The sequence below is a fragment of the Athene noctua genome, chromosome 1 (genome assembly GCF_965140245.1).
Source record: "Athene noctua chromosome 1, bAthNoc1.hap1.1, whole genome shotgun sequence".
NCBI classification, from domain to species: Eukaryota; Metazoa; Chordata; class Aves; order Strigiformes; family Strigidae; genus Athene; species Athene noctua.
Window position 1 is genome coordinate 111,606,988 of NC_134037.1, and position 144,179 is coordinate 111,751,166.

The 144,179-nt window shown below is 39.8% G+C and overlaps 2 protein-coding genes across 6 annotated transcripts; one reads left to right on the forward strand and one right to left on the reverse strand.

Annotated features, from left to right (window-relative positions):
• The first annotated feature begins 16,607 nt into the window (after nucleotides 1-16,607).
• Nucleotides 16,608-31,597, forward strand: MSH6 (mutS homolog 6). 4 transcript variants are annotated; one of them, XM_074897385.1, is made up of 11 exons: nucleotides 16,608-16,880; nucleotides 17,856-17,857; nucleotides 18,146-18,348; nucleotides 21,074-21,249; nucleotides 22,758-25,305; nucleotides 26,656-26,921; nucleotides 27,525-27,642; nucleotides 29,791-29,880; nucleotides 30,477-30,631; nucleotides 30,809-31,008; nucleotides 31,428-31,597. In XM_074897385.1, the coding sequence occupies exons 1-11, from the start codon at nucleotides 16,629-16,631 to the stop codon at nucleotides 31,507-31,509; spliced, it is 4,092 nt and encodes a 1,363-aa protein (XP_074753486.1). In that variant the 5' UTR covers nucleotides 16,608-16,628; the 3' UTR covers nucleotides 31,510-31,597. The 4 variants fall into 4 exon arrangements, with proteins under 4 accessions (XP_074753486.1, XP_074753483.1, XP_074753485.1 ...); XM_074897382.1 differs by lacking the exon at nucleotides 17,856-17,857 and having other exon boundaries at nucleotides 16,608-16,900; XM_074897384.1 differs by lacking the exon at nucleotides 17,856-17,857 and having other exon boundaries at nucleotides 16,608-16,900; nucleotides 22,761-25,305.
• On the reverse strand, nucleotides 31,583-110,046 carry FBXO11 (F-box protein 11). Of its 2 annotated transcripts, none has more exons than XM_074897388.1 (23): nucleotides 109,610-110,046; nucleotides 71,518-71,645; nucleotides 71,317-71,398; nucleotides 64,637-64,778; nucleotides 63,148-63,277; nucleotides 61,974-62,057; nucleotides 61,759-61,891; nucleotides 56,578-56,684; nucleotides 56,372-56,483; nucleotides 51,173-51,279; nucleotides 50,950-51,087; nucleotides 39,878-40,095; nucleotides 39,477-39,562; nucleotides 39,301-39,395; nucleotides 38,110-38,232; nucleotides 37,918-38,003; nucleotides 37,483-37,559; nucleotides 37,228-37,371; nucleotides 36,186-36,296; nucleotides 34,928-35,035; nucleotides 33,477-33,585; nucleotides 32,977-33,075; nucleotides 31,583-32,898 (listed from the first exon to the last, which is right to left on the reverse strand). In XM_074897388.1, the coding sequence occupies exons 1-23, from the start codon at nucleotides 109,716-109,718 to the stop codon at nucleotides 32,769-32,771; spliced, it is 2,658 nt and encodes an 885-aa protein (XP_074753489.1). In that variant the 5' UTR covers nucleotides 109,719-110,046; the 3' UTR covers nucleotides 31,583-32,768. The 2 variants fall into 2 exon arrangements, with proteins under 2 accessions (XP_074753489.1, XP_074753488.1); XM_074897387.1 differs by having other exon boundaries at nucleotides 64,637-64,781.
• Between the last annotated feature and the right edge of the window lie 34,133 nt (nucleotides 110,047-144,179).

Genomic DNA, 144,179 nt, shown 5'->3' on the forward strand with positions numbered 1-144,179 from the left:
TTAAAATGAAAAAAATTGCACACCTCATTATAAAATATTGTACTGAAACGAAGTGTTTCACATTTTAGGGGGTTTTCTGTAGTTGTTGGCTGAAGCTTACGGGCCAAATTCCGGTGTGAATTTGCAAGTAGTTCCAGCTGATCCAAAATTGCATTATCAGCAAACAGATTTTTGTATTAAAATTTTCAGCTAACTTTATATATAAATCTCTCCATTTGCAATTGTAAACAAAATATGTACTACAGTGTCATGTGTTCTATTACGTGACTGAATATCAAAGTAGAATGCTGTAATTAATGCACAGAGAAGTCTAGTTTGAGAGTAATTCACACTTCTTGCTCTGTAAACTGCATAAAGTCAGACTTTCAACCTGCTCGTCTCACATACTTACTGACATATCGCTCATGTTGTTTCTGTACTATTAAACTGAACTGGAATCTAACTTGGCAATTTGTGCTAATTCTCTTCTAGATATCAATCCTCTCAAAAGCAGAATTTGTTTGTGCCATATCTTTTTTTCCTGTCCTTGTATCTGAAAAGACCTAGAGTGTCACCTCTGAATATGCCTCATATATTACATCCATCTTTCGGTAATTTTACTTATAACCTCTTAGGTGTCCAAGTTACAAAAGGTTACTGTCAACATGCAGAGCAAAACATCAGTCAGAAGGGGGATTTGCACAGGGTGTAAATCTGGTATGAAATCACGATCAGCTATGCATGAATCACTTTTTCAAAAGACAAATGCAGGTACTTAGTGATCTTACCACATGCCTCAGGGACATTTACATGCCAGTGATGTATTCTTCAGAATTTAATAACACATATGCATCATTAATGTGCTACTTAGCAAACCTAGGGAATATCATTTATCAGTCAGGCAGAATTTCTCCTAGCTTCATTTTTTCCTGTTACCATGCTCTACAATTCAAAATGAATAATTATCTAACTTTTACTTAATAAAAATACATTGAAAAAAAAAGATCCTTAGTGTTGGTAGGGGAGCTCTTGTTTATCACATAGAATTTTGGAAATGTGTTGAACAGTACAAATATTAATGGGCTTGCCTTTCACCAACAGCAATCAGACTAGGGAAAGCGGGTACAAAATGTTAAGGATGTCAAAATGTGTTAGCAGGAAGAAAGAAAATTTCAGCATGGCAAAATTGAAAAACATTTATAAGAAGCTGCTACTGACTGTGCTTACTGGCAGGGTTTGAAAATACTACCAGCTACAACAGAGGTGACCCCCCTGCATCTTTCTTTACAACACTATGTAAACTTGTTTTTTTCCTAAAAAGTGCTCTTGTATTAGAGCTTTGTTCAATTTTACAAATTACCCCAAAGGTTACAAAATCTGCAATATTACTGTATTTTTTTGTTTGTTTGTTTTAACTTAAAAGCTCTGGAAGAGTGGAAAAAACAAGCGGTCAGGCTAACCAGATTCTGGAGTCTCAATGTATTATGCAGTGGTATAAGAAAGTACAGTTTATAAAATCGTGTAAAGGATCTCAAAATTGTAACATCTTTCTGGCAGTAATTTATTGTAAAAGTTAAGTTCAACATATATCTAGTAACTATTTTTAAGTTATAACAATGTCATCAGAATATAAACAAACAAATCCTGAATCTGCAGTGTGACTCCCAGTGACTTAAGCTTTTTGTTTACATAGTTGATATAGCACCTAGGATACACCTATAATCTGTTCATTTCATTTAAATTGTAAACCCAAAATATTTTCTTTTCCCTCTGAAAGAAAACTAACTATCCTGGGTCCAGTGTATCTAACTTTCAAGCATAAAACCCAGGAAGTTGAAGTAATCTTAATTCAACTATACTTTCAATGTTAGGAAAGTACATTTCCTATGTCCCTTAGATATTGATTCAAATTAGTCCATCCTGTGCATTAAACAAAAGTGAAAACTGAAAAGCAGTGACATAAAATATTATAAAAACTACATAAAAATCAGAAACTCTTGAAGAAATAACATTCTGCAACCTGTTTTTAAAACATGCTTATTTCCAGGCAGTAAACACAAACTTTCATAAAACCACTTCAAGTACAATTTAAAAACATGTGAGTGACATGTAAGCCTCACCCTGTTTCCAGAAGTGAGTGGGCAGCCTTAACAGAAGCCCTTTAAGAAACAGATACATACAGATAGGAGAAAGTACCATTTAACACTTCTGTTTGTATTCTTTGATCTTTAAATGCCTTTAGAAGTCTAGCTCCTAAACATTAAAAAAAAACAAGCCAAACCTTTTTTTCATGAAAATCATATAGGGTCAAGATTCAACAGCTAGCTATGTTAAACTTTATTTGTTCTGTCTGTTGTAACAAAGCTGTAATTAATATTGTATTAACCTGTCACCGTTGCATTCAAAGACAATAATGCCCCATTGTGATGCTTTAGCACCTGAAGTTAGGAACTGTTTTTCTAGATAGGTTATTTCTTTCAGTTTATCTTACCACATGAAACACATGGAGGTATCCAGTGTCCTAACAGGCAGAACATCATATTACTGGAAGATAAGAGATAAACAGCAAAATAGCTATCATTAAACCAATACAAAGCATGTTATGTAATCTTGCAATTACTCCTTTTTCTTCAGAGCTTTCATCATTGCAGCAGATGCGCATATTTAGGTAAACACAACATTGCTGGAAAATAATTGGAAAATGTATCTAACCCTGTCAGCTGAGGCAAAGAGACTCACAACACCTAACAGAACAAATCCTTTCGGGTGGGGTTCTGTGTACTGACTTTCCTCTGATGATGTTTCTTGCTGGGATAGCTCTGATTTTGTATTGGTTAAATAAACTGTGGTCCTTTGTAGCGACAGAGGGGGAGACCTGAGCATTCAGTACATGTTTCTTTCGATAGATCATTTTCTACCCAGGTAAGTGAGAGTTCACTTGGCCGTCATGTTCACAGAGGAGCAAGTGCAATGTACTTACATTATCGATTATGGATGGTGATGATGTGGCTCCCTCTACTGCAGTATCCTAGATGGTGTTGCTGGTTTGCTGGTCTCTGTCAGGGTTCTCTGGCTTGGCTATGAGAAGAAACAGTCCTTTTAAATAAGACTGAACCAACCAACCCCAAAGATTACACTGTTAGATTTGGCTCATAAGAAATAGCTTTATGATTCTCTAGAGTAAGTCACAAAGACGTACCTCATTTCAGACAGTAGAGTTGGCAGAAAGACAAAACACTCCATCAAAAGAAACTCAGGTGCATTTGGAGCCTTGTAGCTCCTTTTAAGCAGGGAGGTGACTTAAGGAGGTGGGGTGTTCCTCCAGAATGGCTCCAGATACAGTCTCACGTCCCTTAAGGTTCCTTTTCTTCCTGCTTCCATCTGATTACTCTTCTCCTTTTTCAATTACTTTTCTTTTTTTCTCCTATCGCCTGATCCTTGTTATCTCCTTTTGGGTTTTTCTCCCCTTATTGTTTTGGGCTTATCTTCCCTTTTTCATCTTTGTCTCACCACTTCTTTATAAGGCAAAATGCTTGGAAAGGAGTTGTTTCTTCTGATAATAGAATTGACCATTGTCACAAAATCCCTGAAGTGGAGAAAAATGCAATGGCAGTCTAAAGAGAAATTGGTTCCTGGTCCTGATGCTGCAGTTATTACAGTGCACGAACACCATGAAAACTAAGTGTTAACCAGCTTCTGCCACCCACACAACCACGAGAGGAAGTATGTTGGGGACCATGAGGCAGATCTGGGTTTCTACATGTGCCTTGTCTCAGTGTGGTAAGACAACAGTGTGACATGTCATCCCCTGTGCTGCACGAAGCTGGTCTGCTCTCCATTAAACAAGTAGAAACACATTACTGAGGACTGGGGACTACATTTAGAACTGATGTGGGAAATGGTTGAATGGCAATTTGCCCTTATTCTAAGTAGATTTATTTGAAATCGAGATGTAAATTTACATCTACTTTGCAGACGCCTGGAATGACTGTGGTGCTTGTGCAGGAGGTCACTACTTTGTCTCACAGCGGCAGAGTAATGCTGTGTGTTATTCCTTTGTATTTTTTCAGAATCAGGGAACATCTGTGATTTGAGCACGTCTAGCTTTGCAGTGGAATTAATTGGCACTGAAGTTTTCACAGGGTTGCCTCCATCAGAAGCAGATGCGAAAGGTACTGTCCAGCTGGTAGATGACTGTGAGTACTTAGGGCTTGTGCCTTTTTTGACCACTCCAGCTAGGTCCATTAAAAGATGTACGGCTACTCTCTTAGGCTCTCCATGCCTACTAACTGGTACTTTCTCCTTCTCAGTGCACAGTTCATGAAAATGGACTACCCTTCATACACCACTGGAAAGATGACCACTTCGGGAAAGACAGCTTTCTGAATTTAGCAGCATGTGTTTATGTGCTTATGCATGCCCGTACCCATGGGCACACACCCCAGATGTGCTCCAGTGAGGGTGCAGAACTGCCCTGTTGTGTACTGTCAGCTGCAGAGGTGCAAGTTCCAGAGGTTTTTTTCCATGAAATTCACAACACATGATACCTTTTATGAAACGCCAGTTTCCAAATCCCCGGGGTTACATGAGAATTTAAGTTTTTATTTGAAAGAAAGGCAGGTTCTTAGCTTTCATCCTTGCAGAAAAATATTTGAAAATTAGACCACTTGGAGCTTGAAAAATCACAAGGCAAATTTAAAAGTTCATTACATTTTGAAAACTTGTTATTTTTTTAATGCCTGAAGCTGGCAATACAGCATAAGTCCTATCCTGCTGTCAGCTCACAGATTTTACTTAAATTAGATACTAAAGGAGTTCAACAGTCCTCACCAAAAAAATATGGGGCCATCTGTTTCCAAGAGTTTCTTCTAAAATTATGAGCCCCCGTTGCGAGTGCTGCCCAGCTGTAATTGGCTGAGAGGTAAGTAAGCCACTGCCTGAGGGGAGATAAAAAGACAGTGAACAGAAACTTTACCCAAAAAATTAACAAACTGTATACTTCAGCTATTTAATAATTTTTCCAATACAAAAGTGTTTCAAACTAATGAAGTGCATTTTCCATGCACAGAAAAATAAATGTGTTTAAAATGTGCACCAATTGGATGAGCTAGTTTAACTATGAAGCAGGGTTTTCTTTAAGAGACCCTGTGTTAATATTTAAGGAAGAATGTGGGAGGAGACAGCAGATGCTCCAAGACAAGTGAAAATTATTTAGGTGTACTTCTATTAGTACAAAAGCTGCACTGTATTATTACTATGAATGCAGGATATTCAAGACACATGGTAATAGACAAGTCAAGCAATGATGTGGGAGTCTTCTGCTGAAGTTACCTTCCTGGAACTATAAAGAAAAGAGAATGTGTCAAACAGAAGACCATTAAATGTGAAAGAAAAAAAAAAAAAAAGTAATGAAAAGGTAGTGTGCAAAATGAGACCCTGTCTCCTGGTAACCCGGTGGAAAAGTCAAATTTAGTGATAGAGATTATACCTTAAATTATGCATGAATGAATGTCACAGCTAGAAGCTTTGACTTCTGAAGTTCAGGCAGCACTGATAGCAGACTTGCCATGCAACTAGTCTAACCTCTCAACTGCTCAGTGTTAAATTTGTGAAAATGCCAGTGCCTCCAGAATGAGCAATAGAGATATTTTCTGTCTGGCACAGGCACATGAACTCACATTTCTGATGAAAATCACAGTTCACAGGTTATAAAGTCACATAGGCAAGATACTTACCATTCATGGCTACAGCAGTTCTGTTCAGAGATGGATAATTATACTACTACAATTTGGCAAAAACCTCTAAAATCCTAAAATCAGAACTATTTACTTTATATGTTTTTGACACCTGTGTTAGCTGTAAAATGAATATAGGTGGTGTCCAGAATTTTTTAACACCCATCAATGTTCTAATATAAGGGTTAGTTGGACTTGGTTCTGCAGAGCAATGCAGGAAGCCCATAGGCAATGTAGGAAGCCCTTGGATAAGGAAGAGCACCACCAGGGTCATCCAGTATTTGTGGAGGGGGACCATCTAGGGCCAGCCTGCATATGCTCTGGATCACACAAAAGGGGTGACTGAATGTCAGTCTCATGAGGAGCATGCAAGGGCTGGCTGCATGTCCTTTCCCCAACCTCATGTACCAGGCTACCTGTTCTGTCCTGACAAAAAATCTTGTGCACATCTCTTCCAAATTCTCCACAGGAAAACAGAAGAATGGTCCTAGGAATGAAGCTTCAAATAACATTCTTGCTCAGTGCAGACCACCAGGGTTTCATCAAGTCCTACCACAATCAGCGGTGCAGGACTGTGTGGTTCCAAGGCAGTATGATTGTCACCGGCTCATGATTAAATTTTTTTGGCTTTAGCAGGCAATTAAAGGAAGGGATGAAGAAGTACATCTTTATACAGAGGCCTATTTTAGATATCAATAAATCTTAGGGGTTTTTTTAATTAAAATAGAAACTTGTCTGAGAAAGAAAATAATTTTTAGAGACTGATCTACGGAAAGAATTAGTGTATTTGGCACTGTCTCTAATTTGTGAAGATATACCTTTGTCCTTACCTGAAATGCATTTATGTTTAAATTCTCTGCTTCTCCAAGGTGTGGATGCCAGCTGCATAAATACATCTAATAATTCTGTACAGTAGGCAAATTGCCTCACTGGTTCCCCAGCCTGCCTAATTGCCATATTGTGTCATGAAATTGCATGCCATCCAGATATGTTTAATGTATTTTTATTTTCTTTTATCAACTACAATAGAGATCACTAAATTGATTGCAGGTTATAATATAATATATAATATCAGCAAATAAACTGTGTACCAAAACAATTATACTAGCAACTGATTTCAATGATAACTATATAGGTACCCCCTAGAAGGCCAGTACTGGTTGGAATATTTGATGCTTGACAATATTTTGCTCTAACTTTAAAGCAGTATAAAAAAAAAATGAACTGGACTTTATAACCAAATGTGGTGGTATTTGTCTGCAGGGTTTGCTGCTGTGTCTGTTCAGTAATGGTGGTCAAAACTTTGTAAAAACTAGGAGGGGAATGAGGACAGATTGATAACCGCCTACAGATCAACACCTTGCAGCATAACATTGCCCTTATGTATGTCAGTTTTGAACAGCAGCTTGGTGGAGCATATAATATAAGCACCCTGCATGGCTTCCTTCTCAAAGAGAAAGAAAAGAAAAACAGCACCAAGTGGAGCTCTTGGCAGGGATTGAAGACGCCTGTAGAGAAAAGGAAGGCTTACAGAAAAAATAAAAGAATGGGAAAACTTGTGTTCCCAGCATGTGAAGAGAGATGCAGTACACACAGCAAAAAAAGAAGATAACCACAGAGAGGGTCCTGAACTTGTGAGGTCTGGCAAACATGGTATGAAGAGGAGCAAATGAGGTGACACACAGAGGCACTGCTATGTGGGAAGGGGAACAGTATGGCACAGTCTTTGCCATCATGGGGATGAGCAGGATGAGAGCTCTGGTAACTCCATTGAGAGGTGTTTCCCCAGGTTTATATTCCACCACACATACCAGGGAGTGATCCCTGCTCTACCTTGGGCCAAGCACGAGTTGTTTCTCCGAGTTTAATGAAAGGTCATTACTGTCATCTCAGAGAACTCAAGCCCTTTCTCCCTGGAAGCTTCATGTTCTGTGGCTCCCAAGTCTGGCTGCTGAAATATAGTGATAGTGAAAAGCAAGATACATTAAGAAACCAGTGTTCTAAAACTGAAGCATCTTACAGTGTAAACTACTAGGTTAGAGAAATGTGCATTGAACCAGCTCTAGTGCAGCCACAAGCATACAGGCAGGGTTTTTCATGAAAATGAACTCTTGTTAAACATTTGAATTCATGCTCTGGGTCCCTCAGATCTTTTGCCCTTTGTGCTACTTTACAGGCTGTTAGGGGGAAAATTTCTAGACTCACTTCAATAAACTGTTGACTGTCACAAAATCAGTGTATGCATACTTTAAAAATAAATCCACATAAACATAAAGCTGCTGACAAAACAGAAATTCGAGAGAGACCCCTCAGAGCATTTGCATTAAGAAGTCTGTAAAAAAGGACTTAGAGTAGTAGTTCTAATAAGCTATTTATTCCCAGTAAGCTGACTGGTTATTATTTCCTAGTAAGAGCATACCCATTCAGCAAAGGTTCATAGTTAAAGTACATCTCTCTTGCTATGAAAACCAGTTGCCCGCTGAGGTCTGAGTCAGGGGATGGATCCAGCGTGGACAGGGCTCACTGGGCACAACAATTCTCCAGGGTGAAACTCAAAGCATCGTGTCATAGCAGAACAGACCACCTGGCCCATGTCACCTCATCCTTGTCCCAGTCTGCACCTTCATCAGGGAAACAACTTTTGGAAGACATTTCCCAGATTTAGTGTCAATGTCACTTGGCAGGAGATTAGCTCCCCATAAGGAACAAGGTTATAGATTTAAGAAGGAAATCAAGAAGCCTCTTCTTTTCTGCCTGTGCATTTTAATTAGTAGGAACCAGTCTTTCTTTGGCTCTCCGAGCAGTATCTGGCAGGGATGCAGAACTGAAACATTTAATTCTGCAAGCAGTGACCGTACTTGTTCTTCATCACCAGGCTGCTTTCCCTTTGTCTCTCTCACCCATCATCATCAAATTTATGTTCCCTGCGTTGACAGCTACAAATATCTCATGATATTTAATTAACAGACCATTGTCATGATCTGTCTTTGCAAACCTTTAAATCATAACTGTTTGTTTTCCACAAGAGATTATCTGATTTAAACAAATCCAATGACCTGTGCTATGTAGGTCAGACTGTTTGATTACAGTTGGCTTTTTTTTTTTTTTCCTGGATTTATGAGTTACTTTTTCTTTACAAATTGAAATTATTAAACGGTATCATCGGAAAACCATCAAGCGTTCATACTATTAATAGAAGCACAATAAAACAGAAGGCAGGAAGCAGGATAACTGTGGGTGGCTACTACACAAAAAGCAGGAGCATCTTGAACCCAACAAAATCAGCAAATGAATGTTCCTGCTCTGTGGGAGCAGGATGGAACCATGGAAAGGAGCTCGATTGTCTTCAGCCTTTGCCCATTTTTGTTTTGTTTCCTACTCTTTTTTTCTTTCTATATTTTTTAGGACTATTCTATTATTATGCACGGATCTGCCTGCACTTTTGGTTGCGAATCAATTTCACAGGTTATGTTTAGACTTTTCTTGATTTTTGAACTCTTGTTTCTGGTAGTTCTGACACATGCCATTCCAGCAGCTCTCATCTCACTTCAGACCTATATCTAAAAGAAGGCATAGTGTAAACAAAACATCTAAAATGTCATTTATTCAAAAAACTTTCATCTCTTCTTTTTGCTGCTTTGTTATGTAAGAAAAACAGTAAAAAGGTTTTAGTCATAGACTGTGTAATTAAAGGGACCCTAAATAAATATGCATTTCTTGCTTCATTTCTTGCTCTATACAAGTTCCTCTAAAACCGGTACAAGGAAGCTGCATGTCTGAAGACATGCAAAAAGCAAGCAAAAAGGAAATTAATTATCTTCTGTTACTAAAATAAAGGTGGTTTCTCAACCCAGTTACAGAACAATGAGCTACTGAATAAACAGTCTCTGACTTATTTTCATACTCATGCTTAGCCCTTTAAGTATGCTGGATGCCGAAGAGGAAACCAAGAAACAGTAAACTGGGGAAAAAATGCCCTTTAAACACACTTTTACAACACCCTTACATATTTATTTTTCAAAACCTGCACAAAATTAGTATATTAGGGTATCTGATTCTTACCAGCCTACCAAATCAATTATATTTAGGTCAGAATGACCTCAGTAGTCATTAACATTTTGTCATGGTCGTATTTTTCTTAAAACTTAACCTTCCTCTGCTTATCTTATTTATAGCATACATCTCATGCTTAAATTCTCCTTTGGGGGAATTTCTGAGAAGGGTCAACATTGTCTTTAGTCCTGTCTATATTAGCATGATGAAACTATTTCTATAAATTTTTCCACCTCACAATCTAAGATTGGTCTGGTGCCCTTTGTCACCAGAATAAGGCCCATAAAACATTTAGCACTGCTTTAAAGTTATTTCTGATCATCTCACCTCTATGTGTATAAAAGCAACTCAAGTCAGTCTCTGAGAAAGGACATGCTTGAATGAAGCAGTGGACTCTTCTTTCCACTCCCCATTAAAGTACTTGAATACCAGGTTACCTCACTTGGTTTTGATAGTTACTGGGTGTTTTCAACAGTCCTATAAAAAAGTTAAGGCATGCTCTTCCTCCATAGTCATGTCTTGTGCCAAAAAATGAAAATAAAAGGTATTAAAAAAAATTTCAGAAAATGGGTTTATACTAAAGGGGAGAAGTGAAAATTGTTACATTTGTCCCAGTGGGACAACTGCAGAATACTGGAATGAGAAGATCTTACAGTTTTATTTAAAATGAAATAATCCTACCTATAATAGCCGGGTTTTTTTTTCTTGCTTTAAGAGCTTTCTATTAGCTCTGGAATACAAATTTGTTACTCTGCTCAGCGACACATAAGAGGGGTAGCGCACATACCTTGTACTTCATACACCCACCAAAGAGAAATTTCCTGGAATGCTCTTGACATTAGCTATTATAGATAGAGCTCTTTTTTTAATGGTTTATCAAATTTTGCCTGAAGAGCTTTCAGAAGTTTGTTATCAACAATTTGTTTTTCCTGGTGACCCAGCCCCTGCCTGAGCGATGCTCACTGCAGGTGTGCCTGCCTGCTGTCCTGCCTCCTGATGGACCCTGGATCCAATCCACCCCTGCCGCCTTGTCTGGGGTTGTTGTGGTTATCAGTACCCTGTTCTGCCACACAATGCAATATCCCAGTGGAAACCAGTAATGAGTAGTGTCCCTCAAGGGTCTGGACTGGGACCAATTGTATTCAATATCTCCATAAGTGACACAGACAGTGGGATTGAGTGCACCCTCAGCACGTTTGCTGATGACACCAAGCTGTGTGGTGCGGCCGACACGCTGGAGGGAAGGGATGTGCCACCCAGAGGGACCTGGACAGGCTGGAGAGGTGGGACCCTGCAAACCTCATGGAGTTCAGCAAGGCCAAGGGCAAGGTCCTGCACATGGGTCAGGGCAATCCCAAGCACAAATACAGGCTGGGCGAGGAGTGGATTGAGAGCAGCCCTGCAGAGAAGGACTTGGGGGTACTGGTGGATAAAAAATTGGACATGATCCAGCAATGTGTATTTGTAGCCCAGAAAGTCAGTTGTATCCTGGACTGCATCAAGAGAAATGTGGCCAGCAGGTCAAGATGATTCTGGCCCTCTGCTCTCAGGAGACCTCGCTTGTGTCCAGCTCTGAAATCTTCAGCACAGGAAAGACATGGACCTGTTGGAGCAGGTCCAGAGGAGTGCCATGAAAATGGTCAGAGGGCTGGAACATGTCTGCTATGTAGAAAGGCTGAAAGAATTGAGGTTGTTCAGCTTGGAGAAGACAAGACTCCAGGGAGACCTTATTATGGCCTTTCAATATATGAAGGGGGCTTATAAGATGGAGAGGGACCTTTTACCAGGGCCTGTAATGACAGGCCAAGGGACAACAGTTTTAAACTGAAAGAGGCCACATCTACATTGCACATAAGTAAGAAATTTTTTACTGTGAGGGTGGTGAGACACTGGAACAGATTTTCCTAAGAAGTTTTGATTGCTTCATCATTGGAAGAGTGCAAGGTTAGATGGAGCTTTGAGCAATCTGGTCTAGTGGAAGGTGTCCCTGCCCATGGCAGGAGGTTAGACTAGATGATCTTTAAAGGTCCCTTCCAACCCAAACCATTCTGTGATTCTAGGATTCAGATGCTATGGGTCTGCATCATGGTCTGCAAGGGCACTGCCTGTGTCAGGACCACCCTTGCTCCTGATGCTCTCTAAGCTTTACCAGTTTGCTCTTGGCTGTACCTGGAAACTTCAAGAACAAGATCCCTCACCTGAGGAATGACAACTTGATCCTGTCAAATGTTTCTTCCAAAGAAAATCAGAGATAGAAAACACTACAGAAGACAAACAATGAGGCACCTGGCCTCCAGTGTACTTTGCTTTTCTGTTATGGTTATAGTTCTAGGTATCCTTCTTGATTTACATTATTTCAGAAAGACCTCAAATTTACCTTGTTAGCCTTTTCCTTATTTCAGCATTTAACAAGATAGAAACGATTAATTGCAAACTCTAGAGGAAAGCCTAGGTATAGCAGAGAGTCACTGCACTGCAAGCTAGCTCTTGGCTCTGGCTCCACCAGTAACAGGAGTCCACCATCCTTTTCTGTATCAGCTGTAGAGAAGGTACTGTATAATCTAGTAAAGCAAGGTACATCCAAAGTTGTTTCGGTTTCAAAAATTTTGAGACATTATCTCAAAAAGTCAAATCCTTGCCATTTTCAATGTTCCTAGAATGGAAATTGCTCAGAACCACTTAGGGAGCTAAAAAGCACAGTTGAAGGCTGTGTGGGAGTATTTGCGTATGCACTGGCAGGGGGAGAGGGAGGAAAAGAATTAAGATAAATACAGCACTTTTCGGTGTTCAGCTGTGCTTGGTGTAAAGTCTGCACTACAGAAACTTAACAATTCCCTGCGGTTTTCTCTTCAAAAGAGGATATTCAAAAAAAGGGGGAAGGAAAGACCTCTTCATAGTGTTTTCAGTAATGTCACCTTTTATAGCCTCCTATCAAACAACTTCAAAGACTTTTATGTTTTAATTATTCTATAACCTACCATGCTGAGACTGATAGAAAATCACATAGAATTATATATTTTACTAAAAAGAAGCTGAAGACCATGTCATAAAAGCCCCCTCTGTGTGAGTTTGTGTGAATGGCTCTATGGGCACGTGTGTAGATGGAGAAATAGGTATCAGAAAACAGCAGGCTGAAGAGAGGGAAAGGATGTGCCAAGCTGAAGCACATGAAAATCTGCCAAGAACTGGTAAGCTCCAGTCTAGCAGTTCTGCTGAACCCACAATAACTGATCAAATCTGCACACTGAGACTCTGCTGAATTTTTCTAAATCCACTAGCATCAACCATGGGTTCTACAACCCAGGCTACATCCAAGAAAGCTGCTATATGCAAAACTACAAGATTTTCTATCTAGCTAAATATATAAAATACACACATAGAGATAGGGATAGGATGAAACAGATCATCTGGAGGGACTTCCTGAACATCCACCTCAAAGCCCCTGGCACATCAATACATGCCTCTGCTTTTAAGTAAACTGCTGGGTTTGGTCTCCCAACTCTTGCTCCATCTGGGAACCTGTTAGCGCGCATGTTTGTGAACTGCGTGAGGGAATAAGTAAATGCATTGTGCAGTGAATCCCTTGCTATTAATAACAGCATAATAAAATACTATCTAATAAATACTGATGTGATCTGTGTTTCCCCCAGGGTGATCCCACCAGAGAAAAGGGGATGTACAATAATAATCCAGTACTGCAAAGTTTAACTCCTACCTTTTTGTCGATATCAAAGTGCAGAGCTACCCCACCTTGGGGAGGGCACCTGACATTGGATCCAGAGTTTCTAAAACACAGACTCAGGTATGTGGCATTTCTTAAGTGATTGTCACCATAAATGGAGGAAAGCCCAGACGCAGACATGGGGACACCACAGACCTGAAGAACTGGTATCATTGCATTGGACAAATTAAAAGAGATGCAAAACCTGTGAGAAGTGTTAAACTTCTCACAGGTGCATACTCAAGGCCACTCACTCAAGCTTCTAAACCATGTGGTCTGTAAATTTCAAGGAACACAGTCTCTTATCATAGAATCACAGAATGGTTTGGGTTGGAAGGGACCTTAAAGATCATCCAGTTCCAACCCCCTGCCATGGGCAGGGACACCTTCCACTAGACCAGGTTGCCCAAAGCCCCGTCCAACCTGGCCTTGAACACTGCCAGGGAGGGGGCAGCCACAGCTTCTCTGGGCAACCTGTTCCAGTGTCTCACCGCATCACAGTAAAGAATTTCTTCCTAATATCTAATCTATATCAGTTCAGTTTAATTTCTTTCAGATTAAAACTGGTACCCCTCATCCTATCCCTACATTCCCTGATAAAGAGTCCCTCCCCATCTTTCCTGTAGATCCCCTTTATATATTGAAAGGCCATAACAAGGTCTCCGCAGAGCCTTCTCTTGTCCAGGCTGAACGACCCCAACTCTCTCAGCCTGTCCCCATAAGGCAGGTGCTCCAGTCCCCTGATCATCTTTGTGGTCTCCTCTGGATCCACTCCAACATGTCTATGTCCTTCTTATGTTGGGGGCCCCAAAGCTGGACACAGCACTGCAGGTGGGGTCTCACAATAGCGGAGTAGAGGAGGAGAATCCCCTCCCTCGACCCGCTGGCCACACTTCTCTTGATGCAGCCCAGGATACAAGTGGCTTTCTGGGCTGCGAGTGCACGTTGCTGGCTCATAGTCAGTTTTCCATCCATTAATACGCCCAAGTCCTTCCCCTCAGGGCTGCTCTCAATCCACTCATCTCCCAGCCTGTATTTGTGCTTGGGATTGCCCCGACCCATGTGCAGGACCTTGCCCTTGGCCTTGCTGAACTTCATGAGGTTTGCAGGGTCCCACCTCTCCAGCCTGTCCAGGTCCCTCTGGATGGCACATCCCTTCCCTCCAGCGTGTCGGCCGCACCACACAGCTTGGTGTCATCAGCAAACGTGCTGAGGGTGCACTCAATCCCACTGTCTGTGTCACCAACAAAGAATGTTAAACATGTTACTGATTGGGCACAACTGTGGAGGTCTCTTCTCAAGACCTCCACCATCAGTAACATGCCCCTCTTCCAGCAGAGTCACCAGGACTGACTCGTGCTCCTGCCAGCTTGGAGAAAACCCAGGGCTACCAAAACCAACCCCAACACCAAAGTGACTTCTGTGGTGCTCATACCATGTTGGCACAGGGGGGCACGAAATTCAGCCAGCCCTTGATGTATGTTTTTCTGTCATCTCCATTCCTCATATGAGCTGACAACAGTCATCTCCAGGGAAAAGCTACCAGGATCTATCAGGATCCTGCTCAAAATATGCTTCATCTTTAAAGACTGGGCCTGCTTTCAGCATTCTCCCAAGTTTTTCCTTCCCTGCCTCAGCCCACCTCCCTGCTTCTACCTGCCAGATGGGTGGTCAGAGTGTAATTTTCCAGACTGTTACAAATTTAAATAGGGTTGCCAATTTCCTGGAGACAATTGATTAAAATGTGCTACCCAATCACCTGTGCAGGTACCAGTCCTGGCGAGTGTTTTTGATAGGAACAGCAATTCCTGTCAAGGGACTTGTCCTACAGCTTGTTCCACTTCCAAGCACTTCACAGTCCATGAGTTTTGGAATTCCCCGGACTATTCCCAGGAAACTAAGTGCAGTTGTTTTTCTACTACAGTTGGAGGTGTTTGTAGCTGAGGACTCATCAGATTGTTTATGAAAGCAACAGGTGATAAATTAAACGGAAATTATGCTTTGAAATTAAACGAAAATAATTCTTTTAGAAGGAACAAGCGTGTGAAGTCCTCCAGTATCTTTTGGGTTTGCGTGACCTCTCGTGGCCAAATCCCTACCTTGCAGCTCCACTTTACTCGCTGTGGGAGCCTGCCTGTGGCATTTTTGGCTACAATTGTGCTGCTGAACGGTAGGAAGGGTTTTGGCTTCAAATATTAAACGGCAATTTTAGTGAAAGAAAAAGCTATGCTAACAGACATCTAGCGACAGCAACTATTTTTCTTCTGAATTTATGCTGATAAAATTAAGTTCTTATTTTTGCCCTGTAGTACTGTAGATTAAACAGACCAGTTATGAACCACAAAATGATTGCATTCTAATGCATAAGAAAATTGCTTTCAAAGGACATAGCCTTACCTATGTATATGAAAAAACCCAACATGTAGGAAGAGCAGAGACAGAGATCCTATTATTTTAGCTGCCATTTCTTAGCTCTACTGTGCATCTGCCGGTAGAACAGGCTGAGAAGCACCACCTCGCAGCCCGGCAGCAGGGCCAGCACTGCCCGAGCTTCTCCTCTTCCCCCCACGCCGCTGCTCTTGCCCCCAGATCTGCAGAGGCAGGAAAGTTCTCCAGCGCAGATGCCGCAGCTTCTCCTTCCCTGAGGATGTTTTTGTGGGAAGGCCCCAGCTCATCCCATCTCAGCACTAACCACAACCACCGCCGCGGCCTCGCTGCAGGCAAGCAGCGGGGCTTGAAGGGCTGTAGTTAATAAGGACAGGCCTTGCTGTGAGCTACCGAACTCGGGGCGCGCCTGCCTGGGAGACCGCGGCGCAGCAGGCCGGGACTGGGCCTGGACCAGGCCAGGCCGGGCCGGGGTCACAGGCGCCCCGGGCGCTGCGCCAGCGGCGGGACGAGGGAAGACGGGGCAAACACGGAGGCGCCGGCAGGGAGGGCCTGAGGAGCCCCTCCGAGAGCCAGAGCGGGCCGAGCCGCCGGACGGCAGCAGCACCGCTACAGCCCCGCGGCGGCCGGTTTGGCGCGCGCGCGCCGGGGGGGCGGATCCGGGGGCGGATCCGGGGCCGGCCACGCCCGGCGGCGGGGCGGGTGTTGGCGGGTTTGGCGCGCGCTGTCGGCGGGCCGCGCTTCCCGCCCGGGCCATGTCTCGCCAGAGCACCCTGCTCCGCTTCTTCCCCAAGGCCGCACCGGCGCCGCCTCGGGCGGCCGCACCGGCACCCGCTACGCCTCAGGCCGGCGCGGAGATCCGCCGCCGCGCTTCGGGGGAGCAGAATGGCCGCGAGGCCGCCGCCAGCCCCGCCGGCGCGGCTAGCAACGGCGCAGCGGGCAGAGCTGCGGCCCGGCGCCAGGAGGCGGGGGAGAAGGGCGGAAGGAACAAGGGTGGAGGGGCCGGCGTGGCCGCCAAGGCCCCCAGGTACCGGGCGCGGGGAGAGAAGGCCGCGAGATCGCGGCCTGCGGGGCGGGGCGGGGCGGGGCGGGAGAACGCGCGGGCCGCTGCGGGAGGGGGGCGGGCGCTATCGCCAGTGGCGTTGGAGCGGGACCCCTCAGGGCGCGGAAGAGCCGGTGTTCTCCCTGCCATCTCCCCGTCCGTCCGTCCCCCCCGGGAGACGGTAGCCGCCCGTCGCCGCCTGGGCCCGCCGGGGCCTTCCCGTGGCGGGGGCTGGGTTGCAGCCAGCCCCGCGCCTCCGGGCGCCTCACGCCGCGGGCGCAGGCGGGGCCGTGCCGGCCGGGGCCGGGACCGTTTTGATGCGCCTCGGGAGCGGGGCGGGGTCCTGTGGCTTCCCCTGAGCGGCGTGTGGTGCTGCAGGCCGGCGGCCTTCTCCCAGAGCTGGGGTCAGGGGCGGCGGGATAACGCCGGTGTCTGCAGAGCGCGGACCTTAATTTTAGTTTTTCCTGGTTTGAAACACATTTTTTCACTAGTGCCTACATTTTCTTTCTGCTCTGTATCGTGATGGTAATTGTCTCAAATGTCAGCTAGCTAACTGTCGCTGATTGTTTGGCCTGGAGGAATACACCTGTCATCAGTGGTAGAGTGTGGCTGCAGCTGGGTTGAAATCACGGGGGAGAAGGAAAGAGCAAATAAAAGCTGCATCGGGTGCTTTGCTGTGGAGACTGAGTTTTTATTTATTAATTTTTTTTTTTGTAGCTTGAGGGTTTTTTGATATCTTACTCATGCCCTGTTGAGAATTAGTCTCTACAGGAAAACTTGTCTTAGTTTTATGCAGGTTGACAATTCATAATATGTAGTCTCCAATCTTTTTTTTTTTCAGTTACTGCCTGGTTTGACCCGGTTACTCTCTCCTCCTCCCTTAAGAAATCCACTAAGACTCTGGTTACAGGTGGCTCTAGATGGCCCAACCTGAGCAGAGAGGTTGGACAAGATGACTTCCAGAGGTCCCTTCTGACCTCAGCCAGTCTTCTGTGACTATAAAGCTCTGTCTCTGTGGGATTCAGTAGAACTTGGAGGAGCAAATCCAAAAAATCGTTTAAGAAATGTACAGATGGTGATATAGAAGGACTGTATAATCCAGGTTCTGCCACCAAGGAGCCTTCCAAGACCAGAGGGCAAGCTGCTTGGAAGCAGTGTGCAGTTACGTTTATGAAGAGAGATGTTTTAAATGTTTATGTTCCTTAAATGATGCATCTGTTGTCTTTGCAGTGTCCCCTGTGAGTATTCTCCTGGTGACTTGGTCTGGGCCAAGATGGAAGGTTATCCTTGGTGGCCATGTCTCATATACAACCATCCGACTGAGGGAACAATAGTCAGAGGAAAAGGAAAATCCACTCGTGTCCATGTACAGTTTTTTGATGACAGCCCTACAAGGGGCTGGGTCAGTATTAAATATCTGAGGCCATATAAAGGTAAGAAATACAAATAACACTTTTTGAAATGGAAATAAGTTTTCGGGAAGTTTTTCCAAAACTTGTTTTGGAAAAATAGGCATGGAATATAGGGTATGGTATTCTCCATAGAGAACGAGCAGCAAAACCAACATTAGTGTTGAGTGGGAAAGCATGTTTTGGACTTTGTAAGTTAATGCAGTTTTTGAGGGTTACAGGTGTGTTTGTGGCTGTACAATTCTTTAAACATAAAACACAGCCCTGTTGTTTTGATTAGAACACAAAGCTTCTTTACGTTTTTAAGTTTTTTCCTTTATTTCTCACATCAATATAAAAATCTAAAAGATAAATCCACCTTCAATTTTTAGCCCTGAAATCCTTAAAATATTAGGGATGTTAAACCCAGTTTTTAAGCAGCTATTTGGGAACTGCAGTTTGTCCAGAATCAAAAGACTAGGTTCAGGATGTTAGGTGACTAAAATTTATTCTACTGTGGTGTTATTTCTTTTAAGCAATGCAGTACAGGTTTTTTTAATAAAATATATATCTTGAGAAATCAGAGTGTTTGTTAGGGTAGTGCTTGTAGTTATGAAGCAGAGTTGGTGTTTGTCATCTTGAAGGAAATGACTTCGATAACTAATGAAAAATGTAATTGAGAATTAAAACAACATTTTGCATAAAAAATCTTGCGTTATTAATAATCATGATCTGTTTTCCCCTTGTCTTGCAATAAAAAAACCCTGTGAGTCATTGGCTGTAAGTTGTCATGTGTAAATCATGTTGCTGTGAACTGTCATCTTGTTAATCAAACAAGTGCTTTGGGTGTAATACAGTATTTTTGATACACTGTAGGGTTTGCTTATGTCAGTGAAACAAATTAATTTAAACAGTTTCTTCCTTTTTACAAGTGAGAGTTCTATCTCATGTGATCACATGGTCATCTTTTTTTGTTTGTTTATACCTAAATGTACTGCACTTAAGCCATAGTAAGTTTCAAATTAAAATATTGTTACTACCATAAGCATTAGCGTAACTTAACGCAAGTGAATTGGTCCATAGTTTATATGTATCTATCCTGAAAGTATTTTAAAAGACTCAAATGCATTTTAACAGCTTGCAGTTGCACTTAAGAGGAAATGCAGGTAAGGAGAATTGATCTGTTTACCAAAATAAAATTGCAGATAAACTAGAAGTGTTCAAAATGTTTAAGCACAGAAATACTGGTCTATCTACCAGAAATGTGGTTAATGCAGAACAGAGTAAAAATATTTAAAATGCTTTACTTTTGAATTCAGACAAAAAGCATCTGTGTATACAAAGTAAGAGTGTTGGAATTTTGGGGTAAGAAAATGGAGAATTTTCTTACGTTGTGTTGCTGAATAAACATTAGACATCACAGGCTAGATTTCTAACAGTTGGGTATGCAGGAAGTGGAGTTACTTACAAGTTGGTTAGGTGAATATGCAGGTGTTGCACACTTGAGCATGCAGTTAAATTATACAATGAGATTCTTCTTCTGCCATTGCTAAATTGCCAATATTAAATGCAAAATATTTTTAGATTGTCTCACTGCATTTGAAAAACTAAAATGGGGATCAGGTTTGTTAAAGTGTTGCATTTGTGCTGTAGGAGCAGCTACTTGTAATCCATGCTTTGCTACTGCAAGCTGAAAGAAATGAATGTGAGAACGAACTCTGGCTTATTTCCGAGATAGCTGGCCTCCTACGAATCAGCTGCCTTTTGTCTACCGTGGACTTCGAGCTGAAGCTTCAGTTAATAGCAGTGTATGAGGGGATTCACAAGACCTGTTCAAGCAGATCCTACCGTTGTTTGCAGCCAGCTAAACTTATAAGAGCAGAAAAAGGAATCGCCCTTCCTCATCTACAGCATACTCTTGTTGTCCCCCTTCTTTCTTTCCCCAAGTTGAATATATAATATGTTCTATATACCATTCATTTCTTGAGCATGGCATTAGGATGAATCTCAGCATCTTTGGGGACCTTTTCTAGAAATGGGTGTGTAGACTGGTTGGCTTTGGTGTTGTGTTTATGTATGGTTAGTGGAAGGAGGAACTGTGGTGCTCAAGGGATATGAAAGAGGATGAGGGATGGTGCAGTTATTAATAGCAGGCTTTGCTTGATACCCTGCAGTGTCAGGGTAAATTGCCAGCGTGACTGCTGGTCAGCTAATGGCTAATCAGTTGGTGTTGGGTTTGGACGCCTTGCTGCACTTACAGGAGCAGTTTGAATGGCCAGCAGCAGAGCTTTAGCCAAGAGGTCTTTGTCATGGGTGACTGCCCATGACTTGAAGATAACTTCATGGTTGAACTTACCAATCACTGCTAAAATAGCTGTGTGGTCTCAGTCAGGTCTGCTGCTCTGCTAGTATAAAGCGCTGCTTTTCAATAGTAACCATAGTTAGTGTGAGGGTGTTTAGAGCTTTGTTTTGAAGTATTCAGATGTGGTAATGAGTTACAGAAATAGAAGCAATTCTTCAAGCGTTTATGTTCTAGGCAGGCATTACATTTGTGAGTGTTTAGACTTTCTCTAGGGGTAGTTTATCAGGCAGAATGAGTGATGGGCTGCTGGATTTAAGTTACTGTGGGAATGACTGGTAATAACACAATGTTAGGTAATTATACTAGGGTTGAATACATTTAAAAGTGAAGTATGAATGCTAACTTAAAGGACGGGCTAAATGCTAGACTAACTTCAGTTTCTGAAAAATTATTCGTGGTTTTTTACAGGTTCATCAGATGGGGAGACGCTGAAGGGAGGTATGTTTTACAGTACAAAGCCTGAAATTAAAAGAGCTATGGTGCTAGCAGATGATGCAATGAGTAAAGATAAAACTAAGCGACTTGAACTGGCAGTATGCAGTGAACCTTCAGACACAGAGGAGGAAGAAGAGGAGGAAATGGAGGTAAAACTTTTCTTACTTGCTGTCATTTTCAGAAATAGCACTAGAAACTAGAAGCTCTCTCTTGGAACTAAGCATGGAATATCCTGCAGTTCTCTGGTACAGTAATCACAGTTTATCTGCTTTTTAATCATGCATGCATATATATCTGTATGTCTCTTTTTGTACTGCTTCTGTGTTGTCAGGTCATACGCTGGTCTCACCTTTTCTAGTTGGAGAGACTAATCTAATATCTCTCTAGTGTTCTGTGTACTAAGGACTGACCCCAAAACTAACTTAACTTCTCTAAATCTCTTCATTGATCTCTCCCTGGGTAACCCAGGTGACCCACTTTCTCACTCATAAAGTACTTTTTTTTTCCTGGTGCATCTTTTTATCTTCTCTATTCATATTCCAAGTTCCCCTAAGTTCAATCTGGTTTAAATTTGTCATAATATAGTCATTTCTAACTTTCTGAGTATTCATCTTAAGGTTTCAAATCAGATTTTTAGAGCCTACCTTCATCTTGTAGAGTAGCACTAAAATACAAATTCTTGCACTGTTAACACCAATCTGTTGGTGGGGTAACTAAAAAGAGATCTTTTATTGTATTGTATTCATGTTGTATTGTGAATGATTTAAATATTATTACAGTACCACCATATGCATTGAAATAGATTTCTTTGGAAAGGAATGGTATGAGGAAACTCAGTGGGATTGTGGTTGTCCTTACCTCCTCTCTCTGAAATGGCCCATCTACTCTTTCTCCAGTGTGACACTGCCTCGAGGGTCAGGTGCCACTCCAGGCATTGTGTTATGTTCGTGGCAACAGTGCAGTGGGCACTGGCACTTTGTACTCATTACAGTCCCTCCACTGCTGTTTTTCTCCAGAACTAGAGCTGGAGTTCTTAAAAATTTCAGGTTGAAAAGGCAAATAATGGAGTTTCTTTTCTTTCTCCTAGATGTGCACCGTCTTCTTGTAGGTTACTATAAGGTAGTATGTTTGTAGGTGGAAATAGGTAGTTAATTCAAAAAAAACCAAAACAACCCCCAACAAAAAAAACTAACCCCAAAACCCCAAGCAACAAAACTGCCCACAAAAAAACATGGTCAAAATTCATATAGGCTAGTACTGAAAGGCTGCAAAACCCAGTCACATTTCTGACATAGGTCAGTAGGAAAAAATTAGAGAGTTAGCTTATGGAGGTATTTCTCCTTTGTGCTGTATTTCATATACCATAATGCCTTTTGTCCAGATTAAGTGTTTTGTTCATCAGCATCACTTATGCAAAGTAATGAATGAGGCTGTAGAGAATACAAAGAGGAGAAATTATGCTACTGGCCAGTAGTAGTTTGTTATCCAGAAAAAAATTGAAAATCTGTGAAGGTAAATGGAATTGGCTGTGGCTCTACTGACTCTTGCTTGAAGTATCCTCACTACTGCATTATTGCACATTTTTGTGCTTTTTGTAGCAGTGACACTTTACTTTGTAGCCAGAATTTTCTATAGGTAAAATAATCTATTTTTCCAGCAGATGAGTGAAAGTGCCTCAGGCAACAGTGATGACTGCAATAGTGAGGAGGAGGATGTGAAGAGTAATAAGCGAGTAATGAGCAGGGAAAGTGCCATAAAAGCCAAAAGAAGAAGAGTGTTGGATTCTGACAGTGATCATGATGGCTCTGACGTAGAGTTCAAGCCTGATGTGAAAGAAGCAGCAAGCAGTGAGGAAGCTAGTAGTGGAGTGGATGAAAATGAATCCACTGACACAGAGACAGACACAGAGAGTGTTGCAGAAAGTCCCATAAAAGTCCCTTCTAAACGAAAGAGAAGAGAGATAAACAAGCCTGCTAAAAGGAGTAGCTTAGAAAATGAATGTTCTGAAACGCCCAAAAGAGCAGCAACGGTTTCTTTAGAAGCCAAGTCTAAGCTGATATCATTTGCAGCACCTGAAAGTTTTGAATCTCAAGCAAATGCTTGCAGCGGAGGCGTCGGTGGCTTCGCAGTATGGGAACATGAAAAGCTTGACTGGCTGCAGGAAGGGAAAAAGAAAGATGCGCACAGGAAACGTCAGGGTGACCCTGATTATGACCCGTGTACTCTGTATGTACCTGAGGACTATCTCAACAAGTGTACACCAGGAATGCGGAGGTGGTGGCAGCTGAAAAGTCAGAACTTTGATGCCGTGATTTTCTACAAAGTTGGAAAATTCTATGAGTTGTATCACATGGATGCAGTCACTGGCGTAAATGAGCTGGGCCTGATCTTTATGAAAGGTACTTGGGCCCATTCAGGTTTTCCAGAAACTGCATTTGGCAGATTCTCTGATGTTCTAGTGCAGAAGGGCTACAAGGTAGCGCGTGTTGAGCAAACGGAAACTCCCGAAATGATGGAAACGCGCTACAAGTCAATGGCCCACCCAACAAAATTTGACAAGGTCGTACGCCGAGAAATATGCAGAATCATCACCAAAGGAACTCAGACTTACAGTGTTCTGGACTGTGATCCCTCTGAAAACCATAACAAATACCTTCTGTGTGTTAAGGAAAAAGAAGACTCTGCCGGACAACGTGTTTATGGGGTCTGCTTTGTTGACACGTCAGTGGGGAAGTTTTACGTTGGTCAGTTCTCAGATGACCGGCACTGTTCGAGGTTTAGGACTTTAGTAGCACATTACACGCCTGTGCAGGTACTGTATGAGAAGGGGAACCTCTCTGTGGACACACAGAAGATACTAAAGGGCTCGCTTGTTTCTTGCATTCAGGAAGGGCTGATCTCTGGTTCACAGTTCTGGAATGCATCTAAAACACTAAAAGTCCTTCTTGAAGAAGGTTATTTCAAGGAGAAACAGAACTCTGAAAATGGATGCTCTCTGCCCTCTGTAATCAACTCTCTGACGTCGGAGAGTGACTCGCTGGGATTAACTCCTGGTGAAAACAGTGAGTTAGCTTTGTCAGCTCTTGGGGGATGTGTCTTCTATCTCAAAAAATGTCTGATTGATCAGGAGCTGTTATCGCTGGCAAACTTCGAGGAGTATGTCCCTGTGGATATTGATACTGCAAAGACTACAAGTTCAAGTAGTTTCTTTGCCAAAACTGGCCAGCGGATGGTGCTGGATGGAGTCACCCTGATGAACTTGGAAGTCCTGCAGAATGGAACCAATGGAACCACAGAAGGCACTTTGTTGGAAAGGATTGATTCTTGTTGTACGCCATTTGGGAAGCGACTCCTGAAACAGTGGCTCTGTGCTCCGCTTTGTAATCCTAAATCCATCAACGATCGTTTAGATGCTGTTGAAGATCTTCTGGCAGTGCCAGATAAAACGTCTGAAGTTAGTGAGCACCTGAAGAAACTTCCTGACCTTGAAAGGTTGCTCAGCAAAATACACAGTATTGGGTCACCACTTAAAAGTCAGAACCATCCTGACAGCAGGGCCATCTTTTATGAAGAAGTTAAATACAGCAAAAAAAAAATTGCTGACTTTCTGTCTGCACTGGAGGGGTTTAAAGTAATGAATGAAATTGTTGATGTCATGGAAGAAATTGCCGGTGACTTCAAATCTAAAGTCCTTAAGCAGCTAGTGACCCGCAAAGCCAAAAATCCCAATGGCCGCTTCCCAGACTTGAGTGCAGAGCTTAAAAGATGGGATACTGCTTTTGATCATAACCAGGCTCGAAAGACAGGAGTGATTACTCCAAAGGCGGGTTTTGACCCCGATTATGATAAAGCACTACAGGATATTAAAGCTGTGGAGGAAGATCTCCACAAGTACCTGGATAAGCAACGCAAACTGCTTGGATTCAAATCCGTGCTGTACTGGGGGGCGGGCAAAAACCGATACCAGATGGAAATACCGGAAAGTGCAATATCACGTAATTTGCCTGAGGAATACGAGTTGAAGTCAACCAGGAAGGGATACAAACGTTACTGGACCAAGGAGATTGAGAAGATGCTGGCTGCAATGGTTAATGCTGAAGAGCGCAGAGATGCAGCACTAAAAGACTGTATGAGGCGTTTGTTTTACAACTTCGATAAAAATAGCAAAGACTGGCAGACAGCTGTGGAGTGCATTGCTGTGTTAGGTAAGAGGTTTTCTTCATTTTGACATAGAGTAAAAACGCTTTTGTACAGTAAATAACGGAAGTCTGATCCGGGTAAGCAAAAAAGGCTTGTTGCCAGCTCTTAATTTGTAGTTTAAAAACTCGTGATTGGGATAACAGCATTGATAATTAACAGTGATCACCCGTTTCCTTCCTGTCAGTAAACGGCAAGAACAGTTGCTGGGTCTTGATGTTTGCAAGCTCTTTCTTCATTCCTGTTGTGTGATTGTATGTGTGCATCTGAGTTTCTCACAGTTCAGCATAGCCTGGTGTGTCTCACTGCTGCTGCGATTCTCATGTATGGATTAGTAGCTTCTTATTAAATGAAGGCAGTGATGCAGATGGAGATGTAAAAATCTTAACCTGCTAGTCACCTCCCTTTCATCCAAGCAGGCTGCTTTCTCAGCGGCCTTTGAAAAGAAAAAAAGTGGTCGTTGTCACTGCCTTGAAGAAGATAACTCTAGTAGGAAGACTTCCCCAAATCTTCCTTAAATTTCTGGGGTCTCCTGTAGTCCCTTCTCAGGGCTGGCATACCTCTTGTACTGTGAATTTGCTGCTAGCGTGAGGCACTCTGGGATGTCTTTGTTCCAGGGAAAAATGAAAGCACTCTCTGAATGCCACTGGGGCAGAAAAGGGCTGACAGGCAGGCAGTGGGTGTTGTCTAGGAGGGGCTTCTCTGAGTGGCCTGGGAGAGCTGGGGAGCTGTCACGTAGCTTCACCACAGTACTAGGGCAAGTACTGAACTGATTTTCAGTACAGTGGGAGCCAGCGTTCAGGCTCAGCTGTAATACGTGTACATAAAGTCCCTAAAATCACATAACATGGTCTCATTTTGTAGGTAATCAGCTTTTAGACCCTTAGAACTAGGCTAATTAAGGGGGGCTGTGCTGCTTCTTTCTGCTAGGCCAACAGAATTTTAATATTTATATAAATTTATTCTGGAAACTTTAAAGCAGTATTATGATTTTTAACAAAGTAATTCACTGTCACAGAAACTGATTTCCTCTTTACTTATTTTGTTCCAAATTAAAAACCAATGTATGAAAATAATTTATACATGTACATTACAAAAATAGCTTTTGAAGTGAAATTATGTGGATTTTAAGGACTTCTAAACTAAAAACTAGAGGGGAGGATTTTTAATCTGACATCAGTAGAAATCTGGAATGAATGAGGAAAGCTTGTTATTCTGTAGTACTTCCTGGGTGTTTTTGTTAACAGGAAAATGGAAAATTGTGTTTACAAAAATGCTATTCAATGAGTAAAAGCATTTCAGTGAATGAATAAAGAAGGTGAAAGAGTGACTTACTGGGATTTCTCTTAATCTTATAGATGTCTTGATGTCCCTTGCTAACTACAGTCAAGATGGTGATGGACCACTGTGCCGACCTGTAATTCTACTGCCTGTGGATAGTGCCCCTCCCTTCCTGGAACTTAAAAATTCACGCCATCCGTGCATTACAAAAACTTTCTTTGGGGATGATTTTATTCCTAATGACATTGTAATAGGCAGCAAAGATGAAGATAGCAGTAGTGAAGCGTCCTGTGTGCTAGTAACTGGCCCGAATATGGGTGGCAAATCTACACTCATGAGACAGGTGATTAACTATCTACATAAGACCGAATGTGCTAGCGTACCTCTGTGTTTTGCATAAAAATTACGTGAGGAGGTCCCAGCAGTGGTCTTCAGGGTATGCAGCACAGTACAGTGATTACATTGTAAAGACAAAATAGAATCTGGTAGAAAACACCCTTGTTTAAGATAGTAGACTTTCTACTTCTACTTACTTTAGTGAGGAGTACGTTTTGTTTCTCTTAGGAGAGGTGGTTGGGAAAAAGTGATAGAGTATCTTTTATGTTTTTCAAGTGGTCTTATCCAGGACTTGGCATCATCTGGCAAAAGATGCTTCTGCAGGTTGAATGAGATGAAAATAGAGAACAGCAGCAACTGGGAAAGCAACAGGGAGTTTGCTTTATAAACACTGCTTGCTGTGATAACTTGTATTTTGAAGGCTCTCAGAGTAGTTTAGTCCTACTTGAGATTATGATGCTGCAGCCTGGAGCTGTTAAAACAGTGGGAAGCTTTATGTACTCTAGTCTTTGTTTTAGGGGAAATAAAGTTTCATTCCCTCATTCTCTGTGTGGAATTGAAGCTCCAAGCACATAGTAAAAACTTAAATGTTTTAATGTTTGTTCTGCAGGCTGGTCTCCTGGTTATAATGGCTCAACTGGGATGCTACGTACCTGCTGAAGTCTGCAGGCTTACACCCATTGACAGAGTATTTACGAGGCTTGGTGCCTCAGACAGAATTATGTCAGGTGAGTTTCTGAAATCCAGCTGTCCAAAGTGCCTTTGCCACCGAGTGAGTTTCTTTTCTTGCTTTGACTAGCAAGCTGGAAAGGGATGATAGGCTGTTGATTTTGCAGGGAAAAATGGGCAACTAATTTGTTGTCTCTCATTGTTCAGAGTAGAAACAATATTGTGGTTACGCTTGTTTGATATGCTTGCCCTCCATTATTTTTGACTGACATGTAGGATCACTTTTTAATGAATTTTAATATCCAGCCTTCCAGCTGGATTCCAGTCAAGAGGAATATCTTTTTGGATGTTGTACAGCTGATTATGTTCTACTTACACACGTATCTTTTTCTAAGTGTTCTCGAACAGGACAGTGATGTTCAGGTAGCTGTTGTAGAGGAGTTGGTTTTGTACCTTCTTGCAAGGAGGTCCCTTGTTTCAATCAGAATGTCTGCCTTATGTCTGAAATCTGATGTCGTTAGATGATGAAGAGAGGCAGGCTTCCATCTTAGAAGCAGTAGTTCTTGCAGTATTTTGTATCTTCCGTGGAGAGGAAGACAGAAGGGGGATGATGTGACCGCTAGAATGGGAAAGTCTGCCTGTGGTGGTAGGCGAAGTGTCATGGGGCTAGAAAAACAAAGTATTTTTTGTGGTAAGAGTAGTACCACAGCTCATTTAAGGAGGGTGCAGATTTTCTGTGATCTTTCTGCTGAAAAATGTGGGTCAGTGAATATGAAAGGAGTTAAGCCTACTGAACTTGTTGCACATAAGGAATTTGGAAATGGATTATTCTGAGTTCTTAATTAAAAATATTTACACTTCCCCAAATTGAGGCGCTTTTTTTCAGCTAGGGAATTTTATTAAGGCTTTCTTTACCAAGCTATTTTACATTTTGTTGTAATTTCAGTACAAAAATCTTTAGAATGGAAGAGCACTTAAGTGCTTATGGTGGAAATAAACTGCCCTTTCTGCAAGAGAGAGGTGGTCTAGCATTTACAACTTTTTTTTCTGTCAACTGAGAGCTATTCTCTTCGAAATACGTGCACAAACATTTTAACATTTCACATCATGAGGCTGAATGCTGCACAGCAGAACTAGCTTTGAAATCTGTTCTTGATGCATTAGTTTCCACACTGTGTAGAAATAAAAGCACAGCAAAAGTTGTTCTGTAGCAGTCATTTTGTAATGGATGTCAGTAGGGCTCTTATGAAGTAAATTTTAAGTAGTATAATTTTTAAATTGCCTATGTAATTTTAGGGGTTTATTTTCTAAAGCAAATAAATGGTTATTCCTAAGCATTGTTAAAAACATATTAAATCCTGGGTATTTATCTAAAAAAATGTATAAAATCAGGATTGCTGAACACTGCTTAATAATTGATGTTGAAAAACTTAAGTCAGAGCACAGCAGTGTTCATGCAGCTTGAGTACAGGAAGTAAATATTTGCCTGCTTTGAAATTACTTTAATTGCTGCTGCATGTGATTATTTGGAATGAACCCTCCAAAGCACTAATAAATCTGGACTTTACACATGTGGATTTATGATCTGCAAGGGTCTGAATAATTGTGTACTTCTGCTTGTAATCTGCTAAAAAAAATTTCAAGTCTAAATTTCAGGCCTCTTATTATTTGGGTTGCTGGAACTCCTGTAAGATGTTCAGCCCTTAGCCACAGTGTGTTTCGTCACGTTTCACTCAAGTAGAGCACATAGGAGTACAGCCTTATTTATCTGAATAATTCATTACCTTATGACATCAACAACCCAAGCAGCATAAGATTTTTCTGCTTGCTTTTTCACACTGAAAAGCCACAAACCTTAGGCCTGCCTTGTGCATTTAAGAGCAAGAAGGGGCAAAAGATTCTCCCCACCTTGTATCCTTTGTGCCTTTCTTTTGTCCAGCTGGTGCATGTGACCAATGCTATTAAAAGTAGACAGGTAAGGCAGCCTAAAACTTAATTGTACTTGTGCCCATGCCTGTACTCTTGAGGAACCAAAACCTGCTTTGTCTGGCAAATGGAGGTGCAAAAGCTTTATGTTTTTGTTCATTTTCGGTTTGCTGTCAAGTTTCATTCTAGCTTCACCAAGACTAGTGTAGATTAAATGGTTTAGTTGTGGGTTTGGGATCTTTGACTGCTTCATGGCGCTTTTTTTGTCATTTCTTTTAAAGGTGAAAGTACCTTCTTTGTTGAATTGAGTGAAACTTCCAGCATTCTCCAGCATGCAACAGAGCATTCCCTTGTTCTTGTGGATGAACTGGGTAATTAGTCTATTTTGGAATAGATGGAAATTAAATGTAAGATTAAAAACTAGCTCTAAGGTGGTGCTGTCTTAAGGGGGAACTTAAGTACGCAGGGGCAGCTTTATTGTGATGCTCCTGACGAACTGGTCAGTACCTATGTAATTCTCCCTAAACACGTACCTCTTCGGTGTCCTGGGATCTAATACACCACATCCTACCCCAAATCAGTATTACCCTATTTATAGCTGAGTTTTCCTGCTTTCCTTTGCATAATTACTTGCAGCAAGCCTGCAGCAATTCTCAAGAGAGCAGAAATGTCTTTTTCTGGAGTGCAGAAGAGAATGCAATTGTTACAGGGCAAATATTCAGGTCCTTTTACTCTGATGCTGGTGGCTCTCACTGGCAAACAGCAGTGAGTAATCTTCCACACAGTGAGGAGGGAGAAAAACAAACCATGCATTGCATTTGTCTTTAGAAAAGCATCTTTGCTTCTGTTTGTTAATCTCAACAGTTAAGGGGGTGTCCTATCTTTCTGTAGCAAGTAAGCTATGGATTGAGTTTACTTTGCCACTTTTGGTCCCAAGTATGCCAAAGCTTTTCCCTGTCTCTTCCAGGCAGAGGCACAGCTACTTTTGATGGAACAGCTATAGCAAGTGCAGTTGTGAGAGAACTCGCAGAGAAAATCAAGTGTCGGACTCTGTTCTCCACACACTACCACTCACTGGTCGAGGATTACTCGCACACCACGGCTGTGCGGCTTGGCCACATGGTAGGTGTGAGTGTAACGCCTGAGGACGGGGTTTTGCCTCGTGGCTGGCACATCTCACCCTGTGTCAGCTTTTCTGCGCTCCTCCACCCAGAGGTGTCCCAAGAAAAGGATGTAATGTTTCGTGCACTTATGAGTCTGTAGTATTACATACACTGACTTGTAACTTACTCTTTCTAGGCATGTATGGTTGAAAATGAGAGTGAAGATCCAAGCCAGGAAACAATTACGTTCCTGTATAAGTTTATTGAAGGTGCATGTCCCAAGAGCTATGGCTTCAACGCAGCAAGACTTGCTAATATTCCAGAGGAAGTTATTCAGAAGGGGCACAAAAAAGCAAAAGAGTTTGAAAAAATGACTGTTTCACTGAGAGTATTTAGGTAAGGCCTTGGTTTTTCACTTTTAACTTGCTTAGTAGTCATCCATTTTAAAACTTGGCCAGTAGCTTTTGCTCATAGTCTCACAGCAGAGGGGGCAAGTTGCAGCTCTTTGCAAATATGAAAGGTACTTCAGAAGCAGGGAGAAAGGGCTGCAAGAGGGCAGACTCCTGCAGTACTTTAAGCCTTGGGTTGCTGTGCTAGTCTCTACAGCTAAGAGCTTCACTTGCACAGAGGTGCTGGGCTGGCTGTGAGCTGAGCCACGCCACAGGAATGCCCAATCAGCCCCATGTCCACCAGGGCTGTGGCAGTAGCCCTGGCATCAGGCATGAAGTGGCACCCACGGCTTCTAAAGCTGGGCGAGTAGTGGGAAGCCTCTTGGTGTCCGTGTTGCGTAAAGCTAACTTCCTTCCTCCCCTTAGGTACCTGTGCCTGGTGGTGGATGGTGCAACGAGGGAGGCAAATGCTGTTCAGAAACTTACCGCTATGATCAATCACCTTTAAGAACACAAGTAGCTTTGTGCTGGCGGTTTCTCAAGAAGGTGGTATCAGACAACATTATGATCTAATAAACTTTATTTTTTAAAAATGACCATTTTTCCATTGTCTTTCCTAGGAAATTAAACCCTTTAATTCTTACCTACCCTCTACATAATGGTTATTGAGTACTCCACAATATATTAAGTCTAGATGTTATGGTACATGCATACACTTTCAGGCTGTTGATTACCCACTGTCACCAATACACATAAATGGAAAAAAGCTATGAAACTGTATAGGGCTGTATATATACTTGTCTCAGCTTCATTAGAGCAGGAAATTGCTGTGATTTCCAGCAGGTTATGTAAGTAATGTCCGGACTGTTCAAAAAAAACTATGAACAGAGTAAAATACAAGACTGTTTTGAGGAGACTTTCTACTGTGTACTTTAAAACATAGTAAAATTTCTTTCACAAAACTTAGTTACATGGGTACTTTGTTTTATAGTGCATTATAGTCTAGGAAGTCTCATTAAAACACTCGCTTTTTTTTGTTAGGGTGGTTTGAGTACAGACTATTGCTGGGGCAGGGAAGGAGATTATTCTAACTTCAGAGGACACCAGAAAAATTGCTGGATATAATTTAAGATTAGTGTTTTCTCTTTCATAGAAAGAACGTACATACTGGGACATGAGTACAGTTACAGCAAGTCTAGGTGTGCTAACAAAACAGGACACATTCAAGTACAATAAGATTTTTTTTGCTTGAAATTAGAAACAAACTACATGAGATTAAAGCATTAAAATCATATTTCTCAATCTGAATAAATGTTAAAAAAATCAAAAGAAATGCAGAAGTGCTAGCTCACATTTTTTACCATGTTACAAAAGCAATTGGTACCCATGTCCATAAAGGCAGCAACAAAGAATGCTGCTTGTCTACAGAATAGTACTACTGCAAATTGGACTGCGTTTCAATGCTACTTGTAAAAACACCAGCTTTCAGAAGTTGGTATCTGTACAAAATTGCAGCTTATTTTTCTTCACTTCTGTCCCTTCAAAGTCTTTGTTTACACAGTAATGCTAAAACGCCCAGTTCTGTTATCCTGAGTCAACATATTGCCACTTTCTTTTTTGGTAGGTTGAGCTCCATAGTGTCAACACCTCACACATCCGCTTTAATACAGTCTCTTTCTGCAGAATTGGGCAAGTATAACTTCCTCCAAAAAAAAAGTTTTAACAGTTATGATATTAGAATGGCAGGACTTTCTTTCTGAAAGGAATTCAGTTGTGCTGCAATGTATTAGATTCTATAGGTGGAGCAGAGTCATATAGTGTATCTGTATCATGTGTAGGCTCTCCAGCAAGCGTACAGGGGTTAGACAGTGTTCCAGCACCACAGTCACAGAAAAACCTACAAAGAGAGAGAGCTCTTTAGTTTCTACTTGACTTGCGTTATCACAGTCGCTCAACAGACTGGTTGGAAACATACCTATCATGTCTAATGAATTCTACGTCATGTCCTTGATGGCACTTCTTAATGCAGTTCACACATATGGCATTGCGGTCCGTGGTGTTACAGGTGTGACATCTGCAGTGAAACGTGACGCGTTAGGCACGAACCAAAGAGGGAGCTGAGGAAAGGGCCAGGGAGGGTGTAGGGGCAGAACAGCACTAAAGAAAGGACGTGCATAGGACTCAAACTTGAGAATTTTACATGAACTTGGATTTCATGGCATACTTTTGGTTGCTTGCTTCAAAAAAGCAGTTCTGCCGTGTAACGCTTTAGGCTCAGGTTCACAGTAGCAATATGTTTTCCTCAAGCCCCCAGAAAATTCAAGACACAGGGAACTTGTTTAATCCTCTTCTGTTGCAATTGAGGAAGAGCACACATTTGTGTGTTAACAGACATATGGCAACTCTTTTAGGGGTCTTGCTAAAAGAGAAATTGTGTTTGCAACCGTATAGAGGTGACAGAAAAGAACTTGTTACCTGTAGAAGTCGTGCATCGGATAGCTGGTGTAACTTGATATCTTATATAAACACTGGCCTCTACTGACAGCTTTTTCTATGGCATCTTGATTGTTCATTATTTTGTTGTCTGTTGGGAAGAAAAAAAGCCAAGAACTAATCACACCTGGATCGATGACTTTTTCTTCCCGAGATGTTAAAGTGGAGCCCCCTCCCACCCCCAGCCTTTTTAAGGGCTAAACCCATTAGCAAGTTAGTTCGAATCCCACATTTTAGTTTTGGCATTTAAGCATATCAAATCCTCGATGCCGGAAGCCCAGAAAGTGCAGCACACTCCTCGGACCAGAAAAACTGTTCCTCTTTGCATGTGTTTCATGAAATACCTGATAAATCTTCATTTAAATATTCTTTGTGAACAAATGGTTAGAGAAACAAGCCTTTCTATTAGGCTTAAGTGTTCTGTTGAGAAGTCTGAAACCCAGATGTCTGAAAGCCTTTTGTCTACCAAAAGGACTTTTACACATCCCTTAGAAAGCAGAAAAGCATAGCCTTTCCCCCAGGGGAGTTTAAGAATAAGGCACTTTTCAACACAACAGAAGTGGGAATTAGGTCTGATCACCTCCAGCATTTGAAAGATGTGTCCGAGGCATGGCAGATTTGATAATCCTCTCTGTTACTCAGCTACTGGATCTTCTGTCAAGTCCCAAAGGACACCTCAAAACTCATTTGGTCCGCTCCCAGTAGTGCCACAGCACTGACTGATGCTGTCAGTAAGCTGTGAAGCAGGGAGCCAGAGCTTGTGTTTTAAGTGGTGTAAAAAATATACAGGAAAAGGCCTAAGTAGTACAGCCAAGCAGGTGAAAATTCTGCAAACTGAACCTTTTTCTTCTAAAGTAACCTGTTAGAGCTGGCTGGCATTCAAACCATTGCTCCGCTCTCCTCCAAGAGTATCTTGTCTCACTAACACCTCCCCACTATAGATGGGAATTTTTTTTATGTGAATTGTTTCTTCTGACAAAAGTGATTTGGGATTGTGACTATTCATGCTTGTAGATCCTAAAAGCCAAGTTAGGCATGTTTCTCTACTGACACTTGCTTTCAGATATATGACAAAAGACTTTCCATTATACTAACTTAGAATTGGAATTTGAGGTGGGCCAAGGACCAGTGACTAGTTCAGAAACAATTTTGAGACAGAAGAGCTAATAATAGAGTTTTAGTATGACAGGAAAACCATAAGTTGCCTTTGAAAATGTCTGGCTGTCTAAAAACCTAAGATAGCTTAGTTTGGCTTATTACCTTCAGTTGAAACTCTTAGTTTTTGTAACGCTAACTCTTGAGTTACAACTCAGCTTAAGGTGGTACCAAATCTGAGCCAAAAATTGAAAAAATGGTACAATAAACCCCAAACCCAGCACCAAATAAAAAAAATGCCAAATGAACAAACACAATCAACGAGGACACAGGCTCACCTTTCATTGTGACATTGACACCAGATGCTAGAAATAAACCTCCAAAGCGGTTGTTGAAAATCTGATTGCCTTCTAATGTCGCAGTTGCATGATTTGTTATTTCAATACCTTTATTGGGTCAGGGGAACAAAGGAGAGAAAAGAAAGTGGGAAAGTTAAATCCTTAGTGATTGTGCATTTGTACCTCTCTCAATGATCTATAGTTTGTTCATTTTTTAAACCATCATAAACTCAGGGGAAAAAAGGAAAATGACATAGCTAGAAATTGCACTGTAATTTGCTATAAAACTGAGGTTCAAATACTCCTGCTGAATCCTTTCAAAGAGCTACAGCTGGCATGCATGGTTTCTGGCAGTAACAATACACTATTACTTTATCTGATAATAAAATGGTACTATGATCATGTATTTTCAAGGGGGATACGATTTTTTTGGTGCTTAAAGCTGTCATCTTCACGTATATTTGAAAGTTCTTGTGCACATACCTTACCCTTTTAAAAATATCTTTTAAAAAAAGTTCTCAAGATGGGCACCTAAAATTCATTTCTTTACATCTTAGCTTTTATCAGTAACCCGTGTCTTCCAAGTCATTTGTCCAGGACTGCTCTTGACAGCAACCTATCCTTCCCCCCCACCACACTGAAACAACACCTTTAGAGGCTCTTCTCAGAAAACTTGCTTCTTCTGAAAGAAAGATGGGAGAAAACTCAAGAATGCAATTTTAGTTGAAATGGAATGGAATGCAAGACGTATGGAACTGTGATCATTAAACAGTAAATTGCACAAAAATCACTATTAAACATTCTTCATCTCTTTTGAAGTAAGAAATGCTTTTTTAAATAATTTTTCAAGTTTGTGGAGTGAGAAAGTTGAACTTGAGATGGAATTCAAATCTCTTTAAGGTATATTTGCTCTTTTTCCTATGTTTCAAAGCAGTGCTAAAATATTCAAACCAGCATCCAGCAGATCAATATGCCTTCGACAACTTCATCAATTATTTCTAAAATAAAATAATGAAAAAGTATTTCACAAAAAATTGAGAAGGCAGAACACGTGTTGTTTCTCAACATGCTAGTAATTCCAGAGACTGCTGTAAAGATACTGACTACAGTTCTGAATTCTCAAATGATTTCTAGAATACACAGAAGGATAATCTCTGTTAAAATGTCTAAATACTGTGGGGTAAAGAAACTGTGTTAGGTTTGTGAAGAGCTTATTCTAAGGTCTAACTCTGCAAAATTTGATTTGAACACCACAAACCTGCAGCAAATCCATCGAATATTCGATTTTTCCTTAGCACAGGGTGGCTATTGGTGCTGATAAGAACACCGGCTTGAGCATTCCTGAAAATATCATTCTCTTCCAGAAGACCTGTGACAGACCAAACATGACATCTGAGCTTGTTAACTTTTCATTAGCTGTAAACAGTCTGTGAAATATTTTCAAAATATCCCATGTATCATCATCCTGCTAATTCCATTCATTTGAGGAATACCCACCTACAGCACTGAAATTAATGATACAAGTTTAAAGTAGTTCTCCGTGTATGATCATGTAAATCTATTTTTTCAGTGTATAGAATAGAATTTGAGATTGTATGCACCAGCACAGAAAACTCCTATTTTTGATGAAACACTTAAGTCTTTTCACTTTCCAAATTTTTCTTCAATTTTTCTGACATCTTTCTGTTCTTGTCTTTGAAAATGACCATCTTGCCAAAGCAAAGCTTAACTTGCATTTTTGTTATTGCAGGACAGGATTACTTTAAATGCTTAACTTAAAATTAAAGCTCATTTACAGCAAGTGATTATCTACAAAATATCAGAAGCTGGTAACAGGACACACAACAGTCAGGTGACTTCAGAGAAGGACCACTTCTAAAACTACAAGTATACAAGAGACTCCTTAAGGATCTGTCTTTTTTTTTTTCCCCCCTAAATCTTTGACACTGGCAGAACCTGAACTGTTCAGATGCATGATACTGGCTACGTGACTTGAATTCAATACTGTCTTTCAGTCAAATGGCAAAGCTTAACAAAAGCAGATGGGATAAAAGGACTGTCCTAAGCAGCAATCTAACAGTTGTCTTGGATGAGATTAATTACCTCTGCCTCCCACAGATTTTAGTATTACTGATGTAATTAAGGCTAAAAAGCATCAGTCTATGTTCGTTATAACTATTTTATTACTTCAGAAGACAAGAGCTAGTTTTCTAAAGAGCACTTTAAAAAGAACACTGCTTAATCTGAAATTAAACTCTTATCCAGAATATTCAGTATATACCAGTAAGGGAAAAAACTACCTCTTCCCCCATTAAATATACAGATGCCTCCATCTCTTCCATCATGGATTTTATTTCTTCTTAGTGTAGGATTACTGTCTGTTTTAATCCATACACCAGCCATTGCATTATCAAAAATTTCATTGTCTTCTATAAATCCAAGCCCTAAAGTTGAAGGAAGGGTGGAAAAAAATAAAATCAAAAAGGATAATAAACAGGAAGAGGTAATATTGCAGAACATAAACAACTCTGGATAAACTTGAGAAACAAACCTACCAGAATTATAAACAAGAATACCACCATTCTGACCACCCCAGATCTTGTTGCGTCTAATTTTGGGGTTGCTTCCAGTTCTAGAGAGAAATATAAACAAATAATTCATTTAAAAGAGTTTACTATCTCTCAAGACCAAATGTTTAAAACACCTCTACAGAAGCACCCATAGATCTCACTGCTTATAAATCTTACTGAAACACATTTATTTCCAAACATGCAAATATATTTTGGCTTTACTGACTTCAGGGGCACATATTCTAGTCAATATCCAGGTTATATTAGTAACAACTTTCTTGTATGTTGATGCAGAGGATATTCAGACATACTGAATTTTAAAAAAAGTTATTTTTAGAAACAAAATTACAAGAACAGCTAAAAAGACACAAAAGAGCACAAAACAAGCTACATCTGTTTTGACATAAGATACGTTTTTACCTTATCTGAACCCCTGAGTACATGTGATTATAGATGTCATTGTCTTCTAACACGCCGTGTCCATTGTCATAAAAATAAACTCCAACCTAACATATCAAGAATTAAATTATTAGTTCCAAAGTAATGAAGTATAAAAACACAGAAGAACTTTCTTCTCTACGGCCTCCTTGTGACCACAGAGTAAAAACTCACTTGTTTCCCACTGTGTATTCTGTTTCTCCTCAAGACTGGAGTGCTCCCTGTTGTCACCCAGACTCCAGCCAAAGTATTGCTGTAAACTTCGTTTTCCTCAATCACACCTTGTCCTTTTTCATGCTAAATACAAGACAATTTAAGAGTTGAGAAAACCTGCTAACTGCCAGTAGTTTTTCTGGCTGTACCCATCCCTCCCCAACACAGCTTCTTTACCATAGCAAGGTAATTCTTTTCTATTTGAGTATGTATTTTCATTTTACTTTTAAATAACAGGACATCATGATTTTGAATGTTTGCCATGAAACGAAAAAGACTGCATGTATATCATTACATTTCAAGGCTTTGCAGTAGTATTGGCACATCTCTGCTAGCTATTGGTAGAAGAGGTACCTCCCCAGTGCCATGCAATCAGATAAAAGCTGTGGCACCTGGCACTTAAACTGACACCAGCCCTGTCCACTAGACTGACAAAAAATTGGCATGTCTCTTAGGGTAACTATCTTTACCACGTGTTTGTGTGTAAAAGTAAAGCAACAGTATCCTTGGTCAGGGTAAGGTGTTCTGGTTAGATATACAGAAGGATCAGATGAAGCTGCACACTTGCAGCATTAGCTGAATCTTAGATAACTTCTGGCAGAAAGATACACAAATACTTCTCAAAATCTGATATTGCTTAAGGGAACCTGACAGCTCTTTCAGTTCAGTTAGCAGAGCCCTTGCACACGCTGGAAATTGTGCGTTATTTCTCACTTTTACAATACACGACTGTACAGCAATTGCAATGTCTATCATCCTGAAGGCAAAAAAAAAATTTTTTTCTGAGGTTAGCAGGAAACACATTACACTCCAGAAAAGCTAAACATCTTTCTAATTTTTTTTTTTTTAAAGAAAAATGACAAACTACTATGAAAACTAAGCCTTTAAAAAGCTTTTAACCAAGAAATGGTGAAATTCTGTCATCTATCCCATTTTAAATTTTTTATTCTGTAATAGAAATAATTTAGTGACATTCATAAAAGCCTTTATCTTTTAAATATCGGCACCAGCTTCAGTTTATTACAATTAACCTAGTTTATAATGTAAAAAATTCAGTCATTGTAAGTACAATCAAACATTTTACACTGAATATCCTTTTCTGTCTATATGAACAGAGAACAAGTTTGTATGCCTGTTGTAGGTAATACTTACTACGTAAATTCCACCATGTTGCCCATCATGAATCTTGTTGTGTCGAACTATGGGACAGCTGTTTGTCCGAATCTGTATTCCTGCTAATGCATTACCTGTTAACAAAAATGTTATTTAATACAACTTACATACTCATTTCTCTCAGAATTCAAGATGCAATAAGCAAATTAGATTACCATAAATGTCATTTCCTTCAATAAGGCCTCTTCCATCACCAAAGATATAAACACCACCTTGATTCCCATTAAAAATGGCATTGCCCCTGAGAAACAAAAGTATCTACATTATGAAATGATTATAATACACTGCACTATACTATACATGTATGTAGTGTCTAGGACTGTACAATATTCAGATTTAAAGCAGAAAATTTAGGTTGTGACTTTGAGAAACACATACTTCCAAGTACACATGCAAGTTAAAAATGCAATTCAACCAAATACAGACAGCAATTTCATTGTTACATATACAGGAGTATTTACAGTTAATTATAAATAGATTAAATAAAATCGCATTTTTCCCATCCCCATCAAATCTCTTCTTCTAAGTAGTAAAATATCAATGAAGAAAACGATACCTTATTGTTGGGTCACTGTTTGAGGTAATCCAAACACCTGCAAAATTATTTGCATAGATTTTGTTCTCTATGAATTGTCCTCTTCCTTTTTCATGAACGTAGATTCCTCCGGTCTGGCCATGATGGATTTCACACCGAACTACTGTAGGATTGGCATACGCTTTCACTTCGAAACCTGCTATCCTGTTTCTATGTATGTTGCAGCTTTCAAAATAACCCTTAAGACACAAAACATGCAGCTTCCTGTAAAAGTCCTTTTCAAAGTGAGGGCTGTTCCCTACCCTCCCTCCCTCTAAATACAATCCTCATTTAAAAGGAAACAGTACCAAAATTGACAATATGTGAGTACTTACATAATTAATCAAAACAGCAACTGCCACTGTATCTTTTTGTTTTTTTTTTTTTACCCAAAATAAAACACTGTTTCAAAGACGCTGTGTTTGCATTGCTATTTATTACTACACATGGAATACCAAGAAAAAAAAAATGGAAACTCTAGATATAGCACCTCAAAGAGGACTGAGTATCAGGTTTCCTTAGCAGATCCTGAGGATCAGACTCCTTTCAAAGGCCATAAAGCCCACAGGTCCAATATAAGAAGGACGGTGCCATGGAGAAACCTACCTACTTATTTTCAGACCCAGAACCATTTATATTTGGTAAGAGTATGATTTATTTAGGAAGAAGTGTCCTAGATTTCTTTGAACTAACTGGTCAGAAGAAATACATAAGGATGTGGGAGATGACTGATTTTTCCAGGGCTGTATTTGTCTGAGCAGCCAACTGGTAAACTCCCCCCCCCCCCCCCCCCCCTTTTTTTTTTTTAAAGGGTGTACACTTCCATTTAGGCACTGCAATAGTAGCAGTAGGCCTACAACAAACTGTATTTAAACAAAAGATTTATAAACAGCATAGCGGAGGGGAGGTGGGGGGAAGACAAGACATTCCACAAAGCCATCCCAGGCATGCTCCTTCTGCTGCAGCAACAAGCACTCCTGTAGCAGCACAAGCTGGTCCCTCTGAAAATTCATCTGGCAAAATAGTTGTTTTCTGCCTAATGATTTATCCAAGTCTAGTTCATTCCAGGGCCACGTAAAGTAACTGTGTCAGTCCTTTCAGAGCATTTTTCTGATGCAGTTTTAGAACATTTTGATACTAAAATTCAATCTATCCTCTGAGGTGAACTTTAAAAGTATTATATGCCCATTTTGTCCAACTAAAAGAACAGAAACTAAACAACTGAAAGAGAGGAAACATCTGTTATTGGAGATGGTAGACAATCACCAAGTGATGTGTTTTAATTTGTGAAAGGCTTGGATGGAAGCTCTTAAAAGCTCTAACCCAGACTATCTCCAGCAGGCAGCTGCAGAGGGAAGACTGAAAACAGAGCACATGACATTTGGAGCAGTACTCTGCTGCTGACAAACAATCAAAATTGCACTGGCCCTTATATCCAAGACACATGGTTGAAAGAGAATGTGAACCAAATCTTAGTTCTTTCTTTTCTCCTAGATGCCTGTCTTCATGCTCTGCAAAGCCATCTATAACATAAACAAGCTACATGATTCCAGCTATAGTTTTAGCAGTATCAGTCCTCATCATGTAAAAGATTACCCATTTAATGAACTGGTAAGATGTATATAGGTAAAACATTTGACCCAAAAGGAAAGGGGCCAGACTTTCACTGATCTTTGTCACCCTCACAGGCACTTCATCCAAATACTGTTTTTCTTGTAGCCACTTCAGTTACTTAGTCTAATTGTGAGACTTTGTTTATTTGCAAGCTACTAAAAAGCACAATTCCTCCTACTGCTCAGTGTAACTGGATACCAGGGTTTGTATTCACATGACCTACTATCATGACCACCTCAGTCTTTGAGTTTCTACTACCTACCACATGGAAATTACTCACGTTACTGCCAGCCTGGGTAGAAAGCACTCTGATTCACTGTTGTATTACTTATGTGCTGTGAATTGCTAAGGGACTTTGTTAAACATATTTTGATTACAAAAAAAAGCAGAAATACATGCAGTTCAATGAGGAAATGAAGACAGCATGCACTTTTCCCTACTTTGAGGATTGCATCCAGGAAAGGCACTGCACTGATTAAACATTCTCCAAAAAAATACTATCACAGTGTGCACAGCTGGGCTCCCCAGGCCCCTCTGAGTGACAAATAAAGTCAAATAGAAAAAGCCTACTTTCTGTAAATATTCAGATTTATTTTTTTTTTTCCCAAGGATTTACAATTAGATTTCTTCAGAGTGAGTCAAGATGTTTGAGTTCTCAAGCAAGCTACACACTAACAGGGCAAGCTAAAGGAGATCTCCTCAGAAATACACCTTGATGCCAACAGGCAGTCTTTGGGACTTCTTATCCCAAATGGAACCACTTTCTTTTCCCCATTTTCACTTAAAAGGAAGCCCTCAGGGAAACTTAAGAAAGATGACAATTTGGTGTAAGCTAAAGCTTAATCCTCTTAATGGAATACATAATTTCAATTAAAATATTACTATACATGGTCTGGTATTCTTTTTTATTACTTCACAAATTATTTTCCCTTTGAGTGCCAAATTCGTTGTGACTACAGCAACACGATGAAGGAAAAGAGGTATTTCAGATGTGCTTCATCAAAGTCATTTCAGATGCCATGTAGAAACTGCAAACAAGCAGAGCCTTTATCATGTGGTCACCAATATCTCTGCAAGCTTGAGCAAGCACTGTTATTTAATAGTAAGTTTTGGTACAAATACTTTTGATTCTTGAAAACAATACCATATACTATGTAACTTTTAAACCTGCTTGGTACTGAAGTGAAAGAGAAGGCTCATTCACTTCTGCTTGTGTCCCAGTGTATCTACATAATATGCAACTTCAAAGAGGAACAGAAGTACCTGTAGATTAATTACACTCTGCCCACTATGTCCTAGAATACCATAACGCTTGACAGCAGAGTACATGTCATTTCTTCAAGGAGAAAATGGAGCCTTCATAATGATTGCTCTTCTACCTTCTCAAAAAAAGTAGGACCACTGATTCAGAAAAACCTGAGAATTTGCTGTAAGCCTCTGTGGAGGAAGTGCTCCTCAAAAGGAAGAGATTAAAAAAAAAAAAAAAATCTACATCTCAAATTCATTTATAAGGCTGACTGCTGGGCCAGAAAGTCAAGGCTTTCTGCTAGGTAAGGTTCTGTAACATTCAATATTCATAAAGAGAAACTACATTACGAAGTTCACTCCACCTCAAGCAGTCAGCTTAAACTGAACTGCTGACTTGGAGCTGATGGAGTTAAACCCAGTGTATTTCTGCACTTGTGGAAGCCACATCTGAACACCCCCTGTGTGCATAATTATTAAACTGAGTTCAGTTAAACCAACAGAAATTGTCAGAAATGCATGCTCTTCCAGTCCTGAGCAACCACCTCATTTCCAGACTGCCTATGTCGTTCTCTGTTGAAACCAACTTGTTCTTCCATCCCCTAGGGAGAAGGGCTAAACTTATCTCAGTCTTTAAGAGGCCCCCCCAGGCAATTCCTGGTATCTTTTGCAGCCACCACAGCCGCTCCCCTTCAAATGGCATTATTGTGTCTTTGAACTGTACCTTCTCAAGGATGTCTTCCCTTAAAAAAACAAAAGTGGTGAACTTCTGGATCCCAAGAAATCACAAATGGGTTCAGACAACATCTTGGAAAGTTAACAAATATTTTGTTAACAAGGAAATTGTGTTTTTAAGTATAGAGTTAAATGATCTATTATGCACTGGGTTCACTAATACCGTTTGAAAACCCAAAGCTTACTTCCAGCTCCAGGTATAACCATTAACACCATTAGAAACAGCCTGTTCCTTTCTTACCACTTCCAACAGCACACAGACTGTCCAACCTGCAGCTCTTAAGCTCTGTCCAGCTGTCAGAGAGCTCAAGCCCAGATCCTTTATGAGGACTCTGCCAAGTGGCTATTAAGGTCAGGAAGGTCAATAATACTCCTCTGCACAGAGGGACTGCACGCATTATATTGCATCCACCTTCTTTGAAAAATGATTTTCAAGTGTGCTGTGTATTTTACTTCTGTTTCTGGTTGTAACTCATCAACTAGCAGTGAAAGAACCCAGAGGACACAGCACCTGGCAGTGCCAGGATTGTGTAGCATGAAAACGAGGCCTCTGTGATTAGTAAGAAGGAATAAGGGATTCGTGTGGAAAAAATATATTACAATCTTACACAAAAATACCAAGGGTAAGGAGACCCAAAGCACCTTAGCAGTAGCCTGCTGCTTGAAAAATCCTATATATTAAAAAGTAGCTCTGTACACCAAATTTATTTAAAATATCAGGCAAATCATTGGCTATGGGCAAAAGACAACAGCTACAGTAACAGAAAGTGTGGGCAAGAACACATCACTGTAGCCTGTTAAGATCCAAGCAGAGAAACTAATCATGAACAAAAACCACAGCAATGGTCATTATGTTTCCACACACTACTTACTATACAGAAAAAGTTGATGTGATGACAGAAGAAGGGTCCTGCACTGCTGGACAAGCTCAAACTACTATCAAGACTAACTCAGAAACTGAACTTGTTTTATTTGTTTGCTTTCTGCATTTTATCTAGTCTAACAAATACTGCTTTGAAATGCATTAGGGTTAAAACCTGTAACTGATGGATTCTGTTCACTGCTTTGCTTCTCAGAGGATTTTTTCCCCCATGTATTTCTGAAAGGGCTTTCTGTCTCAAAGATTTCAACAGTGCAGAAACACAGAGGTTTTTAATTTTATTTTTGAACAATACAGGTATTAAAAAAAAGAGATATAATTATGCAGGCTTTAACACCTCCTATTCCCAACAGGGTAAGAAAAAAAACCCAAAAAAACCAGAAGACCAAACAGAAGAAGGTAAGAAAAAAAAAAACCATAAAAAAATTAACTGCTAAAAGAGTATCTGACACTGTATCAACTTAAATAGCAGCAAAGTGTGACTGACAGCATAAAAAAATATGTTTATAAAAATCTGCCTCCCAAAGCCTGGAATGGTCTTTATTTGAGAGTTGGTGGATTTTTTATAAAAATCCAAATGCAGCATAAAGAAAACCACATTCAAGACTCAAAACAAACCCTTTATTTTTAGTGCATATGAAAAATTTGCTATTGCAGCAAAAGGCCAATCAAGCTTTTATGCAGTCTGTATAGAAACTGGCATAAGCTTCTTTTATACATTTTGGACTTTATATACACACTTCTTCAAAATTATCTGATTTGTGGTATATTTAAAAGACTGAGCTGCCAAGTAGTCACAATCACCCAATTTGAGACACATGCTACTATACTTTTCTTTCATCAAAAAAATAAGTGATAGTGCTACATTTTTCATTTGGGAGCAATGAGGACTGTTTTGCTAGATCTCACCTTTGAACTGTAAAATTATGCTTATTCTTACAGGAAATCAGAACTCTGTTGTTTGCATACAACTACTAAGTACAATTTATGACAAATGTCTGGTAACTCACTCAGGCAACTGGCAAGAAAGGTCACTGTAAGGCACTGAGGGCTGCCAATGCCATGCTGCATTTTTAATGCCTGCTTGTTAAACATTTGGCACAAGCACTGAGGCAAATGTCAGAAAATTGCCAGTTTAAAAATAAGAGGTTAAGTTTCTACAAGTATCAAAACACAAAGAACAGTCTGAGAGCATGAAACTGAAAAACAAAGCACTCTTGAACCTTTCAGAGCCAGCACTCCAGCATAGAAACCCACGGGAAAAGAACATGTAGGGTAGGAATTCAGCCCTGGAATGTACTTATCCCACTTCATGCTCCCAAGCAATGAGAAAAAAAAAAAACAACCATATCCAAAAATAACTGAAGGGAAGCAAGAGAAGTGAACACAGAAAATCCATTAATTTGTTTAGGTATGTAAGATTCATATCTGAAATACCATGTCACTTAAAGAGTATGTAAATATTACCAATGATGTAATTTCATCAATACTTATCACTAGCATGATAGAGAACAGAGGACACTACCAAAAACAGACTTTGAGATGGAAAGAGGGGTAACCTTTTAAAGGAGTTTATGACTGAGAAAGATTTCAATAATATTTGCAGCTGAGATAAATATTATTCACATGTTCTCTTTAATGTGCTAGTGTTTCCTTTAAACAAAAATTTCTATTCCATTTTGCTTGTGATATCACACTGATTACAGCACTGGAACAGGCATTCCACCGGTAAGAAAATAGATCAAATACACTTTTATTTAAAATGAATCAAGTGAATTCAGTCTGGCTTTTAGATTTTTTTAATATTTCAATACTCATATTTAATATTTATACTTTAGTACTTAAACAAGCAGCAGCTCCTAGCCAGACTTCCCAATTAACCCTCAAGCCTACATACAGATATCTCCCCTCCAGGAGTTACTGAAGCACTCTTCTTTATCAGCTTTTCTATAGCTGAAATCACTTCATTACATGTTTCTGAGCCTGGGAGGGATGTATGGATATATGTATCCACTGAAATGGATTAGAAATGCTTATACAACATGTTAATACAACTTAAATGAGGCAGTGGCAGTGTCAAAACAGTGGGATAATACAAAACAAAGACATAACATCTCAAGTTTACCACCACTCTTCACAAAATGGCCAAACAACTGTGTCTCTAGAGAATATAAAATGATGTAAAGAAATCTGCCAAGAAGGCTGCTAGAAGGGCATGCTTCTGGGCTGCTATTATCTTGCCTGACACAGAACAAATACACTCCTTCAGATGTAACTAAGGGAGTGGAGAAGAGGCACCTAACAGAGCAAAATACCCCCACAACATTTGACCTTCCACTGGCAAGATTTTATGCCAGCAGCAAAAATAACAGCACTCCGTGACCTGTTTACCCTCCACTGAGACCAGAAAACTGCAGATCAAACAACTGCAACTAGTACTGCATTGCTCCTTTACCTCTACCTCCCCAGCAACTTGGCTGGAAAGGAGAAAGGCCTCACTAGCTTCTATCCACAGTGGATTTTCTTTTAATATTATTTCCAGATTGCTACCACTCATCAAGAACCTGACCAGATTTTGGTTAGAACTAAAGCAATACAACAAGTACTTACAAGAAAAGATACCCTAACAGAGGGAAAAGAGATCCACAATTTACTGAGCCTAAGAACACCCAGACAGGGATGAAAATAATCAATCTTCAAAAACCAGCTGCTTCTCTTCTTCCTCTTACCCCTGGTAAAACTACATGGGCTTTTTTTTTTGAAAGCTTGCTACGTTATATATTAGCGATAACTGCATTAATCATTCATCAAAATTATGGAAATTTATTTCCCCAAAGAAATGTCTTATTACACATGATTATTATTGTATTCAATAGGCATCTGAGACCTAGCCAACAGTTCCCCAACACATAACATAGAAAATCCTCATGCAGAAGTTCAGCAGGAAAGCTAAAGCATTTTAGTACCTGAATAAACATTTTATTTAGGAGTAAGATTACTTCAAAATGGTGGACCATAGTTTCCTTGGAGCAAGCATCAAATGAGTCCATGTTAAAATAGATGTCTACTGTAGTTAGATCTCTGAACATACTAAGGGGGGGTGGGGGTGGTGAAAGTTGAAATACATGAGGGATATAGAAGAAACAGTGGATCCAAGGGTCAAAAGATAAAGGGAGAAAATTTACATCGGAAAACAGAGGTCGGTCCAGTCTACACACAAGCTATGGACTCATCTTTCTCAGGGACTAAGTCAGATCTACCAGAAAAACTACTACTTAGATGATAAAAGACATTTACTTCAGAAAAACATCCGTGGATATAACCTAGCAGGTCTAATTATGATCTTCCTGACAAAGAACGGGTCTAGTATATATTTAGCCACAGCTAGTCAAGAAGTGTGTCAGGTAGTAAGGCTAGAAACAAAGTGTATGGAGGGGAATATGTGCTAGTATCCCAGAGTACATGAAAAGTGCACTGGTTTGGCTGACCTCATTCTTCAGCAGCATTCTGAAATCAAGTCTGTTACAGTGAGGTTTCCAGTACAGCAACAGCACAGCACTAGAGAAGAGGTTCCTATTTAGCTACAGCACCTTTAAAAATGCAACCCTCAAAGCAACTGACTATATAGCTTGTTATTCCCTATCACCAAAGCTACAGGCAATCCATGTCCTGCAGTATCCAACACCTACAGCAAGATAATCAAATTCTGTGGTATCCTTGTGAAGGCAAAAGGGAATCTGAAAATCATATTGATTTTGAACATTATACTTAATCTGACAGTGAGCAGTATTAATGTGATCAGCATCCCTTACTTAGTTTAACATTTAGTTCACCATACTCTGATCACATTTTGTACTTTTTATGTGTGTAATTTTCAAGGAAATCATACAATAGTTTGGGCTGGGAGGGACCTTTAAAGATCACCCAGTCCAACCCCCCTGCAATAAAGCAGGGAGACCTTCAACTGCTCAGAGACCCATCCAACCCAAACTTACTCATTTCCAGGGATGGGGCATCTACCACCTCTCTGGGCAACCTGTTTCAGTGTTTCACCATCCTCACTGTAAAAAAATGTCTTCCTTATATCTAGCCTGAACCTACCCTCTTTCAGTTTAAAGCCATTACCCCTTGTCCTATCACAACAGGCCCTGCTAAAAAGTTTGTCCCCAATTTTTTTATAGGCCCCCTTTAACAACTGAAAGCCCACAGGTAAGGTCTCCCTGGAGCCTTCTCCAGGCTGAACCATCCCAGCTCTCGCAGCCTGCGTCCTCATAGGAGGGGTGGTTCCACTACTCTGATTGTTTTTGTGGCCCTCCTCTGGACCTCCTCAACAGTTCCCTGTCTTTCCTGTGCTGAGGACTCCAGCACTCCAGCTGGGGTCTCACCAGAACAGAGGGAGAATCGCCTCCCTTGAGCTGCTGGCTACACTGCTCTTGATGTGTCCCAGGATATAGTTGGCTTTCTGGACTGCAAGCATACACTGTCAGGTCACATCCAGCTTTTCATCCCCCAAGTCCTTCTTGGCAGGGCTGCTGTCAATGCCATCATCCTCCAGCCTGTATTGACACTGGGGGTTGCCCTGACCCCCTGGTCTTATTGAACTTCATGAGGTTCACAGAGGCCCACTTCTCGAGCTTATCAGGTCCCTTTGCAGAGCATCCTGTCCCTCAGGCATGTCAACCACATCACCCAGCTTAGTGTGTCCACAAACTTACTGAGCATGCACTATTGTCTATGTCACTGATGAAGATACTAAACAGTTCTGGTCCCAATACAGACCCCTGAGTGACACCACTTGTCACCAAACTCCATTTGGACACCGACCTGTTGACCACCACCCTCTGGATGCGACCATCCAACCAATTCCCCAAACAGACCACACATCAAATCTGTATCTCTCCAATTTAGAGAGAAGGATGTTGTGGGGGACCATGTCAAAGGCCTTAACAGAAGTCCAGACAGACAACATCCATAGCTCTTCCCTTGTCCCCTAATGTAGTCACTTCATCACACAAGGCCTCTAGATTGGTCAGGCAGGACTTGCCCTTGGTAAAGCCACACTGGCTGTCTTGAATCACCTCCCTGACCTCCATGTGCCTTAGCACAGCTTCTAGGAGGATCTGTTCCATGGTCTTCCCAGGCACAGAGGTGAGGCTGACAGGTCAGTAGTTCCCAGGGTCCTCCTTTCTACCCTTTATAAAAATCAGTGCAATGTTTCCCTTTTTCCAGTCACTAAGAACTTTACCATGGCTTTTCAAATACCATGGAGAACAGGTTGGCAACTACATCAGCCAATTCCCTCAGGATTCTGGGATGCATCTTGTCAGGTCCCATAGACTTGTGTATGTTCAGGTTCCTCAGGTGGTCATGAACCTGATCTTCTCTTACAGTGGGAGGGACTCTGCTCTCCCAGTCCCTGTCTGGTGGTCCATCCACTCGAGAGGTGGTAAGAGAGACTGACAGTGAAGACTGAGGCAAAAATGTTGAGTACCTCAGCCTTCTCCTCATCCCTTATTATCAGTTTGCCAGGCTCGCTCACCAGGGGCCGCTACACTTCCTTTTCTGGCTGACATACCTGCAGAAGTCTTTCTTATTCTTTGCATCCCTTGCCAAGTTCAACTCCATCTGCACCTTGACCTTCCTCACCCCATCCCTACACAACGGGGCAGCATCCCTGTACTCTTCCCAGGGCACCTGTCCCCGCTCCCACTGCCTGTGCATTTCCTTCTTGCCCTTTAGTTTGACCGGCAGGTCTCGACTCATCCATGCCAGTCCCTTGCCTTCCTGTCCTGATTTCTTATACCTGGGGATCAAGAGCTCTTGCACTCTATGGAAAACATTCTTAAAAATCTGCCATTTTATGAGTGACTATAAGAAAAATGCTCATTTTGCCAGCTGGGAGGGTGAGAACTGGGACAATGTAATTCAAGCAGGAACAACAACAATTTGGCACTGTCTGGAAAACATGCAGAATATTTTGGTAAAACATAACAGCAAATAATCATCTTCTATTTCAGTTGCAAAAATCCATTCTCTTTATTTCAAGGGCTATGCAAACTCATTACTCACTACTTTACAAGTACATGGAAGTTATCACCTTCATCCCCCAGAAACAATTTTTTTTATGAAAGAAGGCCTGAATTCTAAAACAAAATTGTGTTAAAATTCCAGAACTAACTCCATGCTAGAAAAGTCTTCTTCCTAGAGAAGTTGGACATAGCCTGTTTCAGAGATTTAACATTAAAAGTTAAGTCTCCACAAAGAATTTTATCTCATTTGAAGATCTTCCAGCACCTTATTTTTTGTCCCGTTTCAAAGACAAAAGAATGAAGCAATGGTGTAAATGTAAGCCCTACCATTTACATCCTATTTCAAGAGATATTTTGTCACTGCAACATAATTCAATGTAACAGGCTGTCAATCAACTGCAAAAAGCTTACTTAAACTTCTTTTAGCTAAAATTGTTTTTAAAGTGTAAAAGCATGTTTTTTAAAACATTTCTTCAATGACAGGCAAGATGTGAAGCCTTTAGCTACACAACATCTATATTTCTTTCTTCAAAAGAAAACATATACATTACCATGCCATGGTCAAAAGTGAAAACACCAACATCACGTCCATGATGAATGTGATTCCGTCTGATAATGGGATTTCCGTGGTTTTTAACCCAAATCCCTGCTAATGCATTATTGGAGATCTCATTGTCCTCATATATTCCCTGGGAAATAAAAATGTCAATTAAGATGGCAATCAAAACCAGTAAACAACTTTATCACAGTAAAGAAATTGATATCAAAAAATACCTGTGCATGGTCTGTAATATAAAGTCCAACATTTTCACAGTCGCTGATGTTACAGTGTTTAATAGTAGGACAAGCTCCCTGGCCACTAACACATACTGCAGAGCCAACTGGAAGAAAACAGTACAGTTACCATAGCTTCAAAGCATAGTGTATTTATAAATAGTCTGGCAGTGCTTTTGCAAGAAAAGTTAGTGTGAACTGATATTTTAAAAAGATTCCGCGTGCACAGTGCCAAAGCATTGCAAGCCACAGGCAGAAAAACACTAATGTCATCATTTTGCAGAGGCAAAAAAACGAGGTAGGAGGTGCTTTACAATCACTCTACCAAGGTTACACAGCTGCATATGATTGCCAGAATAGACAATAGTTTATATAATAATTCATGCTTATGAAAGTTCTCACTCATTTGTTTCCCTATGGTAGGCCCACTGTATACGGACTATTCACAACAGACAAAGGAGAACAGAAATATAATAAAATTCTATGCTAATTACTGCCTTATTTTACTTCCCTTTAAACTTTCATAACCCAGTACTTCAAAGAGCCCAAACAAATCATAATTTTGTAGCACACAAAGACACACTGTCTAACTAAAGATGGAGACAAGCAGCAATGTGAAGTACAGAACTACACATCAGAAACCAACAGGTCTCTTCCCAGCTCAATTACAAAGCTCCTTGCTGCAGCTCCTTGGATGATTTCAGCTACCATGACATTACCCAGAAAACAAACTCTTTTCAGGCAACTAGGACTCAAACTGCTCAGGACGTCATCAGATCAGCGCAATTCCCTGAACTCCATGAAATACGAAAACATTAAATTCTGCAGCCACTAAAATTCAACAGAAGATACACAGTGATTTCAGCAAGGTAAGATCTCATCTCAGGGTATATGGTCTACATAGCACACACATTCCCTGCAATTAAACATCACTAAATAAGCAAGCCAGTACATGCTCTATTAGTAAGTTTTCATATTACTTCCTAGCACAGTACGACAAAGACTGTACTTTAATAATTCACAGACTCATTTACAGAGCTTTTCTTTAGGATTTAAACCAAAATTTATTTTGATTGTCTAGTCTGACCTTATGAATAATACAGGCTATAATAATTCCCTGAATTAATTCCTGCTTCAATTCTAGTAGAAGGAACTTCAGCACCTATCTTTTAGAAACACATTTAATTTTGGTTTGAGTATTTCCAAGAACTGAAAAACCACCATGAAGCTTGTTAGCTGGTTACAGAGTTGTTACCCTGTTAATTTACACTTTAATTGCTCATCTGAATCCCTCCAACTTTAGCACCCAGTTACTGGTTCTCTTTATACCAGCGTATGCCATACTCAATGCATGCACATATTTAGTGCAAGCAATTTACCCCTTCATCCTTATCCTTGATAAAGTAACAAATTGCAGTCAGTATGTTTTTCATTACAACTGAGTTTTTGTGCTTTATCTTTTCGGACTTTTCATGGAACTGTTTCTAAATTTTCAATAGGTTGCTATGGACACCAACCAGGAAAGAGTACTTTATTCTGAAGCAGGACTAAGCAGAGGCATAATACAGTCTCTACTTCTGCTCAATATCCCCACAGGTATAACTAAGGATCACATCAGTTCTTCTGGCCACTCTACACAAGGGCTCACATTTACCTGTTCACCCCCAATGACTCTTTAAGCTTTTCCCAGGAATCCAGATGCCTGGGAGAGAGGTTTATCACTTGAAACTAGGAACAAGTGCGAGTTGTGTGTAGTATTTCACACTTGTCCACACTAATGTGAATGCTGTTTGAGAGCCCACCTTCAAAAAGGGCACAGCAACCCACCTTCCTAGTTACTTATATTAGCGTAAGTCTTCATCATCTACAAGTCTCATCAATATGCATTTTATTTCTTCTCTGAAAGTCATTGATAAAGTGGCTTAAAGTCAAGAAATCATATTTGAAATAGCCACAAAAAAAGACATTTATAATTACTCTGAAAGTTATTTTTCAACTATTTAACATGTGCTCTGGTAATTCTGTAAAACTCTAATGTTTTAAAGGCACTGTACATTGAAGTCAAGTATTTTTCAAGGGTCTGTGCAATTATACCAGGACTGCTACCTTCTTTTAGTCAGTCATCAAAAATGCTAACAGTGTGATGCAACCATTATAGCTTTCTGTAAATACACATTAATTTGCTTCAATCATAAATTTTAAATTCTTGATTGAATAAACCCCCACATTTAGTATCTCATTATTCTACCCAGGATCAATAGGCAGTACTATCTGCCGTACTTCATCCTGTTTAGCCTCCTCATGGCACCCTCCTCCCCCCTCCTGTCCCCTGGGACATACACTGTCTCACCCAGGTATCAAGTTACTGTTGATACTTAATAGGAGCCCAGAAAATTTCTTGGCCAGTTCTTTTCAAACTCCTGCATGATTTTAGAATGTCTATTTTTACAGCTGTTTAACCTCATCCACAGTTACTGTCGAGTGGAACATATTTCATTATCCCTCTAGGGTATGAGCACATTTATCATTCCTGCCTATTCTCATTAAATATGGAAGAAAAATTACACAACACTTTGCCATTCAAATTCTTCCATTCTGTGATGGATCAGCATCACTGCTAAAAACCTTCCTTTGTTCCCCAAGTTAAGCCACAAGCACTGTCTCTTCTGGACAGATGTTATATCTTGTCTTGTGTATCATGTTCTTGGGGGGGGGGGGGGGGAATATATTTTGTTGGGGCTTCTGTGTTTTGGGGGGCAGGGTTCTCACATTTTCCTGCAATTCCTAGTTTCCTATTTATATAATTTGCTAATAACTTCTCACTTCTTGTATTACATAATTGCTTTCACTCCCCTTTCTTCTACCTGTTTTGGTGACAGCAAGAAACTGGATTTTTGGGAACCCAGTGTGATGTGCCAAAAGCATACCCCTATCACATTTGCTTAAAGGAAAGCAATTCTTGTTCTGACTCACTTCACTGGACTTCCATTACTGATTGTGTGAAATTGGTCCTTTTAGAGTACCAAGCACATGTATTACTGGTTTAGGCTTTATTTTGTTTACTCAGAATATAATGATTGCGCACACTTAAGCGATACTTAAGGCATATTGCCGTCCACCACTTATCTATCAAGATGAGGACTAACACTACAATGGATGCAATACAACCTCTAGACTCAGGATCTTGCCATTTAAACTTTATTTTTTTAAGCATTTCAAAGATGCTTTGGACTGGCAGCAAGACTTCCAGCTTAAAAACCACTCACACTTACATAGCTCCCATCTTTACATGTGACATACATTTAGAACTTTACATATGACATAATGTAGAAATATGCTTTAATTTTATTAGGAGGTCTACAGAAAGTGTATCAAGCATGTCCTAGGAAAGAGATTTTGAACATTTATGGATCAATTTTTCAGAGATGTCATTAGCTTGCAAACAGTAAATGTCTTTTCTGGCAAACTGCCATTTTTCCTCCCTTTTTACACACCAACACCCCCCCCCCCCCCCAGTACTTCCTGAGTAGGTTATAGCAAGGCTTGGTAGGATAAGTAAGTCAATAAAAATTAATAATCAATAAGTGATGATAGTACAGCCTACACACAGCCTCCAAAATTGACCAGAAATTTTAACTCTGGAAAAGAGAAGCAACAATTCAATGCAGCAAGCATTCAAATATCCGGAGTACTTAAGAGGGCAAAAGTCCAAAATTCTCAGAAACAGTCTTCTATAATGACAAGTGGTCATGAAAATATGGTCATGAAAATATTTTCAAAGCTTAATTTTAATAAACAATTTTCACAAAAACATCGAGACCTACTATCTTATCTATAAACATATCTTTCAATATGAAGCCATGCAGCTGTTTGTACTACTTCTATGACCAAGCTGAATGTGGTCCAGGGTCCCCAATTTGGTACATGGGAACTTCCAGAACAAATTTTCTTTGTATACTTCAATCAGTATTTAGCATTAAACAAAGAAATAAAGATACTGAGGGCAGCCAGCTGTCCTTTGTTCCTCTTTTTTCACTTTTAACACTTCCACGTATTAGCTGATATGTCTCCAGTAAAACAGACGGTGATGCGAAGAGCACAGAGCTGGCTTGACCGAAAGTGAAGTAGTGTTTTATAGCCTGAAACCTCCAGGAAAGAGTGTACCTTCCTCTACAAGGCACAGAAAAGAAATCCTTCCACCATTCTTATTACAGTGCCCTGCAGAACTCCTTCCTCCATAGTTTGTACCAGAAAAGTATAGTTTTTCTATCTAGTTGAAGATCTTGTTTTCTTGTCTTTATGTTGAGCTGAGCAACCTTTACGCACAGCCTGCTGTGTAGATCCATTCAGTTTCACTAGCTGAACTTAGGTATATAAAGTTCATGCTGCCATTTCCATGAAAAGACTCATCTTAATTCTCCTGTACCTCTTCTTTCTGACACTCTAAACTCCATTGGTCATGTTTGATTGTATTCAAACATGTTAAACTTGACATGCCTTGTGTCTAGTGATCATGAACTGTCATGCCTTCCTGCCAACAACTGAACTGCCATTTAGCCTCTCACTTCCACTGCCTCTGACCCTTCCTTTCCTGAATCTAGATTACCCGTGTTTCCCAAATCAGGCAGTATAAATTCCTTGTTATTTCTGATTGTGCAATCGGTCTGACTTTCCACACTATGCGTTTCTTCTGCCTGTATAGCTGGAACTCATACTTTGAGTACGTCAAACAATTCCACTTGACAGGAAAGTGAGTTTAGCTTAGCACTTACAGCTCATGACTGATTTAATTCCATCAATCCCAATACTGCATATTACAATGAACCTAATGTAAAAGTCCCATGGGTGCCCCCTTCAAATGACCTCTCCTGCCAGCTACAACTATATATATCAAAACCAGGCAAGTTTAAAACCTGAAAAGTGATAGTTTTATATAAACTAAGTGCTCAGAGAGTCCAAACTGATTCAAATAGAAGACTAAGTATACATTACCACAAAGGTCTTGGACACAAAGAAGTCACTCTAATACCACCATTTCAAGGCAAGTAAGGCTTGCAGACTCATATTAACACTTGCATCAAAAAAAATCAAATATGCCAATAGTGATCATAACCAATCTGTGTGCTGCTTCCATGTGCCCTGGTTAGTTTAGTAACTTTAAACACAGCATTAATTTTGAGCAATAAAAAGCCCACTAACCCGTACAAGTACTTCGAATAATACAGTGATCTATAATTGGACTGCAGTTCACGGTAATCTCTAAGCAGTGGTGTGCGTTGTGGTGCTGAGCAGATTTGTCATCAGGGTTGAACTGAAAAAGGAAGACAACACAAAAATGTAGTATTTAATTGCTCAAGCATTAAAATGCAATTATTAAAAGCTCTGATGAAGTTTGAGATTCTTACCCTGATTGTCATATATCCAACATAGGCATCTTCAGAACCCTCCATAAAAACGAAGGTGGAATCTCTAGTGTTTTCTATTATAACTTTATCTGCTACTTTTCCAGGTGCTGTGAAGAAGACATTTATTAAGTCTTAGTTTATGCCACTGAAAAAAAAAAAGTTCTCAAAAGACTTTTCAAAGCAACAAAGGAAAAAGAACACTATTCTTGGCATATAAATAGTCTTCATTGTCAGAAGAATCTTAAAGTTTCAAAGACAGTGAAGAATCTGGTCCAAGACAATCTTGCACTTATTTAATAATCTAGTACCACAAGAAAAATCTTATCATCTTGTACAGAGCTAGCTTTTGACTATTACTTATTAAGAACTGAATTAACAGTTTGGATACCAGTTTAGAGGCACTAATTCTGTTACTAAGCACAATTTTTTTTTGTTATTCTAAACACTTTTATTAAAGCTAAATACATACATTTCATCAGTAATTTAAACGACTACTTAGTAATCTGCTCACGACCTGCGAGTGACCTTTCCACACTTCTCAAATCTAAGATTGAGTTTTGAATTTATATCTTCATTATTCTTTAGAAGAAAACGTTATAAAAGTAGATTGAACTATACTTCTGAAACTACTACAGAAGGTTTCAAAACGGTTCATTTACAAGTTCCTATAATCCGCAAATTGATTGCTGTGTTAGCAGCAAGGTTCTGCTCCATTCTTTATCCTTAATCCAAAGGAAGGACTGTTTACACTGGTATGGCAACAGCCAGCAGAGGGAGCACAAGTTAACAACAGTCTTACATTGGTATAAATTCAATGATACTCATTCACAAGCAAGATAGTTTGATTCAAAACTGCACATTAAATATGCAAGCCAGAAGAAGCCTTCCTCAATACACAGAATGTAAACATGTAAGTTTCACATATTATAGCAGATAAATTGGAAATGGTTTGCAATTACTATCAGGTAAGTTGAGACACACAAATGTGACCAGGTATTTGCCCTAAATTCTGTATTTTATTGAAGAGCCTATGCATAGCATTTCTCATGCACAGATCTTTTTCTGTTGTCTGTTGACACTAATACAGACAAGTGGTATGTCCTGTTCTTTAGCACTCGGGCAGAAAGGTGCCAGTCAGAATGAAGCAACATTTACATCATTATCCAGCTTATTCTCACTATCTAAAAGCCAGATCTCTGCTTTCATTACTGCAGAACTGCAAATATTTTAAGGTAGCCTAGCTCTTCATCATACCACTGTTCACTCAGATAACAACTAAAAGAGTCTTTGATGAGGACTTGTGTCATGCAAAGTATTTTTCTGTGCCCTGGTAACATTTCTACGTACTCACCATGGTGCAAATGCACTGACATAAACACAACGGTATAGTTCAACATCTGAGAAAGCATGGCACCAGAGTGTTGCAGGTGAACCAAAACCAGAAAAATCAATGGAGCCCTTAACAGGAAATGAGGGCCATAAATTAATATCAGAATTGTGTTCCCTCTTAGGGGGGGCAAGGAAAAAATAGCACTTCACATTGGGTGCTCTGAAACACTCACAAGCAGAGAGATTTGTGGAATTGTGCTTGGAGGTTTTTGCCATGCACTTGGATGATGCTCTCTACAGACAACTCCTTCATCTCAACACATCAGTTACTTCACAGGTCTCTAAGTCTGCGAGGTCCCAGAATGCCCATTATGGAACATGCCAATTAGTAAGACCACTACATTTAGATCCCCTCCAGGAAAAGGCTGAAGAAGGAAGGGGACTTGCTCAAGCACCGGTTTCATTCTAAATGCATCAAAGATATTCCCTGCAACATCCTATTTAATCTTTGCAAAATAATTATTCAGAGAAATACCCTTCAATACCTGAAATACATTTCAGCTTTTGTTTTAGACCACTTCAGAAGAGAGAAACCAATGTAAGGAAGGAAAAAGGGGCACTAATTTTGTAATCAAGAAAAACATAGCTCCCAAGAAATCTATTTGCTGAAGTTCTAAGGAAGTCATGTTCCATGGGATCAGAATTCATGCTCAGTTTAAGAACTAAGATGAGACCATTTAGAAATAATTTAACAGAAAGCCTATGAAAAGGGACTGCCTAAAGAATTAAAAATGAACCGAATGTTGCCTCAAAATTGTTTTATTCCTCAAAAGGAATAAAACAATTTCACTTTTCAGTGCATTAATAGAAAATTAAGTACATTCTGCAGGAAATAATTGTGACCCTGTTCAAACATATCAGGCAAAAAATTCAGAGGCTCTTTTAGATCTTGCAGTCTGTAAAGTCTACAGCAAAGAACACAGCTCTAAACTAGTCTAGAACACAATTTTCAATTCAAAGATGCAGAACAGGTGTTTAAAGAAGAGTTCAGGTAAATGAAAGTTCTCTTGAACTCAAAAGTAAAATCCCACCTAATTATGTCAGTCTTTACCATTTCAGATTTTTCTACCCTTAAAGTTACTAAAATATTTTTTCTTCTTCTTGTTTGGAAAAATCCCTTTTTCACTTATGCGCACGTTATTTAAGTCAAATGGAAAATAAAGTGAATAAAATGAAAGCTGTTATCTCCTAAAGTATAGACAGAAACCACATATTCGGTGAAGATTCTGAGATCAGGACACATGACTGTACAACTGCTGAAACTCAGCTGTTAAGACAAGAGACTTCATGTCTTGAATCAGAAGAGGACTCCATGGAAGGCTTGTATTCCTGCAGTAATCTGACATGCCCTCCCCAACCCTGGAAAAACAGAATTCTTTTAAGAAATTCATAAGTATTTCTGTCCACTGAACCAGATGCATTGATTTCCTTACAGGACCTCTACTCTTGTTTCTTACTTATGGGTTCAGATAAATGACAGTACTAGTAATACCTCAAAAGGCTTCCTTCTAAACCTTCTTCCCCTAAGATTAAGAAAAGAAAGAAATAACCCCCAAATTAAACAGAACAACAAACCCAGATTACTTGACATTATTCTGTAAGACTGTTTTGCTTATGAAACAGCAGAAGCTTCCTGAAAGCTTGAGGTACGTAAAGCTGCCTTTCTAATAACGTTGTGCTTCTTCAGAAGTTGCGAGAAGAAACTATTAAAGAAATCTGAGAACAACTGTGGAAAGATTTGGTGCTGCCTTAATCCTACCATTCTGAAAAGCATGCCAGACTGAACAGAGAAGAGGTAGTTCTCCAAGGCTTAGTGGTTCACTTTAATTTGTTTTCTTTTCCAGACAAATGAAAATTGACTCCCTCTACAATGTCACTGACCATTCAGTGGAGAAAGTCTGAGGAAGTGAAGAGTCAGCAGTGCCAGAAACTGAAATATAAATACATCCAGCATTTCTGGATTTCTCTTGGAGGTTTTGTTCCCCAAGACAGCTATTCTGTTACAAAAATACATAATGCAGATCCCTTGCTTTTAAAGAACTGCAGTTAAGATAACCTAAGTTATTCAGAAAAAGTTAATTCCAGTGAAAGGGAAAGCAGACGGCCTTTCAAAACTTAAAAGGAGCCAGAGAACATGCAGAAATTTAACCAGATATCAAAGATGTCATTTCAAGTTCCACAAAGTAACTGAGAAATTTTGTATCTTAGGACAGTGCTGATCCAATTTCTTCTGGATTTTAAACACTTCTCAAATATGACTTGCCCTATTTGTACTGGCATCTATTACTGTCATCCCCCATCTGAAACAGAAGCTGGGGTATTTTGTTATTTGTCTAAGGCCACAGCCGCAGTAGCAAGCACTGCAGCATAACAGGAGTCGTACTACAGAGTGAAGTAGTGCTGAGGATCAGACATCCACAGCACATGTGCTGCAGAACACGGGTAGAAGAGACAGTGACTTTGGACCAGTCCTAGCCTGGTCCCTCTGACTCAATGTACACTGACTACTAGAGTGCAGTAAGAGTATTCCAGGAACATGTCTCAGTCTCATCCAAAAGGAATCCAGTTTATGCTCCAAAACCTCTCCACAGCACAAACCAAAGGACTGTAAGTGGGGATGTTCAGGATGTTAGCTTCAGAAATGTAGTCATGAACTGAGAAACTAACATGCAGCTGCATCTTGCAGATCTGCAGGGACAAGTTTAAGACTAACACCGGAACAATCTGACTGCATAGCTCAAAACCATTCTCTCTGCCACAGCTGCAAAACCCAGGCAACAAGTGCCAGAATAGGCTCACTTAAGAACACGACAGTTGGTACGCAGAACAGATAGATACCTGAAGAGAGAGAGAGACTTAAAACAACAAACAAACAAAAAAACCACAAAAAAACCAACAAAAATCTCAAACAAAAAACAAACCCATGAAAACCCAAACCAAACAAACAAGTAAGCAAACAAGAAGAAACCCACACCCAAAAAAGCCCCAACCAACCAAAAAACCAACCCAGACAGATAGTATCTCAGAAAAAGCAAGCAGCAGGCAATTCACTTCTGGGTTATCACATAAGCAAGAGGTCTGAGACCTAACCAAGATCTCTACCAGACATTAAGACAGTCTAAATTCTTACCATGCTATTGTGCTACTGGGGATTAACATGCTCGCAGTAGGGACAGGAAAAGCAAACAACTCCACAAGCACCACAGTTTGAAGTCAGGTGTATTCTCTTACACTAACTTCCTAAACCTTTCCTATTTGGAAAGTCGTATTTCCTTGTCCATAAAGGTTCTCCTTTAGAGGAACAGTTATGAGATGAACAGAGAAAAAAACTCCAATCTCAGAATCTTTCTGCTGGATGCTCTCATTTCCTTCCTTGAGATGGAATTACAATGCTGAAGAAAATGGGACAGATACTAATTTGGGTTTGCTCCCACTGCTGAATTCTACTCTGGAGGTAGGTTATATATAAACAAATTTCATAAGAACCACCTGAAAATTTCAACTGCAGTCATGTAACTGAGTATACATTCTGACAAATACGATTTTCCTCCTAATGAAATAAAAAGATAAATAAATTATTCCAAGAACTAACAAGCAGACAGTGGTACTTCAGTCTGAAGCATCATCTACTTTTTAGTTAGTGACACTTGTACAGAAAATACATATTTACTAGGCTGATGAAGAAAGATGGGCATTTATAGTGGATATATAATACACCAGAATATCTTTGTAATTAAGGTGGTAATTAATACAAGTCACACTTTGACACAAAGATGTTCTCAGTTTAAATACCTGCACCGATCATGGTGATTGGAGATTCTATATATATCCATTCATCAGTATATATACCAGAGTGAACAAAGATAAGTCCATCAAAATGAGCTTCCTGAACTCCACCAAGAGCATCCTCAATGGTATCATAATACTAGAAAAAAAGGGACAAGTTTAGAGAGAAATATCCACATGAAGATATATAAATATTCTTAAGAACTGCTTTAGAAACATACCAACATATTTTCTCTTCCTTTGTATCTTGCAGGATTACTGTAGAAGTGTTCAGCAAAACCTGGCTTTACATGTGCTCCTTTGTACTGAAACAAGGAAAATAGTTTATGATAAGCTTGCAGGTAAGTGGATCTGAAGGCACGGACAAGCGATCTACTAATCCCCTAATTAACAATCCATTTACTGATACCAGTTTGTTCCAGGAACTAGCTATTGTATTCTGACCTCCCATATTAGGCACCCAATTTGAAATGGCAGCACCAAAAAAAGTCTGAGCCTAAGAGTGATCAACTAAACCAAGAGGCTAACCAACTTACACAGCCAGAAACCTCTAAAATGACTGAAAAGCTTTGCGTACCTTATTCATACCACAGCGGATGTTCATATTTCCATCTTTTGATATTTTGGCAGCTTGCCACAAAACAAACTGCATTTATATGATGAGGAAGGGAGAATCCTATACCTTCACTTTTGATTGAGTACTGAACAAAGAAGCCAGGTCTAGTATTTGTCCTCAAGCTTCAGAATTTCATTAACCAGTTACACACAGCATTGTATAACACATTTACCTTGATATTTACTTCCCTTACTTATGTTTTTCAAATATCATGCCCGGCCATTCTTACAATACCTCTGATACTTTGGATCAAAGGTTCAATCCCATGCCTTAAAAGGTAACTTTGAAGTCACCTTTTGTGTAGCCTCGAGCTACACAAGGCACATCAGCTGTAAATCACTATTTAAGCCCAAGTGATTTCATCAATATACTGTTTAGTTTACTAGAGGAAGATGCATACAAATCTGATAACCAGCACGCACACTGGTTTAATATATAACAATATATTTCAAGTTTATTTGCAAGCTACAGACCATGACAATCTCTTCCACAGAATTTCAAGTGATGCAAAACATGAGGAAAACCTGAGATGTAACTCAAGTACTCCACTTTACCATGACATGCCTCCCTAAAGTCTGCCTCAAAACAGAAAACAACTTCAGATATCCCCCTACTGCGTAACACAATACAAGGATCTCTCCCCACCTCCTCAGTCCCATCATCTTATTTAAAAAGTCTAAAACCAAAATAATTACTATTGCCAGCCACATTTCAGAAGTTAGGGTTTTTAGTTTTATAAGCCATCTTTAAATTGGAATATAAATGAATACTACTGTTACCAGTTGCTGAAAGCTTTCTTTCCAGGGATTTGGATGTTCATATTCTTCTGGATTAATCTGATAAAATTTACCAGGTTCAGGATGCATCATTGGACGAGTGTACTCAAATACTTCCATATACAATCTTTTCCTGAGCAGATGTGTCAAGCAGAAAATAAAATTAATGTATTTTTGATTACTCTTCCACTTTAACATAACACACCAAATGTTAAAACCTGGGGGTTTTCCAACAGCATTTGCCAGTCTGTGACAGTGAATTTGACCAAGATGAGTACCAATCACTTTAAAACCTTCCAAAACAATTTTTTTGTTGGACTGACTTCTAGTTTTTCTAAGAAAAATTGACATGTGTTTCATGATCCAAGCAAAAGAGTTCTCAACATGTAATTTCCATGAAGAAATTTAATCAGTTAGTTACACTGTTTGTGAAATCAGAGTCTAATTGTATATTAACTACAGCACTGATTTAACACTTCTGAAAGCTAGTAGTGTAAGAATAACAAAAATTAAGACAGTGTGCCACTACCTCTTCCTCACCTTGCCAAAAAAAAAAAAAAGGCTGAATACATTCACAGAGAACAAATGATGCAATGTATTTCAAAGAGAGTTCATCAGTAGACAGATTACAGTGACTTAAAAAAAAAAAAGATAGCACACAAAGCACACAACATTAGATTATTTTGATTAGTGCCAGAATACTAATAATTGCAGTGTCTGAGCCTGTTGATATTACGTCCAGACTTAGAGAATGCCACTGAATCTCAGAAGTTGTAATTCATATGATAAGACATCCCCAAAACTGTCTTTAGGACTGCAGGAAGGAAAAAAAAAAAAAGGTGCATTTTTGTGATGTTATACTAAATTTTTATTCTTTTTCTTTTAGTCTTAATCTTTATTTTTAAAAAAACAATCTTAAGAAACACGTTATTTTTCCCCTTATAAAAAAACTACAAAATTTAGATCCCAGTTTTCCAAGCTCTCAATAACCCGGGAGTGGGGTGGATTCATACAGGGGAAAACAGCCTGAGTATCCAAACATTAAACAAAACAAACAAACAAACAAACAAAAAAAATCAAACAAAACAACAACAACAATTTAAGTAACACTAGACAAAACTTGCATCTAACATTAGGAAATGTGTCGTTTCTTTTGCGTCAATTAACACAATCCCAACAGAAGTCTGAAAAAGGTTAAAGAGGGGAAGAAGGAAAGGAGTGGCTACCAAAGGAATACCTCACTGATTTCTTTATTTAAAAACAGCCATTATTTAACTAGTGTCTACACTACTAGAGAATCAAAAGTTTTACTGTTTAAACACATGTAATCAGATATTCATAAGTAACAATGCTTAAGTAAAGCAGACATTAAAATACAATTGGCTTTAATTCTACTAATTGCAACCAACATTTCAATTTTTTCTATTGTACTGGCATCTCATGCAGCACATCTAATATATCTCAAGATAACGAGGAATAGCTTCTCACTTACCACAAAATTGGATCATTAGCCAGCTCACTGAAGCGTTTACACACACAAGCTGCTCTACAGAGATCCTGCTCCAGCAGGTAGGAGAAGATCTTTAGAACCACTTCATCTGGCAGCTTCTCCTGAAGATACTGTTCTGCAGGTGCTGCTATTAAACAGTAATCTATATAAGATTATTGACATATTTGACCAGCCCAAATTCTGACCAGAATAGATCACAACTTGCCATTTGAAAGGTCCCCATTTAAAGTGCCAATGATCTCAAAGTAGCTTTTTTTTTTTTTTTTCCCAGTACATTTAAGCTAAATCTAAAAGCAAAAAAAAAGAGGTAAATGGTTGACTCTTGAGTCAGGTAGAAGTTATAAACTTCAGTCCTCTTTCAAGACTTTTTAGTTCACCTTTTCTATTGGAGGAATCCATCTGCATACAACTGCAGATGTTAAGTAGGCTACTGTGCATGTTCCAGATACACTGACTCCTCACTGCTTTTAGTTTCATTGTGGTTCAGTTAACCCACATTATCAATATAATAAGAATCATCCAGCCCCAAAGTCAAAATCTCTATAAACATTTTCAAACACGAAAGAATTTACTCAGAAGTAGCCACTATCTGGAAAAACTAGTAGTGAAACTTCCTTGTTCTCTCACAATGAACACATTAGGGAGAAGGACATCTGGGATGCAGGAAACCAGGAGCCAGCAATAATTCCAAAGTTGTCTCCTTCCACTTACTCCAGTTTATGCTTTTTTAAAATGAAACATTTAAGCCAGAGGAAGCGTTGGCCTTGCAAGATGTTGTATGCCTTGAGAAGTTTGAGAAAGTGGAATCCCTGTATCATTGTGGGGAAATGCAAACGAACTTTGTTAAATGCCTGTTCTCGGGCACATGCGCACTCTACATATGACAGTTCATATAGGAAATCCCCACCTGTAGTTTGTGTTCTCACGAGACCCTTCTGTGGCAGTTATCCTCACAGCAGGGGAGCTTTTTTTGCACAGGTCACTTATTTGGTTATGTCTTTAGGATTCTTTCTCAGGCAAAACCATACAGAACAGCTTCTAAAGTTCAAAGGATTTGTATGCAAGGCACTAAAGGCTCCTGCTACATTCGTAATACAGTTACATCCATGTAATGCCCCTTGCATTATTAATATTTTCCTAGAACCTCTGAACATAGGGAGCAATAGGACTGTGATTTTGGCTACTACAGGAAGACTACTAAAGTAAGCCTCAGAAAGATGACCTACTAAATTTGAGGGAATAACATTCTGAATAATAGCTTCCATACAAGATTCCACACAAAAAAAATGAAAAAAAAAAAGATAAGTCCCAAGGCTTCCCAGGGCAAAACAGCACAAATAACTGTATTATTTCCAGCTAGAAGAGAGAGAAGACATGAACTGTAAGGACTAGAACTGTGACTTTCACGAAGATGCTAAACTGTGGTCTACAGACCACATTACTAGAACCTGAGTACTATAAGAGAACTGATTAAAGCTTTTTCCATGGTGGTTAGACCAGTTGTTAGAAATTCTGAAATATTACTGACTTTGCAGTGACCTTCCCTGAACCTGTTCCTTGTTGCACCATTCTATAAACAGCACCTTGGTGTTTCACAAATACTGATTTTCTCTAAGATGCTAGGAGGGCATTTATCCAGTTGACTGATGGCTGCTCTCAACAGTAACACAACTTACAGACAATAAGCTATAGGTACATGCCACTTTAAATCCAACAAAAAAATCTATGCTGTACAAAAGGGATGAGTCTCACCATTCCACATGCTCATAGTTATTTGCTCCCAACATATCCTTTAGGTTGACAGCACCAGTCATGGGCAGAATAAGCTAGAATTCTTTTTCCTCATCCAAACTATAATACTTTTTTTATGGATCAGCTCCTTGTTGTAGTTTATTGAAAGCTACAGAAGTGTTAGCATGGGCACAAAGAGACAGGAATGAACGTCCAGAAGGTGGCCAAGACAGTTACCTTCAGCAGCAGTATTATTAATGTCAGATTTAAAAGTTATTGTTGTTCAAAAAAACCCAAACCAAACCCCTTATGAGCTAGGGTGAAGTAGGTAAATTAGCAAAACTAACTTACATTTAGTAAAAAGCAAGTAGTCCAGAAAGACTTTATGCTCAAGAGACACTTAGGGAGCATATACCAGCAGTCCACAAGGTGAGCACAGCTGGGCATCACCAAAAAATGCTACATGCCTGATCAATGCTGGTTTTTAAAAAGGTCCTTTTCCACTGGAGATAAAAGGGTTCTTTCCTGTATCAAACAGGCAGCAGCAATTCGTTCTACAGTCCTAGTTACCCTTGAAATGCATTAAAGGATAATTGGACACTGCTTCTGAATTAATCTTTTTCTGGTAGCTTTCCAGTTAGATGTGGAGATACAGTCTTCTATTGTCTTACAAGCTGAAATGCCATGTTGTGAATGCAAGGCAGTAAATCCTCACAAGCCTTCCATGACTTGTCTTCTCCTTTTAACACACAAATCCCTGAGGTATACAATTTGATCTTCCTCCCAGGACAATCAGTTACTTCCCTAAACAACCTGCAGAATTTTTTCTCCTTTATGTATGTTAGAACATCGATTAATTTTTTACTGAAGAGTGAAGTTCACTAGTGTAATGCCTCCCATTGCTCAACAGTTGCCCATTACTCCTATTTTCCTCCCTAGGCCCTATCACAAAACAAAAATTGAAATCCAGATGCATTTCCTTACTGCAAAAGCAGGGCCCAACTTTGAAAGTTTAAGAAAACTTCTTGCAATAAAAAAAAAACAAAACAAAACACACAACTATCCCCTGCAATTTTTCAAGTTGTATTTACTTGGATGTTTAGGGACTGCTTGCAAAATGACGATGATTTTACAGGTGTTTGCTATACTGACCATCTTTTATTCAAAATCCTGTAGAAGTGAGAAATTCAATTTAAATTGACCTTCTGCTCAATTAAGAAGGGGTGGATTTAAAATTTCTCCACTCAAATCACCAATATAGTGATTACTACGTAGAATTCTTCAGTATAATTTGAAAAAGCTAATTTGCTTCTTAATGTGAAGACTTAAATATCCTCTCGGTCCAAGAGGGAAGGCCATGCTTTAGTTCTATAAAGTCACACTTCAAATTTTCAGTATCTTTTAGTAATCTGTCAAAGCAAAGATGCATTCAATATGTTCTCCCTCCTAGTGTACAAAAATAAGCCACAACAGTTTTAAAGGTTTGTATGGCCACCAAATCAGAAACATTTGTGTGCTGCTACTCCTGACAGTTTTATGCCTATTGACAGAGTGAGGGTTAAGCATGAAATGCATACTAATAATAAAAAACACCAGGACAGTTTTCCAAATAGTGTTAAAAATAGACAAGAGTAAAAATAAAAACAAAGTGCAAGAGGTCACCACCAATTTCTCTTTGCCCTAACATAAGTTGACAGTTGAACTATTTATGATTTTAATAAAGTGTTAATATACTAGACAACTGAAAATTAGAAACACAGCTGGTTATGTCATTCTGTTTCCACAGGATATGTGTGAAGCTAATTCAGTTTCAGTTTTGATCATTTAGAAGACAGAAACTGGTACAGTAATACCAAAACAAAAGGGCAGGGAAAGCTGCCTGAAAGTGAATTACCTTCTTTGTACAAAGCCCAAGAATGCCATCCCACGAATCCAGAATTGTAAATTATGTCTTGCATGGATACCTTTTTTGTCCATTTTAGTGGAGAAAATAGCTTTTGTTCCATAAGGAGGCATTTAGTAAAAATATTTTCTTATTAAGAAGTAGAAATATGATAGAAAACATAGCATGCAGTGTTCTTGGAAAAATATCTTATAAATCAATAGGAAAAGCCAGAAATAAATTTTAAAAGGCAGTAAGTTATGTGAACTATGAGCTGTGTGTGAACCTAATGTACAGAACAATCAAGGAGATATCCAGTAACCTAGAGTCTCAGTATCTACTGCAACTCTGTAGTTTGGTGAAAAAATTACTTGTCTCTTAAGTCTTCCAAAGATGGTTAGAAATCAGCAAGAACTGCCCAGTATAAAACAGATATGCAAATGCAGTTATCTTAAAGCAAGAGAAGAAAAACCTATGCAGTAATGAACAAAAAAGGAAGAGTATGACAGATTATTAAAACCCTGGATTAAAGAGACATGACAAGATAACTGGTACTGAAGACCATGAAAGATCCCAGTAAATGGAAGCATACATTTACAGTTGAGGTACATAAGGAAACATTCAGAATATACTGAATTTAAATGTTTCTGAAAAATCAAGAAATAGCGTACTAGCATATGATCAAAATATTTTGTATCAGTAAAATCTAAATGCTGTAGATGTTTGACAGATGACAAGCAAATGCTGAATTTATAGGTTCACCAGTCATTTGTGATGTAAACTGCACAGCTCCATCATACCTTTTTATCATCTTAATTTTTGGTTACTTCATTTTTTGTATTCTACTTAAGAGTTTAAATGAAAAATTATTTATTTTCTATAATGTGTTGTTTTCTCAAGATTCTTGTATATTCATGAATCTTTCTGTCTCAGGATTGAAGAACTCATTGTCTACTGCAGAGACCACTTGGAGGACAGGGTTGCAAGCAACAGAAACATACATGTCAATATTTCAAAATCTTAATGTGTTCTTCTTGCCAGTATCTGAGTGATTTTTTTTTTTCCTGTTACATTTTGAAATAGCAACTCTCTCTCAGCAGCACTAATTCTGAAATCAGTATTAAAATAAGAAATATTCTTCTGGTTTTCCAACTACTGGCTCTATTCCAGTTGGAAACTCTAATTGACTGGTATTTCTCCTTTTATCTCTGCCAGATTTCCCTCAGCTCAGAGGGCATACAAGAAGGAATGGTTCTCCACCAAGACATTTACCTGTGTTTCTAGTCCCACACCTTCACCTACAGTTCTAAAATAAACAGCTGTATGTTCCAAATGACAATAGGCAATCGCCACTGATGACCATCCAGAAAAGTCTCATGCTTACAACTCAGTCAGAACAGCTATCATTATCTATGCTAACAAAAAACAGGGGAGGGGGTGGAGGAATCTCACCGCAATCAATACTTGCGCAAATTTAGAGGAATATCTCAAAAACTTAATGGGAAAAATAAAAAATAATCATCATCCACACTGGGAAAGAGATAAATAGAAAATGGGTTGAGAAGGACACTCCCTTGTTAGACTGCAACTAGTTTGAATACAATCTTAAAAAGTACAATTGTAAAATCATTGTTTAGAATTCCTCTGGTAATTCCACGCTGGAGAAGCCTCCACAATCCCCGTACTTTCCCCACATGAGCTCAAGAATGTAACAAAAGGAATGCACAGCAAAAGTGCAGAGCATTCCTTTGAAAATTAGTGTCATTCATGCTGTAATTTGTACCACAGGACTCCAGTTACATACTAAAGCAAGGAGGTGAGTAAAAGCATAATGAAGAACATATCAGAAGTGAGTGACCTTGAAGAAAAACTAAGAACTGCCAAAAGAAACCAACTCTATGACAAAACGACTTTGCATAAGGCTTCAGATATCAAATCAGGAAATGAAACTGGAAGCAGAATGACACAGATTGATGTTCAGTTGGTTCTGGCTATTTCAGTGATATAAATCTGGGGTTAAAACAATTCTTAAACAGTTGCTGAAATTAAAAGAGTTAATCAAGGGGGGGGGGGGGGCAGAGAAAGAGAATAAAAAAGAGGATAAAAGATGGAGGACTTGAAAGAAAATCTACACTATGGAGAAGGTGAGAAGCCAAAAAGAGCAGATTTCAACAGAAGCAATGAAAATGGACCAAAGCCTCGTGCCAGCTGCTCAGTTTTAATTCACAATGTTAAGGGATACATGGACTAAAAAAAAAAAAAAAAAAACCAAGAAAAGCATCAGAAACCACATCAATGGGAGCTGGCAAGCACTGGTGTTGATTTTCCAGGGAAAAGTGACAGCAGATCTCCTGGAACTAAAGAGTGTGTCAGGAAACAAAAATGGGTAGAAGCAGAGAGACTGAAAAGTGATGTTCTTTTTTCTAAAAGTAGGATATGTATGCCTATATAAAATGCATATGTGTGCACAAATAAACAAGCATATATACATACAATATAATAAGTGTATTGCATGTATGTTTATTATACCATGTACATATATTGTGTGTGTGAAATATGCACATATACCACATACATGTATGTACATCTATTATTTTTATTTATAAGTACACACAAACTCTCTTCCTCTCTCCAAAATGAGGTGCTATAATGATACACCAAAACCATCTCTAAAAACTACACTGGAACAGTACATCAATATGAGAAGTGGTAAATAAGCCTAGTCAGAGTGCTCACCATTGCAGCATTACTGCTTCTAACAGTGGCTTGGATACAACTACACAGCACTCGAAGGAGAGTAAAACACACAAACAAAAACCAACAACAAATAACTAAACCAACATGCCTGCAGTGACACAGGCAGATCGAAGGATCAGATTAAAATCATGCTTCCAAAATCTGAAGTTCAGAACAAGTTTGTAGTTCTTTCAATGCTGTTTCTTAGTTCGAGGACAGGAAAAATAAGATAGGGGGTGGCGTGTGGGTGTGAGATCAAAATGTCTCAACTACTACTCCCCCACGCTCTTTTTTGTACAAAAAAAGTTAGTACCTGATAAATCCTGGGATTTTCCAGATACTCTAGCACGTTTAGCTCGGTGACCAAAGTTTTCAGTAGCTGAAGTGGAGGCACCCTTTAATGAAATAAATATGAAGTAGTTCAGTCATTAGGTAACTTATGAAAAATACTAATTAGCTTCCTATTCTTGACACAGTAAAATTTATTTTACAATTAAAAACAAACAAAAGTTACCTCCATGCTGCTCTTTGTAGGGCAAGCTGTTCTTTTAGGTAGAAGAGTTTTTCTGCGAAGTTGGTATGGACTATTTTGTGCACCAGGACCTGATTCTTCTGCAACCATATCTGCAGGTACATCATCATCTGTCAACAAAAAAAAGAAAAGGAAATTTGCTAATTAGAACTGTAGTTTTGTTTTATACCAGAAAAATGGTACAGAAATTTTCGGAGAAGTACATCTAGTCAGGACGGTGGGGAGGAAACGCTAGAGCACAGAAAACTTTTAGTGAAAAAATCAGAATATACACAGAATACATAAAAACTACGTGAGAAAGTACACATGAATTAACTTACGTTCTCCATATGTACCCAGCAGTTATACCGAAAGCTGCTTAAAAAACCCAAACAAAACCCAAAACACTAGGCTTTTGGTTTCTCTGCAACTGTATAATTCACTGTGCTATTTCCATCATCTCATTACCTCAATTTTTTCACCCAACACTACTGGCATAAGGAGGAACACCAGAGTTTCAATTATTAACCTGATGTTATCAAGAAATCCTTTAGTAAACATGATATTTAGTACAAAACTCATGGCAGAATTTTCCCCAAACATTTCAGGAATAGCCCAGGCCAGCACACAAATCCTTCTGTAAAATGGAGGTAGCTTTAAATACATACATTTTGTTTGCTTAAGTGATACTTTAAAAAGAGTATATTCTCTCCCTGCCCTTTAAAAAAAAAAAGAGTACAGAAAATGTGATGAGTATAGTTTTAGAACTTTTTGATTCATTAGTTTCAATTTTCCATGTTCATATATTTATGGAACGTACTTGAAATAAGCAAGGAATAATTACTTATCACTGCAAGCCCTACAACTAGCATCACAGAATAAAGTTTGAAGAATTTTTAAAAAGGCCAGAACAAAAGCCATCTAGAAAATAAAGCCCAGCTCCACTTAAGTAAAAGGTATTCTTTTTACAGATGCTTAACTGAGAAAATAAATTTTGGATTTCCTTTTCATTTTAATTGCTTTTTCATTTTTAAACCAAGTAAAGCATGATGTACAAGTGATAGCCAGAAAAGCAATACTGTAGAGAATAAGCAGCTTTCCTGAATATATTAGGGTAAAGAGAGACCAATGTAAAAAAAAAAAAATTAAAAAATAAAAACACCAAACCATGAAACAAAACCACTGCCATAAACCCCCTACCCTTCAAATATTAAAACACACAAACACAGCTATTTTTAAAGTTCTAAAGATTCCATTACATTTCAAGATCTTAGTCTCATGATTCTCCTAAAGGGTTTTTTTGTTTGATTTTGACATAAATTACAAAACACTGCATTTATATAGGATTATGCATGCCATCATAGCCCAAGCTGCTACATCAGTAATAGCTAACCAACAAAATTCTGAAGAAACAGCTATTTCAGTGTCCTCCTGCTCTTTTCTGGTCCCAATTTTTCCTCTACCTTAGCAGAATTTTATAAATTGCAAGCTTCACCATATATCAAACTGATCACAACACTGCCAGGACATCTAAATAGAGGACAGAAGCTAGTAAAAAGATGAAGGTAGCTGGTGGTATGTATGCAACTTCACCCACTCAGCTCAGGGCAATCAAGGAGAGTGCCATCAGCTCCTTTATCCACCTGAAAAGTAACCCTACAAGAACAACCTCCATGATTAGCTGTTGGCCAGTCCAGCAGCTGGTCCAGCTCAGCACAGCCACTAGTAGGGGACATGACCACATGACTGGGAAGAACCACCACCCCTTCTGCAGCAACAGCACAGGTTAAGGACAGAAGTGAACTGTGAAACTTCTACCAAAAAACTCACCCCTTTTTAAAACAGAGCTAGAAGCTAGCTTTCTCTCTCCCTGTCTGCTACTTACATGACACATACCTCACTAGCATCTGGGCACCACTTCTGTACCTATGAAAACTAAGTATTTATGCATTATGCAAAAAAAAACCTGAAGGACACTGACAGATGAACTCCAATGCATTTTCCCATGAAGGAGGGTCTGTCTGGCCAGTTGTTGGCATCCCACACCTGTGGGAGGTTGCTGACCCCAGAGCAGACACACTGCATCCTCACTATTCATTCAGTCACCTAACTGTACCTGTTTCTTTTCATCTCTGATCAGAAAATACCCTACCAATTTAACAAGATACCAGCAGGTGGAAGAGGGAAGCTGCCAGAGTAGAGTCTTGAGCCTTCCCTCACAGGCCAGGGCAGAAGAGGAGCTGTGGGTCTGAGGCGGGCCCGGCCAGGAGTTCAGGCAGCCACCAGCAGCAAGCAGCAGGGCACTCTAATAGCAAAACACCCAAATGGACTCAAAAAATGCTGCAGCATGTATCTACCTTTCACCCCTTATTTCTATTTAAGATCTGATACATTAATTATAACTTCTGTTGCTAATATCACTCAGAAGCATGCTACTCAGGTATTTTAAGTGTCTTGTCTTAAGCCTGTTCCCTTATTTTGCATTGAAGACACAAAATAACTGTCAGAAGGACCAGGTTTTTTTCCCCTGCTCTGGTCAGTACAATAGTTCAAAACTGCCACATGCAAAAGCATAATAAGCAAAGACGACAGGAAAAAAGAAAGATAAAAACCAAAGCACAGACTTTTGATCCCTCGGCAGGTGACGAAAAGGACATAGACAAACCCCAGCCAGGTCCTTAGAAGTAAGCCCATGTAGGCCACTAAGGACAAAACATACTACTGCTGGAAGGAGAAGGCAGAAGCCTGTGGGGGAAAATTGTGTAAAAGGTCAGTTTGGCTGAAGCACTGAAGGACTGGCTAAGCAGAAAAGAAATGTATTAATTTTGTTGCAGTGGACTTAGGAGGATGGCAAGAGTCCCGCTCGTCGATCACTTTTCCAGCAGATGACATTAGGGGATATGCACACATTCACTCAGATTCACAGCAGGTATCAGCAGAATTAAATATTTTTTTTTTTCTCCCCCCATCCAAGTGGCAAGTAAGATAAGAGATAGGCACCAGGGGAAGCACAAATCCACGCAGCAAGTGGGAAGCAGAAGGGTGCCCAGAGCACATGCCTGCCTGGAGGCACCAGTCCATGAGGCCATACACATGGAACAAATCATGACAACAGCTCAGGTACTGTGAGAGCAGCTCACAGGGAGGAGAGTGCTTCAGGAGCCAAGAGCCTCCAGCCCGGCCCTGCCCTGAACCTGCTAATTGCGCACAGGTAATTTGCTGACTACAGGACAAGGAGAGTCAGGTGAGTTAGATGACTTCTCTCACACTTCTGAGGGGATGACCAGCTTCTGCACAGATTTCTAACATTTCTGGAACAATAACAATATTTTTCCAAACATGGCCTGTGTAGTTACTGTCAAGTGAAATCTGTCAGGAAACCTGAAAGTCTTAAGTGATCTATTACAGAAGTAGCCTCAGTGCTTGTTTTTAGCCTTCCAAATGCTCCACTGTAAGCTTGAATAGAGTAAACCAGCTACAGTGGTACCTTTCAGATAAATACTTCTCAGAAACTAGTATTTCCTGAAGACTGCACATTACCCTTCCTTGAGCAAGCAACATGACACCACTCATAATCCAGACAGAACTTCAAGAACTGTATTTTGAAAATCCTCCCCTAAAATACACTCACATGACAGACACATGCCTGCTTTAAAGCAGAAAAAAATAAAAAAGTTTTAAAATACAGAACCTCAGTATCTTCAAAATATTTTGAAAAACCCTATTTTAAAGCCTAACATTATCAGTTACTGCATCTAATAACATAACAGGCATTATAATTGCATTTGTTGATGGGAGAAGTATGAAAGTCAATAAACAAATGTGGGGACTGTGTGTAACGTTAATATCCTCATACAAACACCTGCTGAAATGACTGCCAGTTGCTGTCACAGTTTTAACCAATTCAATATATCTGCCATTTTTAAGAGATATATTTACCTGAATATTTTATACCTATTATATTGTATAGCAAGATAAATAATTTCAAATAAAATAATGTTTATTAAAAATTAAAAGCTTAGTGACACTGACTGGTCAAAATCTAAATTTAAATTAAGAAGTATCTTATCTGATTGTTCAAAACAGCCCATGAAACCTGAACCATAACACTACAAGCTTTAACACCCACATAAGACCAGTAAACACAAATACCTCCAGGAGAGAACAAAAAATAAAATTCATCTGCCACTCTGTCAACTGCTACAATCAATCAAGACTGTTTTGCATTTCCATGAGTACTAGAGAAGTGTGTACAGTAAAGAGTACACAGTTAACTTTTTTGGTTTTATGATGTCACTTTTCTATAACTTACAATGCCAAAGGACTGACAAAATAGTTTATTTAAAAAACCCCACAACACTACAGATCACTTCTAGAGAAGGTTTATTGTGCCTGCATCATCTTTACAAAAAGATGTGCATGTGGTTTCACTTCTACCTTACATGTGTGCAGATAGTATTTCCAAGAGTCATCTTAAATAATTTAAGAACTGTTATGAAGACAATAAAGCTGATAAAAGCTTTAAAGAAGAATTTAAACCCCCAGAATAGACTCTTACCAGAAAAAAAAAAAAAAAAGGGTAGGTGTTTCAAGGGAGGAAGTTCATAAAACTAAGTTATTAAATCCTGCAGATTAGTGTAACACTGCAATTTCACTTTGTGCCATTTTTTCTGTATCTTCCCAAAACAGGGTGGGGGGAACAAAGCAAAACAAAGTATTTGTAGTCAAGAGGTAAAACGCTGGGGGTGGCAGGTATTCCCAAAAAGAACAGCAATGAAATTGTTCCTGTAGACTGGGGGATAAAAATGGTGAGAAACATAACCAACCAGTTTTAAAATAGAGGAATCCATATCAAGTCAGGAGTAGGTCCCAGAACACCTCTGAAAAATAAAGTGAACCCATACTGAACCTATTTGAATGAAGCGATGATTCATCTTGCCTATCAAACAGATTTCAACACTAACAAGAGTTCATTATACAGTGTCCTAAGTAGAACTGGTGCAATTCTGTAATGAAATAATAAACTACTAAGACCAAAAAAACCAATCTTAACACTGTCCATCCTCAGAAGAAAATCTGAGAAATTCAACTGTGAACTGAAACATCTCAGTTGCTTTAGGGAGAGCAAATCTTGCCATATATTTGGCAAAACATGGGTAAGGCATACTGCCAACCTGTGAGATGACAGCTCCAATTACCTCACTGCTAGATTAGGTTAAAATTGCAACAGAGAAGATGACAAGTTTAAGGGAGTAGAAAAGGAAGGTACACACAAAAGAGTAATAAAGGCAAAATAACTTACAGAACTCCTGCCTTGTATTTCTGTTCTGTATTTGCACATACAATAACTGCAAAAACATTAACATCTCCGTAACAAATTGTCAACCCAAAAAAACCCCAGAACACAACCACCCACCATTTTTCTTTAAGCAATAAAATCTCTGGGACTGAGCTGTTAAATAAATGTATGTATCAGTGTGACTGACACTCATCCTGTGTCCTTGCAAACACTCCCAATAAGTGGCTGACACTTAAAAGCAGATACAGTACCAAAACATGAAAGATACTGGGAGTATCTGTACCATTGTACACTCCGTATCTCAGAGTAAAAAGTTTTTCACACCAGTAGAAGCTTCCCCATTGATTCAGGGCAGCATCTAAGGGTTAAATTATGGATGGTAGGTTTGCGTTTGAAATGGAGACCATTTTCTTTTGAGAGTTATATCAATATCTCTCCAAAGAGAAAGCCACTAGCTAGAAATACTACAAAAAACCCCACCAAACAAAAACAAACAAAACCAAACAACTCAAAAACTGGAAAGATGATATGCAAAAGTTCACTGAGCCCAGATCCTACATGTCCTAAAGGCAAAAGCATTTTGTTGGTCTTGCACTGTCAACTTCCATTTCTCCAAAGTTGACTTAAAAAAAACCACCAACCCAAAAACCAAACCCACAAAAAACCCCACAAAAGAAACAGGGGGTGTGTATACAGCAACTTCATTTTATGTTTAATGTTAAAAAATAGATATTAAGTAGCTGAAAACTCATCTACTACTAACACAAAAGATATATTATAGTGTTAAAGTTTTTTTTTTTACCATTATGGAAAGAAATTTCCAAGCAATATCCAAAGCAGCCTGACCCACATAGAGATAAAAACTAAAAGGTAGTATTTTTGTAAGATTCTGATGGCACAGGTCAACAAGAAAGATTAATCTCTGACAGGAGTCAGTGCTGTCTGGAACTGGAAGAGACCCAACAAGAAAAAGATTCAGAGACAGATCACTACTCAGAGTAGCAGGCTTTCAGGTTGGAAAGGGGACAGACCTAACATTAAAGATGTACACTTTCTTAAAGACTACAGAAAGATCAGACTTACCAAACACCATATGGAATAAAGAGATTCTGCCTTCTGGGAAGCAACAACTAGACACAATAACCACTGCTGACTACTAGAATATTTTAAATATACATACAATTTCTTACTGATAATTAGAGATAGATAACAATATGAAAGCTTATTGTAATTTGTAACAGTTTATTTGGTAAACAAAAAGTATGTGGAATAACTAAATTTGTCCTTTATGGAAATTATTTCTTAAGAGGGGGGGAAAAAATTATACTTTAAGCTAAAAGTCTCAGTACTAATATAGAGCAAAATTAAAGAGACACATATGACCCCACTCCCCACCTCAAGAATCAAACAGCACCTTTCTGAAATATACATTTTAAGCTTTCAAACATCAATACCCAAATGAGATAAGACTATTACTCTTCAGAAATAGGTCATGCAGTCATGATGGCCTAAAAAGAATAAGAATAGATCAGACGCTCAACTCTATCTGTGTTTGCTCACAAGCTCATGTTAGTTTTACAACACATTTAAATGTATTTTCAACAAGAAAAGTAACTTTATATCTACATAGAGAGTTTCTTAAGGCCTAGATTATTTTTTGTGTGTTATTAGGATCTAATGGAACCTAACTTTTATCTAAGAATCTGATCTTTTCTCCTCCCCAGCACATAGTGAAACCCACTACAGCAATCCTTACATAGGTCATTCAAATCAGAAGGGAGAGAAAACGTCTGTTAGGTCAAATAGCACCTTCAAAATGCTGCATGCTAAAATACAGCTTATATACACAAAGCAAAAACTTTAGTTCTTAGAGATGGTACAAAGGAGAGAAAGTGAAAGGAGACAACTGGAAAAGATAAACTGGCTGCAAGCCTAAAACTTGTCCCCAGCTATATTTCTTTAAAAATTATCAACCACCACAGTTACTCATGTCTCAACCTTGTTCACTAGGGAGTTCATAGCATAAAACCATCTAGCATAAAAACGTGTGAACACTAGTTAAAAACCTCTCCAGGTACTATGAATAATATTTTCCTTGCCAGAAGCAGAAAGTGATAACTAGGATTTGATGAAAAATTCTAGTTTCTTTCCACAACTACCTCCCAAAAAAGAGGTGTTTAACACCAGATTAAAGACTGAATTTCTAAAAAAAAAAAAATACATTAACATGCACATGTACATTTGTACCTGCATACTTGAGGTACCTGTTAGGTAATAATTAATTTCAGAGAGGAAAGAAAAAGTGGTTTTCTCAGAACAAGCAGCTCTAATCAGCACTAGCGTGTTTCAAATCAATAGTACGAACAAACTAGAATAGATTTTTTTTTTTAAATTATACTGTTTTCCCAAACTGGTAACTGTATTACAGCATCATCTATAACATTAGCAAATTAATAAACAAATCTCCAGGTGGCTGCTTTGCAAGTATTTTATTAAGAGAACTTCCCTTCCTGCTTAATAGGCAGCTTGACTCCTGCTCTGACAAGCTTTCATTGAGAAGGGACAAGGATCCCTTTTTGGGTGCATCCCTCATTAATAAAGCAATACTTTCAAAGCTTGCTGCATGATTCCTTGATGCTACAGTGAAAAAGCTGACCAAGTAGATTTTAAAGCTTCAGGAATAATACAGTGTTTAAGAGCCCTTCCTATGCAGTGCTTAAGAACCTTTCCTCATTACATTTCTGAGTGATGCTAAAGAAAATAGACTTTTTACTTTTTCCTACGAGTTGGTTTGGGGTTTTTTTTCTGTCCATTCTGACTACTGTCTTGAGTTTCCCACTAGGACCACTTTAATTAAAATTTCTACCTAGTCATAGCACTTTATTTGTTAGAGCAGTTAAGTTACCAGTCTCAAAGGTCATCCCCCTCTTCAGCTGAAATATAGCAACCTTCATCTCATTGAAAAAGCATAGCCAGTGATAACAATAAAAACCACACTGAAACCGGTTCAAGTATTCCCATTTCGTTCTGCATCACGACTGACCAGACAGAGGTTTCTGATCAACCACTGCACTTTGATTTCAGCAGTACTTCAAGGTGCCTGAAAAGAGGTGAGAATGAAACCTGGTGACCACACCCTTGGAGCTACTGTGACAGAAAATAACACCAAATGAAAAACTCAACACACAACCCCCTTCTTCCTCTTCCTCTCTACAAAAATCTCACCTTACTAAGAAATGGTATCTCAGACAGATGATAGATTCTCCGACAGCAACACCAAAGTGACCAGAACACATGCAGTTTGGTGGCACAGAGGATTTATTGACCCAGTAAGTCACCAGCACTTAAAAAGCAAAACCAAACCCAACTGAGAACTTGCTTCCCAGAACTATGCTGTTAAAACAGCTAGACACTGATAGGATGAAAACTATCCTCCAAAATTTATGTATTGGGAAGAGGGCAGACTCTGGCTGGGGTCAGCTGGGACAATTAAGTAAATTAGTTTTATGAAATGGCCATTAAGGCAAACCAGTATTTCCATCTTGTCTGACAGCCTGGCTCAGGCTAGATAACATTTTTCCGAGAAAAATGTCATAGCTAATATATGTAAAATAAATATATTTGTGAGGAAAGATTATTTCTAATAAGCAGAAAGTAGCTGAGCTATGAAGCAGAAAGCTTACGTTCTTTAATTAAGAGTAAGTCTGGGTATTCTTGATACCCATGAACTCCAAAGAGAATGAATTAGAAGTTTGTAAATTCCTGGTTTTATTACTTCCGGTGACAATTATTTCCAGCCTAATCACATTGCATGAGTAACCACCTTTAGCACTGCTGTAACTAAAGAATGAGGATGACACTATTAATTTTTCCTCCATTTGAGTTTCTGGTATCTTTGAAAAAAAGGGGGGGAACCCACAGTATAGAAATGAGTAATTCTGTGAGAATGCAGATATTTTATTTCATACATCTACAATTTACATTTCACATTTTCTACGGCCTGTAACTGATCCATTTGCAGAGATTTTCTGTGATGCATGGGAAGCCAAGAGAAACCTTGCTCAGAGAAACATGGGTCCCCTTGAAAGGGCAGGAAAGTTTATGTGTAATAAAACAATCCACACCCCTACAAGTCTCATTATGACTAAACACTATTGCAACTATTCAAGTATAACTCTTGTAAAATGTAATCTCAGGGCACAATCATTTCACCAAATTTTCAGGAAATGAAAGCCTCCCACAGACCTCTGCCATAAACCACATCTGCAGAGCACTGTTCTAACACAGGCAGAAAAAATTTTTATATATATATATATATATATATATATATATATATATCTCCTGCTACTAAGAGTAGCAGCAGATTTGGAAATACTTGCCATGCAAAGCCATCTGCCTTATATGGACTCTACATGAGAAGTGACTGACATCTATCAATACATTGGCCCAGCTGGAACCTAGTTATGTCAAGGAGCGGCTCCGATATACTAAACTAGGAATTTCCTAAGGTTCTTCAGAATTAAAAGTTTCTGAAATGCCTACCATGACAAGGAAAGGCAGTCATGGATCTTACCTGCAGTGGCAAAAAAGAAAAAAACCTAAGGATAAAAAGGCAACAGATATGAAAGATGAGACAGTTCTTTCCATGTGCTGGGGGGTGAGGGGGGTACAGTCAGTATTATATCCTCCAAGAAAGGAGCAAGAAGAGGAAAAAGTACATTAATAGTACTTTAATGTTTACCGGGTTTGGCTGTCATTCTTCCCTTTCAGTACCCTACTATTATGTTACATCTGAGGAAGAAAAAATAATACTCGAGAACCAGGAACCATCAACTTAAGCACTTTATATGATTTAACATAGCTAGGAAAACAAGAGGCAGACCAAGAAAAATCTTGGTTTGATTCTTGACTTTTTACAGATCCCAGATAACACCTTGACATAGCCTTCAGAATAATATAAGCCACCGACTACAAAGCATAGCTTTCTGGAGAAATCCCTACTTGTATAGATGGGCAAATACATACCATACCAAGTCAAAGTTTCCAAGTGATGTTCAGCTGTGGTGGCAATTTACACCAACCATTAGTCTAACAAGTAGAGGAACACCAGACAGTCCAGAGGCAAAAAGCTGGACCTTTGATTCTGACAGACAGCTAGGAGGAAAAAACACCCTGAGCTAATAATAATCTCAGTTTTGGATATCCAAGAGTATGTCCCTAGAAAAAGATAACTGTGTGAACTGAAAAAGGCAAATTATGAATTCCACTACATCTTTTGGCTATTTCCCCTAATTTACTATTACAGTGATATTAAACATACATGCTACTTTATCCTCCTGCCCAAATACTACAATCCACACTTACACAAGTATTTCAAATATTACAGCTAATAAAAAAGCACTCCCACCCACATGCTACTCATATGAACAACATGACCAGCAACAGTATACTGAAAACTTAAAAACACTACAGTCTGGAGATGAAAAAAATAGATTAAATCCCCCCAAATTACTGTTCTATTATTCACCAAAAAGACAGACTTCATATTACATTATATTGTTATTTTTAACCTGATATTCAGCAAGGCTATTCAGTGGTAATCATGCCAGAAACACACACACACACAAAAAAGAAAGCAAGCACTTATTATCCTTGGATCATTCAAAATTATGTTGTATCTAATGTACTTTGTAATAAGGCTGAATTTTACAATGGCAAGGTTTGCATGCACCAAGTCAGACTTATCTAATCATTACTTACTCTGAAAACTTTTCTAAATGACTGTTCTTATTATTCTATTACTTGAATTGCAAACTCCAAAGTGCCTGATGAGCAGGAAAGCATGGCTCTGTTTAGCTTCAGGGAAATGACTGTGAGAAAATAGTGCGTGGAACTATAGTAAAACCAAGCATCATCAGGGTGCGGGAAGAAACTGCTTTGTTACTCACTAGTTAATAACATGTATGCTGGCAAATAAGATGAGTTAAGAAAACTGTCATCAAACTATAAAACACCAGTTGTAGCAGGCAACTTCTGATTCAAATCTAGATATGTTAAGGCTACAGTAAAAATAAAAATCTTCTATCAACACCAAACACTGTAGTACTAAGGGCCAACAGCCTAACCTAAACCCAATCTCCTGTAAGAAAAATAAACCTTATATGATGAACAACTATCCATATTCAAACTTTCAACTCTGGAAGATAAGATGAAATAGCTTTTCTATCAAGTTTTACAATATATTAAATACAAATTGGAAGAACATGGCTGTCTGTTTTCCACGGCTGACATGTGTTGCAAAACAAACATCAGGAAAGCTGGAAACAAGGCTTTTTTATTGTATGTTCAAGGAAATTGCAGCACATGGAGTACACTCTGTTTTTCCTTGCCCTGTAGAGTAAGGATCTCCTAAGCACCCCAATCCAGCAGTTACTGCTTTTGGACATTCGGAAGGGAAAAAAGGAAAAAAAAAAAAAAAAAAAAGAAAAAAAAAAATCAATCACATCCTGATTTTTTATTAGCAAACCAAATGGCATGGTTTTGGTATATTAATCCACATTTCTACCTTTGTTGTTTGTTTTCTCTCCTAAGCAGAACTTTTCTAAAACCAGGTTAATTTTTAAAGACACACACTTCTTTTAAACCTAAACACTCTGTGTAAATTCTATACACATTAGTTATGTAGCCTATTCCACAGCACTTCATAGCCAACGGCTCTACAACACTCATCTAGTTTTAGCTTTCCCCTGTTTTCAGCCACTGCAATGGAAACATGCTATCAGATGCAGACTGATCATATATTTTTACCATTAAAAACAGTATCATGCATGAAATGCTGCATCAATAAACTTCTAAAAGCTTTTTCTAAGTAGCTATTAAATTTTCATTAGTATTTTTTATTAACACAGTAATCTCACATTGTGAGTAGCTCTTACACATAGATATATGTGTATTTGGACTTCATAAAAAAATACATTTTTATTACATAATACAACTGATTTTGACACAGGAACTCAGTTTTTGGTAAAACTTCAGGGACTAGAACACCAGCATGTGCAACTGCCAAGGGGTGGGTGGGTGGGTAGAGGGCAAAAATCAGTATATTTGGCTGTTAATTATGTCTTCTGGCAACTAATTAAACTAATTGCAGATACATTTTTTTCCTGAGAAATTCTGAAGTAAAACATAATGGCAGCTTAATTTAAGAGTTTCCAAATTGAGATATGTTTGCAGTGAACACTCTCAAGTTTAAAACTCTGCAGATGATGCCCTGTATCTTGATGAACTATTTTCAACTACTGACAATGTAATTTAAAATAAAAATCTCACTTCTTTTTTCAGCATCTCTCAACTGTTTTTTTCTCATGGTCCCAAATTAACCAAAGCTCTGTTATACGAAACAATATGGAAACACCATCTAAAAACACAAGCCTCTTAGATTTTTTTTGTTTTTCCCCAAAATAAAGGAGATGCTTGCTATTTGCATTTCAAGTTTATTCTTAACAACATTAAGAGACAATAAAGTTCAATCAGGCAGTGTGAACTTGGTTACCTGAGAGCAAGCGCTAAGTCACAAAACAGAGAGGAACTACTAATTTTACATAGTGTCTAAAATACACAGAAGCGAGTGCTGAAGTTTTCAACAGGATTGTTTTGCCTCCCTCCACTGCCTTTTACACCCAGTCTTTCTGTATACCTACAGCAGTATCCTGAAGTTTTCCTTTTCTTAAACAGGTCCTCCTTCTCATGCACCCTAACTCACATTTTGTTTAGTTTCCATAGTCCTGGATATTCACCCATTTTAGGATCAGATAGAATGGCTTTGTCATATATTTCATATCCAAGTCCTGACCCAACACACTCCCTATAAACTCCCTATAATTTGTCACACCTCAGTATGGTAAGTTACTATGAAAAAAACTATTTTAAAATACTGTGCATTAACTGTAAAAGCTGTTTGAACATACACAACAAAAAGCCATGGGGAAATGGTATGGTTGGAGAAAGAGTCCAATAACCCAGCCCCGTCCAGACTCTCAAAGCCCTTCACTATACACAGCAATCCTGTGTTGTAAGCCATTAAAATACAGAGTGAAACAGCCATCAAAAATAACTCTTATGCTAGAAGACCACAGGGACCTAGAGGCTTGAAGAGGAAAAGGTGTTCTTAATCACCATGCCAAAAATTTAAAGATTATTTAGAAAACTGACCATCTTAATATGCAACCTTTCCTTTCACGTCTGAATAGTTTTATCACTATCCATCTGCCTCATCTATTTTCTCAGGCACATACACAAAGCAGGGTACTTGGAAACCAAGACACTCTGGAGAAGTAGACAAAACACATGCAGAAAAAACCTGAATCATTACACTCCCTTTCCAATTATTTTACCTACATTTCCTGATTATTTTTTTCCAAAGAAGGAATAATAAAAAAACCATAATGGAAAAAGACTGAGTAGAGAGTATTAAAAGATGTCAAGATTTCCCGTGGCAGCTGCCCCATGTGGAGGTTTCCCTCCATCCCATGACTAGTGCTGACTTCCCCCTCTAACCCCATATTCCCAGCAAGCCTACACAGTTTGATCCTGTTCCTTTTAGTACTTCTTAGTGTTGAAAAGTTAAACAAATGCATCCAGAACAGAAATGGAGCTGTGTGCATAGGCATAGCTGTCGAGGCATTCTTCCACAGACAATTTTGATATATATATTGATATACACACACACACACACACACACACACACACAAAAATACATTGTAAGAGGAGAACCACAGGTCTACGGCCCTGGAACAGTTGCAAACACACTGATCCACCTGAAAACATAAACACTGCTTATTTGGCTAAACTAATTTTGCTTAGTACATCAACAGACTAGGTCAGTTGCAATATTTTGGTTGAGGAGGGCTGCCACTTCACAGTATTCATTTATTGTGGTTTTTTAGTCATCTGACTATATCCTTAAAAGGCCGTGGGAATAAAGAGTATTAACATCAAGAAGGAACATTGTATTACAAACAAGACAGATGCCTAATAAACCTTCAGATAACTTCTATATGACAAATAATCTTTATAGATAATTCTCTCTTCTGGAGGACAAACTGCTCAAATATTATTTAACATAAAAACAAAGACTTCTTTGGACCAAAGCACTGCCAAAGTTCATTTACCTTACAGCTCTACACAAATGAGGTGAGAAAACATTTGAACAATTGAAGGACATTATAAAAAAAAAAAAAAAAAATTCTGTCTGAACATAAGGAGAGGTTTTTTGTTGAGGGTTTTTTTGGTTGGTTGAGTTTTGAGGGGGAATAGTTAGGGGGTTTTGTTTGGGTGTTTTTGTTGTTTGTTTTTGGGGGTGATTTGTGTTGTTTTTTTTTTAACAGTGAGGGTAACTGAGCACTGGCATAGGCTGCCTCTTTGTGGAGTCTCCAAACTCTGTGGGCCCTTACCAGGGCAGCCATGGCTTTGCTAATAAGGCTTATTTGAGCTAAAACAAGACAATAAGCAAAAGATCAGCTCAAACGGCTGTTCCATCCATTTTTGAAGGACGACCTAAGTTAGGAGCCCAGACTGCCCACGTAATCAGCAAAGGGAGAAGGTGCCATCAGGGAATAATTCGTCCATTGCTTGACTCTCATTAGGCAAGTAACGGCTCTCCCACTCATGCTGAACATAAGACTCTAGATTTCCTATTACATGGCCTCACTAGTCCACTGAAGCTCCCAATCCAACTGCTTTTACCCAAGGAATGCTTTTTATGAAACATAAATTTGTAGGATGTTAGCATCTCCAAAACCTCAGCCTATTTTCACTCTGAGTACTCCATACATCCAAAAATGCCAGACATTGTGACACTAGGATAGGAAGACAGACCATAGTATTTTCAACCATATACATGTAAAACTACACAGCTTTACATAGCTTACACTGCTCCATAAACATGAATATTTTCTACACTGACAAGTGTTACTATGTTAAGCAATCAAACAATCTCCATCAAAATCTATTTTGTCAGCAAGAAACCTATTATGAAGGAATAAGAATAATATTTTAGGTTAAATTAAAATATCCTCAGCACAGTAATTTAAAGATTTTATTAAAAGTACTAAAATGTAACAGGCTAGTTTCTGCTGCTACTGAAACTCCTCCCTTCTCTTAGATTTCCATAACATATACATTACCTCATTTCTTTCCAACTGTTAGACTCAGCTATGGTTCATCATCTTCCTGGCCCAGAGGTTTGAGAGGAAAAAACACCATTACCAAGCATTTTGAGCAGAAGTTTGATTGTAAGATATCATAGGGTACTTCTACATACTTGATCAGGCAGTTGAGACATCACCAAGCCTTTATAAACACACTACGCTTATTTAATAACAAACAGCTAAAACGCTAGCAACTGATGAGGTATTTATAACAAAGCCATTTTAGGGTAGTAGCAACCATTCTACAAAGTTGCATGCTAATGAGTAACAGATCAAAACATTACTGTCAATTATATCTACAGAAAAAGATACAGAAGAGGTCAATCTGAAAGGTGATCTGCAGAAGTTTTAAGCAGGAGGACTCAAGCTGCTTTCCTCCTCACCTTTCCACATTAAAGACTTTTCCAAAGAGATATTTGTGTTTACCCTGGAAGGCGGGCATAATGATAGCCATGCAGAAATAAAGAAACTGCTGCCTGACTCTGATCTCATTTACACTGCTCAAACTTGGTTGTAACAAAAATAAAAGCTCTGATTACAGAGGTATAGGAAAAGATTTATCCCTTACTGCTAGAGTTGAGAAAGAAAGCAAGACAAAATCCAAGACATCCAACAGAACTTAAGAGAACTAAGACTTCAAAATTAAATGCTAGTGTGGGAACAGAGCTGCGATAACCTTCCATCTCTGTTAAGAACTGAAGCCCTCTTGGGCACAGCAACCTGAGCAGAGGCTCACAGGCCCACCAGGCACATACCCCTGGGGTATGCACACTGAGGTAGCTGCAGCAAGCTTTGCTCCCTTTGCTCTCTTTCTGTCCCTATCTTGTGGCTCTCCTAGTCATTTCTGTTTGTGCTGGGATAGATGATGTACCTGACTTATAGTACCACGAACTCAGGGGTGATCTCCAAAATGTCTTCTCCCCCCCCCCCCCCCCGGGACCCCATATCTCTCATCTGGAATTAAATACATACACTACTATTGCACACCATCTTTGTACAACTCTTAAGTATCCTCCTGGTACAAAAAGAGATTATTCATTCTTCTTCCATGTTATTGTTTCAGGCTCTCGGTGTTAAAAAAAAAAAAAAAAAAACCACAATTAAAAAAATCCAGAAGTGCTACTGTGCCAATTCATGGTTTCAAGGATCTGTGCAACTGTAAACTTAAGTATACTAGAATACATGCTGGCTGAATACACTGAAAAACTCACCTGCTAGACAAGATCACACCAGCTAGAAAACTAGAGTAATAATATATTCAAACTCCTACACCTTCACTCTAAATTACAGTCAATTTGCTAGAAGTGAAGCCACACACAATCACTCTCCCTTACAAAGTATGTTCTCAAACTAATGAATCTACAGGCAGCACTCAGATGGTTATATAACATCAGCAAATTGAATTTATTTTCCTGGCCCTATTTTCTGTCAGTCTTTGTAATCATCATCTTAGTTTCAGTTTCCTTCATCAAGTCATCCTGTCACAGCTTCACCTGTTCTGAACTTATCAATCTGACACACCTGTAAACTACTCAGTTGTTCCACTGTTATTAATTTGCAGCAGCACCTGGAGACACAGTCAAGTTAGTCACTTCAAACACTTAAAGCAGGGTGAGAAACCCAAACTTACCCTGAAGAGTTCGTGGACATGGTTGCAATCAAGACTAGAACAGGAGAAAGTACGACACAAGAAGTAATCATGTTGCGTTTGTTTTCACACAGGCTTATACCTGCTTATCTACTGTGCAGTGTTCCAGGGTTATGTGAACAACATTCACATCTCTGTCCCTGCCGACTTCTTTACGGACACCTTTTCTCCTAGTTGATCATCTCAGATGAAGGCCACATAGTTTAAGAATGCTGCCCTCAGACTTGTTTGAAGCTGATGGAGCCAATCTAGAACTAGTTGCTGCTATCTCAAGATACTCTACCTGATTCATGAGCACATAAATGATTAATGTCTTCCAGAAGTAGGCAGAACAGGTTTAAAAGACATTGCTGTTTATACTCTTTCAAGTGCTGCTTTTTTCAGATATCACTCCTGTACAGCTGGGGTAGAATTAGTATTTTCTGTGGACTTCTTTGAATTTAAATACCATTGAAAACCACTGGCGACAATAAAGGAGTATCTAATGAACTAAAGTTTCTAATGTTTGATTGGAATTACTTTACCCTGTTCTAAGGCTTGGTACTGAATTAACCACATTTATCTCACATTTTTCTTTACTGAACTTGCAAACTATATCGTCACATTCATTACTGCGCAACTGAAATTTTGATAGAATGGCCACTTTTTCCCTCCACCTCAAAGTTAACAGCAGCATCCTTGATGCCATACAAGCATGCGTTTCAGAAACATACCACCCCCAAAAGGTCTTTGGGCAGCAGTTAAACTTGTGAAGAAAGCACACAGCCCTAAGCTTCTCTATGCTCCCAAACAAGGGCTGGACAAGTGGGCTTTATTCATATCCTGTGAAACCTAAGGCTTCTAGCCAGCAAGGCTAGAAGGCAGGCTACTCTGAAGTACAGATTACACCTTGAAGAACCCTGTCATTGTACAGTAGCTGGCTGACAATATCTCCCCCCCCCCCCCCCAGATGTCAGAGCATATGCCACCATTGATGACTAACAAGTAAGGAGCACAAAGAAATTTTGGTGCATCAGTCAAACCATGATTGAAAAACTATGAAGCCTGACATCAAATCAGGCTGCTATCTTTGAAGTGTAATACTTAACAGTCAGTGAATTATTTCATGTCAGTGCTGTGTGGATTTCTAATACTGGCACAAGATGAGAAACAGGTCAGAGCCTGAACTATGATGGAATGAATCTTTATTTCCAGTTGATAGGCACCACAGACACGAGTAGCAGACAGATGCACTGCACTGTCTACAGTGATATTCTGGGAAAGTATTACAGTAGTTTGAAGTGTCCAGTTATAACCAGAAGTGAACAAGTAAACCAAAGAGATTTATTTCCATTATCAGACACTTCTCAGATATGTTTTCAAAGTATAAAAATATATTTCCAGAAACATTTCCAGAAAAAAAGTATTACACTTTGTATATCAGACTCTCAAAGGACTTACAGGGGTTCTGTCTTTGGTGGAGGAAAGTTCAAGACCTCTGTCACAAAGTAAGAGCTATCCGTATGTGTACAGATACTAGATAAAAGAGAAAAAAAATCTTAAATACTAGGAAGAGTCAGAGCCTGCTTCATTCTGCTCCTGTCCTTTTACCTTTCCTGCATAATTTGATCCTGGAGAACTGCAATGGTTCAGGGAACACTGGTCAATGCCAACAATTCAGCCCCAATCCAGCACTAACCATTGCTTCTAGAGACCAGAGGTTTCTATTGACCACGTTTAGCTTAATAACAGCCTCTCTACAGAGTCAAAGTCTTCCTAGAGGAAAATGCTGCATGCAAAGCATCTACAGACTGATGATACTGTCTTTTACACAACCATTCCACATGCCACATCCACCTTCCCAGCAGACCAATGCCTATACTCTCACTACCCTATGATAGAGTGCAACCTCAGTACAACAGATCACAGCCAGTTTCAAATCCCACGCATGCATAACATATAGGACACTGTCCATTTGGAAGTATTAAAATGCCCCCATTACACAATTACATTCGTCTAGTCTGTTATGTTGTATTTGAAGTGCAAGCATAGCCTCAAGCAGATTCAGTATCACTAAATACTCAAAAGAAAAGAATCCTTCATGAGTTGTTCTTAAATCACAAGCATTCAAAGCATTTTTAGCAAATAAAATATATTTTGTGCACTCAAAGTATGCCACAAGGGTCACGAACACACAGTTAAATCCAGTCCACTAAATAAATGGATGTTTTCCTCCACTGAGCTAAAATATATTTGTCAACTATTAATTATACTCCATACAGAACATCATCCTTAGATCTCTGTTCATTGTTTGTTTCTCCATTAGCAAAACTGGGATATTCTAAGTGTAAAAATAAAAATGTATTAGAACAAGTACATTGAGCTTTGCCATATTTCTCCCTGTACTTCAGTTGAGCACAGAGAGTATTAGCCATCTTTGTTATATTCACTCTCAACATAGCCACAAAAACTGTCTTAAGATGTATTCTAAACAACTGCCAGATTGAATTCTTGAAATGTTTATTCTCAAACTATGATTAATTGAAAACCCAAAGTGTTTGTAGTCTATAAATTGAACAAATAATTTTATATTAAAAATGCCAGTATATTTATTGAATTAATTTGTTCACACATAATTTTTATTACTATTTTACACAGAATACAGATTTTAAGAATAATTCTTTAAAATATTAACTTTCAGGAAGCATCATGTCTCACTATTCTGAAGATAGTCCAGAAGTTTTCCACAGCAATCTTTACTCTTTTTCCTCTACAAGTATCAATATCCATCCTATATCCAGATGCTATAAATATGCTGCATGAGTTAGCTTTCTGGGGTTTAGTTGATTACCAGGGTTTTTGTTTCCAACTTCAAAAACTAATACATTGATAGAAGAACTATTTGTTCCTAAGAACTTTCTATTTCTGTTAAGGAGAGATAGCTGTTATTAATTTACCAATAAACATAAATCCCTTTCCAGAAGGCTCTTCATTTTTTGCAACATGAAACCCAAAAAATTTTACCACCATCTTGCCTCTTCCATGTTTTCTTCATCTTTTGCTTACTTTCTCCTCACATACCCTAACAGAAAGCTATCAGAAGCAACCTGTCCTTTGTTTTAGAAATCTAAAGTATCTTTTCCATCTGATTTTTAAATAATGTACCAGTACAAATTTATTAACACAGATAAGATTAGATGATGCAAAGCATCTGTAAAATTTGACGTTTCAGTGTTTTAGTCTACAAATTTCAGTTGCAGAAGCACCACTGCAGAAGGCAGTAAAGGAGCATTCCAAATGTACAAATACGTACATAAAGTGACCAGCCACACCAGCTGTGGCTGGTTCCCAAATATTTCAAAAAATTCAGGGCATAAAGCATGCATAAGACAGCGAAGCCTTCACAGCACAGTTGTCCAGTACATGCTACCTCTTTAAATATGATTTGCTTTTATAATCATTTAGGTAAAGAAATTAACACACTCCAGAATACATCCACCCATTTTTAAGATTTTTCTCCTTTTGATTCCTTCTTGCAGAACATTGACATATTTAGTCTTCACCCACCCACCAGTAACAACACAAACCACTAAATCTCTTTTGCCTTTTCCTCTTCATCAAATTATATTTGTCCCCTACTAGGACACATCCAACCACTGAGTTACTTCCACTTTTTTTACCACAAAGCAGACTTCTCCAAGTGAGGTTGGGATTCCTACATTTGGTTGTTCAGTTTTAAGGACTAAAAGAAGCTGCAGGACAAGACATCTGACTTGAGTCAGGACACTTACCTGCACTTGATTCTCCTCTACTCCTACCATCTTTAATTTCAAAATTATAAAACTCTCCCTTCTTTCTGTCACTGACTAGTCTCTGTAGACACAAGACACAGCTGGGAAGAGACCATAAGAAAAAAAAATAAAATCACCTGCCTTACTTGCATGGAGTATTCAAAGTTTTCACAGTTTCCAAATACCCTCATCCACCCACTCATTATCTGAGTGTGCATGCACAGTACATGAAAAAGACAGCTATAACAATAAAGGCCACAAAACCAAATACAATAGCATGAGGGGAATATGAAACCGGAGGAACACCAACTGAGTAAGCAAACCAGCAGTCAAGGGAATCCATCATCAAATATGAGTGCTGTGACGTATCCTCTCCTACTGAGGAACAAGTGAGATCTAAATTTTTGTGCAAAACTAATAGCAGACGAAGTTGAAAACAAAAAACAAAACCCCAAACAGTAACAAATCAGAGTTTAGGTTATAGTAAAAAAAAGTTATACTGGACCTATACATCTATTGCAATTGTGACAAAGAAAAAAAAAAAAAATCACTTCTCTTTGTTTCTTTGTTCCGTACACCTTCAAATGCTCCTGAAAGGGGGATAGAAGGAAAGGAATTACTCAACACAAACTTATAAATTTCTATGTTCTAGTCTCTTCTCCTGTAGTTTCAGCTGAAGAAACCACTCTTCATGTCTTTTTCCTAACACCAACCCTCCCACCCACGAAGAGGGATCTCTGCTGGCGCTAGGCAACAGCTGTATGTCATACTAGTATTTTTATTGAGATGCAAGCAATATAGCAGTCCATAGTACTCAACAGAAAAGTACATACATAGGCACCATGTATGGGAAACAGTCCACAAGCAACTCTAGACCTTGCATACAGGCCAAAGGCTGACAACTCCTTTAAGCAATATACACCTATTACTTTAATTTAAACATATAGAGAAGCAATTCTCATATACTGGGGCTCCCATCTGGTAGTAAAGCATACAGCAGTAACATGTTAGATACTTTCTGGATCAAGTGCACTAGCCAAATGCAGTTACCAGAATGAAAAAAATGACACATTAAACATTTATAACAACCTAGACTGAGAGAGTAAAAGTCATATTTAGAGCTCAGTCTAAATTTACTGCTAGGCAGTAAACTGTTGAATACATATAATTAAGCATACACAAAACAGTATTATGCTAACAAGACTTTAAGAGCAGCAGTTAGGTAAAAGCCTAAAACCATCTTTCACTGAAGCAAACTCTTCTATATTCTAAGGGTGAGAACCATTTACACTATACATCTATTAGTCAGAAAATGTCAGCATTCCCACAAAGTAAAGAGCTGTGAGTTAACGTAACAGGTTTTGAAAAATATATCACATTTCACATTTGAGAGCTAGTGTCCTCAAACCTAAAGAGTAAAATAAAAGCCACCTGCATTTCAAAACCAAAATCCAGTTTGGCTTAGTTTTTATTTCTTTTGCCTAAAAATCCTGTTAAAAATATTTTTTGTGTTCTTCAGAAGACAAATGGGAAAGGAAAGCAGTTTTCCTTTAATGAAAAGTAATAGGTTGTGGCTGAAGATCTGCAAACCTTTAGTTATGACAGTGTTGGGAAGGGAAGAAAATCCTACAAAGGGAAAAAACTTCTAGAACCAACACAGCAAAACAATTGCCAATGGCACCAGTGCCAAGAAAGATCTGGTTTGGTGCCCACAGTGGACAAATGCAGAGCTGCAGACAGCTCAAGTAAAGAGCAGTTCAGAATGAATTTTCATCTTCTATAAAGCCAAACCTTACTGTGAACTAATTGCCCACTGCAAATACAGAAGAGCTCTGGATTCCCAACAATTAAGAGACTTGAGATAAAAAGAAAGGAGAAGAAAAAGTCATACCACCACGTTCTCCCCACAAATGACAGTGGAGACAGGAGACCAATGTCTATCAAAACACGTTAAAAATCATTAAAAAAAAACACCACCAGGACTCCCGCACCTCTCCCCCACCCCCCCAGTGGAATGGGACAGCCTCAGACAAGACAGACACCATGGTTGCCAACATAAAGTGTCTCTAATGCACCTATTACAACGCATGGTGCCAGAGTAAATATCAAAATCAAGGCAACTAAGTTATTTTGAACATCTCAAAACACAGATAATACTAGGCTAATCCTTTATCAGAAATAACTGCAATGGAAATAGTTTTGAAAGTGCCACTGAACTTTGTTTTGCCAGTATAAACAAGCACAACAGTTTGTCAGTGTCCTTCCTGCTACTTACAATTATAAATTCTTATTCCAAGTCATTATAATTTTTTTTTAATATCAGCTATATTTCAGATTGAAAAGTACAGAGAACTAAGTATTGTTTCCTGGAAAATTGAAGCAATTAAAGACAAATGCCTCCACCACACCTGAAAGCAAAAAAAAGTTTCCCATCAAAAATTTGCTTTCACCTAGCAAGTGATGTAATTTAGTAGGACAGCTCTACAGAAAATTCTAATTCCAGACAGTTCTCTGAGCTACATATAGCAATGAGGAGATGCTTCAGGCATGTCCTACTGTACGTTCATAAAACTCCAACCTTAACAGTTTAGGGCTCCTATCAACTCTTTCTAAACATTGGAAAGGCACAATCAACACAGTTTGAGACCAAACTAATGTCTCTTACCGGCACTGAGTCAATAAATGTATGTTGCACATATTTCCTTTAATAGTCTCTGGTCTACTGTACATGCTAGAAAAGCGGGGAGGAGTACCTGTATGCCAGCTACCATCATCTTTATAAAGATCCTTTTAGAGCAGTCAGAAGCTGGTTTAAATTAGAGCAGAGTGTCATCTGCACCAGTCCAGATTATGATTGAGGACTAAGAATCCATTATTAAAGTTATGCTGTTTCCTACCCTCTACCGTCAGCATATCAGCTGGCTGTATGGGAAGAACAAACAATAGCAGTTAGACTTCTGCAGGAACCAATGTAAAATACTATCCTGGGCTCCCTGAGACTTCCCAAAAATCAGTAAACTAGCAACTCATTCCGGGTCTTGAAAAAACAAAAACTCATAAGAAACAAACAAAAAGAGACAGAACAGTACCCCCTCATCCCATAAAAATATTCAAAGCATTTCAAATTAAAAGCCATATGTTGTTTGACTGCCAACCGCAGTGTTTTTTCCAACAATTACCTCTCATAAATTCACGTAGATTAATCCTCAGATAAACTGATGCTATTAGTGTTTTTTTCTCTGCTCACAGCAATGTGTCTGTATCATCAATACCATTAAGAGTTCCCATGTCCTTACTCAGAAGCCTGTAAGATAAAGTTTCTAAAGATCTAGTGCAAAATCTAAATGTTTGAATCTTCCACATGATCCTTTCTGTAAATTGTCTCTCAACTTATTTCCTTCAGTATTTGTGATTTCACAACATAACGCTGCATTTTAGTAAGAATGTATAATTTTCTTGTGCCATATGTATGGTTCAGAATACCCACAGGCACACCTATGGCTTCACAACTGTCACATTATTGTTGTATCTCAAAACCACAAGAAATAGCCTGTAAGGACACAGAACACAAGTTACACAAATGTAATTTATTCTCACAGAAATGCCCACTGTTCCTCTTGGGATTTTTTAAGTTAATTGTACAAACAATTAAGGCAACCCCTACTCTTTTCCTTACCCACAAATAAGGGCTCTGACTGACACACAGTGGCAAATTAAAAAAAAAAAAAAAAGAGTCTGCCAGCTGAAGCAAGCCTCAACCCTACCAGCTGCCCCTTAGAATACAAGTTGTTGCCCCAATGACAGATGGCTGGGCAGCTCACGTGGCAATTCAAGAGCAGCTCCAGTTTTCAGCCTAGCATAATTAAGCCAGCCAACTGCAGTTCCCGTTTACCTTAATATGCTGCCCTGAAAGATTAAAAGCACCACCACAACCATATTTTGAGCCATTCAGTGATCTCTGCCTTGAACAGGGATCAGATGGGATCACAGGACAAATGACAACTGAGAGCAACAACTCCCAGTTCAACCACCCAGTTTTTATCCTGGGACTAGCTGAACACTAAAATAAGTCCAGGAAGAAGACAGGTATTGTACCAAGAGAGACTGTATAGTTCAAAGCTAGACTACCAACCACAAGAAGCCAAGGGCATCATGTCCAATTCTGTGCTTTGTCACAGATGTGGTTCCATGATAAAGTTAAACCATTTAAGAATATAATACTGCCAGAAAGGAGAGTACAGACCTTTTTACACCAGCTCCCTCACCCAATGGCCAGTAATTGTACAGGTGCACTGTCACAAAAACAAAGGAAGGAAGGAGCAAAGCACCACCAAGATAATCCCTTTTGGTGGCCATCTGGAATTACATTGCTTAAACCAACGGTGAAACAATCTACAGACTTACCTGGTGACTTCAGGCAAGTTATGTCATTTGTTTACGCTTTCATTTCCCAGTGCTTAAATCCAAACAAATCACCACATCTCAAGTGTGCAATGAGACATCTACAGACACAACTGAAAGCCTACAAGACACAAGAGTACTGCAAGACAAATATCCAAATTAGTAAACAAAAGGGATCCTTTACCCTGAATTTATTCTATTTTATTACCTGAAATTATTCTAGGCCATCACTAGAATCACTAAGAAGTGGTGGTATAAGAGACATTTACCCAGATTTACCGCAACCCCAACACAAAACCTTCAGGCAGAAGGGAAGGTTTAAAGTTGAGTATACTGATTAACACTTTTTACATCAGTCAATGCTTGAACAACTCTTTACCAAGTAAACTCTTTGCATATACAAAAATAAGGTTTTCCGTGAAGAGATCAGTAAGTTGGGAACCTTCTTGACTAGAAATTGCTCCTTAGCCTCACTTCATCCACTGTATCACTGTTACTAGAAATACTGAAAGAGGAAACAAGGAACCACTGAATTACTCCTTTCACTTTAAAAAAAAAAAAAAAAATGCACACATACATATGAGTCTATTCTTAAAAGAAAAAAGTCACTATAAAGTAATTTCTTATTTAATTTAAACCCCTAAGATAATTGAGGTTTTTTACAAAGACTCTCACTAAGAAATTTTATCTAGGTGGGGAGAGTTTGCCAGCTAGGTTTGGAGAAAGGGATACTTAAGAATTTTGCCACCACATACACGATGGAGGGGAGGAAGAGCCATGTCTTGGGAGGAAATCACCTGTATTAATAAACAAGAAGCATGTTGGTGGGGTTTTTTTAAACTGATGAACAAAACCAACACAAGCAGGATTTGTGGATACCAAGCCTCAAATCTTGATATTCTGATCTACCTCTCTTTGCCCCTTCCTCAAACTATATTTGGATTTCACAAACTGGAGGAATTAAAGTTAATTTTCTGTAATATATTTGGCCATTTCTGCAGTACTACAGAATTCTGGGAAAAGACGAAATATATATATCCCAAGAAACCTTACAAAAGAAGGCTTAACCAGGCTCAAGCAGTTCCTCCAGCCACCATAATGCACACACAGTATTTGTATTACTGAAAAATTGAACCTTTCTGCCAGCAGGACCCTGCACACAAATAATAAAAAAAAAATCATAGTGAATGTTTAACACACAGTACTAACACATAATTTTAGTGACTAGATCTGCATCAAAACATCACAAAGATACTAACAGACCACTTAGTTTTTATTACTATTTAAAACTTGCTCATTGTTAAAGCAGTCATTATTTCCACCATTCAAGTGACAAAAACAATTGAAGATTTCTGCCTTTCCTGACCATTACAGTACTACTTCAACAGACTCTATCCATTTGCTAATAGTAGTGGTCCAGAGGAATGCTGGAGAGCCAACCTTTCTGCTAAGGAAGATACACTGGGGTGACACCCAAAGTATATTTAGTCTGAAAATCACTGTGCCCAACTCGCTAGGATTTCAGCACGCTCAGTGTTTCAACTACTGTTCTTGATTTCACAATATTGTATAACACTTCTAAATCTTACACAGAAAAAATACATTGGCAGCTCACAGCCCTCTTGGTGATCTTGGTCATTAAGACGACTGAAATAAATGAAAAACTATGCAGTCAGTCTGTTGGGATTTACCCAAGAACATGGTAACAAATCTGCTCTTACAGCATCAGTGGAAGGCAGGTATTGCTTGATAAGTCTTTCAAACTGATAATTAAAAATCATTATTTTTTCCATATACTACCTATTTTTAATGTCCACCGTATTAATCAGCATGAGAGCAACCCACAGCAGCGTACACAGTCAAATCTTCAGTTTCTTAAAAAAGTTATCCAGAAAAACAGAGGCTGAAAAAATTCATGAAGTGAATGTGAAAACCGATCTTAAACTGGACTACCACATAATCTTGATATTGAAAATTTCAAATAAAATTTTAAAATTAATTCTCCAGTCTTCCTCCCACATTATCCACATTTTTACAAATAACACTTCCTTTATACTCACTTCTTATTTTCAGCCCAATTATGTAAACTATAGCCAATAGCTATACTAAAGCAAGAAGCCTCCAAAAGATAAAGTGTTTATTTCAACATTAGCATGACCAATCTATTTTCCTTTAAAATTACATATTAAGGTTATTTTGTCTATAACTGAAAATCAGAATAATTTCACCTTTTCTTCTCTGGCATTTAAAAAATAGGTTTAAATAAGACCGAGCTGTCAGAAAACATTATTTCCTGTTAACACTTTTAACATTAACAAGGTCAGATGTTCAAATGTTACTTAGACAAAATGGGAAATTCAGCATCACATTTACTATGGCGACTTTATTTTCAGAACAGAGCTTCATTAGACACCTACTGAACCTATTCAGGTATGCCTTTTTCAGTTACTTAAACCTTTTAAATCAAGCTAAAATTTGACAATGGCAAGCATCCATACCGATACTGTCAAGTGTATCAGCAGATTATTGATCATAAGGTGCTGATCAATAAGCAGCTGCTGCTAAGAAATTTGGCAAGATATGAAAGGGTCTAAGCTCGTTACCAAACGCCACCTAAAGTAATTCAGATATTTATTATCCATTATCATGATCATATCCATTCTTTTTGTAATCATCCAGACAGCAACAGCAGCCCAAAGCATTTATCTCCTTGCTTTCCCACTGATGCTTAGCTGGCCAAACAACTTCACAACTTGTGTTGAAGGAGGTTCTCTCAACAATGATCTGAAGCACATGCCTTAGAGGCTCAATTACTATATAATTTTGCAAACAGAGCCAGAGAGGAAGCTCCAAGTGGATCTGAATGAAATGGTTCTTCTGTGATGGAAAACCTGCTGCTTATTTTCATATACTGCAACCACCCTAGACCTTCAACTTCCAAGGTCATAAAAGGTGGAGCTCAGTTATCTCCTGACACTATCCACAGTCACATCTTCAGCAGCTGCAGTCAATACAGCTAAAAATGGCGCAAGTGAAATTCCAGCATAAACTCAGGTTTATTTTGAACAACTGATCTTCAATGACTGTTGAAGAAAGCGAAGGTGCAGAACCTTTCTGGAAAAAAAAAAAAAAAGGTCAAAAAAAGTCACAGATCTTACCACCTTCAGAGAAAGGTGAAGTGTCACATTTTGCCAAAGACTAATGTAACTATCTAAAAGTTGCTGTCCTTCCTCCTTCAAGACAGCATCAACTTAAGGAAATCGCAAACATTAATTTGAACAGCTACTACACACAATTTAAACTGATGACCCAACAGTATTTGGGTCATCTTTCTGGTCTCTTGCTTTCCCAATAGTCAGGAAACGCTTATTTAGCCAAAAAGCATCCATTTTGTCCCCAGCTCTTAGAAAAATGATTAAAATCAGAAGTTTTCCTATGCTGCAGCATAAAGTTTTCTCTAAAGGTATGTTGACAAACTTTCACAACTATCTGTTTCTCAGAGGACTCCAGCAATTCTGCACCAAGGCCTATGCCTTAAGACAACTGAATTCCAAGTAAAGTCACACTTTTACACTTGCTTTCCCAAGTACAAGCAGCCTGGGAACTGTAAACCTTATCCAATACACCCTAAAAAACTCTCATTGGTCAAATAAGATCAAAAAATGGGGCAGAAGCTTTTTTGCCGCATACACATAAGATCAGTTGTGCAGTAATTAACTAACCAGATTCATCTATGGGAGAAGGGGAAATGAGGTACATTCAAGAGGCAGTTCTGAGTTTCTCTTTGGAAGCCTTAGAAATTCAGCAAGGCAGCAAGACAGGGTAGCAATATCAGACTACTGGAAAGTATTTTTCCATATGTATTTAAGTAGTATTTTAGATTTTTAGTAATTATTGATGAACCAGTCTGGATAGCTATGTATTTACTGTTGCAAAATCAAACTTCAATTAAGAACTAAGCACTAAAAAGAAAACAAGTTGTTTTACCTTTCATGTCATCTCAGATCGAATTTAAGTGCCTTTTGTGGTCAATTGAAATCTTTCAGCTAGCCAGGATTTCAGTGGGCTTTGAACCAGAACATCCAAAAGTTACTGCAGTGTTAGAATGATTTGAATTATGAAGCATCTTCTGGAAGATCTCAAGGTAAAACCTACTTCTTTAAAAACATGAAAGAAGTATATACCAAGATACTATGAAATAAATGACTTGTGGTGTTTTAAAATGCACTAATAAAGCTTTTGTAAGTTTTGCTAAAGAAAAATGCACCTGGTAATTCTAACATCCAACTAATTTTCAGGGTAGCATCTTTGTAGTATTTACTCCTCCAGCAAGGTATTGTCTCAAAAGAGCAACAATACAGGAAATGGTGGCAAAGTCCTCATCTTACTGTTGTATAGATACACCCAAACTAGCTTGGGGACAGAAACTGCATTATTGTTTTAGCCAAGGCACTCCAGCAGGTCTAACAATCCATGTGTAGAAGGGAGTGCCTTGAAAGAGCGTAATGAAAGAGGGTCAAGCTAACTCAAATTACCTTCCATTTGCCACAGGCTAAGAGCGCGCACATGAACAATTACTGTGAATCAGATACCACAGATCAGCTGACATATGGTAACCTGTCATCCTACAATAACCTGTCCAAATACAAAGATAGCTTGAAATTTAGACTGACTGTAGAGCTACAACTCACCCCTATTCAGAAAGCAACAGGATAAACCCTTGAACCTTCCCTTCTAGACATACAGGCTGAAAAAAGCCAAAAGAGAACCCACAAATCAGAACTCTTAAGGCAAACAGGCTGTTTCCAAACACTACAAACCGGGATTACCAAAAGGAAATAGTTATTGTAACATGACCTATTCATGTTAACCAGTCCTTTGGTATAAAAGCATGCACACAGCACGATGACCATGAGACTGCAAATTCAGCTCTTCTGCTGGTCTGGACAGTGGTTATTTAAAACAAGCGTAGTAATTCCAAGTACAGTTGTTAATTTTGCCTTGTTATGGCAATTCACAGTAGGTTAAAGCTCAAGCTTTTGCTTCCCAACCTCATTCCCAGGAGTACCTGTTTATCTATGCATAGTTCAGAAGCTAGGAACTAAAGATCTCTCTGGAACATTAAGGATGACTATTCTTCCAGTGGCCTACAGCTAGAATAACCCCCATGTACTCTTACTGTTCACCCTCAGTAGTTGCCCAACACAAGACCAATATGTTTAGTTCATTTTAAAAATCAGCTTTTACTAATAATTGCAAAAAACACCACCAAAGCAACAACTCTAATCCAGATAACTACCAAGCTCAATCACATCAAGCAGGACAGAAAAACTGAGGAAAAACTTTGTATGTTTTATCAACACTAGACTGGCAATCACATGGAAGAGCTATACAGCTGAATCAGTTTTTTGGAACACAGAACCAGTTGCACAAGATGATAAACATAACTATTATTTTGATATTGAAACACCAGTGATATCCGGTATGTATTGGAATGACACTTCTAAGCACTTCTTCTGAATAAACTAAGTAGAATCAAGAAAATAGAGCTACTTATCAGAAACAAATGTAGGAGCCTCAGCAACAACATTTCTAGGCAGAAAACAACTATGCTGCAGTTCAAGCTCCTAGAACAAAACAGCACCTGAACTCTCACATTTAAGATATCAGGAGGGACCTGATGAACCTGGCAGTGGAGTGGAAACTGCAGGTTTCTGTTACAACAAACAGTAGGCTTCATTGTATGTATCATAGCACATATCATAGAACAGAGCCGCAGCAGCATTTCAACAGCTCCTCTCAAACGAACAGGACCATCGCCAGTCATTCTGCAAGGCTCCAGTCTCACGTGGCAGCTAAACTGATCTGACAGTTACCTGTGAGGACGAGGGGCTGCCCCACTTCCTTCCTTCCACTCCCAACTGCGTACCTGACAACCGTTTCTCTCATGAAACTCTGCAGTTCATTAGCTCCAAGAGCCAAACCCGCAGGTAACTAATTATTCAGGGTGTTTTAAAGTTTCCGTGGTGACCTGGTTCAGGGAGCTACAAGTACCAATGCAAGGCAGGGGCTATGAACATGGGGGCTAGAAGCAGGAATAATGGGATGACTCCTTCCTCTAACAACCAGGCTCTAAAATTACTTAATTATCTTGTCAGAATGCAACTAAAGGCAGTAACTCAGAGGAGAGCACAAAAAGTAGTCCCTGAAAGCCTGCTGAAAGAACTGCGTGTTTTACAAGTGTTCATTTGTTACTTGTTCGAGTCCTTCAAGCTTCTACGTGTGGATGAAGAACACTAAGAACAGGCAGCATTATCACCAGAAAAACTTAGTTATTGAGAAGAACCACAACAACTGCTGTACAAGTTCCATTTTAATAAGTATTCCACATTCAGAGATGCTCAAAAGAAGTTCACTAAACTTTCTGATACAATTTAACTGATAGGAATTTCCTCTAGAATGTCATCTTTACTTTAGAACCCACACCTAGATCTTGCTCTCCTCTTTCACAAAAATTTAGAAGTCTTTTTTAAAAGTAGCACTGTATTATAAAAGCAGAATTCTGATAGGTGTTCTGTAATTTCGTTGTACATTTTAGTTTGCTTTCTTCCCCCCCTCATTTCATCAAGAACTGAAGGACTCAGACTAAAATCCTCAGCTATGTTCAGATACTACAGTTTAGTACCATGAACAATAACAAAAATCACCAAGTATGTTTCCACTCCTATTCAAGCGCTGAACAGAGAAACACCACATAAGCAAGAAACAAACAGAAGTACTTAACAACCAGAAAACATGAGAGGATTAGGTAATGACAAAGTCAACTGAACAAACCTTTCATTTTCTCAATTCTTGTTAGCTCAGTCATATTTTTCTCTCTTCTTTCCTTTTACTGTCCACACATAGCACAGTTCTGATTTTCTTTTCCTACACCATCTGTTGTAATACGTAAGACTAAAGATACTTAATCAACACAATTTATCTATCTTAGAGAAGCATGCTACCTCCTCTTCCTAACAGACCACAGTTCACGGCCACAAGCTGTAAGAGGGCTGCCACAGGTGACCCACATTACAATACACCTGGTGCCTACTCACCCCGCTTACAGAAGTGGCGCAGATCGGAGGGAGGGGGAGCCAAACGAGTTGTCCTCCTCACTGCAGTAGCAGCCCCTGCCGGCTGCCACCTGGCCTCTCCGATGATGCCACTGTGCATGTGCAGAGTAAGTGTGCTTAATGTGCCGAAAAAACACACACACCCCGCAGTCACTCTGCACAGGCACTGCAAATTCAGCACTTGCTAGGCACACCAGATTTACCATGCTGGTGAGGAAACTGCCGATGTAAAGCAAGCTGCAAGCCTCACATACCCAGGCAGCTGCTGGGCTGACAAAGCATTCACAGTGCTACAGTTCTATGCATATACATTAAATCCTCCATATCCAGTGCACGTAATGTTTATTGTGCTTAATGCCCTGCACACCTGCGGTAAAAGCCTGACACATGTTGGTCAGCTTTGGTCTATTCCATAACTGTGATTCTCCCAGGAAACACCAGAGCAAGAGGGGGGCACAGAACATAACCTTCCCTGAAAGCAGAAGGGTATGATAGACCAGTGTAGGCCACTTCACTACATCTTTACTTAAACCATTGGGATCAAAGTTTTTGTAACACAGAAATTAAATTTTAAAATATTTGGTATTTCTGGGAAACTATTACAGATGTTAATAGTCTTATGAATGACCAACCAAAACTATGGGCAATGAACATTTGTGTATACCAAGGATAAATACACTTGATTTTGATCTCTACAAATCAGACAGAAATCTAGCATAAATTTAGGCCCTTGTCCTACATGAAGGACAGAGGTACCCAGACGCTCCTTTGTACTTGTGATGCAGATACAGGCTTTGGGAAACAGAAGTTGTACTTGAAGTACCAAACTTTTATCTGTAAGGTAGACTTTGGAAACTTTTCACTGCGGAAACAAGGATTACCTATCCATATGTAAATGTATCTCTTCCCAGCCTAGGACTCTCTTTTAAGGAATATGGAAAAGCCTGAATTACATTTCTTTCCACCTGGAGCAACTGATGCCTGACTTCTTGACTTCTTGCCATAAGGGATGATCCTACAAAAACTGAAACCAATTTAGTTATTTTGTTGCAAGTCTGGGCATTTGCTTCAGAATAAGAGTCATATAATTCAGTTACTATTACAGTAGCCAAGCACACCCCAATGTAAGCCTTTTGGTGCATATATTTAAAAAAAAAAAATCATGCACATGTTTACACACATGCACTTGAAACAGGGACGAACAAAGACTCCCTACCTTTCCTGAGATATTTATCTCAACATTACAAAATATAGGCTTTGTGAGCAAGAGATCTACTGGAGCTTAGTTTCTACATGTTTGTGTCTTACACAGCCTAACCTCTTTCTCCCAGTACGTCAAGCCCTCATGTCCCCTATACAGACAAATGACTAATTCAATTACCTTGTGTGCTGACAGGCCAGCTGGTTGCTGCTTCTTGGCATGGGTAGAGAGGATAAGTTATAAACGTCTTTCCCTCATTGTCTTCTTCCTCTGCCCAGCCAATAATTTCCACAAAACTTAAGAACTTCACACCCCTTTGTCAAATCTGGTTGAAATGAGCTAACAAGTTCCGAAGTTGCAGAGTGACACACAGAGAGACTGTATGAGTGTGTAAGTCTTGTTTTCTTTAGAAAAGATTGGGGGGAGGGGAGGAAGCAAACCCACAAGGTAGGTTTACAGGCTGTATGTATTAAATATGCCCCAACTCCGAAAGTATTGACCCAGCTTAACTCAATCTAAATCAGAGCTGCCACAGTCCCACCACACCCACGGGCATTCAGTGTTATCCCTTCCCTCATACCGGCACTTGTGCCAAAAATCAACCTGGGGAAAAAAAAAAAAAAAAAGCAGTTAGCATTTGGCGCAGGCAGCTCCGGAGCCAGCTCACTGCCTTGTCACATGGACACTGCTACCACGTAAAAGGAACGCGCAGGATTGTGGCAGACGCAGCTGCCATGGTGCTACACGTTTGGTACTTAACAGTATACAGGATCCAGTCCTAAAAGCACTTAATACTGGACATAAAGCTCAGAACCTCATTAGTACCACATCCAGTAATGTGCTGATGTTATAAAGAAGCACATATGCACTAATGTAGTTATTATTTTGAGAACAGAAACAAGAAATGATAGCTCTGAGGTTGACAGTTTTAGCTGCATTCTGGACAAGATTTATTTTTTTTCTTGAACTGTCTAACCTTGTCTTCTTTGTAAAACCGTAGCCAAACCTATACCCTTAAAGAAAAAAAAAACAGCACTATAAGCAAACACAGGAATATTTAAACACAGACATCACCCAGTCCAGACTTCCTTTTGGGTAGACCATTATCCTAAAGAAAGTGAAAGGACCCATCTATTCCATATCCTTAATGCAGAACTCCAAAACAACGGAATAAACCACTGGCAACCCCACTGGTGATCAGGAGGGAGAAGGTGAAACAGAAGTAGCATAGTGTAGCCAGAGTGGCTAATTTAGATGGAGGGAGGTGTGAACAGCAGAACATAAGGCAAAACATCTTGGGAAGTATGTCCTGATGACATCTTATCTTGGCTGTACCACACAGTGAGTTTGAGGGAGAAAAATTTTTTGTCTGCAATCATTTATGATCTCCCTTCCCCACTAATCAGAATACAGGCACACAATCATTGTTTATCAATGTATAATACAGATAGCATGATTATGCATTCATTAGATCGACTCATATTACATGTCTAACATACATTAAAGTAAAAATTGCTTCACAGTATAAAACACAGCTTTGCGTGATTTTTAAACTGTTATAAGGAATCTTTGATGGAAGATTTTTATAAAACCATTTTTTTTCCTGATGATCTATTTATTAATAACAGGAATCGTAACTTGATTTTTACCCACTGGTGAAAATGTAACAGCTGTTTCACAGTTGCAAAACACTCTCTACTTATGCAGCATTAAATAATAAATAAAGCTCAAGACTTAGTACACATTTTACTAAGCAATCTACTTTAATGATACGAAACAACAAGAAGTTCCAAAGATTAACTATGTGCTACATTATCAACTCTGTTCCATGATATTTGTACTCATAAGTACTGTGCTGTAATATGGAAGAAATAACAACAAAGAATAATTTTCATTTAATCACAGCTGCACTCGCATTATCTAATAACAGGTTTTTTAAAGCAAATTTAAATCTGACTTTAATAGAAACACTTTCCTAATAACTTACACCGCTGCTTTTGTACAGCCTGTTTAAGATGACCTACATTGTTTGGGAATAAAGGTGAAAAAAGTCACCACTGACTTGTGTGGTATAGTCTAACCCTAGTATATTGGCTCATAATTTAGTAGCATCATTCATCATCCTTTACAGTAACAGCCCTGAACAAAGTGATCAAAGTCACAGGTAAAACTGGCATTAGCTTCCAGAGATAATGGATCAGACCCTGCAAGTTCTGAGACAGGAATGGGAACAGCACTAGGGACACCTCAAATGTAGATATAACACTAATAACAAAACACCCTAATGCTATTGATCCATTTTTGGACAAGCCAGACCTAGTGCAACTGACCTTCAAAAATGCAAGGAAAAAGCTAGCCGTGATCCACATGGAACAGTAATTTCAGCTAACCGTGGAACTTGACTTTTTTTTTTAATTATTATTATCACCACTGAGTGGTGAACAGCAATGAACAACGGAAAAAAAAAAAATATGTGAATGTAGAGTTCCACAAAAGTCAGAGTAATACAAATAAATTTCAGCCTCATATTTTAACAGAAAAAGTTGCTGCCTGCATCTTTAGCAAATTAATAACATATGAACAGTTTGAAACAGGCAGTCCAATGTAAAACTGAATAATCATAGCATTTAATCCATAAGCACACCTTTCAGGATGCCTTTTAGAAGTTATATTTTCATCTGTTTAAAAAAAAAAAAGTAAACCGGGGGATTGAAAGAATTCTATATTCTGCATATGGAACACTGATGATGAAAATCCTCAATGCATGTCATTGAGAGCAGGAAGTTCTTTTTGTTGTTTTTTTTAAATGTCAGTATAGCAGAGAAGTCATTTTAATTATATAATTACTGAAGATTTTGGAAGGTTTACACAAGACCCATAATTGGGCATAAGACATCACATCCTCTGGTTATATACACAGCAATCTGGTCTGGGTAACATTCTTTGCTCTGACCAATGTGTGCGAGGGGGGGCGGGGGAAGGAAGGGGAGGGAGGGGAGGGGGGGAGGAATGGAGAATTAAAAATACTTCCTCAGATTAAATTTTCTTTACTTCATTTGCTTAAAATGTTTTGATTGCATAAAACGCACTAAAATATTTATCACGATGCATCTCCGTAGTTAAATACCTCGTTCTCCATGTGATATCCTAGATACTCAAACAAAAGACATTCGGATGACAATGAAGGCTTATTTTTATTTTTAAAAGACATTTGTACATCTAAAACTGCACCACAGATCAGTCTCCTTTATCATGCCAGAGTTGTGACAGCCAATGCATAAAAAATTAAAATCCAATCCACCAGATAAGACATGCAAAATGTCTCCTCCAATCCCACCCCCATCTCGCCTTCAAAAAAAAAAAAAACCACCAACCCTGCACATACGGAGCACACGCACACTCGCACCCCCAAGAGCCACCATGGGGGCGACAGTGCCCAGGGCTGAGGGACCGCCACCCCCTCGCCCCCGCCGCCCCCCCGTACCCCAGCACTAGCGGCCCCGCTCCGGGCGCCGTGAGGGGAGGAATCCCACCTCGCCGCTTCCTCATCCCCTCAGACAATGGTGCTCTCCCCCATTAGCTCCAAATTGTCAACATTTTTACGCTAGGCCCCGGCCCCACCGGCGCGGGCGGACCCGCCGGGCCGGGCTGAGGCGCGGGGGGCCGGAGCCCCCGTTCCGTTCCGGCCGGCTCGGGGCCGCCGGGTGCCGCGGCGGGGGCGGGCGGGGGGCGAGGGGGGCGGTGTGGCTGAGGTAAATAAATGGCCGATCGGCCGCGGCCCGCGCCCCCCCGCCGGGCGCTGTAACCGAAGCCCGGGCGCCGAACTGCGCAGCAAACATTGCGCGGCGCGGCGGGCCGCGGAGGCTCGGCGAGACCCGGGCCGCCGCCCCCGGACACCATTTCGCCGACGGCGGCGAGGAAGGTGTCGGCGCGACTTGCCCGGCACCGGCGCCCCCCCCCGCCCGTACCCCGCAGCCCCCCGGGCGCCGCTCGCCCCGCGGCTCCCCGCGTCACCTCTCCCCTCCGCCAGCCCGGGGGCCCAGCCCGCCGCTACCCGCGGCTCGGCACCGGCTCCCCCGGGCGAAGGCGGCTCGGCCTCCCGCAGCCCCCGGGGACGGGGCGGGGGGTTCATGAGGGGGAAGGGGGGGGGTGGGGGGGTGATTCTCCGCGTTCCGTCCCGAAGGGCCGGCGGCGATGGGCTCCCCCCTCCCAAACGGGCGTGGGAGCGCGGTCGGTGAAGGGGCCGAGCCCCCGCCTCCCTCCCGCTCGGCGGCTGGGCCCAGCGGCCCCGAGTCGGGGCAGAGCCCAAGCCAAACAAAGCGCGGCCTGAGCGGGAGCCAAGGGTGAAGCAGCCTGGGCTTTTCCTGCCGGTGCCCGGCCGGGCGCGGCGGGGCCCGGCGCCGCCGGCCGACCCCGCGCAGGGCCCCGCTCGGCGCGGCGGCGCCTGGCTTACCCCGATCCCCGGCGGCGGCGGCGGCGTTGTTCCTCTCCTGCTGCTGCTGCACCGGGCGCGGCCTGGACACTCGCCTGGGTCTCCTGTTGGCGGCTCGGACCGAGTTCATTTGCCGACTCGTGTGGGTGGCGGGAGGGGAGGGGGGGAATCCTCCGGCAACCGGTGCCTCGTCGGGGAGGGGGGGAAGGAGGGAGGGAGCCCCGGGGCGGCCGCCTCGCAGCAGCGGGCAGCAGGGAAGGAGGGGGGGGGGGGTCTCCAGGCGGGGGTCCCGCCGCCGCTGCCGCCTCCTCGCCGGCTCGCTCGAGAGGCAGAGGAGCCGCCGGCCGCTGGCTCTCCCGAGCGCTGGCTGTGGGGGACGTTCACGCCGCGGCCCCCCTCCCCGGCCCCCCCGAAAATCCCTCTCTTAAAGGAGCCCCGCGGTCCTGCCCGTCTCAAGCCCGTCGCTGCTCCGTGGCAGGAGGAGCCATTGACACTGCCAGAGACACACACTCGCGGGGGGGCGGGCGCTGGCGGCCGCGCTCCGCCAATCGCCGCCTCCCACACAGCCGGCCGGCGGCAGCGCGACCAATCCCCGCGCCGCTTCTATGGGGCGCGGGGTGGGGAGGGGCGGGCGGGCGAGCGGCGCGGCGCGGGGTGGGGTGGCCAGCGCGATATAAAGGGTCGGGGCGGCGGGCGTGGGGGGGCGCGGCTGCGCGGGGCGGCGCGAGCGGCCATGGCGGGGCTGGGGCTCGAGCTCGAGGCGCAGGCCCGGCGGCGGCGCGAGGAGGGGCGGCCGCAAGAGCCGGCGGCGGGCGCGGGGCCTGGGCCCGGGCCTTGTGGGGCCCCGCCGCCCCGCCCCGTCCCACCGGCTCGGCCTGCGGCCGGTGGGCCAGGGAGGGGGCGGGCGCGGGCTCCCTGAGGGCAGCGCGGGTGCCGTCGGGGCCTCGGCAGAGCCCGCGGCGGCCAGCAGGAGAGGGAGCGCGGGGGGGCCGAGCACCCGCAGCTCTGCGCTGAGGCCGTGTGCGACAGCGGAGCGAGGGAGACGAGAGCGCCCGGTTGTGTGTACGGCGTGCCGCGGTCACCCTGCCGTGGGCGTGGGCTCGGCCGCGGCTGCCGTCCCGGTCGGTTTCCACGTACCGGCTGCTTACTTCCTAGCTGTTTGTGAACAACTTTTTCGCTCAGGAAGCGTGTGTATTCCTTGGTCAGTGTGCACACTCGCGTTTGCGTTACCTCTTGTTAATACAACAGTACGCTGTTTCTCTTGGGCTGGCAGTTTAGTATAAGCCTTCTGCTTTGTGGCAGTTGTCACGTTGGAGCTCAGCTGGTGGCCTGAGAGCAGAAAAAAAAAATGATTGAAGTTAGTTGTGCTTTTTTTTCTTTTTCAGAAATCATTTAATAAAATGGGTAGCAAAATCCAAGCAGTAAGTAAGCTATCTTCTCTTTGCAGGGTCGCTCAAGAGTCTGCTTCTAATGCTTCAAAGGTGGGTTTCTTTGTAGTCCTACTTAAACTGAGCACTTGGGAGTCTGCAAGGAGCAGGGCCTGTGTCTGCACCTGAAAAGCAGAGTATGTTACTTGGTATAAAATGTAAATAAATAATTGTCATTAAAAACACTTTAGGCAGGAACTTGTTCAAAGCGGGCGAATGAAAGTACAACTTTAGGAAATGACAGCTTTAAAAAAAACTTTAACAACACTTATACTTGTGCTTCTAAAGTAAATAACAGTGAAATTGTACTTTTAAGTTCATTTCAGACCAGAAATAAATGTATGTCAAGTCTTACAGTAGCTGTTAAGGAGCATTTCATAGACTTAGCATTTTGTTGCCTTGAGAAATGACAGGAGAAACAGCAGAGAATTTTCCATACCCAAGAAAATAATTTTTAACACCTTCTCTAATAGTAGGGGAAGAAATAATAGAGTTAAGTTCTTGTGAAAAGACCTTCATAGGGAAAGAGAATAAATTTCACTGTTTGGGGCCAGTTTCTATCATGACAATTACCAGTGTAGTAAACATTCTGTACAGCTATGTAATTGCATGTACATATCATAAAAATATTTTTTATTCTGATAACAGCATAGTGAAACTGTGCTTTAACTCTTGAATGGGAAGAAAGAGCATACCCAAGAACTGTGCTGAGTATATAATTAAAAATCTATGATCTTTAAAAGAATGTTTTAAGTGAATTTCTGTGTAACTGTTCTAGTTGTGCTTTCTTCACCAGGATCTAACAGATGAATTCTTAGTGTTGCAAGGTTACCTGAAACTGCTTAGTATTGGTGTACTCCAAACTTTTAGTAATTTGTCTATATCTTTTAAAACCTGTTCAAGGGTCAAGATGGATGACAAACTTAATTTTCACCTAAAGCATGTAAGAATCTAAAGCTTCTGATATTAGAATAAAATTTTATTGAATATTTGAATCATCAGGCTTTAGTATTTCTTAAAAGGTCTTGAACTTGCACTAGTTTGAAAGTAAATGATTTCTTGGCCTAAAACCCACTTTTTGTAACTAAGCTTCTTAAGGTGGTAACTTGTGTTAGGAACATGGTGTGAGTCTGTGTAAGCAGGTCCAAGATGTAGTCTCCCTGACTTAGCCAAAATGCAGCGAGGGCAATCTGTGGAAGGTTATGCAGAAGTTTGTGAAAAATCCTCAAGAGCTCATACGATGAGAACCTCATATGCTGAGTAAAACAAACTTGAAGTTACTAAATAAACTACTGGTGCAAAAAAGGGGATACCTGTAAGCATTCATGGATAGCTTGCAAGGCATGGAGTAGTGGAGTAGTTATAGTGGTCTTGTCTATATTCTTGGTGATATTTTAGAAAGCCAGACATTAGAAAGGTGGAAAACCCATCAAAACAGCTTTGACTCTGTATCTCTTCACATAACAAAATTATGTATATCCTATCTGATTTGTGACGACTGGGACTTGATCATCATAATTTCGGCTTTGTAAGTCAACATTTAATATGTTATACTTGGCTATCCTGTGCCTCCATTGCTGCTGTATAGCCTCTGAGAGGATAAACACTGTTCTGGGATGAAAATGATGCTGAAAACGCAAACTTATATTCAGACTTCATTGTATTGACCACTGTGATGATGCTTTAAGCCATTCTGTATGATGTGTTAACATTCCCCAATGTGGATGCAGTTTATACTGGCAAGATAATTTTGCCTTTGTCAGGACAGCTTTTTCTTTATTTAAATTGGGATGAGAGAGAATGGAAAGTGGAACTAAACTATATTGTGATTTTTTTGCATAATTGTCTACAATATAAATGCTTGCTAAACTGGTTGTGTTGGCCGCAAATCACCTCTTGGTGACCCATGAACAAGTTCACATTATGAACAGAAAGGCATAAGACCTGGGTGAAGAGTTTACTTGAAGCATTTACAGCATAAGCAATTTGGGCAGAGTTGTCAAGTGCTAGCTCATCATATGAGACTTATCTTCTAAGCTGCACTGAATTTCAAATGTATATGAATTTAAACGATTTATCTAATGATACTTGGTTCTCTGTATGTACATGAAGAGCTGGCTGATGCTTTGAAGACATCACCTTCCTGCATGGAGGAAGGGATGCCACAGAGTGCTTAGTGATAATAACAGTAACTTGTTAATTATGTGTTAACTTAGCTACAAAGCTCTATCTATTCTAATGAGGCAGCTTCATAGAGAGAAGTAGCGCAAGTTGTAGTGAAGGAAACACTGACCCAGGGCTTTCTATTTGTTTGCGAGGGTGACATTGATTGGGCTGACTTGCTCTACAGTGAAGAAGACAGTTAAAACAACTTGAAGATCTGATCAAGGTAATGAAACAGTTAAGTATTCATTTCCAGGAATATTCTCAGCGGAGAATGGATGAGACTAGAGATGGTGGGGCCACAAAATAAGCAGGACTGGGAAATGGGTGCGGGGCAATGTAAACTGTTAAGTCAGCAAGGCTGATTCAGGCCAGGATGATCTGCAGGAATCGCCACTATTTTATTCTCTTTAATGTGCACATCCACTAGCAATCTGAAAGCCTTTCTTCAGAGACTGTTAGAAATGCTTTGAATGTGGGACAGATTCTTGTAAGTTAGGATCCTTACTTGCCCTGAGGATGTGAGTATTGCTTTAACAGTTGATCAAAACAAGTCTAGGATAATAGATTTCAGTGAATGGTGATCTGTGGATTACTTCTAAGGGGTTCACAAAAGATAAGTAAGAACAACTTCAATTTGAATATGATGGCCTAAGGCTCTATTTAAAAATTGTTCAGAACCTGCAAATTTAAAAAACCCACTGAATCACTGGCTTGCAATTAAGTGGAAAATGCACAATATTCTCACTAGCTTTTGGCTTCCCCAGTATTTGTGAGAGAACAAGAAATATTTTGAGCACTGCTGCAGTTTGTTATACAAAACCCACTGCAGAGCCTTTAGCTACAGCTCATGGATTTGAACAAGAAATACAATAAGTCAGTTTTTATCATGCTTTTTAATCGGTTCAAGTGGCTTTGCAAGGGAGCCACATGTGTATCCCTCTCCTCCCAGATGAAAGAGAAGCAAAAAGGGCTGAAATGACTTGCCCAAGAGCATTTACAGGCTATTAATGGGGCCAGGAATAGAACCCAGGGTACAGGAGTCCTTATCTAAGGCTTTCTCCACAGTGTCATATTACTGCTTTCAGAAGCATACGACTTTTGCCTATTATTTCTAACCATCTCATAAGCTGTTAATATATCCCTGGACTAAAAATACTGCATTGAAGATTTGAGACTGACCCAGTGTGGACTACTGACTGTAAAATCTTTAAACCTAGAGGGTTGTTTCTCATAAGTTTGGAAGAAGTGAGCCTTTTAGAAACAGCTGTACCTAGAACTGGTTGAACCTGCTTGCTCTGCAGCTCAAATATTAATGCCATTTTATTGCAATTTCTCTGGCCCTCTGTTCCTCTTAGTTGTGTTTTACATCCCATCTAATGCAGCTAAATCTTCCTGCTCTTACAGAAAAGGACTCTTAAATCTCCCATCTGTTTACCTGGAATCTGTGTCTCCTAAAATCTAGCTTGATGTTAGCTGACCTTAGTGGGTTACCTTCTGGGTGAATGTCTGTGGCTGGGATGTTTTCTGTTGCTGTACCAACCTGGTTTCTGCAGAAAGAATAAAGACCTTGGGGTGGGAAAGTGTGTGTTGTTTCCTGTAAGCTCACATGACATTTGCAACATGTTTATGTAACGTTAATTTTGATTCTGCCCAAACAAAAGCTCTCTGGAAGCCTTTATGGTACTTCAGTTCTCATTAATTTTTTTAATAAAAGTAACTGCTGAAAAAAGTCCTGGAGGGATGGCGTCTGAGTCTTAAAGCATTTATTGGCTGTCCTGGTAGAAACTTCATAACCAGGTAGATATATACACGACCTGCCTTCTGTATTTTTTGGGGAGTATTTTCAAGGGAGGGAGAGTGGATATGAAGCTCTTTCCATCTGAGGGATGTCAGCTGATGGGGGGAAAAGCACCCAGTTTTGTATTGTTGGGTCACTAGCAAGGAGGGAGGCAAGAGGTGGGGGGGGTGGTCCTGTGGGCTGCTACCACAGAGCTTTGGTGCAGGCCTCTGGCAAGGCTGTCACACAGGGCCTAACCCATTGGCCCCTGAGAGTCAGAAGCAGGCTTGCAGTGGGGCTCTGTACTGTGCTCGCTTGTGCAGCCTGATACGCTGTGTGTGGGAGCATGTGAGAAATTAGGTCAATAGCTACCTTTGTGTCAATGAAATTTTGAGACAATATGTTTAATCCCAGCTGTAAGTCAGGAGGGCAGAAATGTCACTGTGCAGATGAGACTACAGTCGATGCCAGGAATTTATGTTGAGGAGGTAGAGTGGATGATAGCTGTTACGTGTGAAGGTGGAACTGTCTCAAGCATCCACTCCACATTTTCAGCCTTGTTTTCTAGGTGAAACCCACTGCAATCCACTGAAGTCAACAAGCTTGTTCCTCTGAATTGTACTGAATTCAGGTGTTTCAGATAGTCTGAACTGATACAAAGCTTCATTGCTAAAATTAAGTAAAATACATTGGGTATAAATCACATTTTCATGGGTGACCTGTCAAAATAGCATGATTCTCTTGAGTGATCTTTCTAGACACAATATAACATTGAGATAGATAATTTGATTTGGTGATTGTCATTCATTCAAGGTTTGCTTCTTACTGCTCCTTTTCAAACACGCATGTACAGAGATAAAAAAGCATGGGCAGCACCTTATACTTGTGAAGTCTCTGGCTCAGATTTAAGAAATTTCCCCAGGTCTTGCTGTTAGTTTCTAGTTTCATATTTGTCTTGGACTCAATTTTTATTTCTTGGACTCTACTTTTGTTTTGCTTGTTGCATCAGCAATATGACAAATTTTGTCTTTAGAGCTGGGGTTTCCTGTCCCCAAAATGGCCAGTATGTCTGTTGTTTATATTGCCTCGGAGCGGATGCAGCCTGAACAAATCTTTCAAAATAATTGAGTCTGGCACCAAAAAAGAAAGGTTTACAAGAAGTACCTCCAGTACCACTAACTGGGAATATCAATCATTTAATAATCAAGAGGCTGGAGTTGTATGAAGGCCTGCTTCCAGATTTAGACCTACCAAAGAAAAAAATGGCTTCTTTAGGAAAGTTGTTGGTTTGGGGGATAGTTCTTCCCCAAAAATCTCTCAGTGGGATTCTGAGCAAAAAGCACTCATGCTCCCTGATGCTTATCCACGACAGGCCTAGAGTGACAGGAGCACTTTGCTTCCTCTTCATTGTGAGCAGCTAAATCTGAAATGAGCACCAGAAATCTCAGTCTTTATTTTCAATGTGTCAAACAGTTGGCAGCATTATAGAGCATCCAAAGGGTGCTGCTTAAATGGGATTTGATATCTCTGTACAGAGGAAGGTCAGCAGTGAGAAGTTATACTTCCTTCAGTCCTGGAGACAAGAAACAGAAAATGTCTGTAGTCTTACCATCAGCACGTGAATACATGTGGTACAATTGCCTTCACTTCAAATCTTGAGCGCAGGTGGGTGTGGGTGCTATTGCTATTATCTGACAATTTTACCCTACCAACAACTGATTTTGTTTACTGGTGGGAACAAGTTCTTCATGCTAAAAAAGGCAAATATGAGAAATATTCTAGTTTTTCACTTTGCTGCCTGGTAGACCAATGCCATTTTAAATGTCCTGCTTCAAAACTGTATCCTTTTCTACAGAGGAGTTCTTTAAATAGAGAAAGGTTGTGAAATTATTCCCATGAACCCACCCAGGAAAAAAAAAGAAAAAGGTGTAGCACATCATACATGTCTGTCTTGCCAGTTTGCTCCTTCTCTAGGTTGGGCAGCTAGAAGAGAAAAGTCTAGGTACTTTTTCTCCATCTTTCAATCTCAGATTGATCTGTCAGTTGTGGTTTATCTGATGAGTGGGGGAAAAGGTCTAGTTATCCTTGTGACTGAAAGATATTTCCCCAGAAAGAGTTTTTGAATGTCCTGAAGAGTGTTTTGCAGTTGGGGTCTAAACTGTCATTGCTATTAAGAAGCAATCCTGCTCTTCACAGGCATCTTTTTGCTGCCCCTACCCTGTCCCCTGTTCTGTCAACTCACGCTTATGCAGCAGCACAGTTAGGAAGATCAAGGAGGTAATCCGACTGAAAACTAATCCAGCTGAAAGCACAGCTATTTTTCAGGCACATGTGCAAGTGTTGGTGCAGAGAAGTGATGGAAAAGGATGGTCCCTATGTGGTGAAGGAAGCTTGCATACAGATTGGCTTACTGTGATCCTGGAAGCACGCCTTTAGCATTTTTCCTGGGCCTTTGAGTGAAAGTCATCTTTAATTAGATGTTTTACTGGAATGCTCTCAGACATAGCTGCTATGCTGTCGGATCTGTTTGGGCTGCTGCTGAAGCATCACATTATGTTTCTTGATTGAGCTATCCATTTAAGCAGGTGGCAGCATGTACTTAAAAGATGACCAACGTGGGATCACACAGTGAGTATAGGCTTTTAAGCTAAGTAATGACTTTAACCAGTTCATTTCTCTTCATTGCCACATGGTGGTGATGGTGGTGGTTGCCTTCAAGGAGCTTTGGACTTCTACTGCTGAGGGTAAGTGGCAGATAAATTGACAAAGAGTGTCTTACAGGTCAATACCTACAAATTACTTTCTCCAGTGCTACATGGTTTTTCCAGTTATCCACGTGGTGGGGACATTTTTGCTTCTATTTGTACTCTATTTTACATGTAAACATTCTTACACCTCAGCAGCATCAGCTTATCAACAAGAGAAAGTATTTTGCCAAGGATAACTGAGAAAATATAATAGATTTTCAGGGTAGCATGCTGTAGGTATCTCCTATTGAATCTTTGCTCGGCTGTCATCCTAGGTTATTCTAGATCTAGAAGGTTTTCTTATCCCATCTTTCTCACATCAGTCAAAGGCTTGGTTGTGATCTTTTTGTCTCCCCAGTAACCCTCTTTCTTTGGTGAGATCTTGTCCTGGGTTGCAGTGTATTCTATTACCATCCTCATGAGCTGTTGAAATCAGGTGGGGCAGTGTTTCCTTGCCCCCCCCCCCTCCCCCCCCCCGACTATCTCTCTGTTAATGGCCCATCAATGCCATGCAGCATGACTCATTATCCCATTGTGAGATGCTCCACCCAGAGGGAGAAAACCAGCATTCCATCCTGGATATCACCTGAGATTCTGAATACCAGAGACGCTCTCTTTTCCACTGGATTTCCAGAGGACAGGAGCTACTTAGCCACCACTGGACTTTTCTGAGGAAGAGCAGATTTTTTTTTTCTACAGGATCACTGCTTCGGGGGGACTGCAGCCACCATTCTACCAGACTGCTGCCACCACCTTGATTAACAGGGTGTCAGGTTGTATCCTGACTCTGTTAGTTTAACCCAGTGTAATCTGCCTTTATAATTTTTTTTTTAATTATTATTACTAAATTGTTATTCTGACTTGGTGTCTCCCACTAGTTTGTTTTCAAACTAGCACAGATCTGAACTCTTTCCTCCTTGTCTTCAGTAGGTCAGCTCTCACCTTCTCTGGATATACCGTTCTCAATGCCTTTCACTATGGCATTGCTGGTTGAAGCACAGCCTTTTAATCTCTGTCTGTCTTGAGACTCCAGGACTTTGAGCAAAGGCTTTGTGTGGAGTATTGATCCATTTCACTTTCAGGATGACACACTTTGTAATGAGTCTTGCATGTTTATTTGCCACTAGCTAGCTAATCTGGACATGATGGGTGTTTATGCTTGCCAAGGTGGGTGGTGGGGTGGTAGGTTGAGTCCCTGGAAGACTCAAAGATTTTGCAGTTGAAGGGAACTGAGTGCTTAAATTGCTTTCTTAGCAGAGTGTGTGGCATGTGCCCTATAGGTGTGTATTCTCTAGTCTTGACTATATGTCACCCAGCATGTGAACATAAATACCAAAAGATAAGTGACCTTTTCATTATGCAAAGGTCATAAAAACAGGAATTCACCCAAATTGACTGATAAAAAATAACTGTGCTGTATATGGAAAAAGCTGTGTTCTCTCTCAGTTGCCTATAGCTAATGTCTTAGTTATCTCTTAGGGATCTCGTCAATTTTATGCTGACAAGCAGAGATGGATAAGAGATCATTCAGAAGAATGGGTGTGTAAATGAGATCAATAGTACTGTAAAATCCTATCCATTGAGAGGTGATGAGCATCAGTGTGATCTAGGCCTTGAAGAAATTTATATAGTGTAAGTAAAAGCATATTCCCTGTAAGGACAGCTTACAGAACAACTGGTTTGAATATGTTAATTAATGTCAGTTTTTCTTCCACTTGTCTGTGTCCAGTATACAAACTTGGATTTACTGAGTTACTGGAAGTCTTACATCTTCTTGTTCCTCAGTTTTAAGTTTTTATGGTTTTCTTCACAGCAAAGCAGAAGAGGAAAATGGAAAAATCAAGATTATCATGTACTTTCAAGACTGAGCTAAGATGAGAAGGAAAACTTGAGTTAGACAGGACTAGTCTAATAATTTAGAGAATTTTCCTATTAGGAATGGGATAAAATGAAGTGATGTGTCTATGCTTTTTCATGTATACAGGTTATTGACAGTCACCACAAGTGCAAATTTGAGATAGGTAGACTAGCTGTCTCTCTAGAAGTTTATAAATGTTCAAACTTTATTGTTTGTTTTGTAATTTTCATTTAGCAACTGATCTTTGTCTTCCTTTTTTATCGAACTGGTGATCTTACTACTCTGTGTGATTAAATGGATTACTTTGTTTTGTAACATTGCTTGGCAAAAATAGGCACATTTTGATGCAAGTTGGGTTTTTTTATATTTACATCTGTGTAGATAGCGTTACTTCTGTGAACCACTTTCATTATGGACTAGCATCATATTAACAAAAAATGGAGTTGGGCATTTTACTTCATTTTTTTTTTTTCAGTGATACGTGATGCAGAAAACAACTAGAAGAAGAAAAATTATCAAATCAAATTTTCTTTATACGAACCCTGTTTCAACATGACATTAGTTGCAGTAGTCAACGTTGGGCAGTGCGAGGCTGTGGCAGTCCAGTGCTGGGATTTTGCGGAGCTCTGAACATGTTTGGGTGGATAGGGGAGGTCCAGCTATCACAATAATAGAGTTTCAACAGCCTGCATGAGTGTCTTGACAACTACCTACATTCTGTTGCAAGACACTGTGTTGGACTATGTATACATAATATTTCCATACTCAAACTGTGAGGTGTGGGAGAAAGAAGGTAGCAGTCTGATTTATGAGTCAAATTTTTTGGAGGTGTGGAATAGTCATCAGTGAAGGAACATAAAAAGATGAAGATTGTGGAATGGAATGTTTGGCGTTGGTTTTAATTGGAATCATCCTGTTCATCACTTGTATTGTGAGATAAAAGGGGGAAAATATCCTTTACTATAGCACACTCAAAGAGGAAATATTTGTATTATAATTAGGGAGCAGTTGTAATTGACCTGCCAGATATAATTGAATTGAAATACAGACCTTATTCCAACAATATTTCCCTTATTATGGTGTATGAAAGTTATACAGCTGGCATTATATTTTTCACTAATCTGTCTGCAATCTAATGGCTTTTGCCTAAAATTCATACTACTATTAAACTTAGTAATTATTTCTGTCAGCCAAAAGGTTAATAAAGCCCAGTCAATAAACCTTTCTCTCAAACACAAGCCTTCTTGTGCCTCTCCCCTTAAAAAGGTAAAAAGATGGCACTCATGTTGTGGCCTGGAAGAGCAACTATTGTAAACCAGAGAAGGAAGTTGATCAATGACTTTGAGAGATCAGAGCTGAAGGTTCTTCTGTTTTTTGGGGAACTTTATTCTTGCCAAGGAGAAACCAGCCATTGAACTTCTCTGCTCATCTTCTCTTAGGTGTGGTGCTGTGACATGACGAGAGAGGTATGTGCTACCCATGTAGTCATGTAGAGTGACCTGTGCTCTAATCTCCCTTCCAGCAGTACAAACCAACTGATGTGGCCGATGCTGTTACTTCATGTGTTACTGTAAATTAGATTAAAATCTGCTGCTCCTGGATTTGTTCAATTAGCTGGCAGTATCTTTAATATACTTTGTAGAGCATTTGGACTGTGATGTGAAACATGCATCATTTTTAATGTTTAAACCTTACTAAATGAAGGGAAACAATCTGAGATCCTTCCACATGTCAAGGGGAAAAGTTTAAGAGGTTTAAATTCAGGTGGCTCTACATTTTAAAATTTAATAAATGTCAGGATAAGTGGGTACAAATAACCCTTTCACTCCTAGATTGATACAGAAGACTTTTCTCACTTTACATGAATGTCTCTATGTAGACTACAGCTTCCTCCGAACCAATTTTTTTTTGCTTCTGACTTAAAAACATCCAAAGAGATGTTCCAGGGTAAGTATGTTGAATTACCATCAAACTGCCAGATGTCTTACCTCAAAATAGTGGTAAAGAAAACTCTTAATCGATTGCTTTCCTTTTCTAAAATACATAGTAAGGCAGTTTTGACATCATTCCATTCAGGTCAACAAATTCATATAAGCTATTGTACTACAATGTAAGACATACATTTTAGAAGAATGAAAAACTCAGGAAGTTTGAATGATGTGTGAAGATAAATTTACTCATCTTTATATAAATTCCTTCTTGAGGTGCTGACGTTTTCAGTGCATTAATTGTTCATAATGAATACTCTTGCATAAAACGTTTCAAAGGTAATTTTCTGAGGCCAAAGAATGACTAAAAAGTTAATCACTAAAAAGCAGTCAATAATCCATATCCAAAAGGGGACTTACGGGATGTGAAATAAACTGACCTAACAGGCAAGAAGTTTGCTTATATGAAAGAATCTGCCCTTTTACAGTTCTGATGCCCTAAAACAGAAGCCAGAGAAGCTGCGTTGGCTGGTGCAGAGGCAAAATCATTATGTTCTAATCATGTACATGGAAGGAAAGGAAAAAAACAGCTTTGGGCAAAATATCTATACATCTTGTAGCAGAAGTCCAAGATGTAGTCACCTCTGCTGCAGGTAATATGAACTCACTTTTGTGCTATACACTTCAGGATGGATGATACTAATGAGTGAAGATAAGGTATTGCTTAAAGAATATATTTAAAAATAAGGAAAATAAATTAGTTGATCTATCAGACTGCTTCCAGGCTGTAGGTTTTAAACAACTTGTCAAATATTTCTTGGCTGTTACAGCCTTGCATAAGAGCTTTTCCTGGTTCATAAAGAAAATGAATGTGAAATCAATAATGGTATTTAAAAATTCACCAAACATTTCTCATCCAGAGAAAGTCTCACTTTCAAAGTGCCACTAATGCAACAGCAGAGTGGGAAAAACACACAGACTTGACCTTAATGGTAAACAAAAGAGAGTGCAGATGGAAAGTGCAGTGAAGAAAGATGCTTTCAGAAGCAACCAGGAAGAAGGTCTGCCTGCTTCCCCACAAGAGCAAACCTCTAAACAGAGCCACTGCGGGCATTAACTTGCAAAAGTCCCTTGCTTGAAGATGTAGTCTAGATGCTATGCTGACTTCCAGCTAAAGGATACAAAATGGCATGAACAGCAACAAAAAATTCACATTATGATGAAAACACCGTCAGAAACACAGTGAAATAAGTTTCTTATAGCGTATTACAACCATATGACCTGCCAGACTTCAGCCAATGAAGAGGAAACATTTGCTACTTCAGGTCACTTCATTCTGCTATCCCAGGAAACCTGGGATCATTGTGGAAATGGGAAAAAAACAAGTCATATCACTAGATTTGTTTGCTAGTTTATATTTTTAAGAGAAGCACAAAGAAGAGTAATACAGTATATGGTGATCTTGTGGCTGTATATGCTTTTAGGCCACTTCTCTGCTGAAGAAGATGCATTGTAGCTACAAGTTGTACAAATTAATACAACTGTAATTACTTACAGTTGCCACATTTGATCTGTGAAAATAAATAGGATTTGTCGGTATCCCCTCTCTTCCCGCATCCTCCCCAAAGCAATGCAGAACTATTTTCCAACCTCTTGCACAGGGTTGTTCAGAAATAGTAGAAGGTAACAGCAGGAGAGCAAGCCCCTAGAGTTTGGGTGCAGTGGTCCTCGCTGAAAGGCTGATTTCCTGAGCCACCACACCCAAGAGCGAGGTTCAGAGTTTTCTCAGTATTGTCATCTCTAGACATCCCTACCCACACTCTCTCACTGGCATTCAAACAGATTTTTACATATGCTACTTTGTTACTTATGGTGATTTCTAGTTTTGGGGGTTCATGTGTCTCACACTTCCCCAAGGTTTTTCTCCGAACTTAAGAGTTAGAAATTCGTTTTTCTTTTTAGGTTACAATTCAGATTCACATGGAAGCACTTGACTCCAGAAGCTGTGGCTTCAACCAGCAGAAAGGCGATTCATGATAAAATTGGCAGAATTGTACTGCTCTAAGCACTTTCAGAGACATATGCTGCTTTTTCTACTTCTGGAAGTAGTCCCACAGATGTCTCATGATTATTCACTTGAGTCATGGTTGCAGAATTGAGTTTTTGGTGTTTTGGATTCCCAGATTCCTACACTGCATATTTATGGTGTTTAAAGTGCAAATTCTAATAGAAGACCTGCCTGTTTTAAAACATAGAGGCTATGTTTTAACCAAAACCCAGTGTTTTGAATTTAAACTAAATGGCATCTTGACTTACAACAATATTTGGTCAAAATTAGATATCTCCAAGGACAAAGAGGCAAAAAAAAAAATTAAAAATAAACTGGATATGGCACACTGCTATTAAAAGTTCTGTGTTTGTTTTTCTTCCTGTTGTGGTTTTCACCAGTGATATTATTGTGGTATTAGTCACTAGGTGGTGCTCTCCTACATGGTCTCCTGCATTCCTGTTTCCAGGGTGTGAGTGGCCTAGGCTGGAAGTTTTCAGCTGGAGTTTATTTTGGAAGGAAAGTATGGGAGTTATAAAGCTAGACAGCAACATCTCTCGCCCGTTTGGGCTGGAGTGAATTTTTAGAGTAAAAATGCTCCAGGGAAACTGGGTATTATTTTTTTGGCTGAGATTCCTGAAATGAGAGATTGCCTGTGTGCCATTTATGACCATCACTGCTCCCAGGTTAATGTACTCTCTAAGAGACGTGGTAGCACTAAGGTTGTACTTACAAGCAGTTTAACCGTGCTGCAAGGCTTTAATATCTAATGTCTCAACAGAATAATAGCTTTTTTTCCCAGGTGTGCTTTTACTGTTAAACAACTGAATTATTATATTAATTTGTATATGCTGTACCATGAACAGATGTTAGACAACCTGAGAAAACGTAAAGGTTTTTTTCATTTGCTTTGTCTTTTTAAAATCGCATTTCAGATTCATTCCATCAGATTTTTTTTTATAGAAAAGGAAAACAAATCTTGTCCACAACAGTCCTTTACAGAGTTCAGAATCTTAGATATGTCCTGATAAGAGAGATTTAAAGAACCCTTGAATATTAGAGATGGTTTGAAAATGCTAAACATTTCTCAGTGCTTTCTTTAATTTTTTCACAAAGCTTCTGGAACATTTGAATGAACTGACTCTTAAGTCAGTTCAGTTTTCAGGCAAGGAAAGTTGTTTTCCTTTTCCTCACTTGTAGTATTTTTACAAGAGGCGAGGACAAGATCAGGCAGATGGAAGGAAGAAAAGTGTGAAGGAATTGCAACATCAAAATCTTTAAAATTGCATTGTTGGTTTGAAAAATGAAAACATTAATTGTGTAGCTTCTGTGTCTAAATTTCAGGAAGTTTTTAAAATACCATTTTAGTTTTTTAAAATGCTGCATTTATTCAAAGAGGGCTGAGAATGAAAAATACTGATAAGCTCTACTAAGCATTTTCATATGGAATCTATTTTCAGCCACATACCAGAAAATGTCTTTGTTATTTTTCTGAATGAGACCCTAATCTTGGAGTGACTTTTCATTTATCAGTCTTTTAAGACTCCTATTGTGTTTCCAGTCAGATCCTTTCCACTCCTTTTTTCCTGTGTCAGCCTCTTGCAAACTCACCATAGGGCAAAGTTCGCAGTTATTTTCCACAGACGCAAGGAGTTCCCCTCTCAGGGGTGCACTTGGGCTTTATGTGGTGGAAACCAAGCACAAATTAATGCCAGCTCTAATTGTTTGTGATAAAGTTTCTTGTGGCATATTATATTTAATAGCGAAACCTACAATTTGCTATTTAACTTGTTAGCAATTCAAACGCCTTTGTTTCTTACTCTGTTTAGTCAGATGAAATGGCTTAGTGTTTTTTTTTGCATCACCAGCATTGACATTTGTCTCAGTGTTGGTGTTTTTTCTAAGCTTCCCACTTCAACAATAATTTAATAATGTTAAAATATGGCTTTCTAAGAAAAAAGTAAGTTCTGGTATCTGCAGTTGAAAAGTTGGAAAACATGAATGCAGTGTGCCAAAAAAAAAAAAAAACCACAAAGAAAAATAATTGACAACTCTTAAAATTCCATGATTTTTCCATTTTTTGGGATTAACAATATTCTAGCATTTAGATTCTTTGAAATACATCTATTTTAACTCGTTCCAGGGTGTTCAAGTTTATTTCCATGTATTTTATAGGCAAGAAACAGCTGAAGTTCTCTCAAGGGATTAAAAAAAGCACAAAACTTGTTTGTTCTCCCCTGATTCGCTATTACAGATTTTGTGACTCTTGGTAGCAACAAGGATTTGCGTTCATGTCCTTGATTGAAATTTCCACCTCCCCATCCTCTGCAGTGAGGATATGCCAGTTGTCAGCCTGCCTGCCATCTCCCAGCCCCCTTCAGCTGAGGGGAGCTTTTAATTGGTCTTGGAAAGTGCTTTGCGATCCCTTCAGATGAGAGGATTATAGTTCCTTGTATCAAACATGCTTTTGTATTTCTCACTGGACATTCATCGCCTTCAGCTGGAGCTGAGGAGACCAACAGTTGTTTGCCTGTGTCAAGTAACTAGCTATAACAGGAGAGAACTGAGGATGCATGGATCAAAGAAGAGACAAAGCTATTCTGGTTAACCCTACCATGGGCTCAAATTGCTCAGTAATGTTTTACCAGGTACCAGTGTAAAACATTAATCAATCAGCTTGTTTAGGTAACCCACGCGACCTATTAGAGGCCAATAAACATCTGTATCACAAAATGAAAGCATGGGCAAGAAATTTGGGGATTTTGTGCAAGTTTTGTTTTGAAACAGCCAGCCTTGTTGGAGTCAGGTCTCTGGAAAAGTATCACCAAATTACCAGCACAAATCAGTTGGGGCTCGAGAGGCTGCTGCTAGCACAGGCTGGCACTGGCAACCATCCAGCCCAGCACCTCATTTTGCTTTTCCTTCTGACACTGAGATGTGACCTTTGGCTGATTTCCCTTCCCATGTCTCCGCACTCTGGTCTTTTGCCATTTGATTGCTTCGTCTTTTTAGAGTTGAGCTCCCAGGCAGGGCGAGGCTGCAAGCTCCATCTTACTAGGTGTTTGCGGAGTACATAGCACAATAGGGCTGATCTCGGGTAAGATCTCTAGGTGCTCCTGCACTACAAGTAATTGTTACTATTAATAACAAAAACAACTAGTCTTAATAGAGTTGGAAAGGGGAATAGCTTGGCATTATTAATGTCAAGTTTAAAGAGTAAAAGCTGCATTTGTGTTATTACCTGTCATCCTCTGGAGAACTATTAAGTATCTCCCTGAATAGGGATCCAGTTTCTGCCCTTACCCCATATAACCTCATTGGTTTCAAAAAAAGGATTTCATGTCCTTAGAGCAAAATGGCATGAAGTCAAGGGCTTTTGTCCAAGGAATTCAGGTTGTCTTTACTTATTTTTAAGCACAGGCATCAGAAGGATCATTGAGAAACTTACCCATACCGGCATTTCTTCTGAGCTATCTCAGGTCCAGCTTGTGTCACCAGCCCTTTTGCCTATGTCGCTTTCCATTCTACTAAGTGGCAAACATCCTTCGAACATCTTAGCATCCTTCAGGATATTTTGTACTCCTCGTGCTCTATCTCATCCGGGAACAAGGGATAATTGTGTGGTCTGGTTGTTATTTCGGAACTCCGTCAGCTCTCCTCATATTCTCAAGACTGGTTATAGATTCATAATCCTCTCTGGTGTTGCTGTGGGTTAATTATTGTAACTCGTCAATGGACTAGTGTGTATGACTAGCATTTTGGTTTATGCTTCCTCTTCCTTTTCTCTAACATTTTTCTTTCCTGCTGTTTTGTATGAGAGTACCTACTTCCATGATAGATTGTGTCTAGAAATCCTGAAGTAGTGATTTAGGCTATCTTACTATTGTTGTCTCTGCTTGTGCTTTGGAAATCCCTTTGCACTTTGAAATTTCCGCATTGCACAAAAAGGAAGAAAATTCTCTCCAATATGGAACTGCTTAGAGTTTTTTTGTAGTCTTTTAGTGGATCAGTCAGTGTTTTGTCTTCAACACCTGGTAGGTACAACTCCTCTATAAATGTCTCTCTAAAGTCCTTCAGGGTACCTCCTAAAAGAACAATGGAGTCAATATGGCTTGCAAATTGTTTTAAGTGATCTGTTTATTGGATAGTCTGTGCATAGTTCATTCTCCTTGACAAAATGAAACCAGTTGGTTTGTATCATTCCTCATAAGCCACAGTTGAATCTTCTTTCGTTTTTCCAGAGAAGGTTCTGAACCCTGACCCCACCACTGCTTTGAAGTCTTCCCTGATGGACAAAGATGAAGCTTGAGATATCAAAATATCCTGGGAGGGCTGTGACCCTGAAGTGAACAAGGACCCAGTGTGGTAGTCTTGTTGTACAGGGATAAAGATGGGAAGGAGAGTGACGCTGCATGGAAAATGGCTGCTCTGGAGTCCCTATAATGCAAAATGTAGCTGAAAGCTGGAGAGAAGCCAGGAGTCTGTGCTGGGCAGTGTATGATTTCCTGGTATCCTTGCAAGGGATTAAGAAATACGATTTACTGGGGAAGGGGGGTTTTATCTTTGGAATTTGATGCCCACATGGATCTTGGATCTAAAAGAGAATAAGTTGGAGATTTCCACTATGGTATTTTGATTCCAAGAGAGACAGTGGCCTTGATAAGCAGTAAAGAAACGAGACTTACTATGATTCTCAAGGAAGCTCTTTCAACAGGAGAAATAGAAACTATGGAAAGGCAAATTAGAAGAAGTAGTGTAAAAGAGGATTAATTCAGTTCATGTAGCAGATAAGGGTGGTCTTAAAGTACAAGATATTCCTTTAGGAACATCCCCACATAAAAAGGAAGTGTCGGATGCCTTAATCAAACTAAATCAATCTTCATGATGTGACACATCTTTGGGCATTTAACCTCCTTGCTGTAGCACCTCTGTAACTGCACTTTCCTGTCGTATAGATGTATTCCTGGCATAAAAGTTGAAGACATAAATATTTCATCTTTATTGAAGTGTAGGCTGTATGAAAGATGTTAAAAACAACCCTGGGATTTTTTCTACAGAGGGTCAGAATGGGTGAGATAATGTCAAGTGTAAAAGAAAATTCTGAAATTTGCCATAAGAATATTTCAAGTAAAATGTTTCCTTCTGAGCCCAAGAGAAAGACAGAGGAATGGTAACAGCTGAATTCTTGTCATAGATCAGCTGTCAGAATGAGCAGATAATACTTAATTAATGGTATCCAAAATAGAGATCCTCCAGAACAATCTGCACAGCCCCTGTAAAAATAACAACAACAACAAAAAAGGGGGTAATTAAGCATTTGAGAGGTATATAGTGTCAAAATGCAATATAAAAGAAAGCTCTCAGAGATTAAATAGTACAGAACATATATTTTGCCTTTTCTCTGATCATTTTCCTTCCACTCTCCTGCTTCTTCCTTTCAGTTTTTTCTAATATGTATGCCAAGAACTGTGTTTTCAGTGAGCCAATTCAGACACGTTGAGTAGATATCTAAGGGAGCAGCCTTTGGTAAATCGAGTAGGATCGTAAAGGTAGAACTAGAAATCAGTGGCACAGGCTGAGCATCCCTTTGTAACTGAAAGGCTTTACTTATTCAATCCCACAGATGCGGCATGGCAACAGGGATGTGACATATTGCTTATTTAGGGGGATGTGCCAGAAATTGTGAAGTGCAGATCGAGTGTTGTGAAAGAAAATCAGACCAATTGCAATCTTGTCTGATGTTTTTAATTAACTTAAAACTCAGTCTCTTATTTCTAGAAAGGAGTGTTTGAGGGAACAGAGGTGCTTGGATACAAAACCATCTTCCAAACAATTTGGAATTCACTCTGATAAGAATGATTTTTGACTGAGCTTTATTTCCAGCTAAATTTTAAAGAAAGATGCCAGGGCAATACAAACCTGTATAAACTGAAAAGAAAGAGGAAAATCCTACTGGTTCCTGATAGCTCTATATTGTACCAGTCAGTCCAGTTACTACAATATTTGAGCATCTCAGTCTTTGATGTGTGTAGCTTCAATACTTCTATACAACTAAAGTTGGTTTTAAAGGCCAAAATCAACTTCTTTAAAACCACTCAGAATGTGAGAACCCATTCCTAAGAAGAGTTTGCCTACATATAAAAGGTGAAGATACATTGCAGTATGCTATTTTTTCAGAATTTTTTATTTATAAAATATCTCTTTCCCAGGCATACAACCAGCACAAAACCAAATATAAAATTCACATAATAAGTTGATAAAAAGCAGAACATTTTCCATGACCCTTCAATCTGCTGGTTCTTATATTTTTTACCCACTTATGCTGTTCTCAATGCATCTTTTTACTTAGAGAAAAACATGGAATTTCTAATGTACCAAGAGAGCAAAAAAATCTCAATCCTTGCCACACTAAGGTGAAAGTTTCAAGTACAAGGATTGTCTCCCAACACCTCCTCGTCCATGTTTATTTTAGTCTAATCTACTCAGATTTTATATATTTTTAGATTATTTTCATCATCATAGTATTTGAGCATTACCTCCTACAGCCCACATATGGAAAGAAATACTCTTGTATATGGCTGGTAGATATTCAAGAACAAATGGAAGTCCAAGAATAAGCCTGAATGGCTAGTGCCATCTTTAACACTTGCAAGCATTTGCTCAAGATGCATCAAGTTCTGGTCTTGCATCAGTAAGGTCCACAGCTTGAGTCTGAGTGCTGCTGAATGACAAATGAAGAACCAAATGCACACATGTTTTCAGTTCCCCTAAAGCTATAGTGGAAACTTCTAGCTTACTTGCTATGATGGGATGACTTGAGGAAGAGTCAGGGAGGAAGAAGGGAAGATTATGTGATACAAACCCCATTCACTTATGTATTTAATGAAGTAAGCACAAGGAGTATCTGTGCCTCGGCTGCAGAAATGCATGTGGAGCAGCTCTGAGGATGCTCAGCAGCAGAGGTGGGACTGTGCTCAGTCCCACTCACAGAATGGGCTACATGAAAAAGTTATGTCCAGTTAAGATGAGGGGTAGAGATGTAAAATACAAATCCATAGGAACTTCCATTCTTCATGGAATAATTTTTAGGCCTTGCATGTTGTTGGCATGCAAATACTGCAGTGAAGGTATCCAGCCTTTTTAATAGGTTGCACAGGTCTGTGAAAGAAGCAGCCCTCTCCAGTCATTTGATTAAAAAACCTGAAAAAACATGAAGTTGGTCTCTATAATGCCATGCCGTAATATAATATTCTTATTCATCTTTTAATCCTCTTCTTTCAGGTGTCTAATTTGGTGCTTCCCCTATTAACTTTCCCATTTCTTTCTGTGCAGTATATCAGAGGCCACCGTACCTCTTGTCATAATATTTCCAGTTTATTAGAGGGCAGAGGGAGCAGAAAGTAACTACAAGATAGTTCTGAATCTTTCATCTTCATTTCTAAATCCTGTAATTTCTTTAGAGTACACACTCTCTTTCTATCTTGCCACCAGAAACAAGGTCTTATTTGAATGTCAAACAGGGCCTTAATGAACTCCACAAGATAATCATAGCAGCAGTTGTCCAAGTTAGTTTCTCTAAATAATTCTATATGATCTTTACTTAAGTTTTAAGTGCTAATTTGAGAGTCTGCCTTTTTCTTCCTCTCACACACTCGTCTGAAAACAGGGATGTTAATTTAGTAGTTAAAGCCTTTTAAGTGCTTCACCTTAGGCTCAGATTGTGATACTGAACACTGAGCTCCTCAAATGTGCCAAATGAAACGAAGCACATAACCTTGAGGAGTGAGGCGCTCCTGGGTAGCCAATATGCAATCATGATATTGTTGATATGAATATTTAGAATGTTAGTTATCATTCAGCAAATGTTGGCACCTCTAGAATGGTGGTTACTAAATAATCTTATGCTTTACTAACTTGGCTCAACACAGTATGTGTCTTAAGGGTTTATTACCTTCCTCTAAGGAAGCACTGAGTACATACAGTGTTTTTCTTGTACTCTACCCTTTAAAAGTCTCTCACAGAAATAAGGGAAAATGACAAACTGAAGTTTTGTTGACTTGTCTTCTAACATCTGTGTGCTCTGTGCATCACTAGTAGATGCTTATGCCTTCATTTTGGGCATAAAAGAAGTCTGAGGGTATTCTAAATTTGAATCACTTTATTCGCACATAGATACCAGTCCTGAAATGAGGATGTGCAGCCAACATGCAAGGCAGTTCCTTCATGTAGGAATCCTAGCCCAACATCTCTGTCTGGTTCCCAAGAGACAACTCTTAACACCAGAATTGATTTAACAAGAGGCGAGGCAGACAGCCAATTTTCAGGCTGTTCACATTGCCTCCTCTTCTTCTGAGTCTGCCAGGGTACGAAGTCCTTGCATAACCCAAGGACTGAACAGCAAGATAGCAGGTCTCTCTTCAGAGATGAAAACCCGCTTGCACGTTATAAAGGTAATATTAGAAGATTTTCTAGTGATGTTACATAGTGATGCTTCCCATAATGATATGCCTGCTTATCTGTTTACAGAAAAGGTGGCTGCAAAGCTTTAGAGCTTCACTTTGGACCAGCATTTCTGCAGCTGGGTTCTTATCCAAATTATTTGTGTCTGTAAAACAAGGATAGGAATCAGCTTTCTCACAGATACTGTTTCCATTTATCTTCAGTTTTCAGTGTGTTTAGTGACAGGCTTGTTCTCGACAATTTTAATTCCCAGCCTGATCAGTTACACAAATGGGGACATTTTTGCTTTGTGAACCTCATTTTTCTTCCATCAATTACTGTAGCTTCATGCTGACGTCTTGCAGGGCATCCCTCAAGGGTACTGTGTTTCACACATGCTTTTCTCAGAAGAAAAGAAGGATTTATTTTTTTTTTAGTAGCTCAGAGCTGCCTGTCTCTAGTTCTACTGCACCTTTTCCCTTCAATTGTTTCAGATTTGCAAGTAAGATGCCACTAGTAACACAGGAAGGCTGCAGTCACTTCCAGCCTGTTCTCAGCACTGCCTACAGACTGATGCAAATTGGCACATTTAAAGCCCAGGCAGACAGCAGCTGTGTAATCCAGTGGCATTTCCTTCTGAAATTTTCTGCACAGAAGAGGAGCTTGAAAGGAACATGAAATGAAGTAACAGTTTGGGGAGAAATCCAATTCCAGCCCCAGAGGCAATACCACACTAAGCAATAAATCTTCTTGTCTGTATCTACAGAAAGAATAAGACACTCCTGACTTGCCAGCTCTGTCGCTACAGCCTGGCAGGTACCTGCAGACCTGCTGCCCCCCTCATCTGTATCAGGGACCTATTTGACCATGCTGCAATTCCCTTTCAGCATATGCTTCAGGTTTTCTTTTCCATGGAAACCAGGACACTGACAGAGAAGGAGGATGGGAGAGATGCTGTGTACCTTATTTCAACCTGACATGGCTTTAGGACATGAGCAGAAAACAACACCAGAGCCAGACACAGCTCTTTATTTTTTTAGCTTGCTAGGTATCCAATAGTTTCAGGCAATCAGACAGTGTCTGATGTGAAAAACAAGCTCAGAAAATCTGGAAGCATCTAACTCATACAGAAAAGTACCTACTAAACTGGGGGGAAATAGCAACTTAAAACTAGTCACTGTTGCAAAGTCACAGACAGTTACATAGCTTCAAGGTAGGAAAGCTTCCCATCCGATTCCCGCACAATCTGTCACTCGGCTTTGAAAAAGGCAGAGTGAACAACAGTCATTCAGTAGCAGAAAGCATTGATATCTATTGTGCCAGCACATCAGTATTGGAAGGATGATTTCTGTGTGATTTCATTCCTGAGGTCTCAGTGGATTTGTTTGTTTGGTTTTTTTTTGGGGGGGGGGGGGGTTTACTATTCATTTTCAGTGAGAATAGGCCAGCTTCTAAATTTCCCATTAAAACAATGGTTTTGATCCAAAATGTAGTTTCTGCCACATGAACAACTCTAACACACTAATAACTCTTTCATCGGCAGATGTAAAAAAATTACTTGCTTTTAGGGTTGCCTAACCTAAGTTTACTGTCCTTCAGTGCGTTGAGCTAACCCAAAAGGTTGAAGGCTGCGTTGCTTCCCTGCAAGGCCAGCAGGGAGCTGCCCCCCCCCCCCCCCCCTCCAGCTTCCCTGTCCCAACTAGTCTTCCAACAGCAAAATGTGCTTTTCTGGCTAAGAAGATCACTGTAGCTGGCACGTGGCAGTGACATTTTAGGAGGAGTCCAACGCAGGAGGCCAGACCAGAGAGGAGACACAGAAGCCCAAACTGCAGCTCTCAGCCACAGTTTCCCTGTGCAGCAAGATGTAATTTAACTTTGAGCAGTCTCAAAATAAAAGGCTGAAGGATTTTTCTCTCCCACCTCCCTTTTACATCACATGGGTATTCTCTTTACCAGTATCTTTAGATTTTCAGTTCCTCTACCCAACTACAGTCTGTTCTGCTTCTGGGAAAATTTGGGAAAAGGAACTGCAAATGGAAAATATGTCCCCTTGTTTCTATGCACCTCTTCCCCCACACACTTTGATTAAAAAAGAAAAAAAAAGTGCAGATCTTATATCTGCCTTTCTTTATGCCCAGATTGCTTCCCTTAAAGCTTTCTCTAGTGATTTCAGCTACACTTTTTTGTTCAAGAAGAAATAAACCACTTCACATTTAAAAGCCACAAATTGTTGCTTCCATTTTGTCAAAAAGGCTGGGCTCCTTCCAGGTTTAGAAATACACTCAAATCTGCCAAGTTTTGTCAACCATTACCTTCCTTTAACAAGAAATATTCATACTTTTTGGATTAAAAGATATAGAGGAAAAGCAACCATTCAAATGGCTTCTATGAGAGGGAAGGTTCTGTATTTTCTTGGGTGCAGACATGGGGGAGGAGGAATATGGAAAGACAGAATAAAAAAGAAAAGAGCAGACAGAAATACCTAGCTGAGGGCCAATCTGAGTTTATAATTGGTATCAGATTCTGCCAGTCTTACTTGTGTAGCGCAATCCCTATTTATTTCTGGAGGTTCTTCACAGGGTAAGCTAATGTTTAACATAAATAATCATAGAATTATAGAATGGTTTGGTTGGAAGGGCCCTTAAAGATCATCTAGTTCCAACGCCCTGCCATGGGCAGGGACACCTTCCACCAGACCCGGTTGCTCAAAGCCCCGTCCAACCTGGCCTTGAACACTGACAGGGAGGGGGCAGCCACCACTGCTCTGGGCAACCTGTTCCAGTGCCTCACCACCCTCACAGGAAAGAATTTCTTCCAATATCTAACCTAAATCTACCCCCTTTCAGTTTAAAGCCATTACCCCTTGCCCTACCACTACATACCCTTGTAAAAAGTCCCTCTCCAGCTTTCTTATAGGCCCTCTTTAATTACTGGAAGGCCACTACATGGTCTTTCTGGAGCCTTTTCTTCTCCAGGCTGAACAACCCCAACTCTCTCAGCCTGTCCTCATCAGGAAAGTGCTCCAGCCCACTGACCATCTTTGTGGCCTCCTCTGGACTTGCTCCAACAGGTCCATGTGCTTCTTATGTTGGGGCCCCAGAGCTGGACACAGCTCTGCAGGTGGGGTCTCACCAGAGCAGAGTAGAGTAGAGGAGGAGAATCCCCTCCCTCGACCTGCTGTTCACACTTCCCTTGATGCAGCCCAGGGTACAAGTGGCTTTCAAGGCTGTGAGTGCACGCTCCTGGCTCACAGTCAGTTTTCCACCCACTAATACCCCCAAGTCCTTCTCCGCAGGGCTGCTCTGAATCCACTCCTCGCCCATCCTGTATTTGTGCTTGGGATTGCCCCGACCCATGCGCAGGACCTTGCACTGGGCCTTGCTGAACTTCATGAGGTTCACGTGGGCCCACCTCTCAAGGTCCCTCTGGATGTTACCAAATAAGGGTTATTGAATCTTGTCCTTGAGAAATAGGGGTCAGGAAGCTTTTTCATTCAACTGCTGTATTCCTGACTGGCAAGCCCGCTCAATTCAGGGTTAATTAACTGATTCCTTAGAGTGGAAGTGTTGTGGAGGAGCATGATCATTATAATTTATATTCATTCTAATATGATGTATTCCAACTCCCCCTCCATCATGTCTTACAGAGAGTGATCTGGTGAAGGAGGATGACAAGTCTGTGCAAAATGATCTTGAATTCTGCCAGATACTCATAGTTTAAGTTGTATAGCTGTGCAAGATCAGATGCAGTGTGAAAGGCAATAATGTACACATTTTTTATTCCCGACGATTTTCTAAGCTTCTGAGATACAACCCCCCATCATTACTGGGCAGCTCACTCACTTTTCATGTTAACCTTTGCTACCTATCCCACTCCAATGTGCAGGAAAGAAACATTGATTTGAATTCTGCCATGGTGCCATGCATCTTAATAACATTCTGGAGTGATTGGCACAGAGTCTGGATGCTGGGGCTGGATCCAGTCTTGCTGCCAGGAGGCAATGTTGCAAAGAGGGGCTACAGCTGTGGTCTCTGAAGGGACCTGGCTACTTTATCTATGTACTCTTTCCCTGTGTCTCTTAGTGCTTGAAGAGGCTAATTTGTTCACATTTTCCTCTGTTCATTAATGTATTCTGTCTTTAAAAATTCAGCTTTTTTAAAATAGTAATGTGTATTGTCTATCTGAAAGATTAATCACAAGGAGGTGCTTGAGGTGGGAAGGCTTTTTCTGGAGAGGTTCCACATCTTGTCAGCTAGTCACTCCAAATGGCAGTTTCCAGTTAGGTCCCTTAGCTTTTGGAAGTGACATTTAGTCTGACATGTGCCAGCTGCACAACCTACCTAGCCCTGCAAAGTGCAAATATTAACATAAATGCATATTAAGATACCGTGTTAGCTCTTTAGCTGAAATAAAGAGTGGGTGTTCCATCAGAGGCAAGCGAATAGCATTGATTTACACTAGCTTGAGTATTTGACCCATTATCACTTCTTTATACACTTTTTAGAGGAGACACAAACTAGTAGATAAAGGCTTTTCCTGGAACATGGCAAGTAATTGTATGTTTAGGCTGACTAGTAGTAATGTTGGGGAATCTTTCTCAGAAATTGTTCTGCTGGATAGCTGATTCCTCAGGTAAGACCTACGTATTTAGATCAGTCTTCCATCCTAGGCCTGCCCTTCAGGTACATCTTCCTTCTCAGCTATCTCATCTGAGTGGATTTTGGAGAACAGCTCTGATGATCCAGAATACGTGTGCCTGACCAGTCTGTCTTTTGAAGGAGGTCCTGGACCAGCTGCATCCATGCTGTGCTGAGCAGTGCCCCCAGGAAGCAACTCTGCACCTCACTCCCCACATGCCTGTATGGAAAAGGTACAAAAGCCGCTCCAATTATTTCTGAAGAATTCTGGTGTTACTGCACAAGTGCAAAGCAATGGCAATACATGTGAAATAACACCAATGTTTCCAGAAAATGTCAAGCTTCCTGCTCAAATGTGACATACCTGCTCTACGCCCACAGTGCGCTGGGTTAAGGGCCACATACTGAGTACCCTGTGTGCTGTGGTTGCCCCAGTGGCTCCTGCAGCACTGCTGATGGTATCATTGTGGTGGTTGTATTTGTTTAAAAAGCTGATTTTGTTTATAGCATAATTTGATCGCAGTTTTCTTGGGCGTTTCTGCCTCTCTAATAAGTATGCTGTGAGTACATCTGCAAGCATTCATATGTTGAGATAAAATTACTGGTGGTGCTCATCTCCCTCTATGCTACTGCTGCTACCTCCAGTAAATGCTTGTGTGCCTGCACGCCCACGTACAGACACGGATGCACGCACACAGCACCTTATCCTGCTTCTTAATTATTTTTAGGCCAATTCCCTGAGTTGTTCTGCTTCCTGCTGATGAATGGAAAACTGTAGTAGTGCTCTTTCATTTCACCAGCCTCTCAAGTGTAGAAATTGTGGTAAACTTGAGAACAAGTGAGATTAGATTGATAGCTACACCTCCTTCTTTAATTAGCCAACCACAGGATCTGTGGAGACAAGGAAGGGAAATAAGACTTGACCATGGTGAGAGTGCTGGAGGTTCTTCCTTGTTGGTTCTTTCTTGTCCATCTGTTCTCACTGAGAGTGAACCCTTTCGTGATGTGTGTTTTATTTACAACTGCCCTGACTATGCTACATCAATGGTTTCCCTGACCTTGCCTCAATGATTATGCAACAGAGCGTTGTAAATTATCTTGTCACCAGAATCTCCATTTAGGCAAGTATAATCACTTCCTTGTAAGAACCCAGGCCTGGTGTATAGAAACAAAAATTCTACTGCATAATAATGAGTGCAGCGCACTATTAGGGATGAAAAAGCCCTTCTGCCATATGGAAAACTATCACATACGGGTGCTTGGAACCTGAACGTCATTAATTTGTGCAAAGTGCTTAGCACTCTTTGACAAAAAGGTGATAAAGTGTAAAATATTATTTTTAGCTGCATTATGAAATGCAGCATGCCCCGTCCTTTATTTAACGCAGTATTGAGTCTCTCTGTGCCTTGCTGCAGTGACACTTGGCAGTGCTGCAATCACTACTTGGCAATGCTTCTGCAGGCTCCATATTACAGTGAGCGTTCTTCGCCTTATTGGCTCTCTGATCAATGTGACTTGCGGTCTAGTTTTTCTACACCCGTGGTAATAAAACATGTAATGCTATTTTTTCCAATGCATCAAGAGGGGTGAAGCGGAGTGATTGCATTCTGCTTGCTACAAGCAAATCATGTTATGGACATGAAGAATCAAATGGCCACGTGTCTGCAGGTGTGTATGTGCCCACATGTGCATACTGCTTCCTTCAAGGAATCCTCACTTGGGCTTTGCTAGCTGGGCTGCGGGAGATGGGAAAGGGATTAGCTATGATAGTGATGGTTGTGTCCAGTGAGCTAGAATCAGTTTAAGATGTAGTATATTTCCTAATGCCAGATCTGTTCTCATATTTGTTTCACTTCAGCTAAGAATTACACTTTCCCCTCTCATGTCTGTGAATGATGGAAAATGTCCCTCTCATAAAACAACCCTTCGGTATGTCTTTAAACCAACTCATCAGCAACTTTCCATTTTTCTCTCCAAAACCTTGAATGTAAAAACTTGGGCTGCTAAATTATTATTACTGTATATGAGGGAATCACACTATCTTGTTCTTTCTCCAAAGATTTTACAATTAGTGCTCAAGCACAGTACTTCCTCCTCTCCCTCTCCATAGTAACAGGGGAACTGTTATTTTGGTATATTTGTTAAGAATATAGTTAGTATTCAGTGAATAAACGCAGAAAGCAATATTTCACATAGAATAATTTTGAATATGTATTTACATGAATAAGCTGTTGATTTTGCATGAATTCTGCACACTGTTTCTTAGGCAAATATGCTAATGATTGATGTGTGAAAATTTACTTTATTTTGAGCTTGTCAGACTAACTAACATAGTGATCCAAATCCAGAAAATTATTTCCTTATGCCTAAAGAACCATAACAATTATAGGAATATTCCAGGGAAGTTGATTACTAATACATCAAACCCTTCTCTATGGATATGATGACTCTGCAGCAATATTTTCAAACAAAATTTTTTTTTTCAGTTGTCTCTTGGCATTGGATTCAGTCAAGTCCTCACAACTATATTAGGTGTACCAGAAAACCAGTTTAATTAGGATCCTTTCATGTGGTCTCTGTGACACACTGTGCACAACGCTATGGGCAATGGTGCCAGTGGGCAGTGAACTGGGTGGTGCCAGTGGGCAATGGCTATCTCAGCGGACAATGGGGACCAGTGGATGTCATTTACCTGAACTTTAAGAAAGCTTTTGACAGTCTCCACTAGTATACTGGGTGCTGAGCTGGATACATGAGAACTGATCAGGAGAATGGCAAGATGAATGGAAGATTGGTTGGACCACAGGGCTCAAGGAATAGCATGCAGCAAGTCAAAGTTGAACTAACAAGTGGTTACTAGTGGTGTTCTTGAGGGGTCACTACTGGGTCTGACACTATTTATTGTCTTCATTAAACCTGAACAATGGAATAGGATGGGCCTTCACCAAGTTCACTGATGACCCAAAACTGGGGGAACAGTCAATCCACTGAAGGGCATGGCATTGAAAAAGGATCTTAACAGGCTGGAGAAATGGGTTGACAAAAACTTGGGCAAATACAAAGTCCCGTACCTACTAAGGAATAATGCCTTGCAAGAGCACAGGCTAGACCCAGCTGGCTAGAAAGCAGCTTTGAAGGGAAGGCCTGGGCATCCTGGTAGACAACAAGTTGAACAGGAGTCTGCAGTGTGACCTCATGACCAAGAAGGCCAGCAGCATACTGACTTTATTAGCAAGATTGCAGCCAGCAGCTATGGGGAAGTGATTATGCCCCCCTACTCAGCAGAGACATTGTAAGACTATGTCTGTAGGGCTGTGGCCAGTTCTGGGCTCCCCACTACAAGGAAGACATCGACACTTTTACTGTGAGGGTGGTGAGACACTGGCACAGGTTGCCCAGAGCATGGTGGCTGCCCCCTCCCTGGCAGTGTTCAAGGCCAGGTTGGACGGGGCTTTGAGCAACCTGGTCTAGTGGAAGGTGTCCCTGCCCATGGCAGGGGGGTTGGAACTAGCTGATATTCAAGGTCCCTTCCAACCCAAACCATTCTATGATTCTAGGATTCTATACTGGAGCAAATTCAGCAACACCCACCAGGATGCTCAGGGAGCTGGAGCATATGGTGTACCAAGGACAGGTTGAGAAAGCTGATTCGTCTTTCTGGAGCAGAAGTGGCTAAAGGGGTATCTTATTGCTCTCTGTAACTACCTAATAAGTTGTTCTAGACAAGATGGAGCCAGACTCTTCTTGGGGTTGCACAGCAGAAGGGCAAGGGGCAGTGAATACCAGCTGCAGCAAGATAAATCCCAACGAGATATAAGGACAGAGCTTCGTAGTGAAGATGATCAAGCACTAGAATGGGTCATTGGAGAGGTTGTAGACTCTCCATGCTTGAATATATTCAAAGCTTATCTGGATAAGGCCCTAAGCAACATCGTTTCACTTCAAAGCTGACCCTATTTTGAGCAGGGGTATGGACCAGAGACATGAGTGCTCCCTTCCAGCTTATTTTATGTTGAGTTTATGGCAAACACTTGTAGTGAATTTTGCACTTGGAAAAGTACTCCTTTTATCAGTATTTTGGATGTCTTTCATGTCACAGTAAATTCCACCAGAAAGGCATCCAAAGAATGGGAGTTTTGCCAAAAAAAATGAGTGCTGAGACTAATTTGTATCATGACGGTCTGGCTATGAATTCATAATTGTATCACTCTAAAAACTGAGCGGTTCCATACCTACAGATCTCTGTAGCTGAACATTAATCACCTGCTTCTGGGGATGAAAATTTTCTGATGCTTTAATGTATAAATTGCAGGGGGTGCTACCTCTGCCCTTCACTGGCCAGCCACACATGCTGGCTCTGTGTTTCCAGCCTGCCTGACTGCAGTGAGTAGGCTATGCAACCCCACATATGTATGAAGACATGTGGCTTCAACGCAACTATCAAAGAGCCAAACACGCAAACTAAGTGTCTCCCACATCACTTGCATATGGAGAAGTTCTAAGCTGACCTGAGTTTAAGTCAATGGAAATTGTGCCATTGATACCAATGACAGCAATATTTCACAGTTGCCCTCCCTTAAACACGTGCATACAGATCCTAGAAGTAATTCACAAGTTTAAAGGCAACATTTAACACAAGAATAAGCTAAGTAAGCAGATTTACACAAAAATGCTAATTGTTCACAAGCTTTGCCTTTTTCTTTTTTGAAATGTGGATGGGAGGTTGCTTGCAAATTGAACTTAATAGTTCATTCCTGATGATAAACCTGAAACAACCATTCTGATGTCAGTTTACATATGGAAGATTATGCTTTGCAGTTTGCTTGGGCATTTATGTGTCAGGTCATCTATTCTTCTAATTCCCTGGCTGATGTGCTCAATGGAAGATGCATACAGAAGTCCTCCAAACTGTTTAAGAAGCTTTCTTAAGCCCCCAAAGTGTATTTTAATTTTTGCATGTATGGAAAATAAATGTAAAAGAAGAATTAAACTTGGGCATAGCTACATGCTACAAGATTTTTCAGCATTGCTCTACTAATGTAACTGATTGAGTACAAGATGTGTTGCTTGCCATTTCCTGGAATGAAAAAAAGAGCTGTTGAGTCTTAATGCGCTATTCCAATTATGGTTATAAAATACTGAATCAAGTCTTTCTTAAAAAAAAAAAAAAAAAAAAAAAATCCAACACTTGGAATTAAACAGTTCAACAGAATTAATAATGATTCCAGATGGGCCTGTATTTGGCACTAAGAAGTGTGTGAAAGGAAAGATTTTCAACCAGAAGTTTGAATGATTTATAAAAGTCCTTGAAAGATTTTTCACTAATAAAGATGCCCTTTCAACCTCTGCACATTTGGAGCTAACAAAGGAAGTGACACTCAATGAGAGAAAATCTTGGCATTGGTAAAAAACACACATATGTGCACGAGCAGAAGTGCCTGAAATAGTACAATTAAAAGCCCTAGCAAAGCCAGGTTCTCAACACACTCTCTGCCTTATTTCCCTATTAGTAAAAGAGGCAGAGTTGCAGTTCCTCACCTTGGGAAGGTACTGAAAATAGGAAATCTTTTGTGATTGTGGAGTAGATTGTAGAAGGTACTGATACCTACATCAACATGTTGAGAATAAAAGCAGCTTCTGATTGCAAGTTAAACCTTTCTTTAGGTCTGGGAGAGACAAGACAGACACTGGGCCCAAAAGAGAGAAGTCTGTGTTTGACAGCAATTCTTTTAGTATCTAATGTTGGGCAGACTTGGGACTACTGAAAATAACAGAAGGCAGAGAGCTCTTATCCAAAAGTGAACATTATTTTACTCCACTGACTAATTGTTTCCCCCTTCCACAGCATCCCTGTGATAACCACAAAGTATTTAGTAGACATTTAGCTTTCTTAAATGCAAGTCAGCAGCTGGAGTTAGGAAAAGAGTTAGCATCATGTGGTCAATCAACTTCTTTACTGGTCACCATGATTCATGAATTATATTAAATGGAGGAACAAGGAAACAGATTACACGCACTTCATGTGTTACATTAAATCAATTATTAATAGACAACTGGGTATCTTACGTCCTTGTACTACTCTGTTACAAACTTGTGAGAATGATGAACAGCAAAGCAGAAGCTAATAGACTGCCCTAAACTACTTTTTTACCAATTAATGGTTTGAGCCTAGTGTCAGTTGCTGAATTTCACATCCTGCCTCTTCTGTGATTTACAACCCATTCCTTGATCAAGACTTTAGGGAGGATGTCTTTTGCAGGGGGAGTGGAAACTACAACATACAGCTTCTGCATCATATTACATCCATTTGTAAGCTGCAGATTTAGCTTCTTTTTCTCCTACAAAGCCCAAGAAATCCGCCAGCGCAGCTAGCTCCCAATGCAACAGAACCTTTCTCCTTGCCAAATTCCCCCCTTTTATTCCAATGTCCCTTTCCTTTTTTTTGCCACCTTAATATTTTTTGTCTGCTAGTGTCACAGTATTTCTTTGCACATAAGATTGCCCAATTATTCATAATTTCTGGGCCCAGGTTCAACAGGTCTGTTTGGAGATGACAGTTGCACTGCACATGCACCTTTCTTCCGTATCAGCGGTCCTGAGGCTTGTATCAGGCTCCTGAGAGCTCATCCTTTCTAATGAATAAATGGCATTCTTGCTTACCTGTTTTAAAGTGTTAACAAATGGTTTCACAGACAAATACTTGGATTCCAATACTTCCTAGAGCCGTCACATGCTGACAATTGCATGGCTTTATCCTGTAAGTGTCATGATCCTTGTTATAATTTAAAGGCAGAGGCAGCATGATTAGGAATTTCATTCATTAATACTAATTATTGATAATAACCAAGAGTGAGCCTTTAATGTTTCATTTTTAATTCCCTCTTAGTGTATAAGCAGTATATCTCTACCTTCTATTCACTGTAAATTTAAGAAATATCAAAACTGCTTCTTTTCACTTTCTGAATTTTCCAGGCGTTCAGTTCTTTCCCCTTTACTGCTTCATGACCTTGGCAAAAAACCTCCTTGCAGCCTGCATGTTGGATCTACAAGGGTTTTCTTTTTGTCCGTGTAGACTGAGGCAGGTTCTGACACTCCCCACACCCCACAGCACTGTGCTCTCCAGGTTGTGCTCACTGCTGTCTTCTGCCTTGGGAGCTGTGGCCACAGACACCACTTCTCCTTCACCCTCACCATGAATTCACCCCCTTTAAAAGAGTTTACAAGGTTGCTCTGTTCCTTCTTGATCTTGTTTGGTTTGTGCTCTTTTGCAAGAGTCTGGTATTGAATCTGATCATGCGCTTTTTCTTCTGCCTTCTTCAGTAGCCTCTGTGAAGTGTATCATGTTGTTCATAGCTTCGCAACTTTTCCATTCGTTCAATGTGTTCAGATGAATCTGACTTTCTAGTGTTTAAACCAAAACTCATCCAAGTGAATGGAAAAATTCCTAATTCCGTCAGTTTCTGAGCCTCATAAACTTGGCTTGATTCGCCAAAGCTTTGTGCCTTTTGTATAATTATTTTTAACTTTGCAAAGTCGGGGGGGGGGGAATTTTTTATAAATGCTGC

What these genes read in the sequence shown, in the direction of transcription:
- MSH6 (XM_074897382.1), top strand. Translation starts at nt 16,629, where the DNA reads ATGTCTCGCCAGAGCACCCTGCTCCGCTTCTTCCCCAAGGCCGCACCG. An exon ending in AAGAAGAGGAGGAAATGGAG is followed by an intron (nt 21,250 to 22,757) that starts GTAAAACTTTTC and finishes CTATTTTTCCAG; the next exon opens with CAGATGAGTGAAAGTGCCTC. An exon ending in CTCAGACAGAATTATGTCAG is followed by an intron (nt 27,643 to 29,790) that starts GTGAGTTTCTGA and finishes TTTCTTTTAAAG; the next exon opens with GTGAAAGTACCTTCTTTGTT.
- FBXO11 (XM_074897387.1), bottom strand. Translation starts at nt 109,718, where the DNA reads ATGAACTCGGTCCGAGCCGCCAACAGGAGACCCAGGCGAGTGTCCAGG. An exon ending in GAATACACAGTGGGAAACAA is followed by an intron (nt 38,004 to 38,109) that starts GTGAGTTTTTAC and finishes TTGATATGTTAG; the next exon opens with GTTGGAGTTTATTTTTATGA. An exon ending in GAATTCATTAGACATGATAG is followed by an intron (nt 32,899 to 32,976) that starts GTATGTTTCCAA and finishes CTCTCTTTGTAG; the next exon opens with GTTTTTCTGTGACTGTGGTG.